Here is a 144,179-nt window from a genome sequence, read left to right on the forward strand (position 1 = left end):
CAGTTCCAGGTATACTGCTGTCCTTTGAATGTAAAGGCGAATTTGTACTGGTCCTCTCGCCGCAGCGGGATGGACCAGAACCCATTTGAGATGTCCAGCACCGTAAAGACAGCTGCGGACGCGGGGATGGCTGTGATTAGGTCGGCTACGGCTGCCACTATCGGTGCACAGGCAGGGATATTTTTATTGAGGACTCGGTAGTCCACCGTGGTTTTCTAAGCATTGTCCAGTTTTCTAATCGGTTAAAGTGGAGATTTCACATGTGTGGTTATTGGTCTCAACACTCCCTGTCTGATTAGAGATCCCAATGCGACCTCTAGGTCTGCCTCAGCCTCCCTGGGAAGATTATACTGCTTCTGGAGCTTAGACATGGGGTCCCCATCTACTCTGACCTCGACCCCATTTACCCATCCACAGTCGTGCTTATGCCTGGCAATGCTGCCAGGTTGGCCCGCACAAAAGCCTGATAGATCATCAGGGCGCCATCTACCAGAGCGCCGAGGTCATATCCCTCCTTCGGCTTTACAGTGCAGAGGGAACCCTTCCTCTGCTTCCCCTGGATGACTGCTGTACCTTCACCCTCCCTGGTGTCAGCTGTGCCCCACAGACAGTGGTTCCTCAGGTCGACCAGAATGTTCTGGCCGCTGAGGAAATCTGCTTCAAGGATGCCTTTATCCACTCCCTCCCATGGCAGAAGGACACACTTCCACATGGTGTGGTGGGTGCCGATGTGTACCTGCAGTGGTTTGGAGAAGAAGCCCTCGCATTCTTCTCCAGTGAAGCTGCTTAGGCAGTAGGGGATCCCACTGGATAGGGGTGAGGTGGTCGGGTCGTCTACATGAACCAGGGTGCACGAGGCCCCTGTGTCCAGCAGATACTCCCCCCGGACCCCCTCAAACCCCATCATGACACGTGGTCTGTTCCACGCATCATAGGTGACCGGGCAGAGGTACACGGGTTCCTCGGGGTCTAGTCATTGGGGGGTGTTGGATTGGGCCTGAGGGAATTCTCCCCCGTGCACGGCTGCGGCCTTCCCAGTCTGGGTAAGGAGTGCCTGCAGAGCCGCGAGGAAACCCTCGAGTGGGGCGGCAGGGCTGGGCACAGCTGGTTTGGGAGGGCTTGCGGCCGCGGGGACTGGGGCTGAGGTTGGGACCTGTGGACCTCTCTTTTCCTGCCTCGGATCCCGGCATTCCCTCCTCATGTGCCCTGTCTCCTCGCACCCGCAGCAAACCACCTCTCTGCCTGCCTGCCAATTCCCTTCTTGCCTCCACTCTCTCTTATCAGAGCCGGGGCTGATCTCACACACCTTCCCCTTGGTGGGTTTCTCCCTCCCGATTCTGCCATTGTGAAAAGAGAGGGTCAGCTGCCTCAGCACCATCGCCTCAGTGGCTTGGGGGTCTCTGAAATCGAACCACAGGTTGACCTGGGCATGCAACTCAGGTAGGCTGTTTGCCACCAGTGCACGCAGCCAGCGACCATGTTGATGTGCCTCCAGCTGTGTTCGGTCCAAATTCACCCCACTGGCTTCCTCATACACTGGCCACAGTCGATCAGCGAACGCCTGAGGGGTCTCCCCGGGTCTCTGGACAGTGGCCTGTACCCGGTCGAACGGACAGCCATCGTTTAACCCCATGGCCTCCAGGATATCCTCCTGGAGAGCGGCCACTGTTCGCTGACCCCTCTTACTCTCAGCAGAGAGAGCCTGACACAGGGCTGGGTCCAGTGAGAACAGCAGCAGTTTGCTCCATTCGGCCTCATCGCAGTCATTTATGTCTCTAACCTGCTCTACTTCCATAAAGTGGACAGAGAGGTCTCCTTTTCGGGTAAGTTTATTCACATGGGCCATCATCTGCCGCAGCTGGGTCGCACTGTGGGGAACCATGTAGGGACCCTCAGCCTGACCCACTGTGGGTAGTCCGAATCTACTCTGCCTGATGGGGCACATTGGGGCTGGTCCCAGAGGATTAGATCCCAGCATTTCACCCTGCCTCTCCTCCGGTATCCCCAGTAGAGCTGTGGGAGAGGGCCTGCAGGATTCCTCCTCCCTACAGCCTGTTTCACTATGCTCCCCCTTCCGTACCTCGGCTGGGCTGATAAGGCACACCACTCCTTTACTGGATGCCTGGCTTTCAGCCCAGCCAAGGGCTTTTGCCTCAGCTAAAAGCCAGAGGTTTGGTGTCGGGCCGGGTGGAGATTCGAATCTCGGGCACTTCCAGAGCTTTTGCTCCGGCTAGAACAAGGGCTGCTTTGGCTTCAGGCAGAGCCAGGGTGAACCGATCAATTTGTTCCTGAAAGGAACGATGATCCGCCTCTGCCCTGCTGTGGCACGCCTGAAGCGCAGCCTGTAGCTGGAGACCTTACCCTCCCCCAACCTTCCCTGGTTCTGAGCCTGGGCAAGTTCCTCCTGCAATCCCCTGATGTGACCTTTTCCCTCAGTTACCTGGAACTGAAGGTACTCCCTGTGGTTGCGATAGCTTTCTCTATCTCTCTCTCTTTCCTGCCTCTCCCACTTTAAATTCTGATCCAGCTTTTCCCTTTCTTTGCTGGTCTTCACTAGCTCCTCTCTCTGCTCAGCTAATTCTGTCTGCAAGCCGTCTACCTGCTTGTCCAAAACCTGTATTTGCTTCTGAAAGCAAGTCAGCCACACTGCCTTTTCCACTGATCTTTTATGATCTTTACTCTGGGTCCACCTGGCTGCTGTGTTCTCAGGCCGTTCAGCCTTCAGCAGCGTCGGCACCCACTTCCTTGAGCAGTTTATCCTTGCTGTTATATACCTAGCAATCCTACCCTCCATTTTATACTCCTCTTCACCAAAACTGACCGTCTCTTCACCCTCACTCAACGCACATCCCTTCTTCGTGGTTGCCATTCTGTAAGGGGAGCTTGGGGTGTGGGTTCGAATCCACATTCCCCTTGGGTTCTGTACGTGTGATTTATGAGGGTGGGTGAGTAATGAGGCACCAGACACAGTGGGTAAGAGTACAAAATGGCTAATGTTTATTTAGAACAGCAAACACAAAGATAGAAGGCATAGGAAGAGGTCATAAAATGGCAGTAATGGCAAAATCTCATTCAACAACCCGAAAAATCTCGCAACAGGGAAGGGGAAAACAAGAGGTTAAAACATCCCACTCACACACAGCCACACCCCCCACTCCCACCCTTCCGACCAATTCCTATCCTAAATTGAGTCTGTGAGGGGGTTTGGGCTCTACTCACAATCCTATCAACTCCGGGGTTCTGTAGCACTTAGTTCAGCTCAGGTCCCTCTGGGGTGGGTTTTATGTTCCTGTTCAGTTTTCCATTTCGATGATGCGTCGGTTTCTTCTATCTGTCTCTCGGTTATCGTCAGACTACAGCTGTGAATCCAGGTTATTGAACCAGGTGTCCAGGTCTGCACAGCTCTGCGTGCCCCAGCTTGATGTTTCGGCTATTCTCACCCTGTCCAGTGTGTTCAGGGCTAACAGCAGCACCTGCTGCCACTTACCAACCAGGAGGTTGGCTCGTGGGCTTTTAGTCTCCACCAAAATCAAAGTTTGCAAAACTCTCTCAGCTCCTTCCACCACCCCCCGCCCCAGCAGCCAGCAGCCAGCAGCCCTTTCAAGAACTGACCCCAAACTGTTTTTCTCCATAACTCCTGCAAGTCTTTTCCTCTCCGCACCTTTCCTCCCCTGTGAACTCTGCCCAGCTCCTTTTTGGTCCACAACTCCCTTTTTCCACAACTCCTTTTCTCCACAACTGTTTTCTCCACAACTGTTTTTCTGGTGGTTCTGTGTCCTATATTTGTATTCAATTCAGCTCTGGTCTTTTCGCGCTCAAACCCAGTGGGTGGTCCATTGTGTAAGTTTGGGCGGGGAGATAATTTTGAATATTTAATTAGAAGATGTCGCAGGTGCAAGCAGGTGTGAGGACCAGGGTATTTTTTCAGTGCACATAGGTGCCTGAAAGTCTGTGGGTCCTTTGTTATAGTCCTGGGAGTCAGTGGGCCATTCCTGCAGTGATTCATAGTTTTGATTCAGAGCTATTGTCCATATTAATTAGGTAGATAATGGCCCACATTCGTAGTTTGATTTGGAGGGGGAAATCATTTTCAAACTGGGCCGGGGAGTCCTTATTGGTTGAAGATTTCCCCACTTCAGGCCCGACTCGACCCCTGATTGGCCTGCCAGAATGCACTTTTCCCTCATTGGCCAGTGCCTCGGTTTCGCTTGTGAGCCAGACTTCACAATGTCTGTATCCACCCACACGTTTTCCCAGCCTGCTTTAACTTGGCCAAAAATGTTCATTTAGTGTATGGAACGAACCCATGTTAGTTTTCTTGTCCTCACGGTGTTTCAAATGCGGCCGTGGATTTTTGAACCTTACAGTACATTATCCCCCAATACCATGAGCTTTGATTTTGCACACACACTTATGTGGGATGTTGTCAAAGGCCTTTTCAAAGTCCAAATACACCACATCCACTGGTTCTCCCTTGTCCATGCTACTTGTTACATCCTCAAAAATTCCTGAAGGTTTGTCAAACATGATTTCCCCTTCATAAATCCATGCTGACTTGGACCGATCCTGTCACTGCTTTCCAAATGCGCTGCTATTTCATCCATAATAATTGATTCCAACATTTCCCCACTACTGATGTCAGGCTAACCGGTCTATAATTAGCCGTTTTCTCTCTCCCTCCTTTTTTAAAAAGTGGTGTTACATTAGTTACCCTCCAGTCCATAGGAACTGATCCCGAGTCGATAGACTGTTGGAAAATGATCACCAAAGCATCAACTATTTCTAGGGCCACTTCCTTAAGTACTCTGGGATGCAGACAATCAGGCCATGGGGATTTATCGGCCTTCAATGCCATCAATTTCCCCAACACAATTTCCCGCCTAATAAGGATATCCTTCAGTTCCTCCTTCTCTCTAGACTCTCGGTCCCCTAGTACATCTGGAAGGTTATTTGTGTCTTCCTTCGTGAAGACAGAACCAAAGTATTTGTTCAATTGGTTATGTTCAGGACCCTAGTTTCTGAATTCACTGTGTCACTCTCCATCTTAATAAAGAATTCTACCATATTATGGTCACTCTTCCCCAAGGGGCCTTGCACAACAAGATTGCTAATTAGTCCCTTCTCATTTACATCACCCAGTCTAGGATGGCCAGCTCTCCAGTTGGTTCCTCAACATATTGGTCAAGAAAACCATTCCTACTACACTCCAGGAATCCTCCTCCACCACATTCCTACCAGTTCGGTTCGTCCAATCTATATGTAAATTAAAGTCGCCCATGATATCTGTTGTACCTTTATTGCATACATCCCTTATTACTTGTTGGATGCTGTCCCCAACCTCACTACTACTGTTTGGTGGTCTGTACACAACTCCCACCAGCGTTTTCTGCCCTTTGGTATTCCATAGCTCCACCCATACCGATTCCACCTCATCCAAGCCAACGTCCTTCCTTACTATTGCATTACATAGAAACATAGAAAATAGGTGTTGGAGTAGGCCATTCGGCCCTTCGTGCCTGCACCGCCATTCAATGAGTTCATGGCTGAACATGCAACTTCAGTACCCCATTCCTGCTTTCTAGCCATACCCCTTGATCCCCTAAGTAGTATGGACTACATCTAACTCCTTTTTGAATATATTTAGTGAATTGGCCTCAACAACTTTCTGTGGTAGAGAATTCCACAGGTTCACCACTCTCTGGGTGAAGAAGTTTCTCCTCATCTCAGTCCTAAAAGGCTTATCCCTTACCCTTAGACTGTGACCCCTGGTTCTGGACTTCCCCAACATTGGGAACATTCTTCCTGCATCTAACCTGTCTAAACCCGTCAGAATTTTAAATGTTTCTATGAGATCCCCTCTCATTCTTCTGAACTCCAGTGAATACAAGCCCAGTTGATCCAGTCTTTCTTGATATGTCAGTCCCGCCATCCCGGGAATCAGTCTGGTGAACCTTCGCTGCACTCCCTCAATAGCAAGAATGTCCTTCCTCAAGTTAGGAGACCAAAACTGTACACAATACTCCTCTTTAACCAGTAATGCCACCCCGCCTCCTTTTCCTTTCTGTCTATCCTTCCTAAATGTTGAATACCCCTGGATGTTGAGTTCCCAGCCTTGGTTATCCTGGAGCCATGCCAATTACATCATATGCATTAACTGCTAACTGTGCAGTTAATTTGTCCACCTTTCCGAATACTCCTCGCATTGAGGCACAGAGCCTTCAGGCTTGTCTTTTTCACACACTTTTCCCCTTTAGAATTTTGCTGTAATGTGGCCCTGTTTATTTTTTGCCTTGGGTTTTTCTGCCCACCACTTTCAGTATTCTCCTTTCTATCTTTTGCCTCTGACTCCCTTTTATTTCCCTCTGCCTCCCTGCATAAGTTCCCACCCCTCTGCCATATTAGTTTAACTCCTCCCCAACAGCACTAGCAAACACTCCCCCTTGGACATTGGTTCCGGTCCTGCCCAGATGCAGATTTATACTGGTCCGGTTTATACTGGTCCCACCTACCCAAGAAGCGGTTCCAATGTCCCAGGAATTTGAATGCCTCCCTTCTGCACCACTCCTCAAGCCACGCATTGATCTGAGCTATCCTGCGATTCCGACTCTGACTAGCATGTGGCACTGGTAGCAATCCTGAGATTACTACTTTTGAGGTCCTACTTTTTAATTTGTCTCCAAGCTCCCTAAATTTTTCTCGTAGGACCCCATCCCGTTTTTACCTATAATGTTGATACCTATATGCACCACGACAACTGGCTGTTCACCCTCCCTTTTCAGAATGTCCTGCACCCGCTCCGAGACATCCTTGACCCTTGCACCAAGGAGGCAACATGCCATCCTGGAGTCTTGGTTGCGGCCGCAGATACGCCTATCTATTCCCCTTACAATTGAATCCCCTATCACTATTGCTCTCCCACTCTTTTTCCTGCCCTCCTGTGCAGCAGAGCCACCCATGGTGCCATGAACTTGGCCGCTGCTGTCTTCCCCTGAAGAATCATCCCCCCCAACAGTACCCAAAGCGGTGTATCTGTTTTGCAGGACGATGACCACAGGGGACCCCTGCATTACTTTCCTTGCACTGTTGTTCCTGTTGGTCACCCATTTACTGTCTGGCTGTGTACCATTTACCTGCGGTGAGACCAACTCGCTAAACGTGCTATTCACGTCATTCTCAGCATCGTGCATGCTCCAGAGTGAATCCACCCTCAGCTCCAGTGCCACAATGCGGTCCGTCAGGATCTGCAGGTGGATGCATTTCCCGCACACCTTGTCGTCAGGGACACCGGAAGCGTCCCCGAGTTCCCACACAGTAAAGGAGGAGCATAACATGTGTCCGAGCTCTCCTGCCATGACTTAGCCCTTGGATTAACTTAATTGGGCAACAACAATGTTAAAACGTTACTTACTGATAAAGAAAGAAATCGAAAAACTACTTACTAATCACCAGCCAATCACTTACCCCCTTGGCTGTGACGTCGCCTTTCAATTTCTTTCTACTTATTTTTTGCCTTCTGCCCCTGCTGCAGCTGCACAAACACGCCTCTCCGACTCACCAACTGCTGCTGCCACACTAACTGCCATTGGGCCTATTTATAGGCCTCCGCGCGCTGCCTCTCCGACTCACCAACTGCCGTTCATATGTTCATATGCAATTCGTTTACGGAGTACCTGGCTATCTGGTCCCATCGCGGAGACACATCCGCAGACGGGAGATCCCTGGCAATTAAGCCTTTAATGGAAAAGATCATGACAGCTGTGCGGGAGGAAGGGAAGGTTTATGTCCATAAAGTGAAGGCACATTCCACCATTGAACCCCGTAGTGAGTAAAACCAGCAGGCTGACATGTTGGCCAAGCAAGGTGACCGCATGTGCAAGCTCTGGGATCCGTACAACCCAGGCCCCATTGCAGCAGTCAAGTGCAGGATTGGGATGACAAGGAGGGCAGGGGTAGCATTGCTCCCGGACCTGAAAACGGTTCAGACCCAAGACCCCGTACTCAAAACTGTCCTGAACACGCTAGCTAAAGGGGAAAAGGTAGACGGCCCATACGGTACCGCAGCGATTGCCATTAAAGAAGGCATGCTGTTCAGCGGGAGCAATGGGTGGTACCGCAACAATACTGGAGAGAATTCCTCCAGCTGGTCCATGACGGTCCAGGAGTAGGACAACCCAGACCTGTAACCACTTGGCAATGGGTGCAACAGGCAGGGTGGTGGCCGGGACTCAGGGAAGACATCCGCGAGTTCTGCGCCAGCTGTCTGGTGTGCGCTGCCAACAACCCTGACCCCCAGAAAAGGATGGTGTCTATGGGACATATCAGGAAGGTAGAGGGACCCTGGCAGTTGATCCAAGTCGATTACATCGGGCCCGTTCCTGCTGCCCAGGGAGGCCACAAGTACTGACTAGTGTTGCTGGATGTATTCACCAAATGTGTGGAAGCCTTCCCATGTCAAACAGCCACTGCTCTGGGTACAACTAGGATCCTGGAAAGGGAGGGGTTCTCCCGATGGGGACTACCCCAGTACATGGAGTCTGACCAAGGGAGTCACTTCACCGTGCAGGTGATGCAGTAGACCCTTAAGGTGCTCGGCATCGAGGGGAAATGGCACATCGCCCACAACCCGCAGTCATCCGGGCACTATAAAGGAAAGGCTGTGCAAAGAGACAGGGGACTCACCCAAGAAGTGGGTAGAGGTCCAACCACTGATCCTCATGGGGATCAGGGCCAGCCAGTCAAAGAGCACAAGCTACTCCCCGTACGAGCTCATGACCGGCGGAGCCTTGCGAACCCCTACCCATGTATTAGCCCCGGTACTCATGGAAGGAAGCAGGCCGGGACAGCTTTTCAGGAACCTGTTTAAACACCTTAAACACGATGCGAAAACAGCATCGGAGCAATCAAGTGCTGCTAGAACCCTGCAATCAGCACAAATGGGAGCTAGGGGACCAGGTCATGGTGAGGAACTACGCTCGAGTAGGGGTTTTTGAGGCACTGCACATGGGGCCATACCACATTGTCGACAAGGCAAGCCCCATGGTCGATGCTGTAAAGTTGCCCCGCCTTACAAAGTGGTTCCACATAAACCAGTGCTAACTTTTCAATTCTGGGATAGTCGCTAAGCATAAGGGACAGCCAGAAAAAACAAACCGTACCAAAGGCACGGACCCTCAGCCAGCGGCCCCCGACTGTGGAGATCCCACAGGGGACATGGCAGACCCACAGACTGCACCTAGAGGAGCAGTGGACTGTTTTGCTGGAGGAGCTATTCCCCCAATCATTTGGGACTCGGAAGCACCCCTGGTAGTCAGAGTCTTGAGAAGGACTCGCCGCATGCCACAGCCTAAGACACAGTGGTCACCAGCGCCCCAATTTAAGTGGTTCAGCCCCGGGAGAGGGACCAGCCGCAAAGGGGTACCTAGGATCAGGGATCAGCTTGTGAGCAGGGACCCTCAGCCGGTAGCCTTGGGCGACGAGGGACCCCCAGAGATGATAGTGGTGGGCCAGCCACCAACTGGGAGTCCCGAGCTCGCAGCCCTCGACCAGGTAGAACTCTCAGGTGACAAAATGAACCATGCAGCCATCCCCAAAGGGGCAGTGTGCTGCAGCACTGGAGGGGACGTTCCCCCAGTAGTATGCGACTCAGACCCACCTCAGGTCAGGACACTCTGGGTCCTGCATTACAGGCCGACCTGCTACTGGCCCCGCTGGAATCGCAGAGTCCAGAGAAGAAAGGAGAAGAACAGAAGCTAACCTGGCCACCCAGAGACGGATGGCAGATGTACATAATTAGAATGATAAGAATCGAGCATAGCGTAAGATTATGTGTGGAAGGTTTTTTTTTCGGATCACCACGACCGAAAGTAAACCACGTGTATGGAAGTAGTGAAACGAGTAAAATAGGATAAAAGCATTTGTATAGATATGTAATGGAAGAGCTCTGGATGCCAGCCGGTGCCAAATTAGTAACATAGGCCTAGTAGTATTTGAAGGAATCACCGGTAATAGTTTCTTGGGGAAAGGAAAAGACCCCATTTGTAGGCAGTAAAAGAGGCACTACAAGAACGATAAGAGTAAGATGAGACAAAAGTTGATCACAGACATCAGTTCCTACAGGAACTGGATAAGACAGCCAGTTGATTAAAGACTTAATTGTGTTCTCCGAGAAGAAATGAGCCGAAATTGGAACTCGATCACCTTTTGTCAAACCAGAGAGCTTTTCTCAGGGCTGGACAATCTGTTTTATGTGCCCCTACAGGAAGGAGAACAACATGAGAAGGGTCCTGTTCCTGCTCGCCTTGATAAGGATGAGCAGCGGCGGCCGAGGAGACGTGGAAGAATCCCTCATTTATGGGTGCTCGGGAGAGAGAGTACCGATCGTGACTGCAATGGGTAGCACACCGGGTGTGGAAGTGCTCAATGTTAATGCCCACGAAGGGAAGTGGCCAAGGTGGCTGGTGTCTAATTCCACTCGCTACTCCAGCCAGCAAGGGTTTACCTATGGGGAGGCTTCCATTCCATGCCCCAGGATACGGGTCATTGCTGCGCGGGTCAGTGTTACGGAGAGAAAATGTGTGTGTTTGACTTGTAAAGGGCAGATTCCCCTGGGTAGATGGTGGTGGCTCAGGAAGTTTAGCAAGGATGTAGGGGGACCAGGAATCTGTCTGGGAAAGACTCGGTAATGACACGTACCGTACCACCACGGGGACACGGGGAGGAGTGAAGGTGTGTTGGAACAAGTGGGAGACTGAACAGGGAATTTACGTCTGCATGTGGGGGTCAGAGTAGATCTGTCCTGCAGGCATATCCAGCGTCTTCGCCAGGCAATGGCAAAATGACGAGGAAGGAATGGGGTGGGATTCCAGCCTACACGGGTGTGCGGTCCCACACTCCCCACTCCCAATTAACGCCACCGAACTTAGAGCCCACCAGTGCGAACAATAATGGAAAGGTGTCCTATCACACCAAGGGACCAGGGAACGGATTAGTATTGGTACTGACCGAAAAGTGTTATGCCAGGGGGTACACTATGCAGTAGCTTCAGTTATCTTAAACCTTACCGAGGTGCACTTATCTGCATGGTGCCCGAACAGCTATACGAGGCCCTACTCAGAGAAATGTTCAAGAAATGTTACGTGTTAGACTTTGGCAATATAGACAAAGCAGATCTATACACCCTATACGCGAGGGACACCATGGGTACGGGGAGACCTAGAAGGGGAACCTTGAACAACATTTTTACTGCATATAATATAGGATCCTCTGTGATACATAGCCTAGATGACATAGAACTGCAAACACAGATAAATGGTCCAAAGAACCAACTGAGAAAGATCCTAAAAGAGGAAAAAAAAGTAGTAGGCTCAGAGCTACATGAGGACCAGGCTATGATGATCCATTTAAAGGAGATTGTGGCTGAGCTGGAAAAACATGCACAGACAGTGAATGCACTCATACGGCAGGATAAGAATGCTTCAGACCAGGCTGCACAGAACGAGGTGTGCGTGCTGCATGGGGCATGGTTTTTGGGTGAGGGCCGCAACAACCTGGAAGATTTAAAATAAGGTTTAGTCACCTCCTGGATCAGTAACAAGCATCTCGCAGCTCTCCGCTCGTGCAGTAATTCACTAAGCCCACCTAGCTTCTGAAGCCTAGCCTGTCCCAGTAGATTGCGGGCGTTCTAATCACACCATCATGGGATAGTACAAAGGATGCCGGTCATGGGTGGGACAACCCGATCCGCACCTGTATACAGGGTGGAGAACATTGGAGTCATTGAAGGAGGTGCACACGTTCATTTCACAGCAGTCCCACCCTATGTCATAAAGTGGAAGCACGCTATGATGGGCACTGACCTCTCAGGGTGCCGGAGCCGGGGTGCACACATAATACTGTGTCCCCAGCACTTGAACGCCTATTTTAACCCAAAGTGCGGGTTTAAAGCTGCTGGCGCACAGCCTATATACTGTACCCATGGAGGTAATGGCACAAGACCATGTTCCTCCACAGGTAGCATACATAGAGGGTGGGACATATTGTGTCACCACCAGTGCGCCCCACTACCAGCATGGACACTTCTGGTGTCCGGTAAGTGACAGCAGTTTCTGCTTCAAACCCGAGGCATCAGTTCAAGTGGCCCAGGAACGGATTGCACCCCCCCCCACCCCGCCCCAGTGTTTGGACTCATCGGAAAAGAAATTTAATTTGGAACTATCAACCAGAAAGTTTGAGATCCTGAAGTGCACATGGAAGAAACTACGAGTTTTAATCGAATTTGGGATTTTACAAGGCAGATTGGGTCCATGTGGGAAGGGCTGAGAACTAAAGAACAACTATTCTTCAAAAGAAACCAGTTTTAAGTGATAAACTGTCTGGGGTATTGAAGCTAAACAAATTGTTCACCTTATTGCGGGAGAAAACATCATAAATCTGCAGTGTTATGTTGTACATTTTGGCTATGAAATTCCCCCTCTACCCGAACATCTTACCGCTCTGCTAGAAGCTATAGTAATCTGACAAAAACGATTCTATACTCTAGAACAGAAAACAATTGAGATAGTGAGAAAGATTCTCGAGATCACAATTCCACCTTGGTGGGACATTTTCAGGAATATAGAAGTTCCTGCCGGGATCAGAATAGCTTCCCACGTTTTGGTTGTCTGTCAACTCGCGATTATTCTTTACTTATGGTGTCTCACTTGTCGAGTGAAGCGCAGAGGCCGTCAGGTGCTGTACGCTCCCTGGCCAAACTTGGAGATCGCACAGGGAGGGGTAACACCATGTTACCACGTTTGGTTTGTTTTAATTTTCACCTGCTGTAAAAACACAGAGATCGAGTGTTGTAAGAATGTCACTGAAAAATGTGTTTGACTCTGTACCTTTATTTTCTGTAAAACGGGTAATGAAGAGGCGTCAGACCCCCTCTATGCTATAACAGGATTGGAATGATTGTATATGCCTGTAAACTGCATTGCATTTCAAAGGGGGATGCACATTTAAGTTTTAGTTAGGTAAATGCAGGGGAAGGTTGACTCTCGTGAGAACAGGAATTTTGCTCACCTAGCATGAGTTTCACAGGGGGAACTGTAAGGTTGCAAAATTAATGGGACCCCACCCCCCGCAGTTTTTGGACTCATTGGAAAGGAAATTTAATTTGGAACTATCAACCAGAAAGTTTGAGATCCTGAAGTGCACATGGAAGAAACTATGAGTTTTAATCGAATTTGGGATTTTACAAGGCAGATTGGGTCCATGTGGGAAGGGCTGAAAACTAAAGGATAACTATCCTTCAAAAGAAACCAGTATTAAGTGATAAACTGTCTGGGTTATTGAAGCTAAACAAATTGTCAGGGGCATTGTGTAAACTCGAAAACTCTACTCCCCAGGAGTCATTAACATAACAACAATCAACCCAGAGATAGCCAGCCATCACCCTGAGCAAGAAACCCATCCAGCAAATACATAATGACAATGGCACATCCAGCCCGCATGGAGAACCCAGGCCTAGGCAGATATTACAAATACCAAAGCTAATTTTTCCCCATCAAGAAACAAATTTAAAAGATCGACACATCCGAGACAGGTTAACATTAATGGGCCCGGCCAAATATAACAAAGAGATATCAAGCCCGCCAAAAATTAAACAAAGAATCAGGGCTGATTTGGCGCGAAGATTAGAACAGCTCCCAAGGTGTAACTGCGGGCCTGTTTTAATGAAGTTTAGGCAACGCATCAGAGGGGGAAAGGAGAGAGACCACCGCAGCAGTTTTAACAAGCCTCTCCAGCCTCGATGACACTGCGCTGCTATCGAAGAAGAAGGAAGATCATCACCACAGCAGAGAAAACAGCCCCAGTAACCCCGGACATCACCATCGCGGCAGCAACCGACCACAGCCAACATGGTACCATCGAAAACACCATGATCGACCAACTCCGAAACAAAACTCCTCAAAGAAGAAACCGAAGATTCGAAAGTTTCCACTCTACAATCTAGTCCTGACTACCAACAGGTGAAACATTTTCAAAGGTACTTTTGAAACCTATTGCTAACGAAAGAAAATGGGTACTTATCCCATAAGTCCAACATGTGCCCTACCGCATCAGCGGACACCACCCAACTGAAGACTATGCAATCAGAAGTCCTCTACAACATTCGGGGCATGGCAAGCAGAACCTACAGAGTCCAGCGAACCCCGAAATCGTGAACCACCGCCAACTGACAATAAAGGATTGGTGAGCATAGTCCCTGTTTGCCCTGGAGTTTAACCTAGTCAGAGTTAGGCATTGGGAGGTGGGAGGTGTATTATTTCTGTAACCCCTTTGAATGTGTGATACAGTGCTCTTTATTTGAATGATTACAAGTTTGACATTGTATTTTCTTGTCCTTAATAAAATTGAAGTTCTTTGCACCAAACCAGTTGTCTCTTCCACTTTGTCACATGCCACAAATAAATCCAAAGTCTAAAACCCAGGGAGTGGGAGTGATTCAAACCGCTCAGAAGGTCAGAGGTGAACCTGACTCCAAACACCACCCCCTACAGTATATGTCCCACCCATCTTTGCAGAAGAAACTGTCCCACAACAAAAGGGAAAGAACTCGAACAGGAGGAGGACCGCCAAATCTGCACCCACTGACACCCTTGGAAGTGAGGGTCACTGCTTTGATGGGTCTTGCCTGGAGAAAAACCATCAGTGCTGCACAAGCTGGGCCCACACGCAAGGGATTGGGTCAGTCACAAAAGTTCATCGTGACCCTTCAAATCAACCTGCTGCCTGCCTGCTTAGTGTGAGCCTACTCATGCCACCCATCCTGCCCCCTCCTCTGCTGCTGACCATTTGACTGTTCTGTTATATTTTGCAGAACGTGAGGACAATCCTGCTGATCCAAATCAAGCTTCAGACATGGATGAGCCTGAAGAGGAGATCAACCCTGCACACCAACATGGGCGTGAGGGGCAGTTTGAGTGGATGGGGGAGGAGTTCGATAATAGGAGTGTTCTACTTAATCTTGAGGAGGTCAACATATCTGACTTGCCAGGCCCTTCTGTGATTAATGGTTCGACATTCTATGGTTTCCCAGTGTCCGAGTGTGCGGGTTCCAGTGGTGGTGCTGTTGTGCCGCAGCATTGCACACCCATGGCCCCCACCATCCGAGGTTGCAGGTCCCAGTGGTGGTCGTGGTGTTGTGCAGCAGCATTGCACACCCGTGGCCCCACCGTCCGAGGTTGCAGGTTCCAGTGATGGTGGTGGCATTGTGCTGCAGCATTGCACAGCTGTGGCCCCACTGTCCGAGGTTGCAGGTCCCAATGGTGGTGGTGGAAATCAGCAGGGAACGCTCACGGTCCCAATTTCCCAGCCTGCGCCTCCCACTGGGAAGCCACAAGCCAGATCCAGGGGGAGAGGAAGGAGAAATCGACCATGCTCTCCTGAGATGCATAATGCGACAGGTGTGGTTCAGATCATGGCTTTGGGTGGGGAGAGCACTGACCTTACCAGATCACTCCGAGTGAGGAGGTAGCGGGACTGTCGGGAGAAGTAACAGTAATGGCACGGGAAATAGGAACCATGTCCGCTAGCATCAGTGAGGGAATAGTGTCCATCAGTGAGGGAATGATGGCCATGAGGAATGGAATGTCAGAGGTAGTGGAAAGGACGACAGTTGCAATGACTAAGGCCATGAGGGAGGGAATGTTTCAGACTGATGAGACACTGTCAGGGTGCATAATGGAGGGCATGTGTGAGTTAGCTGCTGCAATAAGGGAACATGGCCAGTCCCCGCACCCATTGACAGAATCAACTGCCACTTGCACTCCAATCCCCACACCAAGCTCTGAACAGCCCAAAGCCGTGCACTCCAACTTGCCGCCTGGGCCCTCCAACTTGCCACATGATACTGACGCCCCCCCCCACCCTCGAGAGTTGCCCAGTGGCTGAGATGTTAGAAAGAAGAATCTTGATGTGTACCCCAGAAACTGCGCCTGCGAGCAGGGGTGGTGGAGAGTCCAAGACCAAGCGCAGCGGGCAGCCTTAGACTAAGGGGGATGAGAGATGGGTGCAGCCTTTCTTTGGGAACATTCTTCCTGCATCTAAGTGATCTTAAAGTTTAAGTGATCTTAAAGAGTAAAGTTTGATACAAGAATAATATTTTACACTAAAGTTAAGTACATTGCAAAATTTTGAATAAAATATATTTTACATTAAAACTGAATCATGTTCCATTAACACAACACAAGATTAGGAACAGCTCCAAAAAATAAACATGACCATGCGGAATAGTTGTCGCTGAGCCCTCAGGCATCAGCAAAGCGTTCATGGATGAGCTGCTGGCGCAAGGCTCAAGCAATCGTTCAGGAGGCACGATGGCCTGCCCTCCTCCGACATCCTGCTTCGGCCTCAGGCACTTGCATGGTTTCCTCATCCTCGTCATCATCATCCTCATCATCATCCCCCTGCTCGCCACCTGCATCTTCCACATAACATCTTGAGCCACTCTCACCGCAGGTGCGTCTTCTTCCACCATGAGGTGCTGCTGTCTCATGATGGCTAAGTTATGCAGTATGCAGCACACAAGAGTGAACTGACCGACAAACTCAGAGGAGTATTGCAAGTAGCCTCCGGAATGGTCCAGGCATCGGAAATGATGTTTCAAGATGCCAATGATCCCCTCTATGATGCTGTGCATCACAATGTGTGACATGTTGTATTCACGGTCAGCTTTCGTTCGGGTTACGCGTAGCGGCGTCATGAGCCAGGTGGTGAGGCCGTACCCTTTGTCTCCCAGTAGCCAGTTCTTCCCTTCTGGCTGCTGCTCTAACATTTCAGATATAAAGCTGTCACGTAGGATGAAGGCATCATGGGTGCGACCAAGGTATCTTGCATCGACTGACATGATGCGATGCATGTCGTCACACACAAGCTGCACATTAATGGAGTGGAAGCCTTTTCTATTCCTGTACTTCTCAGCATCCTCCAAAGGTGCTCACAAGGCAATGTGGGTACAATCAATGCAACCCTGTATCTCTGGGAAGCCAGCAATCCTTGAGAACCCCACAGCCTGCTCATATATTGCTTCATCGGTCACTGGGGAACTTGATGAAGTCATTCCTCCATGCATACAGTGCAGCCATGACCTGGTGAATGGAGACATGTATTGCATGTTGAGAGATGGCACATGCATCTCCAGTTGAAGATTGAATCGATCGGAGGCATAGAAGGAAAATGCAGCTGTAACCTTCACTTCAACTGAAAAAGCAGTCCACCTGCTGCTTCTCGGCTGTAGGTCTGGTCTCAGCAAGTCATCAAAGTGTGACATCACAGTCAAGTGGGTAAGTGTATGGCTGGTGGATTGGTGAGTATTTAATCTTTTTATTTTTATTTCCTTATAAGTAGGTAACCTTTGACATTGTTGCCAAATTAAGTTAATTTAAGGGTTAAGTCATGGCAGGAGAGCCCAGGCCCATGTCATGCTCCTCCTGTGCTATGTCGGAACTCAGGGACGCTTCCAGTATTCCTGACTACAATGTATGCAGGAAGTGCATTCAGCTGCAGCTCCTGATAGACCGCATTGCGGCACTTGGGCTGCGCATGGATTCACTCTGGAGCATCCGTGATGCTGAGGATGTCATGAATAGCATGTTTAGTGAGTTGGCCACACCGCAGGTAAAGGTTACTCAGGCAGATAGGGAATGGGTGACCATCAGACAGAGCAGTGGAAGGAAGGTATTGCAGGAGTCCCCTGTGGTCATCCCCCTACAAAACAGATACACCACCTTGGGTGCTGTTGGGGGGGATGACTCATCAGGGGAGAGCAGCAGCAGCCAAGTTCATAGCACCATGGTTGGCTCCACTGCACAGGAGGTCAGGAAAAAGAGTGGGAAAGTTACAGTTGTAGGGGATTCTATTGTAAGGGGAATAGATAGATGTTTCTGCAGCCACAATCGAGACTCCAGGATGGTATGTTGCCTCCCTGGTGCAAGGGTCAAGAATGTCTCGGAGTGGCTGCAGGACATTTTGGAGGGGGGGGGCGGTGAATAGCCAGTTGTTGTGGTGCATTTAGGTATCAACGATATCGGTAAAAAATGGGATGAGATCCTACAAGCTGAATTTAGGGAGCTAGGAGTTAAATTAAAAAGCAGGACCTCAAAGATAGTAATCTCAGGGTTGCTACCAGTGCCACATGCTAGTCAGAGTAGGAATGGCAGGATAGCTAAGTTGAATATGTGCCTTGAGGAGTGTGCAGGAGAGAGGGATTCAAATTCCTGGGACATTGGAACCAGTTCTGGGGTAGGTGGGACCAGTACAAACCGAACGGTCTGCACCTGGGCAGGACCGGAACCAATGTCCCAGGGGGAGTGTTTGTTAGTGCTATTGGGAAGGGGTTAAACTAATATGGCAGGGGGATGGGAACAGATGCAGGGAGACAGAGGGAAGTAAAATGGGGGCAGAAGCAAAAGATAGAAAGAAGAAAAGTAAAAGTGGAGGGCAGAGAAACCCAAGGCAAAAATCAAAAAGGCCACATTTCTAAAGGGACAAAGTGTGTTAAAAAGACAAGCCTGAAGGCTCTGTGCCTCAATGCGCAGAGTATTCGTAATAAGGTGGACAAATTAACTGCACAGTCAGCTATTAACGAATATGATATAATTTGGATTACGGAGACATGGCTCCAGGGTGAACAAGGCTGGGAACTCAACATCCAGGGGTATTCAACATTCAGGAAGGAGAGACAGAAAGGAAAAGGACGTGGGGTAGCGTTACTGGTTAAAAAGGAAATTAATGTAATAGTAAGGAAGGACAGTAGCTTGGATGATGTGGAATCTGTATGGGATAAGCTGCGGAATACCATAGGGCAGAAATGCTAGTGGGAGTTGTGTACAGACCACCAAACAGTTGTAGTGAGGTTGGGGACAGCATCAAACAAAAAATTAGGGATGCGTGCAATAAAGGTACAGCAGTTATCATGAGTGACATTAATCTACATATAGATTGGGCTAACCAAGCTGGTATCAATACGGTGGAGGAGGATTTTCTGGAGTGTATTAGGGATGGTTTTCTAGACCAATATGTCGAGGAACCAACAAGAGGGCTGGCCATGCTAGACTGGGTGATGTGTAATGAGAAAGGACTAATTAGCAATCTTGTTGTGCGAGGCCCCTTGGGGAAGAGTGAGTGTAATATGGTAGAATTCTTTATTAAGATGGAGAATGACACAGTTAATTCAGATACTGGGTTCCTGAACTTAAGGAAAGGTAACATCGATGGTATGAAATGTGAATTGGCTAGAATAGACTAGCGAATGATACTTAAAGGGTTGACGGTGAAGAGGCAATGGCAAACATTTAAAGATCACATGGACGAACATCAACAATTGTACATCCCTGTCTGGAATAGAAATAAAACGGGGAAGGTGGCTCAACTGTGGCTAACAAGGGAAATTAGGGATAGTGCTAAATGCAAGGAAGAGGCATATAAATTTGCCAGAAAAAGCAGCAAACCTGAGGACTGGGAGAAATTTAGAACTCAGCAGAGGAGGACAATGGGTTTAATTCGGAGGTGGAATATAGAGTATGAGAGGAAGCTTGCTGGGAACTTAAAACCTGCCTGCAAAAGCTTCTATAGATATGTGAAGAGAAAAAGATTAGTGAAGTCAAATTAGGTCCATGCAGCCAGAATCAGGTGAATTTATAATGGGGAACAAAGAAATGGAAAACTAATTGAACAAATACTTTGGTTCTGTCTTCACGAAGGAAGACACAAATAACCTTCTGAATGTACTAGGGGACAGTGGGACTAGTGAGAAGGAGGAACTGAAGGATATCCTTATTAGTCAGGAAATTGTGTTAGGGAAATTGATGGGATTGAAAGCCGATAAATCCCCAGGTCCTGATAGTCTGCATCCGAGAGTACTTAAGGAAGTGGCCCTAGAAATAGTGGATGCATTGGTGATCATTTTCCAAAAGTCTATCAACTCTGGATCAGTTCCTATGGACTGGAGGGTAGCTAATGTAACACCACTTTTTAAAAAAGGAGGGAGAGAGAAAACCGGTTAGCCTGACATCAGTAGTGGGGAAAATGTTGGAATCAATTATTAAAGACGTAATAGCAGCGCATTTGGAAAGCAGTGACAGGATCGGTCCAAAGCAGCATGGATTTATGAAAGGGAATTTTTTGAAGATGTAACTAGTAGAGTGGACAAGGGAGAACCAGTGGATGTGGTGTATTTGGACTTTCAAAAGACTTTTGACAAGGTCCCACACAAGAGATTGGTGTGCAAAATTAAAGCACATGGTATTGGTTGTAATGTATTTACGGGGATAGAGAACTGGTTGGCAGACAGGAAGCAGAGAGTCGGGATAAACAGTTCCTTTTCAGAATAGCAGGCAATGACTAGTGGGGTGCTACAGGGCTCAGTGCTGGGACCCCAGCTATTTATAATATACATCAATGATTTAGATGAAGTAATTGAATGTTGTTAGATCTCTTAATTTCCAATGAAATATGAACTCCGATTGTAGTTTTAACGTAACTTTATTCTGGCAGCAGCAACAAGCTTCTGGCTTTAAGCCAGGCCTTTGTCTTTCTGAGACCACATGGCCAAAATGGATGTACTTATACCTGGTTCAATTTACAGAAAAGAACTCGCCTTCTTTGACCTTATTGGCACAATTGATAGTCTTTTCACCTTTAATTGGCTCGCTACCCAAGGTCCTAAAATGTCAAGTTGATTGATGACTTAATGCAATGTGGTCTGTGTTTTTTCAAAACTGCAGCCGGGCTGCAGAGCTTGAATTCTCTATCAATCCCCACTTTGATTCATTCACAAACTGAATCAGAAAACATCAGCTATCACTGGTTAAACAATCTACAAAATAATTTCATACATGTTAATAGAGTTTCCTTCCAAAATTTGTTGATGTGTTTCACCACATGTCCGGACTAGTAACTTCCACACAAATTTAAACCAACCCGAGTTCCATTGTGGCCACAATGGAAGTCTGGTTTTAGTAGGTTGATTAACCTTATTCCAATTTAATCCAAATCAATATCGTAATTCAACCAGTAAACAACCTTCCCTTAAGCATAACATACCCCTGTGCCATGTACAGATGGTCTGCTGGGACCTGCAAGGTGTCTCACATGTGGGACAGCAGCTACAGCCACTTGGTTGCAACAACATTTAATCAACATAAATAAACAATATAAAAGTAAAATAATTACAACGATTAGAATTAAACCTTCCACCAATGAAGTTCCTATTGAACCTAGCCATTCAGTGGCTCCACTCCACAAAGTGAATGATGGGGGTTGCTTAAGTTTTTCTACCTCCTTTTGGATATGCTCCGCTAAGTGGGTTATTTCTTCAGAGCTATCTGGGATATATGTGCAACACTCAGTTCCGAGTAGGGCGCAAGTACCTCCCTTTTCAGAATTCCGGGAGCAGTTACTATAATTCCCTTGCTACCCTACTATTTCACTTTGGTGCAGAGGGTCGGCTAGTAAGAAGTACGCCTCTGCCTAGAATACCTACAATCAATACTACAGTAAATTTATACATTTTGGCAAAAAGTAATTGTCCTTATTAGATTTCAGCTTCAGTTACGGGTGCTCGTTTAACGTGTGAAGCGTGGATCCAGGCTTTCTTTCCTTGGACTTTAACAGCTGCCTGGGTGGTCAATAACACTTGATAAGATCCCTCCCACTTGGCACCCAAAGGTTCTTTATGCAACTTTTTCACATACACCCAGGCTCCCGGGATGATGCCGTGTCCTCCTTCGGGTGGATAACCCCAAGCTGCCGATACCTGTCGGGAAACAGAACTAATAGCATTGGTTAGGTTCTGACAGTATGATAACAAAGTGTCACTCATTAAGTGAACATCAGCTTTCCTTAAATCGATCATTCCTGGCAGCGACATGGGTCTTCCTGTTATAATTTCAAATGGGCTTAGACCTGTAGTTCTGTTTTGGGTTGCCCTAATGCTACATAGCACTATTGGTAGTGCCTGGGGCCATGGTGCTCCTTCTTGGTGATATTTGGCAAGCTGTTGTTTCAGAGTTCCATTCATTCGCTCTACTTATCCTGATGATTGTGGAGGATAAGGACAGTGTAAATCCCGCATAATGTTCAGTAACCTACAGACTTCTTGGCAGACAGCACCTGTGAAGTGTGTTCCCTGATCTGAGTCAATGCTACTCAGGACTCCCCATCGGGGAATATAATCCTTACACAAGACCTTTGCAGTGTGATTGGCTGTGGCTCTTTTAGTTGGGACAGCTTCTACCCATTTAGAGAATCTGTCGACCATGACAAGAATGTTAGTGTATCCTTGGCATGAAGGAAGAGATATATAATCAACCTGCAGATGCTGGAATGGTCCGACAGGGGCAGGGGGCCTCAGTTGGGGCATTACCGTGATGGGTCCAGAATTATTTTTCTGGCAGACCACACAGCAGTCTGCTACCAGCTGGGCATGTTTTTTAAATCCCCAACCCCACCAGCTTTTCTGGAACCGTGCCATCATCTGTTGTGAGGCCAAGTGTCCCCACGAGTGGATCTGTTGGGCTAAAAAAGGCATAAGTGCTTGTGGCGCGACTGGCTTGTCGGTAACTCTTTGTCTCCAGACACCATCTTCGCATAGCTTAATTCCTGCCTCGATCCATGTCCATTTTTCCTCTCGGGAGCACTCGCCTTGCATTGTTTGAAGGTCTTGTGTCAGAGTCCTGAGTGCTTTCAATCTGCACATCTGTGTTGGTTCTTCTGGGGGAATGCCCTGTGAGGCAGCATCTTTAGCTGCCTGGTCGGCTAGGGCATTTCCCTGTGCTTCCGTGGTATTTTCCTTGGTATGGGCCTTACACTTCAGGATGGGCACTTCCTGAGGTAATTGTATGGCCTCTAGTAAGTCTAGGACTTATTTTCCATTTCGGATAGGTGTACCAGCAGCAGTGAGGAAGCCTCTTTTCCGCCATAACAGACCAAAGTCGTGAGCGACTCCAAAAGCATAACACGAATCTGTGTAGACATTAGCTGTCTGTCCTTCTGCTATTCGACATGCTTCTGACAGGGCCCGTAACTCGGCCTGTTGTGCTGACGTTCCTGAGGGTAAACATCCTTTTGCCACTACCTCATATAAGGTTGTAACTGCCCATCCTGCTTTTCTGGTACCATTGTCAACAAAGGAGGAACCAACTGTAAACAGGATGAGGTCTGGGTTGTGCAGAGGCTCCTCTGCTGCTAAGGCAGCTTCTTCTGTTTCTTTTAAAATCTCCACGCAGTCATGCTCTTCACATTCTCCCCCCTCTTGCTCCCTTGATTCTGACATCGGGAGCATAGTTGCGGGATTAACCGGGCTGGCCCGGACGATATGGAGATTAGGAGCTTCCAAAACTGCTGTCCAGCGGGTCCATCTAGCTGCCGTCACCCGAGACATTCTATTCATAGACAGCAAAGCGTATACGGTGTGGGGACACTTGACAATCAGCTTTTGGTCGAGGACTAGACCTGCAGTGATCATTACCGCTCGATATGTAGTTTCCATGGCCCTTAGGCAACTTCCCCATCCGAGGTCTACCGCATCCAGTTTTGCCGAATAATAGTCAATAGGTCTTTGCCATTCCCCATGTTCTTGTGTCAGTATAGCTGTCATATATCCTTCTTTCTCATGGATAAACATGGTAAATAGCTTACCACTATCGGGAATTCCCAGAGCCGGTGCCGAACACAAAGCCTTTTTCAAACTCAGGAAGGCCTCTTGCTGTTCTTTAGTGAGGGTGATGGCTTCTTTAGAGGCACGTTTCCCCTTTAAAATATCATTCAGTGGCTGAGCAAGCTGTGTGAAGGAGTCAATCCAATTTCTGTTAAAGTTACACAATCCCAAAAAAGACCTTAGTTCCTGAATAGTGGTGGGGTTTTTAGCAGCCCAAATGGCTGCAGTTCTATCCTGGGTAAGTTCTCTCTTTCCTTGTGAAATCTTTTATCCCAGGTATACAACCTCTTCTTGGGATATTTGTGTTTTGTCGATGCTGGCTTTATGTCCTTCCAGCCAAAGGTGGTCCAGCAAAGCTCGTAAATCTTGTTCATGCTGTTCTTCTGTGTTTGAAGCTAACAGGATATCGTCTACATATTGGATGACTGTGGATGACAGAGGAGGTAATTCTCGCAAATGGCTTTGTAAAGCCATGTGGAATACTGTAGGGCTGTTGTGGAAACCCTGCGGTAACCGGGTCCAAGTATATTGTTGTCCTTGGACCGTGAAAGCAAACCACTGTCGAACCTCCGGTGCCAGAGGCACCGACCAAAATCTGTTGGCCATATCGATAACCGAGAAATATTTATGTTCCGGTTTGAGGACTTTAAAAATGGTGGAGGGATCTGCGACCAAAGGAGCTTTTTGATCAATACACTGGTTAGCTTTCCTATAATCGACAGTCAAACGCCAAGTCTCATTAGATTTCTGTACCGGCCACACGGGGCTATTGGAGGAGCTATGCATTTTAATAAGCACCCCTTGTTTCTCCAATTGCTGAATAACCGGTAAGATTACCGCGATGGCAGTTGGACTGATGGGATACTGTTTAGTGCATGGAGGCTTGGTCCCGGTAAATGACGCAGGCTCCATCTGGAGTAGGCCACAATCGTTCTTATCTTTAGCCAATATCGGATGTTCCTTCAATTCTTCTTTCTTCAAAGTTCTAATTGACCATGTCACCCGACCATCCTTGAAATGCAACGATGAATCTACTTGGATTAGAACGTCCATTCCCAAAAGGGGTTGATCTACTGGGCCTATCCAGACCGGCGTGGTTAGTTCATGTGGACCCAGCCCTATAAGTACCAGTGTTGTCCTTTTAATTTCCATTTTATGGCCCCCAACTCCATAGGATGTACGTGCCCTACCATCCAACGGCAAAAAGTCTCCATATTGTAGGGGTAAGCATGTTAAGTCCGCCCCTGTGTCTAAAAGACAGTCCACATCCTTATCGCCCACCCTCACAGTTATATATATCCCATCTCCTCCATGTTGTATTAGTGCAAGGAGGGGGGCCAGGGTGGGCTCTAATCATTTTTTGCTATTCCAATGGCCCCCAACTCCTTCTGTTGTTCTATTGTCAGTCGCTTAAATGCTTCTATGAGATTGGTATCTTGTGACAAGCCTGGTTTGTTGGCTGAATTGTATCCCTGGCTGCGTCCTCTTCCCCAGCCGCGACCTTGCTGTTTTGCCCTGCACGTCTTAGCCCAGTGACCTTCTTTCCCACAATAATGACATTTTCCGGGTAATTTTCCAAATGACTGTTTATCGGAATCCTGGGATTTCCATCCTATAGCCTGTACAGCTCGGACTTTAGCTCCCATATCCTGATCTAATTGGTTACATCGATCCACCAATGTTACATTCCCAGTCCGGTAACACAACCTTAAGCATTTTGGACAGTTCTGGCTTTAGACCTGCCATGAAACCTGCTTTCAGGGGTCCAAACACTTGTTCGTCCATTTCCTCATCCGTATTATTCATACCCGAATGTTCTAGCCTCGTGCATCTAAACTGCTCGTCATACTCCAGGACCTCCTCTGTTCCTTTCTGTTGGCAGGCTGCAATTATTCCCCAGTCTGTCTTAGCTGGACTGAAGGCTTGCAGCCAGTGTTTAATCGCCTCCCACGCTGCGTCTAATTCTTGCTCATCCTGCCCCAAAGCTTCTTCTACCTTGTCATGCAATTTTCTTCCTTGTGTTTTTGGCACCATTATGGTCAAAATTTACACTCCGTCCCGGGGATGAAGTTGATATATATTTCTTAAGCAGTCCAATTGGTCCCACGTTTTCACTCCCCCTTTCTTTGGATTGGGCAATTCCTTGGACCATTTATCAATTTTCTCTGGGTCTGCCGGTTCATGAACGAAGTATTCTGCATACACGCTTTTTCTCGTTTTTTTGGTTCCGCCCTCAACCGCAGTCTCTTCTGATTTGAGGTACCCCACTAGTCACTGCCTGCCATTCTGAAAAGTCCCCATTTACTCCTACTCTTTGCTTCCCGTCTGCCAATAAGTTCTCAATCCACGTCAGCACACTACCCCCAATCCCATGTGCTTTAACGTTGCACATTAATCTCTTGTGTGGGACCTTGTCGAAAGCCTTCTGAAAGTCCAAATACACCACATCACCTGGTTCTCCCTTGTCCACTCCACTGGAAACATCTTCAAAAAATTCCAGAAGATTTGTCAAGCATGATTTCCCTTTCACAAATCCATGCTGACTTGGACTTATCATGTCACCTCTTTCCAAATGCGCTGCTATGACATCCTTAATAATTGATTCCATCATTTTACTCACTGCCGATGTCAGGCTTATAATAGCCTGTTTTCTCTCTCCCTCCTTTTTTAAAAAGTGGGGTTACATTGGCGACCCTCCACTCCATAGGTACTGATCCAGAGTCAATGGAATGTTGGAAAATGACTGTCAATGCATCCGCTATTTCCAAGGCCACCTCCTTAAGTACTCTGGGATGCAGTCCATCAGGCCCTGGGGATTTATCTGCCTTCAATCCCATCAATTTCCCCAACACAATTTCCCGACTAATAAGGATTTCCCTCAGTTCCTCCTTCTTACTAGATCTTCTGACCCCTTTTATATCCGGAAGGTTGTTTGCGTCCTACTTAGTGAATACCGAACCAAAGTACTTGTTCAATTGGTCTGCCATTTCTTTGTTCCCCGTTATGACTTCCCCTGATTCTGACTGCAGGGGACCTACGTTTGTCTTTACTAACATTTTTCTCTTTACATATCTATAGAAGCTTTTGCAGTCCGTCTTAATGTTCCCTGCAAGCTTCCTCTCGTACTCTGTTTTCCCTGTCCTAATCAAACCCTTTGTCCTCCTCTGCTGAATTCTAAATTTCTCCCAATCCCCGGGTTCGCTGCTATTTCTGGCCAATTTGTATGCCACTTCTTTGGCTTTAATACTATCCCTGATTTCCCTTGACAGCCACGGTTGAGCCACCTTCCCTTTTTTATTTTTATGCCAGACAGGGATGTCCAATTGTTGTAATTCATCCATGCGGTCTCTAAATGTCTGCCATTGCCCATCCACAGTCAACCCCTTAAGTATCATTCGCCAATCTATCCTAGCCAATTCACGCCTCATACCCTCAAAGTTATCCTTATTTAAGTTCTGGACCATGGTCTCAGAAGTAACTGTTTCATTTTCCATCCTAATGTAGAATTCCACCATATTATGATCACACTTCCCCAAGGGGCCTTGCACAATGAGATTGCTAATTAATCCTCTCTCATTACACAACACCCAGTCTAAGATGGCCTCCCCCCGAGTTGGTTCTTCGACATATTGGTCTAGAAAACCATCCCTTATGCACTCCAGGAAATCCTCCTCCACTGTATTGCTTCCAGTTTGGTTCGCCCAATCTATATGCATATTAAAGTCACCCATGATAACTGCTGTACCTTTTTTGCATGCACCCCTACTTTCCTATTTGATGCCCTCCCCAGCATCACTATTACTGTTTGAAGGCCTGTACACAACTTCCACTAACGTTTTGTGCCCTTTGGTGTTCTGCAGCTCTACCCATATAGATTCCACATCATCCAAGCTAATGTCCTTCCTAACTATTGCATCAATCCCCTCTTTAACCAGCAATGCTACCCCACCTCCTTTTCCTTGTATTCTATCCTTCCTGAATGTTGAATACCGCTGGATGTTGAGTTCCCAACCCTGATCGTCCTGGAGCCACGTCTCTGTAATCCCAATCACATCATATCTGTTAACATCTATTTGCACAGTTAATTCATCCACCTTATTACGGATACTCCTTGCATTAAGACACAAAGCCTTTAGGCTTGTTTTTTTAACACCCTTTTTCCTTTTAGAATTATGATGTAGTGTGGTCCTTTTTGTTTCTTGCCTTTGTTTACTCGGCCTTCCACTATTGCTTTTTACCTTTCTCCCATCTGTTTCTGACTCCATATTACTTCGTCCTGTCTCGCTGCATAGGTTCCCAGCCCCCTGCCATATTAGTTCAAATACTTCCGAACTGCATTAGCAAATGTTACCCCCAGGACATCAGTTCCAGTCCTGCCCAAGTGCAGACCATCACTTTTGTACCGGGTCCACTTCCCCCAGAACTGGTTGCAATGTCCCAGGAATTTGAATCCCTCCCTCTTGCACCACTGCTCAAGCCACGTATTTATTCTAACTATCCTGCTCCCTCTACTCTGATTAGCATGTGGCACTGGTAGCAATCCAGAGATTACTACCTTTGAGGTCCTACTTTTCAATTTAACTCCCAGCTCCCTAAATTTAGCTTGTTGGATCTCTTCCCACTTCTTACCTATATCATTGGTACCTACATGTACCACAACAACTGGCTGTTCACCCTCCCTCTCCAGAATGCTCTGCAGCCGCTCCGAGACATCCTTGAGCCTTGCACCAGGGAGGCAACATACCATACTAGAGTTTCGGTTGCGGCTGCAGAAACTCCTATCTAGTCCCCTTACAATAGAGTCCCCTATCACTATAGCTCTCCCACTCTTTTTCCCGCCCTTCTGTGCAGCAGAGCCACCCATGGTGCCATGAACCTGGCTGCTGGTGCCTTCCCCTGGTAAGTCATCTCCCCCAACAGTATTCAAAACGGTATATCTGTTTTGGAGGGAGATGACCACAGGGGACTCCTGCACTACCTTCGTGCTCTTGCCTTGTCTCTTGGTCACCCATTCACTATCTGTCCTAACCTTTACCTGCAGTGTGACCAACTCACTAACTGTGCTATCCACAACATTCTCAGCTTCGCGCATGCTCCAGAGTGAGTCCATCCGCAGCTCCAGTGCCATCATGCGGTCTGTCAGGAGCTGCAGCTGGACACACTTCCTGCACACATAGTGGTAGTGTCCCTGATTTCCCACATAGCATAGGAGGAGCATGACACGGGTCCCAGCTTTCCTGCCATGACTTAACCCTTAACTTAATTTACTTACTAAAATTTACTTAAACACCAAACAGCTACTTCGTAGTTCACTGCCAATTAAACCAATCTAAAAGTCAGTCTAAAAGAGATTTATACTTACCAGTCGAACAGCCAACCACTTACCAGCTTGGCTGTGACGCCACCTCTTGATTTTGCACCCCTCTATCTTTGTCTGCAGCTGGTTGGGCTGGTCTCTGGGCCTCCGTCTCCTACTCTCGCACTCCTTATCAGCTGCTCTAGTGTCAGCACTGGCAGGAAAAACAAGACAAAACCTCAGTACCCCTGCAGTACCCCTGCTCCTCCTCTTGTTGCCCCGACCTGCGGCTGGTGCATCACCAATACCCAGGTCGTTAATTGGAGTGTGGGCAGGATCACCGGCGGGGCCCAGGTACAGCAGAGGAGCGGGGAGGTTGGGGCGGAGGAACGGTGAGAGATCGTGGCGGAGAGATCGGGGCCCAGGAGCATCGTGATTGGGGCCTAGGAGAGGCGAGGGTTCAGGGCCCAGAAGAGACGAGGGCCCAGAAGCAGCATGGGCCAGACAACACTGCGATCTATGGACAGTAGGTGCACTAGATCTGTGCAGCAGAGCTTGGTCTCCAGTCATCTTGGTTAAGCCTTTCCACTGGGTCAAGACGTAGCTCCATCAAGCCCGTTTGGTGGCCACCCCACATTAAAATAATCCACGCACAGGCATCTTCCATTCGTCGATATGCAGTTCGGGACCTGCAATATCAGGTCCCTCATTGAATCATTGAATCATTCATCTTTGGTGTGGAAGCGGGTGATCCTCACTATGAGAGACTGCTGAATACTATACTATACTTGGCCTGACCGGAAGTCCCAATGTAGCGTTGCCATAGCATCATTGCAGCAATAACAGCCTTCTCTTAAAGCCAAGGCTGTCATTTCAGAAAGCAGTTCGGTCCCTTAAAGGGGAATTGCCTTCTGAAATGAAAAAAAATGAAAATCATGTAAAAATTGACCGTTTTTAGCCCTTACAGCTCAACTGCCTTTTTATAAAATATTAAAAAGCTCTTAAAGCTGAATTGCCTTCTGCACATAAAAAAATGCTGAAAGTGCTTCAGCACTATCACAAATGCAAGGGTCTCATACGCAGCACTCCAGCTTTGTGCAGTGGGTCCACAGGGGCCAGGAGGACCTCCAGAAACAACAATATGGGACCAGATCATCGAGGCTGTCACTGCGAGCAGTGTCACCCCCACAACCTGGCTCAGTGCCGAAAGAAGCTTCATGACATCAGACCAGTGGTCAAGGTTAGTGAACGCATCTTCAAAAGCCCTCTCCTACCAACTGCACCATTAGCCTCAAACACTTCTCAACCCTCACCTCTCCTCGGCCCCGATCATGACGCTCCTGGGTCCTGATCTCCATGCCATGATCTCTCACCCTAGTTTCACTTCATGCCCTTGGAGAAGACAGTGCCGGCCATTGTTGGCAGGGTCATGGCTGAACACTTGGCCAGCAGCGGGGCTGAAAATACACAAAAAGCTGGTATCCTCACACTTTATCCTCCTTCTTGCCTGCGATTCCACCCTTGTGCCTTCCTCAATTTGCACACCCAAGAAATGCAGCCTGTCCAGCCAGTGGGTGATGAAAAAGAGGGAGAGGGGAGTGAAGAAGAAGAAAATGAAGAAGAAACACCATCACTCGATTTCACACTCCCAGCCACCAGCCAAGGTCGACCAGCAAGGTCATTTGCAGTTTTCCCCACTGAAAGTCAGCAGCATTCCACCAGCCATGCAGAGCAGACTCAAGGGGGCGCATGGCCTGCTCCTGTTCCTAATTCTATGTTATGTTCTTATGCTGCAGCTACAGGGGTAGCGCTGAGTGACATCAGTAGGATACACAACTCAGTCACCGCGGCAATGTGTTATGAGTTGATTTCTTGATGTCATATTAAATGGATAGGTGTATAAAGTTGGAGTGGCAAGTTTACTTTGTGGTGGCTTTTATTTCAACATTGTGGCCAAGAGGACGCTGTGATGGTCAGTAACAGAGTGAAGGTAAGGTGTAAGACAAATGTTGAAAATGGAATTGGTGTTGGGGTCACTGGTATCGCAGTGGATCATTCCATCCCAGCTATCTCAGCCAGAAAGTAGCAGTCTAGATTGTGTGATGTATTTGCAGCCATGCATTGTACCATGTAATTATATGTAATAGCCAACAGATGGGAAAAGCCCGGGAGGGACACATTACTGCACCTCGTGCTGCTGCCCTATATAAAGCTGGCTCCCCCTGCAGGTTTCACTTTTGGAGTTCACAGTAAACGTAAAGATCACAAGGTGATCAGCTCCAGCAATGAGCCACATGTGATTTATTATAGTATAAGCATATAAGCATATAAGCATATAAGCATATGTATCAACTGGCGACGAAGATAGGTTACTATCACGCAGCTATGGCCACCGTTGACTACATCGAGCGATATTGCGTTGGGGAAGACTGGGATGACTTCATTGACTGACTGGATCAATGCCTTGTCGCGAAAGACTTAAAGGGAGAGGCAAATGCCAGCAAATGCAGGGCCATCCTCACGGTCTGTGGATCATGGACATACGCATTGATCAAGGACCTACTGGCCCCGACGAAACCGGCTGAGAAAAGTTACGAAGAACTGTGCGAGCTAGTTCGAAATCACCTAAAGCCAAAACGCAGTGCGCTCAGGCGAGGTACCATTTCTACACCCACCGGCGCAGGGTGGCAACGTTCATCGCTGAGCTAAGATGTCTTGCTGGGCCATGCAAATTCGGGACCGTTCTTGAAGAAATGTTAAGAGAATTCTTTGTTTTGGGAATCAGGCACGGAGGGATTTTCCGCAAATTGCTAGCGGATGAAGACTTGGACTTAGCCAAAGCCACCCTGATTGCTCAGGCATACATGACCAGAGAGGAGGAAACAAAGCTACTCTACTCACAACTTCGGAATTACCGGGGGCCAAACACCGTGAATAAGCTAAATTCATCGGCAGACACGAGAAGTGCCCCCAGCTGGGCTAATGCGACTTCTGCTGAACCTGAGATGACTCACTCACCACAACAATGGACTAATGCGAAGAGATCAGTACCTGTGAATGCAAGTCCATCAGCAAGCTATTGGCGCTGTGGAGGGGCTCATCGTGCAAACCAATGCAGGTTCAAACAATATGTCTGCAAGAGTTGCTCAATGATGGGGCACCTCCAATGAATGTGTAAACGTGCTACATCTCATTACATAATGGAGGATGGGAGATCAAGCATAGATCCTGAGGATCGCTCAGAGATGATCGAGGAGGAAGAGGTACATGGGGTGTACATGCATGAAGTGCACACCTTTACCAACAAGAGTCCCCCGATTAGGATGAGTGTTAAACTGAATGACATACCGGTACCGATAGAACTGGACGTGGGTGCGAGCCAATCGATCATAAGCCAGAAGGCCTTCGAGAAGTTATGGGCAAACAAGGCACACAGACCCAAGCTGAGCCCGATCGACGTGAAGCTGCGCACCTACACCAAAGAGATTATCACGGTCCTCGGAAGTGCAATGCTTCAGGTACTATATGATAGTTCTGTGTATAAATTGCCACTATGGATTGTTCCCGGTAACGGGCCCACGCTGCTTGGCAGAAACTGGCTACGGAATTTTAACTGGAAATGGGGCGATGTAAATGCATTATCGCCGGTGGAGAAAGCCACGTGTGCGCAAGTCTTAGACAAGTTTCCATCACTATTTCAGCCTGGCATTGGCAGCTTCACAGGGGCCAAGGTGACAATTCACCTCAGCCCAGACGCGAGACCCGTTCATCACAAGGCCAGAGTGGTCCCTTACATGATGCAGGAGAAAGTTGAAGTCGAGCTAGATCGACTTCAGTATGAAGGCATTATATCGCTAGTGGAATTTAATGACTAGGCCAGTACCATTGTCCCCATTCTTAAAAGTGATGGGACAATTAAAATCTGTGGGGATTATAAAGTAACCATAAACCGAGTATCATTACAGGACCAGTACCTGCTACCCAAGGTGGAGGATTTATTCATGACCCTGTTATGTGGAAAGTAGTTTTCAAAATTGGACCTCACCTCGGCGTACATGACCCAGGAGCTGGCGGAATCGTCCAAGAAGCTGACGTGCAAAAACTCACATAAGGGGCTGTTCGTATACAACCAGTGCTCCTTCGGGATCCGTTCAGCAGCTGCAATCTTTCAACGAAACATGGAGAGTCTGCTGAAATCTGTCCCGGGAACAATCGTCGTCCAAGAGGACATATTGATCTCTGGACACGACACCGATGAACACCTCCATAACCTGGAAGAGGTGCTACGCTGACTAAATCGAGTAGGTCTAAGATTGAAACAAACCAACTGCATCTTCTTGGCACCAGAAGTGGAATTCCTGGGAAGGAGAATCACAGCAGATGGCACCAGACCCTCAGACTCCAAGATGGAGGCGATCCAGAAGGCCCCGAGACCACGCAACACGACGGATATGCGCCTGTTCCTAGGACTACTGAACTACTTTGTTAAATTTCTGCCTGGGCTGAGCACTTTGCTTGAACCATTACATGTCCTGCTCCGAAAGGGTGATGACTGGGTCTGGGGTAAACATCAAGAAACTGCCTTCGAGAAGGCCAGAAACTTATTGTGTTCAAACAAACTACTGGCACTGTACGATCCCTGTAGGCATCTTGTTTTAGCATGCGATGCATCATCCTACGAATCGGGTGTGTGCTTCAGCAAGCGAATGTGTCGGGTAAGCTCCAACCTGTAGCGTATGCGTCCTGCAGCCTTTCCAAGGCTGAAAGAGGGTACAGCATGGTCGAAAAGGAGGTCCGAGCTTGTGTGCATGCGGTAAAAAAGATGCACCAGTACATATTTGGCCGGCGGTTCAAACTAGAAACCGACCACAAGCCGCTCATTTCATTATTCTCTGAGAGCAAAGGCATTAATACCAATGCCTCAGCTCGCATTCAGAGGTGGGCATTAACGTTCTGTCCGCTTACGACTACACGATCCGCCACAGACCAGGTACTGATAACTGCGCAGATGCGCTCAGCCGGCTCCCGCTCGCCACCACCGAGGGTGAAGCGGAGCAGCCCGCGAAACTGGTCATGGCCATGGAAGCCTTTGAGGGCGAAGGGTCACCTGTCACGGTGCGCCAGATAAGAATCTGGGCTAGCCAAGACCCTCTGCTGGCCCAGGTGAAAAACTGTCTATTAAGTGGAAACTGGGCAACCATGTATAGAAACATAGAAACATAGAAAATAGGTGCAGGAGTAGGCCATTCGGCCCTTCTAGCCTGCACCGCCATTCAATGAGTTCATGACTGAACATTCAACTTCAGTACCCCATTCCTGCTTTCTCGCCATACCCCTTGATCCCCCTAGTAGTAAGGACCTCATCTAACTCCTTTTTGAATATATTTAGTGAATTGGCCTCAACAACTTTCTGTGGTAGAGAATTCCACAGGTTCACCACTCTCTGGGTGAAGAAGTTCCTCCGCATCTCAGTCCTAAATGGCTTACCCCTTATCCTTAGACTGTGACCTCTGGTTCTGGACTTCCCCAACATTGGGAACATTCTTCCTGCATCTAACCTGTCTAACCCCGTCAGAATTTTAAACGTTTCTATGAGGTCCCCTCTCATTCTTCTGAACTCCAGTGAATACAAGCCCAGTTGATCCAGTCTTTCTTGATAGGTCAGTCCCGCTATCCCGGGAATCAGTCTGGTGAACCTTCGCTGCACTCCCTCAATAGCAAGAATGTCCTTCCTCAGATTAGGAGACCAAAACTGTACACAATACTCCAGGTGTGGCCTCACCAATGCCCTGTACAATTGTAGCAACACCTCCCTGCCCCTGTACTCAAATCCCCTTGCTATGAAGGCCAACATGCCATTTGCTTTCTTAACCGCCTGCTGCACCTGCATGCCAACCTTCAATGACTGATGTACCATGACACCCAGGTCTCTTTGCACCGCCCCTTTTCCTAATCTGTCACCATTCAGATAATAGTCTGTCTCTCTGTTTTTACCACCAAAGTGGATAACCTCACATTTATCCACATTATACTTCATCTGCCATGCATTTGCCCACTCACCTAACCTATCCAAGTCGCTCTGCAGCCTCACAGCATCCTCCTCGCAGCTCACACTGCCACCCAACTTAGTGTCATCCGCAAATTTGGAGATACTACATTTAATCCACTCGTCTAAATCATTAATGTACAATGTAAACAGCTGGGGCCCCAGCACAGAACCTTGCGGTACCCCACTAGTCACTGCCTGCCATTCTGAAAAGTACCCATTTACTCCTACTCTTTGCTTCCTGTCTGACAACCAGTTCTCAATCCATGTCAGTACACTACCCCCAATCCCATGTGCTCTAACTTTGCACATCAATCTCTTGTGTGGGACCTTGTCGAACGCCTTCTGAAAGTCCAAATATACCACATCAACTGGTTCTCCCTTATCCACTCTACTGGAAACATCCTCAAAAAATTCCAGAAGATTTGTCAAGCATGATTTCCCTTTCACAAATCCATGCTGACTTGGACCTATCATGTCACCTCTTTCCAAATGCACTGCTATGACATCCTTAATAATTGATTCCATCATTTTACCCACTACCGATGTCAGGCTGACCGGTCTATAATTCCCTGTTTTCTCTCTCCCTCCTTTTTTAAAAAGTGGGGTTACATTGGCTACCCTCCACTCCATAGGAACTGATCCAGAGTCAATGGAATGTTGGAAAATGACTGTCAACGCATCCACTATTTCCAAGGCCACCTCCTTAAGTACTCTGGGATGCAGTCTATCAGGCCCTGGGGATTTATCGGCCTTCAATCCCATCAATTTCCCCAACACAATTTCCCGGCTAATAAGGATTTCCCTCAGTTCCTCCTCCTTACTAGACCCCCCGACCCCTTTTATAACCGGAAGGTTGTTCGTGTCCTCCTTCGTGAATACCGAACCAAAGTACTTGTTCAATTGGTCCGCCATTTCTTTGTTCCCCGTTATGACTTCCCCTGATTCTGACTGCAGGGGACCTACGTTTGTCTTTACTAACCTTTTTCTCTTTACATATCTATAGAAACTTTTGCAATCCGTCTTAATGTATGGAGAGATACATGGTGATTTTAAACCATTTCACCGGTGCAAGGACGAGTTATCCGTCCAGGCCAACTGCCTTTTGTGGGGAAATCGCGTAGTCCTGCCCAAGTAGGGCAGAGATTTATTTGTCAAGGATCTCCATATCACACACCCCGGCATTGTAATGATGAAAGCCATTGCGAGATCGCATGTCTGGTGGCCTGGCATCGACGCAGACTTAGAGTCGTGCATCCGCCGGTGCAACACATGTGCGCAACTCAGCAATGCACCCAGGGAAGCCCTCCTGAGCCTGTGGTCCTGGCCCTCCAAATCCTGGTCCCGCATCCACGTAGACTACGCGTATTCCTTTATAGAAAAAATGTTTCTGGTGGTAATTGATGCTTATTCTAAATGGATCGAATGTGTTATTATGTTGTCCAGCACATCCACCGCCACAATAGAGAGCCTTCAGACAATGATCGCCACCGATGGCCTGCCTGATGTCCTTGTTAGTGACAATGGACCATGCTTTATGAGTTACGAATTTCGCGAATTTATGTGCTGTAACGGCATAAAGCCTGTCCAGTCGGCCCCGTTCAAACCCCAGCCTCCAATGGTCAAGCTGAACGGGCAGTACAGATCATAAAGCAGGGCGTGCAGCGAGTGACGGAAGGCCACTTGCAGACCCGTCTGTCTCGCGTGCTGCTTGCATATCGGGCGAGGCCCCACTCACTCACAGGGGTTCCGCCCGCTGAACTCCTCATGAAGAGGACTCTCAAAACAAGTTTGTCCCTCGTGCACCCGGTTTTAAGTGAGATTGTCGAAAACTGGCGTCTTAAGCAATGTACATATTATGAGCGCAACTCTGTAACGCGTTGTATCAACGTTGATGACCCTGTTTTCGTGCTGAACTTTGGTGCTGGTCCCAAGTGGCTCACAGGCACTGTTGTAGCTAAAGAGCGGAGTAGGGGATTCGTGGTAAAACTCATGAATGGCCAAACCTGCAGGAAGCACATCGATCAAACCAAATTGAGGTTCACCGATGATCCAGAACCGCTGGATGACTACAGTGACTATCAACTTCCAACCACAAGCAACAGAACCAATGGTTCACCAAGAGACAGAACCCGTCGCACCGGGCAGTCCGACCAGAGCTGCAACACCACAAGGCAGCGACACTCCGGTCAGGCCACCCACACCCAACGTCCAACTCAGACGCTTAACCAGAGAGCGCAGATCGCCTAGTCAGGCTCAACCTGTAAACCACATTTAAGCCTTGGGGGAACTGTTGTGAAGTATTTGCAGCTATGCTCTGTACCATGCATTGTACGATGCATTTACATGTAATAGCCAACAGATGGGGAAAGCCCGGGAGGCACACATTATTGCACCTCGTGCTGCAACCCTATATAAAGCAGGCTCCCCCTTCAGGTTTCACTTTTGGAGTTCACATTAAACCGAAAGGTCACAATGTGATCAGCTCCAGCAATGGGCCACATGTGATTTATTATAGTGATGAGCATATGTATCAGGTTGCATCCTTCCTTCTGTTCCCACAATCCCTTGGGAGCACCTGTACTTAAGGAGGCCTCACAGGCTGGAGAGGCACTCTGGAGACCTGCAATAAAAGACTAAGGTCACACTTTACTTTGAGCTCACAGTATCTGGTCAGACTCTTTATTCATACACTACAACTGATGACAAGATACAGATATCAAACCCCACCGCAACGATGCAGAGAACAGTGGGCATCCTGGAGAAATTTTCAGAGGGAGATGATTGGGGAACCTTCGTGGAGTGACTCAATCAATACCTCGTGACCAACGAGCTGGAAGGAGAAGGGAACGCTGCCAAACGAAGGGCGATCCTCCTCACCGTTTGCGGGGCATCAACTTATGGCCTCATGAAAAATCTGCTTGCTCCAGCGAAACCCACAGAGAAATTGTACGATGATTTGTGCACACTGATCCGGGAGCATCTTAACCTGAAGGAAAGTGTTCTGATGGCGAGGTACTGGTTCTACACGTGCAAGAGGTCTAAAGGCCAGGAAGTGATGAGCTATGTTGCCGAGCTAAGACGCCTTGCAGGACATTGCGAATTTGAAGGAAATTTGGAGCACATGCTCAGGGTCTTCTTTGTACTTGGCATTGGCCATGAAGTAATACTTTGCAAACTTTTGACTGTAGAGACCCCAACCTAGCGATAGCCCAGGTGTTTGTCGCCACCAGTGACAATACCAAGCAAATCTCTCAGCACACGAGTGCTGCTACAAGTACTGTGAACAAAGTAATGTTGTTTTCGAATCGCAACGGGTACAGGGCAGGCCTCACATGCCTGCAGCTGCACGTCCGCAGATGCCTCAGAGTCCACCATCAAGGGTAGTGAATACAAGGCCATTAACACCCTGTTGGCGCTGCGGGGGTGATCATCGTTTCCATTCATGCCGCTTCAAAGGATACGTTTGCAAGGGCTGTGGAACAATGGGACATCCCCAACGTATGTGCAGGCGAGTTGCAAACATTGCTAATCCTGCAAACCACCATGTTGCAGAGGAGGACAAATCTACGACAGATCATGACGAACCAGAGCTTCAGACCGAGGAGGCAGAGCTATATGGGGTGCACACATTTACCACAAAGTATCCCCCGATAATGCTGAAGGTTGAATTAAATGGACTCCCGGTGTCAATGGAGCTGGACACGGGCGCAAGCCAGTCCATGATGAGCAAAAAGACTTTCGATAAATTGTGGTGCAGCAAGGATCAAGGCCAGTCCTGACTCCCATTCACACTAAACTGAGAACTTACACAAAGGAACTGATTCCCGTAATCGGCAGTGCTACTGTAAAGGTCTCCTACGATGGAGCGGTGCACAAGTTACCACTCTGGGTGGTACCGGGCGATGGCCCTATGCTGCTTGGCAGGAGCTGGCTGGGGAAGATATGTTGGAACTGGGATGACGTCCGCGTGCTCTCATCCGTCGATAACACTTCGTGTGCCCAGGTCCTAAACAAGTTTCCCTCGCTGTTCGAACCAGGCATCGGGAAGTTCCAAGGAGCAAAAGTGCAAATCCACCTAATTCCGGGGATGCGACCCATCCACCACAAAGAGAGAGCAGTACCATACACGATGAGGGAGAGGGTGGAGATCGAGCTGGACCGGCTGCAACGAGAGAGCATCATTTCGCCAATCAAATTCAACGAGTGGGCCAGTCGATTGTTCCAGTCCTCAAGGGAGACGGCACCATCAGAATCTGTGCTGATTACAAGGTAACTATCAATCCTTTCTCCCTGCAGGATCAATGCCCTCTACCAAAGGCAGACGATATTTTTGCGACGCTGGCGGGAGGAAAGACATTCACGAAGCTGGATTTCACCTCCGCCTACATGACGCAGGAGCTGGAGGAATCATCGAAGGGCCTCACCTACATCAACACGCACAAAGGCCTCTTCATCTACAACAGATGCCCGTTTGAGATTCGATCAGCCACGGCGATGTTCCAGAGAAACATGGAAAACTTACTGAAGTCGGTCCCGTGCACCGTGGTCTTCCAGGACGACATCTTGGTTACAGGGGGTCGGGACATAGTCGAGCATTTGCAGAACCTGGAGGAGGTTCTTAGTCGGCTTAATCGTGTGGGGCTCAAGTTGAAACGCTCGAAGTGCGTTTTCCTGGCTGCTGAAGTGGAATTCCTGCGAAGAAGAATCGCGGCGGATGGCGTCAGGCCCACGGTTCAAAGACGGAGGCAATCGAGAATGCACTGAGGCCACAGAACGTGAGCTGCGGTCATTTCTCGGACTCCTGAACTACTTTGGTAACTTTTTATCGGGTCTCAGCACACTGTTAGAACCACTGTACGCCTTACTGCATAAAGGAGCTGAATGGGTATGGGGTAAAAGCCAAGAAAATGCCTCTGTAAAAGCTAGAAAACTGTTATGCTCAATCAAATTGCTTGTGTTGTATGTTCCATGTAAGCATTTGATACTAGCATGTGATGCATCGTCATACGGTGTCGGGTGTGTATTGCAACAAGCGAATGAATCTCGGAAATTGCAATCGATTGCTTATGCATCCAGAAGTCTGTCTAAGGCTGAGAGAACCGACAGCATGATTGAAAAGACACATTAGTGTGTGTTTATGGGGTAAAGAAAATGCAAAAAATATCTGTTTGGGCTCAAATTTGAATTGGAAACTGACCATAAACCACTGATATCCCTCTTTTCGGAAAGTAAGGGGATAAATACTAATGCTTCGGCCCGCATCCAGAGATGGGTGCTCACGTTGTCTGCATACAACTACGCCATCCGCCACAGGCCAGGCACAGAAAACTGTGCTGATGCTCTCAGTCGGCTGCCATTGCCCACCACGGGGGTGGAAATGGCACAGCCCGCAGATTTAGGCATGGTAATGGAAGCAATTGAGAGTGAGAAATCACCCGTTACCGCCCGACAGATTAGAACCTGGACGAGCCAGGACCCCTTACTGTCCTTAGTAAAAAACTGTGTGCTTCACGGGAGCTGGTGCAGTGTCCCATTAGACATGCAGGAAGAATTAAAGCCGTACCAGCAGTGCAAAGATGAACTGTCTATACAGGCAGACTGCCTTCTATGGGGCAATCGGGCAGTGGTACCAAAAAAAGGGCAGGGACACTTTCCTTAGTGATCTCCACAGTACTCACCCAGGCATTGTAATGATAAAAGTGATAGCCAGATCCCACGTGTGGTGGCCCGGTATCAATGCGGACTTAGAGTCCTGAGTGCATAAATGTAACACATGTTCACAGTTAAGCAATGTACCCAGGGAGGCGCCACTAAGTTTATGGTCTTGGCCCTCCAAACCGTGGTCTAGGATCCATGTCGACTATGCAGGCCCGTTCTTGGGTAAAATGTTCCTAGTGGTTGTCGATGCATACTCCAAATGGAGTGAATGAGATATAATGTTGGCAAGCACATCCGCTGCCACCACTTAAAGCCTGCTGGCCATGTTTGCCAAGCATGGCCTGCCTGACTTTCTTGTGAGTGACAACGGGCCGTGTTTAACCAGTGCCGAGTTCAAAGAGTGCATGACCCACAATGGGATCAAACATGTTACATCTGCCCCGTTCAAACCAGCATCCAATGGTCAGGCAGAGAGAGCAGTGCAAACAGTCAAACAGAGCTTGAAGAGGGTAACTGAAGGCTCACTGCAGACTTGCCTATCCTGAGTCCTGCTTAGTGACTGCACGAGACCTCACTCGCTCACTGGGATTCCACCCGCTGAACTGCTCTAGAAAAGGGCACTTAAGTCAAGGCTCTCGTAAGTCCACCCTGATCGACATGAACAGGTAGAGAGCAGATGGCTTCAACAAAGTACATATCATGATAGCGCAAATGTGTCACGCAAAATTGAGATTAATGATCCTATATTTGTGTTGAACTATGGCCAAGGTCCCAAGAGGCTTCCCGGCACTGTCATGGCCAAAGAGGGGAGTAGGGTATTTCGGGTCAAACTTTCAAATGAATTCATCTACAGGAAACACTTGGACCAAACCAAACTCAGATTCACGGACTAGCCAGAGCAACTCACATTCGACCCTACCTTTTTTGACCCCCAACACACACACCAGTGGCAACCAACATAGCGGTTGAAGACAAAGCAGAACCCATCACCCGCAGCAGCCCAGCAGGGTTCACCACACCAAGCAGCCCAGCAAGGCCAGCTGCACAGCAGCCCAGCAAAGGCTCAACAAACAACTCACGAAAACCAGCATTTGCGCCGAAACGATCAACCAGGGAAAGAAAGGCCCCAGATCGACTCATCTTGTAAATAGTTACACCATTAACTTTGGAGGTGGGGGGAGTGTTGTTATATTTATAAACCTGTAAGTACCTTGTTTAACCACCAGAGGGCTCATCCCCTAGAGTCCCAAGGGATCCCACAATCCCTTGGGAGCACCTGTACTTAAGGAGGTCTCACAGGCTGGAAAGGCACTCTGGAGACTTTCAATAAAAGACTAAGGTCACACTTTACTTTGAGCTCACAGTATCTGGTCAGACTCTTTATTCATAACTACACTGACGATACAAAGTTAGCTGTGAGGAGGACACAAGGAGGCTTCAAAAGGATTTAGAAACATAGAAATCTCATCATCCTCATAGCAGTCCATCGGAATCGTGGAATATTTGGTTCCACTCTAAAAATAAGTCCTTAGGTGGCTGAACATTCTACTACGAGAACCACAGTCCCTGTCACTGGTTGGACAGATAGTCATTGAGGGAAAGGGTGAGTGGGACTGGTTTGCCGCACACTCTTTCTGTTGTCTGTGCTTGATTTCTGCATGCTCTCGGCGATAAGACTTGAGGTGCTCAGCGCCCTCCCGGTTGCACTTCCTCCACTTAGGGCGGACTTAGGTCAGGGACTCCAAGGTCAGTGGGAATGTTGCACTTTATCAGGGAGGCTTTGAGGGCGTCCTTGTAAAATTTCCTCTGCCCAAGTTTGGCTCGTTTGCCGTAAAGGAGTTCTGGCATGCGAACAATGTGGCCTGACCAGTGGAGCTGATCAAGTGTGATCAGTATTTCAATGTTAGGGATGTTGGCCTGGTCTAGAATGCTAACATTGGTGCGTCTGTCCTCCCAGGGGATTTGCAGGATCTTGCGGAGACATCATTGGTGGTATTTCTCCAGTGACTTGAGGGGTCTACTCTACATGGTCCCTGTCTCCGAGCGTGGGTATTACTATAGCCTTGTAGACAATGATCTTGGTGGCAGATTTGAGGGCCTGGTCTTCAACCACTCTTTTCCTCAGGTGGCCGAAGGCTGCACTGGCACACTGGAGGCGGTGTTGAATCTCGTCACCAATGTCTGCTCTTGTTGATAAGAGGCTCCCGAGGTATGGGAAATGGTCCACGTTGTCCAGGGCCGTACCGTGGATCTTGATGACTGGGGTCAGTGCTGTGCGGCGGGGACAGGTTGGTGGAGGATCTTTGTCTTACGGATGTTTAGCGTAAGGCCCATGCTTTCGTACGCCTCAGTAAATACGTTGACTATGATTTGGAGTTCGGCCTCTGTATGTGCGCAGATGCAGGTGTCGTCCACGTACTATCACTCGACAACAGAGGTTGGGGTAGTCTTGGACCTGGCCTGGAGACAACGAAGGTTGAACAGATTCCCACTGGCTCTGTAGTTTAGTTCCAGTTCAGCAGGGAGCTTGTTGACTGTGAGGTGGAGCATGGCAGCAAGGAAGATTGAGAAGAGGGTTGAGGCGATGACGCAGCCCTATTTGACCCTGGTCTGGACGTGGATTGGGTCTGTAATGGATCCGTTGGTAAGGATGATGGCCTGTATGCTATCATGGAGCAGGTGGAGGATGGTAGCAAAGTTTTGGGGGCATCCGAAATGAAGGAGGACGCTCCATAGACCCTCGTGGTTGACCTCGCTTGTAATGTATCCAAGTTTACTGACGATACAAAGTTAGCTGTGAAGAGGACACAAGGAGGCTGCAAAAGGATTTGGAAACATAGAAATGTACAGTGCAGAAGGAGGCCATTTCGGCCCATTATATCCCTCCGGCCGACAAAGAGCCACACAGCCCTTGGTCAGAAGCCCTGAAGGTTACATAAAAACCTTTGAATAATGAACAATGGCAGACAGGAAAAGATCACCAGCCCTACCAATACGCCCCACACAACTGCGACACCGCTTGCACTGAAACATTCTACACTCCACCCCAACTGGAGAGAAAAGCCTCTCCCAGGAGATTAAAAAACCTAGGCCAATTGGGGAATTAAAAAAATCTGGGAAAATTCCTCTCCGACCCATCCACGCTAATGTGGCAAATGGAATATAATGTGGAGAAGTGTGAATTAATCCGCTTTGGTTCAATAGAAAAGCAGAACATTTTATAAATGGTGAGAGACAGGAAATTGTTACTTTTCAGAGGAACTTGGATGTCCTTGTACATGAATCACAGAAAGTTAACATGCAAGCAATTCAGAAAGCAAATATTATGTTAACCTTCATTACAAAGAGATTAGAGTACAAGTGTAAAGGGGGGAAAATTCAAGTCGCTTGTGCGTCCCGTTAGCGCCTAATGACTTTTGCTCAGGTGCGGCGCTGCTACCGACTCCCACAAAATTTTGCCAGAGTTTGGTAGCAGGGCTAACCGGAAGCATCCCGCACCTACTGATACTGCCCCGGGCCGCTGCCCCGGCGATAATGACATAATCGCCATGCGCAGTCACCCGTTTTCACCCGGAGTGAAAATTTGGTCGCACTTAGGTGATTTTAGGCCACTGCAGGGCGAAAATTAAAGCGGAGGTACAGCGCTGAAGATGTTTAAAATGGCCGATTTACCAGTCGTGGCCTTCTTCAGTGCAAATCGCGTGGTCCATGCTGTAATCCTGCAGCCAGGCACTCCGTTTGTGTGCTGGGCTGCTGCCACGGCGCCTGACTCCCTGGTACTCTAGTAGGCAGAGTAGGCAGCTTTGCCCTCTCTTTTAATGGAAGGAAATGGTCATGTCTTCCCGCCAGCACTACGCGCCCCTCTGTGTAGCACTGGAAAATTTGCATTGGTTAGCGCCCCGGTCCCGCCCCGGGAGGAAGTGGAACATGAGAGTTTGTGCTCCACTTCCTCTCAGAGGCAGTCAGCCCAATGTAGGTCTTCTGCGCCTAGTGCAGGAAGTCCCGCCACTCGGGTGTTAAAGCCCACAACTGGGGTGGTACGCAATTTCACCCGAAAGAGGTCTTACTGTAATTTTATAGGGGCGTGGTGAGATCATACCTGTACTACTGTGTGCAGTTTTATTCTCCTTGCCCAAGGAAGGATATACTTGCCTGAGAGGGAGTGCTATGTAGGTTTACTAGACTGATTCCTGAGATGAGGGGATTTTATTTTTACTCGTTCCAGGATGTGGACATCACTGGCAAGGCCAGCATTTATTGCCCATCTCTAATTGCCCTTGAGAAGATGAGCCACCTTCTTGAACTGCTGCAGTCCATGTGGTAAAGGTACTCCCAAAGTGCTGTTAGGGATGTAGTGCCAGGATTTTGACATAGCGATGATGAAGGAACGGCAATATATTTCCAAGTCAGGATGGTGCGAAAGTTGATGGGGAACTTGTAGGTGATGGTGTCCCCGTGCACCTGCTGCCATTGTCCTAGGTGGTAGAGCTCGCGGGTTTGGGAGGTATTGCCGAAGAAGCCGTGATGAGTTGCTGCAGTGCATTATTATCCATCATAGGCAATCCCTCAAAATCAAGGAAGACTTGCTTTCACTCTAATAGTGAGTTCTCAGGTGACTGAACAGTCAAATATGGACATTACAGTTTCTGTCGCAGGTGGGACAGTCATTGAAGCAAAAGGTGGGTGGGGAGTCTGGTTTGCCGCACGCTCCCTTTGCTGCCTGTTCTTGTTTTCTGCATGCTCTTGGTGCCGAGACTCGAGGTGCTCAGCGCCCTCCCTCCACTTAGAGCAGTCTTTGGCCAGGGACTCCCAGGTGTTGGTAGGGATGTTGCACTTTATCAGGGAGGCTTTGAGGGTGTCCTTGAAATGTTTCCTCTACCCACCCGGGGCTCGCTTGCCATGTAGGAGTTCCGAGTAGAGCGCTTGCTTTGGGAGTCTTGTTGGGCATGCGAACAATGTGGCCCGCTCAATGGAACTGGTTGAGTGTGGTCAGTGCTTCAATGCTGGGGATGTTGACCTGATCGAGAACACTGACGTTGGTGCGTCTGTCCTCCCATGATCTTGCGGAGACATCGCTGGTGGTATTTCTCCAGCAATTTGAGGTATCTACTGTATATGGTCCATGTCCATGAGCCATTCAGGAGGGTGGGTGGCACAACAGCCATGTAGATCATAAGCTTGGTGCCAGATTTGAGGGCCTGATCTTCGAACGCTGTCTGCCTCAGGTGGCTAATGGCTGCGCTGGCGCACTGGAGGCGGTTTTGAACCTTGTCGTCGATGTCTGCCCTTGCTGATAATAGACTCCCAAAGTATGGAAAGTGATCCACGTTGTCCAGGGCCGCTCCGTGGATCTTGATGACTGAGGGGACAGTGATGTGTGGTGGGGTCAGGTTGGTGGAGGATCTTTGTTTTACGGATGTTTCGTGTAAGGCCCATGCATTCGTACGCTTCGGTGAAGATGTTGACAATGACTTGGAGTGCAGCCTCTGAATGTGCGCAGACGCAAGCATCGTCCGCGTACTGTGGTTGGATGACAGAGGATGGGACAGTATTGGATCTGGCCTGGAGGCGTTGAAGCTTGAACAGGTTCCCACTGGTTCTATAGTTTAGTTCCACTCCAGCGGGGAGCTTGTTGAGTTTGAGGAGGAGCATTGCAGCGAGGAAGGTCGAGAAGAGGGTTGGTGCGATGACACAGCCCTGCTTGATCCCGGTCCGGACGTGGATTGGGTCTATGGTGGATCGATGACATGCAAGTGCATCTTGTAGATGGTACACATTGCAGCCACGGTGCGCCGGATGTGAAGGTTGAAGGTGGTAGATAGGGTGCCAGTCAAGCGGACTGCTTTGTGCTGGATGGTGTCGAGCTTCTTGCGTGTTGTTGGAGCTGCTCCTGACTTGTGTTTTATTATTGGTGAATAGTTTTTGAGAGTCAGGAGGTGAGACACTCACCGCAGAATACCCAGCCGTTGACCTATGGTTACAGCCACAGTATTCATGTGGCTGGTCCAGTTAAGGTTCTGGTCAATGGTGAACCCCAGGATGTTGATTGTGGGGGATTCGGTGATGGTAATGCTGTTGAATATCAAGGAGTGGTGGTTAGACTCTCGTTTGTTGGAGATAGTCATTGCCTGACATTGTGTTACGAATGTTATTTGCCAATTATCAGCACAAGCCTGAATGTTGTCCAGGTCTTGCTGCATTCGGGCATAGAAACATAGAAAATAGGTGCAGGAGTAGGCCATTTGAACCTTTGAGCCTGCACCACCATTCAATAAGATCATGGCTAATCATTCACCTCAGTACTTTTCTGCTTTCTCTCCATACCCCTAGATCCCTTTAGCCGTAAGGGCCATATCTAACTCCCTCTTGAATATATCCAATGAACTGGCATCAACAACTCTCTGCTGCAGGGAATTCAACAGGTTAACAACTCTCTGAGTGAAGAAGTTTCTCCTCATCTCAGTCCTAAATGGCCTACCCCTTATCCTAAGATTGTGTCCCCTGGTTCTGGACTTTCCCAACATCGGGAACATTCTTCCCGCATCTAACCTGTCCCGTCCTGTCAGAATTTTATATGTTTCTATGAGATCCCCTCTCATCCTTCTAAACTCCAGTGTATAAAGGCCCAGTTGATCCAGTCTCTGCTCATACATCGGTCCAGCCATCCCTGGAATCAGTTTGGTGAACTTCGCTGCACTCCTTCAATAGCAAGCATGTCATTCCTCAGATTAGGAGACCAAAACGGAACACAATATTCCAGGTGAGGCCTCACCAAGGCCCTGTACAATTGCAGTAAGACCTCCCTGCTCCAATACTCAAATCCCCTAGCTATGAAGGCAAACATGTAATTTGCCTTCTTCACCGCCTGCTGTACCTGCATGTCAACTTTCAATGACTGATGAACCATGACACCCAGGTCTCATTGCACCTCCCCTTTTCCTAATCTGCCGCCATTCAGATAATATTCTGCCATTGTGTTATTGCCTTCAAAGTGGATAACCTCACATTGTTCCACATTATACGGCATCTGCCATGCATTTACCCATTCATCCAACCTGTCCAAATCACCCTGCAGTCTCTTAGCATCCTCCTCACAGCTCACACCGCCACCCAGTTTAGTGTCATCTGCAAACTTGGAGATGTTACATTCAAATCCTTCATCCAAATCATTAATGTATATTGTAAAGAGCTGGGGTCCCAGCACTGAACACTGCAACACTCCACTAGTCACTGCCTCCCATTCCGATAAGGACCCGTTTATCCCGACTCTCTAGTTCCTGTCTGCCAACCAATTCCCTATCCACGCGAGTACCTTACCCCCAATACAATGTGCTTTGATTTTGCATACCAATCTCTTTTGTGGGACCTTGTCAAAGGCCTTTTGAAAGTCCAAATACACCACATCCACTGGTTCTCCCTTGTCCACTCTGCTAGTTACATCCTCAAAAAATTCCAGAAGATTTGTCAAGCATGATTTCCCCTTCATAAATCCATGCTAACTTGGACCGATCCTGTCACTGCTTTCCAAATGCGTTGCTATTTCATCATTATTAATTGATTCCAACATTTTCCCCACTACTGATGTCAGGCTAACCGGTCTATAATTACCTGTTTTCACTCTCCCTCCTTTTTTAAAAAGTGGTGTTGCATTAGCTACCCTCCAGTTCATAGGAACTGATCCCGAATTGATGCACTGTTGGAAAATGATCACCAATGCTTCCACTATTTCTCGGGCCAATTCCTTAATTACTCTGGGATGCAGACAATCAGGCACCGGGGATTTATCGGCCTTCAATCCCATCAATTTCCCTAACACAATTTCCTGCCTAATAAGGATATCCTTCAGTTCCTCCTTCTCTCTAGACCCTCAGTCCCTGAGTACATCCGGAAGGTTATTTGTGTCTTCCTTCGTGAAGACAGAACCAAAGAATTTGTTCAATTGGTCTGCCATTTCTTTGTTCCCCATTATAAATTCACCTGATTCTGACTGCAAGGGACCTACATTTGTCTTCACTAATCTTTTTCTCTTCACATATCTATAGAAGCTTTTGCAGTCAGTTTTTACGTTCCCGGCAAGCTTCCTCTTGTACACTTTTCCCCTCCTAATCAACCCCCTTGTCCTCCTCTGCTGAATTCTAAATTTCTCCCAGTCCTCAGGTTTGCTGCTTTTTTTGGCCAATTTATATGCCTCTTCCTTGGATCTAACACTATCCTCTATTTCCCTTGTTAGCCACGGTTGAGCCACCTTCCCTGTTTTATTTTTACTCCAGACAGGGATGTACAATTATTGAAGATCATCCATGTGATCTATAAATGTTTGCCATTTCCTATCCACCATCAACCCTTTAAGAATCATTTGCCAGTCTATTCTAGCCAATTCACACCTCATGCCGTCGAAGTTAGCTTTCCTTAAGTTCAGGACCCTAGTTTCTGAATTAACTGTGTCACTCTCCATCTTAATAAAGAATTCTACCATATTATGGTCACTCTTCTCCAAGGGGCCTCGCACAACAAGATTGCTAATTAGTCTCTTCTCATTACACATCACCCAGTCTAGGATGGCCAGCTCTCTAGTTGGTTCCTCGACATATTGGTCGAGAAAACCATCCCTAATACACTCCAGGAAATCCTCCTCCACCGCATTGGTACCAGTTTGGTTAGCCCAATCTATAAGCAAATTAAAGTCACCCATGATAACTGCTGTACCTTTATTGCACACATCCTTTATTTCTTGTTTGATGCTGTCCCCAACCTCACTACTACTGTTTGGTGATCTGTACACAATTCCCACCAGCGTTTTCTGCCCTTTGGTATTCCGTAGCATCACCTATACCGATTCCACATCATCCAAGCCAATGTCCTTCCTTACTATTGCATTAAGTTCCTCTTTAACCAGTAACGCCACTCCGCCTCCTTTTCCTTTCTGTCTCTCCTTCCTAAATGTTGAATACCCCTGGATGTTGAGTTCCCAGCCTTGGTCACCCTGGAGCATGTATCTGTGATGCCAATTATATCATATCCATTAACTGCTATCTGTCCACCTTATTCCGAATATTCCTCGCATTGAGGCACAGAGCCTTCAGGCTTGTCTTTTTAACACACTTTGCCCCTTTAGAATTTTGCTGTAATGTGGCCCTTTTTATTTTTTGCCTTGGGTTTCTCTGCCCTCCACTTTTACTATTCTCCTTTCTATCTTTTGCCTCTATCTCCCTTTTATTTCCCTCTGCCTCCCTGCATAGGTTCCCATCCCCCTGCCATATTAGTTTAACTCCTCCCCAATAGCACTAGCAAACTCTCCCCCAAGGACATTGGTTTCGGTCCTGCCCAGGTGCAGACTATCTGGTTTGTACTGGTCCCACCTACCCCAGAACCGGTTCCAATGTCCCAGGAATTTGAATCCCTCCTTTCTGCACCACTCCTCAAGCCACGTATTCATCTGAGCTATCCTGCGATTCCTACTCTGACTTGCATGTGGCACTGGTAGCAATCCTGAGATTACTACTTTTGAGGTCCTACTTTTTAATTTGGCTCCAAGCTCCCTAAATTCTACTTGTAGGACCTCATCCCATTTTTTACCTATATCGTTGGTACCTATATGCACCATGACAGCTGGCTGTTCACCCTCACTTTTCAGAATGTCCTGCACCCGCTCCGAGACATCCTTGACCCTTGCACCAGGGAGGCAACATACCATCCTGGAGTCTCGGTTGCGGCCGCAGAAAGGCCTATCTACTCCCCTTACAATTGAATCCCCTATCACTATAGCTCTCCCACTCTTTTTCCTGCCCTACTGTGCAGCAGAGCCACCCACGGTGCCATGACCTTGGCCGCTGCTGTCTTCACCTGAAGAGTCATCTCCCCCAACAGTACCCAAAGCAGTGTATCTGTTTTGCAGGGTGATGACCACAGGGGACCCCTACACTACTTTCCTTGCACTGCTCTTCCTGTTGGTCACCCATTTACTATCTGGCTGAGTACCCTTTACCTGCGGTGAGACCAACTCGCTAAACGTGCTATTCACGTCATTCTCAGCATCGTGCATGCTCCAGAGTGAATCCACCCTCAGCTCCAGTGCCACAATGCAGTCCGTCAAGATCTGCAGGTGGATGCACTTCCCGCACCGGAAGCGTCCCTGAGTTCCCACATAGTACAGGAGGAGCATAACACGTGTCCGAGCTCTCCTGCCATGACTTAACCCTTGGATTAGCTTAATTGGGAACAACAATGTTAAAAGGTTACTTACTGATAAAGAAAGAAATCGAAAACTACTTACCAATCACCAGCAAATCACTTACCCCCTTGGCTGTGACGTCACCTTTCAATTTCTTTCTACTTCTTTTTTGCCTTCTGCCCCTGCTGCAGCTGCACAAGCCCCGCCTCTCCGACTCACCGACTGCTACTGGGCCTATTTATAGGCCTCCCCACACTGCCTCTCCGACTCACCAACTGCCGCTGGGCCTATTTATAGGCCTCCCCACACTGCCTCTCTGACTCACCAACTGTCGCTGGGCCTATTTATAGGCCTCCCCACACTGCCTCTCTGACTCACCAACTGCTGCTGGGCCTATTTATAGGCCTCCCCACGCTGTCTCTCCAACTCACCAACTGCTGCATAAACTGCTTCATTATCTGAAGACTTGCGAATGGAACTGAACACTGTGCTATCATCAACGAACATCCTCACTTCTGACCTAATGATGGAGGCAAGATCTTTGATGAAGTAGCTGAAGATGGTTTGGCCCAACACTACCCTGAGAAACTCCTGCAGTGATGTCCTGGGGCTGAGATGATTGACCTCCAATATTCACAACTATCTTCCTTTGTGCTAGGTACGACTCCAGCCAGTGGAGATTTTCCCCTGATTTCTATTGTGGTCTGCATGGATTGGACTTAAATAGAGTGGTTTATTTTGGAGTTTGGAAAGTGTGGCAATTTCTGGTAAGTATTGGGTAAGTAAATGCTGTAAAAAGTGAAATTTAGTTTAACATTTTGACTTAAACCTCTGAGAGTAGAAATTCCTCCTCATCTCAGTTTTAAATGGACGGCCCCTTATTCTGAGACTATGTATAATACAAAATATTGAGGGGCCTGGATATAGTGGATAGTAATGGCCGATTTCCATTGATGGATAGATCTATTATGAGGGGGCATAGTTTTAAGGTGGTTGGTGGAAGGTTTAGAGGGGATTTAAGGGGGGGGCTGCTTTGTGCAGAGGGTTGTGGGGATCTGGAACTCACTGTCTGGAAGAGTGGTGGATGCAGGAAGTGTTATGTTCAGAATAACTCCATAGACTGTGAGCTCAAACTGTTGTGGCCTTGGTCTCTTTAACGTAACTCCAGAGTGAGGAAGCAGCATGAGGACCCATCGCTGCATGTGAGCTGGCGCGTTAGCGTTGACAGCCTTGCTGTCGGACAACAGGGATGTTAACAGCTTGTGGTCCGTCTCTAGCTCGAACTGTCTACCAAAAAGCTACTGGTGCAACTTTTTCACATCGTACACACACGCGAGTGCCTCCGTCTCGACCATGCCGTATCCACGCTCTGCCTGGGAGAGTGACCTGGAAGCGTAAGCCACCGGTTGGAGTCGGCCGTCATCGTTACCCTGCTGCAACACACACCCCCAACCCCGTAGGATGACGCATCGCATGTTAAAACCAGTTTTTTACAGGGGTCATACAAAGTCAACAGTTTGTTGGAACACAGCAGGTTCCTCGCCTTATTGAAAGCCCGTTCTTGACAATCCCCCCAAAACCATTCACAACCTTTACGGAGGAGCGTGTGTAACGGCTCCAACAATGTGCTTAAATTCGGCAGAAAATTCCCAAAATAGTTCAAAAGTCCCAGGAATGATCGCAACTCCGACGTGTTGCCGGGCCTGGGCACCCGGCGAATCGCCTCAGATTTTGATTCAGTGGGCCGGATCCCGTCTGCAGCAACCCTCCTGCCGAGGAACTCGACCTCTGGGGCCAAAAACACACACTTGGCCTTTTTCAGCCGCAAGCCTACCCGATCCAATCGGCGTAGCACCTCCTCCAGATTGCGGAGATGTTCCTCGGTGTCTCGACCCGTTATAAGGATGTCGTCTTGGAATACGACTGTTCTAGGGATGGACTTGAGCAAACTTTCCATGTTTCACTGAAAGATAGCCGCTGCCGAACGAATGCCAAACGGGCACATGTTGTAGACAAATAATCCTTTGTTCGTCGTGATGGTGGTCAGAAGCTTGGAATCTTCCGCCAGCTCCTGAGTCATGTAGGCCGAAGTGAGGCCCAGCTTCGTGAACAGCTTTCCACCTGCCAGCGTGGCAAAGAGGTCCTCCGCTCTCGGAAGCGGGTATTGGTCCTGCAGCGACACTCAGTTGATGGTGGCTTTGTAGTCGCCACAAATCCTGACCGAGCCATCTGCTTTGAGAACAGGAACGATGGAACTTACCCAGTCGTTGAATTCAACGGGCGAAATTATGCCCGCTCTGAGCAGCCTGTGCAGTTCACTTTCAATTTTCTCACGTATCACATACAGCACCGCTCTGGTTTTGTGGTGCACAGTCTGCCGTCCGGAGTGATGTGTATCATTACTTTAGTGCCCTTGAATGTTCCGACACCGGGTTGAAAGAGTGACTCGAATTTTTGCAATACCTGCGAGCATAAACTTCGCTCCACGGATGAAATGGCGTGCACATCCCCCCCATTTCCAATTCATCTCAGCTAGCCAACTCCTCCCCAAAAGCGCGGGGCCATTTCCCGGAACAATCCAGAGTGGCAGCCGGTTCTGTAATCCATTATGCGTTATCACCAAGTTTGCACTGCTCAGCACTGGGATGATCTCTTTGGTGTATGTACATAGCTGCATCTCAATGCATTCCAGTTTGGGCCTGCTAGCTCTGTGTGACCATAGTCTCTGAAATTGTTGGGCGCTCATGGGTGACTGGCTAGCTCCCGTATCCAGCTCCATGTGCATCAGGTTGCCATTCAGACTTTCATCATCATGGGTGGCGTTTTAGTGTATGAGCTGTGGACGTCAGCCACGTGAATTCTCTGAACATCAGCATCCATGGTTGTTCCCCAGGCCTCATCCTGCATTGCAGACCCCTCGTCTGGTTCCTCTCTCTCTCAGACTAGCCTCGCTACTGCTGGCTTGAGATGCTCACTGATCAGCTGGCTGAGCTCTTCGAAGGACTTGTCTGCTGGCTTTTGGGGTGCGAGCAGGTCTTTCATCAGCGCATAGGTCTGTAGACCACAGCTGGTCAGTAGATGTGCCCTCTGCTTGTCAGTCACTGTCTCTTCCAGCCAGTCCTTTGTGACAAAGCTCTGCTGGTGTCTTTCCACAAAGTCTTCCTAGCCCTCACCCACACAGTAGTGTTCCTCTATGCCACCGGTGGCCATCCTCGTGGTTCGGTGATTCCCGTTTCTCGTCGCCAAATGTAGTGTCTCTGCACCTTGTTACAAACTCAGACGAGGCATTTATATATCAGAAACGTTCACTCTGTGATCTTCACTTTAAGCTCAGGGTATGCATTTCAAGGGTACAGGTACAGTGTGTATGAGTTACAGTTACATAACTATTGTCATTGCAAGATGGTGAAATACATGACAAAGTGGAGGATCCAGTGGTCGTGGTCCACGTAGAAACCAACGACATAGGTAGAACTAGGAAAGAGGTTATGTGAAAGAGTTTGAGGAGTTGGGGTCCAAATTGAAGAATAAAACCTCAAAGATAATAATCTCTGGATTATTACATGAGCCATGCACCAAATGGTATAGGGATAAGCAGATTAGAATGTTAATTCCGTGGCTCAAAGAGTGGTGTGGGAGACAAAGGTTTTGCTTCATGGGGCACTGGCGCCAATACTGGGGAAAGAGAGAGCTGTTCCATTGGGCTGACACCACTTAAACCGGGCTGAAACCAGTGTCCTGGCGAATCAAATAATTAGGGTAGTAGACAGTGCTTTAAGCTAATGAAGGGGTTGTGGGAGGATTCGGGAAAGAATAAATTTAAAAGCAGCAAAAAAAATGTCAAGGATTGAGAGCAGAGCAGAGTTTTGGGTACCAATAAGCAGAATGGTTCAGGAAGGGACAGAGAGAGTAACAAAGGTAATAGGGCATCACCGATTAAGGTGACATAAGGGAAAAATAGAAAAAATTCAAAGCTAACGGCACTCTATCTGAATGCGCGAAGCATTCGCAACAAAATAAATGAATTAATGGCTCAGATAGAAATGAATAGGTTTGATCTAATAGCCATTACGGAGAAGTAGTTTCAAAGTGACCAAGGTTTGGAACTAAATATTCCAGGATACTTAACTTTAAGAAGAGATAGGCAAAATGGAAAAGGAGGAGGGGAGCTAAGGGACAGCAAAGGACAGAAAGCATTGGTGCAAGTGGTTTAAAGGCCCCTAAACAATAGTGGAGCCTATAGGGCTCCTATAGGGCACAGTATAAATCTAGAAGTTAGAGGTGCATGTAATAAGGGTAATACGGTAATCATAGGGGACTTTAATCTATGTATAGACTGGGCAAACCAAGTTTGCATAATAGTGTGGAGAACAAATTCATGGAATGGTTTTCGAGATCAGTATGCTGAGGAACCAGCTAGGGAACAGGCTATTTTTGATCTAGTATTGTGCAATGAGAAAGGTTTAATTAATAACCTTGAGGTAAAGGGGCCTTTAGGGAAGAGTGACCATAATATTGTAGAATTTTATATTGAGATTGAAAATGATTTATTTAATTCGAAACTAGGGTTTTAAATTTAAACAAAGCAAACTATGTAGGAATGAGGGCAAGTTGGCTAAAATAGATTGGCAAATTACACTGAAAGGTGTGATGGTAGACAATAATTAAACAATTAATACATAATTTACAACAAACATACATTACTTCAAGGCACAAAAACCCCACAGGAAAAGTGGTTCAAACGAAGCTAACAAGAGATGTTAAATATAATATTAGATGAAAGGAAGAGGCTTGTAATGTTGCCAAAAAGAGCAGTAATCTGAGGATTGAAAGGATTTTAGAATTCAGCAAAAGAGGACCAAGAAATTGATGATGAAAGGGAAAATAGAATATGAGAGTAAATGAGCGAGAGACATAAAAACAGACAGAAAAAGCTTCTAGAGGTATCATAGAATCATAGAAATTTACAGCACGGAAGGAGGCCATTTCGGCCCATAAGGTCTGCACTGGCTGAGCAAGAGCTATCCAGCCTAATCCCAATTTCCAGCTCCTGGTCTGTAGCCCTGTATGTTAAGTGCACATCCAACTATCTTTTAAATGTGGTGAGGGTCCTGCCTCCACCATCCTTTCAGGCAGTGTGTTTCAGACCCCCAACACCTTCACCCACTAGGTGAAGAATTTCCTCCTCATATCACCTCTAAACCTCCTCTCAATTACTTTAAATCTATGCCCCCTGGTTGTTGATCCCTCTGCCAATGGAAACAGATCCTCCCTATTCACTCTATCCGGGTCCCTTATAATTTGATATACCTCAATCAGGTCTCCCCTTAGCTTCCTCTGCTCCAATCTATCCTCAAAACCAAAATTCTCCAGTGCAGGCAGCATTGTTGTAAATCTCCTCTGCACCTTTTCCTGTGCAATCACATATTAATAATTTGGATGAGGGAATTGAGCGTAATATCTCCAAATTTGTCGATGACACTAAGCTGGGAGGCGGTGTGAGCTGTGAGGAGGACGCTAAAAGGCTGTAGTGTTACGTGGACAGGTTAGGTGAGTGGGAAATGTGTGGCAGATGCAGTATAATGTGGATAAATGTGAGGTTATCCACTTTGGTGGAAAAACACGAAGGCAGAATATTATCTGAATGGCGGCAGATTAGGAAAAGAAGAGGTGCAACGAGACCTGGGTGTCATGCTACATCAGTCATTGAAAGTTGGCATGCAGGTACAGCAGATGGTGAAGAAGGCAAATGGTATGTTGCCCTTCATAGCTAGGGCTTTTGAGTATAGGAGCAGGGAGGTCTTACTGCGGTTGTACAGAGCCTTGGTGAGGCCTCACCTGGAATATTGTGTTCAGTTTTGATCTCCTAATCTGAGGAAAGACGTTCTTGGTATTGAGGGAATGCAGCGAAGGTTCACCAGACTGATTCCTGGGATGGCAGGACTGACATATGAGGAGAGACTGGATCGACTGGGCCTGTATTCACTGGAGTTTAGAAGGATGAAAGGGAATGTCCTATTTCAGAGAGTTGTTGATGCCAGTTCATTGGATATATTCAAGAGAAAGTTAGATATGGCTCTTATGGCTAAAGGGATCAAGGGGTATGGAGAGAAAGCAGGAAAGGGGTACTGAGGTGAATGATCAGCCATGATCTTATTGAATGGTGGTGCAGTCTCGAAGGGCCGAATGGTCTACTCCTGCATCTATTTTCTATGTTTCTATGTTTTTTAATGTGGTGACCAGAATTGCACACAGTCATCCAGCTGCGGCCTAACCAGTGTTTTATACAGTTCAAGCATAACCTCCTTGCTCTTGTATTCCATGCCTTCTGAACCACCTTATCTACCTGGCCTGTTACCTTCAGGGATCTGTGGAAGATGTAAAAAGGAAAAGATTAGCGAAATTAAATATGGGTACCCTCCAGGCTGAGACAGGAGAAATTATTTTTGGGGAATGGCATGGAAGAAGACACAAAAAACCTCCTAGAAAAATTGGAGAACCAAGGGTCTAGATTGAATGAGGAACTGAAAGAAATTAGTATTCGTAAAAAAATAGTACTGAAGAAATTAATGGAACGGAAAGCCGATAAATCCCCTGGCCTACATCCTAGGGTTTTGAAAGAGGTTGCTATAGAGATAGTGGATGTATTGGTTGTCATCTTCTAAAATTATTATGTCCCCAAGTTTCCACACGTGGCGAAAAAGGCGCACCTCAGAGCTGGGCGCCTGTTTTTCACGCCGAAAACGGCGCCGGAAAATAACTGCGGTATTCTAGAGCTCCTTGGAGCTCGATTTCTGCTTTGTGCGGTGCACAGGGGGCGGAGTCTACCACTCGCACTGATTTTGTAAGTAGGAGGGGGCGGGTACATTTGAAATGAGGCTTCTTGGTGCCGCCAACCCTGCGCGTGTGCATTGGAGCGTTCGCGCACGCGCAGTCTGAAGTAAACATTGGCACTCGGCCATTTTTAAAAGTGCTGCAGAAAAAGTGAAGATTTGTTTCTTGGACCCCTGCAAAGGCTTGTATTTTAATTTTCTTGATATTCCTGTGTTTGAGGGAGTGCTTTAAGCAGCACTGCTGAATAAATCACCTGCTGAAATCAGTGAGTTCAGCTTTTCACTGCTAAACTTGCAGAACCGGTGCCTGCAAATTAAGGACTGTGTGTTTGGAGAAATAAAAGTGCCAATTCAACTTTGCAATGGATCAACTTCCACCAAGAACAAAGAATTTCTTGCATGAGGAAGCAAACCATTGCATAATATGTGGTGCACCCATTCTGCAAATTTAAATATAAAGATGTCGATGTGGCTGCCTCTCCCTGTCCAAATGGCCTCAGTCAGTCCCCCTCACAGCTCGAAGGCTGCTGCTGTTCTTTCTTCGGCTCCCGGCCAGCCACTGACGCCGCTGCAATCCCATGGCCGAATGGCCTCACGTCCGCTCCTGATTCTTCGGCTGCCTTCGAGCCACTGACGCCGCCCCATAAGCGTTTTAAATGGCCTAAAGAATTTTAAATCTGCAGCTGCGTGTGACCTGTGTTCATTCTTTGGCTCCCGGCCAGCCACTGACGCTGCTGCAATCCCATGGCCGAATGGCCTCAAGTCCGTCTGAGTGCTGCATCTTCGCGGGGAATGAAGGCCTGCCTCAAGCACCGCAGCTCAGCTCGAAGGCTGCTTGCTGCCTGCCGTGCCGTCGAGACGAGACACTGACGCCACACCCCTGCCTCAAGCACTGCAGCTCAGCTCGAAGGCTGCTTGCTGCCTGCCTGCCGTCGAGACACTGACGCCACACCGCTGCCTGAAAGGCCTGCCTGAAGCACTTTCACACAGGTAGGAACATGGTTTATTTAATCTTTTCTTTGCTTATAAATTTTTATTCAGGTTGGATTTATTTGTATAATATTTGTATAAGTATAACTAAGGATTGATTGTAGAATTTAATGACTTCCCTTCCCCCCCTCGCCCCCCCACCTCGTTCCCTACGCCTAATTTGTAACCTGCGCCTGATTTTTTAAAGTGTAGACAAGGTTTCTTCAAGCGTACAAAATCTTCACTTACTCCATTCTCAGTTAGTTTGGAGTACATTTTCACTGTGGAAACTTTCAAATCAGGCGTCAGTGGCCGGACAACACCCCTTTTGAAAAAAAAATTCTGTTCCAAAGTGAAACTGTTCTACCTGACTAGAACTGCAGAAAACTAAATGTGGAGAATTCCGATTTCTAAGATACTCCATTCTACACCAGTTGCTCCTAAAAATCAGGAGCAAATCATGTGGAAACTTGGGGCCATAGATTCTAGAATGGTTCCTGCATATTGCAAGGTAGCAAATGTAACCCCACTATTTAAGAAAGGAGGGGGAGAGAACACAGAGAACTACAGACCAGTTAGTCTGACATCCGTAGAAGGAAAAATAGAAGAATCTATTATTAAGGACGTGGTAACAGGACACTTAGAAAATAATAATAGGATTGGGCAGAGTCAACACGGATTTATGAAACAGAAGTCATGTTTGAGAAATCTGTTAGAGCTTTTTGAAGTTGTAACTAGTAGAAAAGGGGGAACCAGTGGATATGGTGTATTTGGATTTTCAGAAGACATTCGATAAGGTGCCACAAAGACGTTATTAACAACAACAACAACTTGTATTTATATCGCGCCTTTAACATAGTGAAACATCCCAAGTATTATGAGATAAAAAAATTTGACACCAAGCCGCATAATTAGAAATTAGCATTGGTGCTTGGTCAAAGAGGTATGTTATAAGGAACGTCTTGAAGGAGGAAAGAGAGGTAGAGAAGTGGAACGGTTTAGCCAGGGAGTTCCAGGGCTTGGGTCTAGGCAACAGAAGACATGGCCACCAATGGTTGAGCGATTCTAAGCAGGGATGCTCAAAAGGGCAGAATTAGAGGAATGCAGACATCGTGGGGCATTGTGGGCCTGGAGGAGATTACAGAGATAGGGAGGGGCAAGGCCATGGACGGATTTGACAATAAGGACGAGAATTTTGAAATCGAGGCATTGTTTAACCGGTAGCCAATGTAGGTCAGCGAGCACAAGGGTGATGGGTGGGCAGGGCTGATACAAGATTAATTTTAAACAAAATTAGGGCTCATGGGATTGGGGATAATATGGATTGAGGATTAGTTAACAAACAGAAAACACAAAGTAGGAATTAACAGGTAATTTTTGTGTTGGCAGGATGTACCTAGTGAAGTGTCGTAAGGATCGGTGTTTGGGCCCCAGCTATTCACAATCCATATGGATGAGGGGACCAAATGTAATATATCCAAGCTTGCTGATGATACAAAGCTATGTGTATCGGTAAGTTGTGAGGAGGATGCAAAGAAGCTTCAAGGGGATATAGACAGGCTAAGTGAGTGGGCAAGAACATGGCAAATAGAATATAATGTGGAGAAATGTGAAGTTATCCACTTTGTTAGGAATAATAGACAAGCAGAGTATTATTTAAATGGTGAGAGATTAGGAAATGTTGGTGTTCAGAGGGACCTGAGTGTCCTTATACATGAATCATTGAAAGTTAACATAGAGGCACAGCAAACATTTAAAAAAGCAAATGTTATGTTGACCTTTATTACAAGAGGATTTGAGTATAAAAATAAAGACGTCTTACTGTAATTGTATAGGGCCCGGGTGAGACTGCACCTGGAGTATTGTGTAAATTTTTGGTCTCCTTACCTAAGGAAGGATATACTTGCCACAGAGGAAATGCAACACAATTTCACCAGACTGATTCCTGGGATGGGGAAATTGTCCGATGAGGAGAGGTTGAGTAGACTAAGCCTATATTATCTGGAGTTTAGAAGAAGGAGAGGTGATCTCATTGGAACATATAGCATTCTTACAAGGCTTAGTAATATGTAGTTCGACCTAGTGGACTACTGCTCCACCTAATGGACTACTGTAGTAATGCAGCCATTGCTGTTTCCAATAATAAAGCATCAGGTGACAAGTCACCTGACAAGTTCCTGTGTTAAGAGCCATCTTGGAGTCTGTGTGTGTTGTGAGGTGGTAAGGAAGATACCACATTGGCAACGTAGGATCAAATTTCTGGATACCCTCGCTGAAACTTTTGTTGATGAATGATTCAGCCAAACGATAGAGCAATTTTGAGAGCTTCTTTGTTTGCAGAACAGCTAAAAATCCAAGGTAAATTACAAGCACACTTGGCTGAACTGCCAGAGTCGAGATGGCTGCGCCTATGGGAATAATAGCATGCTTGGGTGTATTTAAAAGTGACCAAGAGACTTTTGGAGCATATGTGGAGCGGCTAGAAATGTTTTGCACTACAAATTGTATCATAGAAGTCCCCAATGATGAAAAACATAACCGGTGGTGTTGGAAAGAAAATGGGCTATTTTACTGACTGAAGCAGGTCCCAAGGTGTATGAAACCCTGAAAAATGTGCGTGTTCCCGTCAAGCCAAAGGGCACATCACTTACAGAGGTTCTAAGTTAGAACAGTACTACGGTACTGAGCCCCTGGAAATTGCTGAAAGTTATCATTTTGGAATACAAAATCTATTACCTGACAAGAGTATCAATGAGTACATTATAGCATTAAAAAAGCTATCCATTTACTGTCATTTCGGAAACTTTTAGGACCGAGCATTGCATGACCGCTTAATTTGTGGACTGAAAAATAAAGTGATCAGAAGAAAGTTGTTGACAACTCCAAACTTGACATTTTATTTAGCTTGTCAGACAGCTATGTCAATGGATATGGCCGACCAATATTCCCGAGAATTTCGTACCATTTCCAATCGTCAGATAACTAAGGTGAAATAGGTTAAAATAAAATGGCAGTTGGGCCCCAAGGCTTCAGCAACTGGACAAGGTAACAGAGCATTGAAGTCATGCTATCAGTGCCTGGGACAACACATTGCGCAAAGTTCTCCTTATGTGAAGGCAGAGTGTTTCTTCTGCAGGAAAACTGGGCATCTTGCGAAGGTATGTCCAATGAAGAGTAAACCAACTTTCAAGGCTATAAATAGAAAGCCCGAAAGACAACATAGCATGAAAGAAAAGCAACAGGACGAAGAGATACACATCATCAGGAGCACAAAGGTATCTCACAGCGATTCAAAAAGTATCATCATGCCAGTAGATATTGCAGGAACCAGGATACCCAAGCAAATCGACACTGGCGCATCCGTGAGCGTAGTACCAGAATCACTATATTCTGACAAATTGCATGATTTTCCATTGGAGAAATCCAAGGGAGAGCTGCGAGGCTACACAGGAGAGAACATTCCTGTGGTAGGTCACATCACCGTACTGGTGAAATACAAGCATCAATTTAAGAGCTTACCTCTCTGAGTAGTGGCAGGAGACAAGCCTGCCTTACTAGGTAGAAATTGATTGGGATCACTGAAGCTCGATTGGAATGAGTTTTTCGTGTTGAAACAAGATTTGCATCGAAGGATGATGTCATCAAGAAGTATCCGAAGGTGTGCTGTGAAACAGGTCCAAGGCTTCAAGAAGGGAAAAAGGGATAGGCCGAGTAATTACAGGACTGCCAGCCTAACCTCAGTGGTGGGAAGATTATTGAAAAAAATCCTGAAAGACAGGATAAATCTGCATTTGGAAAGGCAGGGATTAATTAGGGACAGTCAGCATAGATTTGTTAAGGGAAAAAGATCGTGTTTGACGAACCTGATTGAATTTTTTGAGGAGGTAACTAAGAGGGTCAATGAGGGTAGTGCGTACGATGTAGTATATATGGACTTTAGCAAGGCTTTTGATAAGATCCCACATGGTAGACTGGTCATGAAGGTTAAAGCCCATGTGATACAGGGTAAAGTGGCACATTAGATCCAAAATTGGCTTGGAGGTAGGAAGCAAAAGGTAACGATTGATGAATGTTTCTGTGATTGAAGGATGTTTCCAGTGGAGTTCTGCAGGGCTCAGTAATGGTTCCCTTGCTTTTTGTGGTATATTTCAATGATTTAGATTTGAATAAATGGAGAATGATTAAGAAGTTTGCAGACGACACTAAAATTGGTTGTGTGGTTGATAATGAAGAGGAAAGTCATGGGCTACAAGAGGATATCAATCTACTGGTCAGTTGGGCAGAGCAGTGGCAAATGGAATTTAATTCAGTGAAGTGTGAGGTGATGCACTTTGGGAGGGTGAATAAGGAAAGGGTTTTCACACTAAGCGGTAGGCCACTTAGGCCAGTGTAGATGAACAAAGGGACCTTGGAGTGCTTGTCCACAGAACTCTTTTTGGGAGGAAACTAAAATATTAAATTGTGTCCTCCCCGATCTGGGGGACGCACCAAACATTTACAAGGCCGGTTTTTTTTGGTTTTTTTGGGGGGGTTTTGTGTTATTGTTTGTTTTTTAGGTATTTTTTTGGGCACTAAAATCATATTTTTTTTTTCTCTCCAAGTGCCCCCTATAAAAGGGCAGGGGGACACTAAAAACACCGGCAATTAAAACAAATTAAACTTTAAAACATAAAATCAAATTAAAATTTGGTTGCCGGGCGTGATGATGCACTCCAGTCCCTCCGGTGCCCACCTCTCGCGGAAGGCCGCGAGCGTACCGGTGGACACCGCGTGCTCCATCTCCAAGGACACCCTGGCGTGGATGTACACACGGAAGAGAGGCAGGCAGTCAGGTTGAACGACCCCCTCGACTGCCCGCTGCCTGGACCGGCTGATGGCACCCTTGGCCGTGCCCAGGAGCAGTCCTACGAGGAGGTCCTCGGACCTACCCGCTCACCTCCGCACAGGGTGCCCAAAGATCAGGAGTGTGGGACTGAAGTGCAGCCAGAATTTCAGGAGCAGCCCCTTTAAATAATAAAACAGGGGCTGCAACCTTCTGCATTCGATAAAAACATGGAAAACGGACTCTTCCAGACCACAGAAATTGCAGGCGGCCTGGGAGTCCGTGAACCGGCTTAAAAATTTATTGCACGGCACTGATCCGTGCACCACCCTCCAGGCCAAGTCCCCGATAAATACTGGGAGGACTCCCGCGTAGAGTGCTCTCCATCGGGGACCCCCGCCTCCTCTGGACGGCAAGATGGTACGCCATGGCATGTCCGGACGGCAGGCGAGGATGGCAAAATTGAGGGTGTGCAGGAGCAGCCCGTACAGGAAACGCCTCCGCGCGGAACCGAGGCGGCTCAAGTTGCGAGGCGCCGGCTCCCGAGGGAGGTTTCGTGGTTTGGCGCCGATGAGGAATTCCTTCCGGACGGGGGTCAGTTCGGACGGGATCTCCCCACGTGGTTGAGCCTCCTCGATGCACCTAACGGAGTCAGGGCCCAGAGCTGTTTTTAGCGACTCGATGGCATCGGCCGCACGGCGGACGTCGGCCGTATTTAGGCGCCGCGCCAGCGTGTCTGGCGCCATCCAGCCCGCTCCTCCGCCATCGAGCAGGTCCCTGACCCTAGTCACCTCATCAGCCACAGCCCTCTCGTCCGAACGCCACCTAAAACCTCGGTCGTGGAGGTACAGATTCCCGAGCAGCGGCTCCTGCAGGACAGCCGCCACTCCAGCCGGTGGAGAGCTGCGCTTGGTGGAGACTTTGTTCCAGACCCTGATGAGTTCCCTGTAAAAGACAGGCAGCTCCTGGAAGGCGGTCCTAATGCCCCCCGACGCTCACAAACAGGAGCTGCGTGTCGTAGTTGAGGCCGTGCTGCTGGCGGAAGAAATACGTCGCCAGAGCACGCCACCTAGGAGGGGGCTCGAAGTAAAGGTATCACTGCAGGGTCTGAAGACGGAAAGTCGCGAGCTGGGTGCTGACGCACACCAACGACTGACCGCCCTCCCCAAGCGGGAGCCTCAAGACCGCGGCAGAGACCCAGTGCTTCCTGTTGTTCCAGAAGAAGTCCACCAGCTTCTTCTGTATCTTGGTGACAAACGCAGGGGGAGGGGTCAAAGTGACCAGCCGGTACCACAGCATGGCGGCCACCAGCTGGTTTATTACTAGCGCTCGACCCCTGTAGGACAGCACTCGGAGCAGTCCTGTCCAGCGCCCGAGGCGAGCGGCGAACTTGGTCTCCAGCTCTTGCCAGTTCGCCGGCTAGGCTTCCTCGTCGGGGCTAAGGTACACTGCCAGATATAGGAGATGGGTCGTGCTCCAGGCAAAAGGCCTGAGCTCCTCCGGCAGGGAGTCCACCCGCCACTGACCCACCAGGAGTCTGGAACGTTTCTCCCAGTTGATCCTGGCGGAGGATGCAGCTGAGTAAATCACCTGGCACTCACGCATCCTCCGCAGGTCAGCGGGATCCTCTACCGCGAGGAGCACGTCATCGGCGTAAGCCGAGAGGACGACCTCCACGCCCGGCCCTTGCAGAGCCAGTCCCGTCAACCTCGTCTGCAGGAGGCACAGGAAAGGCTACACGCAGATGGCATGTAACTGGCCGGACATGGGGCATCCCTGGCGCACCCCTCTCCCAAAGCGAAGGGACGCCGTCAAGGACCCGTTAACCTTAATCAGACACTCCGCGGCGGCGTACAAAAGTCGGATCCGGGCAACGAAATGCGTCCCGAACCCAAAAGCACGCAGAGTCCCGAACAGGTAGTCGTGATCCATCCTGTCGAACGCCTTCTCTTGGTCGAGAGATAGGAAGGCGACCGACAGACCAGCCTCCTGGGAATAATGGATGAGGTCCCGGACCAGATAGATGTTATCGTGGATTGTCCGGCCCGGGACCATGCAGGACTGGTCGGGGTGGATCATGTGGTCCAGCACGGTGCCAAGGCGAGCAGACATCGCGCTGGCGAAGATTTTGTAGTCCGTGCTGAGGAGAGAGACCGGGCGCCAGTTCTTAAGGAGGCGGAGATCGCCCTTCTTAGGCAGCAGGACGATGACTGCCCTGCGCCAAGAGAGGGGCATCTCCCCGGTCGCCAGACTTTCCCCCAGGACCCGCGTATAGTCGCCCCCCAGGACGTCCTAGAACGGCCTGTGGAACTCCACGGTCAGCCCGTCCAGCCCCGGGGCTTTTCCCCTCGAGAGCCGGTCGAGGGCACCGGTCAGCTCCGCCAGGCTTAGCGGAGCTTCCAGATTTTCGGCGCCCTCCGGACTGACCTTCAGCAGGTCCTCCCACAAAACTCTACGCGCTTCCTCGCTGGACGGATCCGGAGAGAACAGAGCCCCGTAATATTCACGGGCCCTGTTGTTGACGCCCTCCGAATCCGAGACGAGAGAGCCGTCGTCGGCCAGCAGCGTCAAGAGCTGCTTACGGACACTCTGTCTTTTTTCCAGCGAGTAGAAGAAGGGGGAGCCGCGGTCCAGATCCCGCAGGAACCGGATCCGTGACCTCACGAACGCGCCTCGGGACCCGACGAGCTGTAGGTCCTTCAGCTCGGCCTTCTTCGCTTCGTACACCATCCGCAGGGCCGGGTCCTCGACGACTTGACCGAGACGGGCCTCCAGGTCGAGCACCTCTTTTTCTAGGCGCCCGACTCTGGCCGCCCGCCTCTTGGTCGACCCCCTCGCGTACTCTTGACAGAAGACGCGGACGTGAGCCTTGCCCACGTCCCACCATAGCCTCAAGGAGTCATTTGTTGACCTCCATTCCTTCAGCAGCCCAGCGAGGAACCTTTTGAGCCGACGCAGCTCAAGGCCTTGCGCCTTTGATAAGGGCCCGCCCGCGGCCATGGTTTTAGCGGTGGCGCGGACGGACGCGACGAGCAGCCCCGGCTCGGACCATTTTTCCCGGGCCAGATGGGCTCGGTTGCGGCGACCCTGTCTCTGGGCCAAAAAGTCCAGGAGTTCCTTTGCAGGAATGAGGGGGGACTCAGCGGCGGACACGAGGAGATCCACCGCCTCACTGGCGATGGACTCGAGATCTTCTCCCTCGTCCCCCACCGAGTCCCCATCCCCCTCCGGGAGGTCGCCTCCAGCAGCCGGCCCGGCGACCGCACGAGGTACGACAAATGGCCCGGCCGCTCCATCCGGCCCTGGCTCTGCCCCGATCCCACCCCCAGGATCGTCGGCAGAGGATTCCCCACTGGGCTCTTTTAAAAACGGTGCTGGGTCAGGAAGCGACAGCGGAAGGGGTTCCTCCTCCGCCCCAGGAACCGGGGAACACGGAGAGACCTGGCCAAAGTAATTCTCCAGGTCCTCCAAGTACCTCAGCTCCAAAGTAGGGGGTCTTCCCCCTCCCCGCCGCCACCCCCCAGCCCAGCGTATACAGAATCGGTAAAATTGTTCACATTTTCTGTTTCTTCCGGGCCGAGCGACTCCCGGGGGAAGTTGGTTAACAGTTGGGTGGGCTCAGGTTCGGCCTTTTCGGCCCCGCCCGCCTCAGTCCCCGGGACGCTCGACCCGGCGGCTACGCATTCCTCCGCTGGCCCTGCGCCCCCCACAACAGGCAGATCTTCCACGCCATCCCCGGGAGGCAGCGGCTGGGCAGCCTCGACTGCCTCACCCTCCCCGGGGACCGATTCCTCCTGCCTACGGCGCAGTTCGGGGGCGCTGGTGGGGGACGCGGGACACGCGGCGGGCACCGACTCCTCCGTGGAGGGATGTTGTTCCCCCTCCGCCTCATAGGAGCGGCGCCTCCTTTTGTTCCTGGGGGGGCGCGGAGGCAGGGAGACCTCCATGTCTGCCGAGGCCTCCCGCTCCACTCCCCCCTTTTTATTATCTTGCCCGCGCCCGAGCCCCTCTGTGATATTGGTCAAGGGCTCGGGCACGGGCTCAGGGCACCCCGCGCTCGCTGGTGACGGGGTTGGACTGAGCGCGGTAAACAAATTGTCTGGCGCACTGAGGGGACCTGTCTCGAGATGTTTCGCCTTCTACCGCGCCTTCCTTCCGATCGGACGCTCTCCCTCCCCCCCGCCGGAGGCCGTGAAAACAAAGGCCCCCGACGATGCCCGCGCACCCACAGCTCCCGGCACGCGGACGCTACTAGGGGGAGGGGTGGCGGCAGCGCCAGCCTTGGCCGCCTTCGGTGGTTTGGCGGCCTTGGAGGCGGGGCAGTTTTTCCGAACATGCCCCACCTCCCTACAGGCATGGCACCGCACGCCGTCTGATGTCCAGAAGAGGCGTTAGGCAGTCCCCTCGTGCACCACATTAAATGATCCCTCCGTCGTCTCCTCCCGCGCCAGCCGGACAAAGAGCTGGCGGCGGAAGGAGAACACGTGGCGCAGGCTGTTCTCCCTGAGGCCGAGCGGTATGGGGTTAATTACCGACCTTACCTCCCCCAGTTGGTGCAGGTGAGGGAGGAGGAGCTCAGCGGTAACAAAGGGCGGGACGTTAGAAAGGATGACCCTCTGCGCGGTGGCCTCGAGAGGGTCCACCGGCAGGAACGTCCCACCCACCGTGAGCCCCTTTTCAAGGACCAGGGACACCACCCGCTCCGACCCCAGGAAAAATACAGCCTTCCCAGACATCTTGGAGGCTGCGACAATGGCCGAGGGGCCGACTACCCCAGCCATCGCCCGCACGCACTCCTCGATGCTCATTGTGGGGTGAGTGTAGCTCTTGACCCCGTGTTTTTTTGTTATTAGTCTGAATGGTGGCAGGGCAGCAGGAGGCGCAGGACGTGCCGTGGATATGGACGCCGCCTGCGCATATGTCTTTGCTGGCCCTGCCACCGGCGTGGATGGGGTCGCCATCACGGGGTCCCTTTAAGGGCCACACCCACCCCAAAGTCACAGGCCTTAATGTTCTTAATTGGCCTCATTTAAGTGTCTGAGCAGAGGAGCTCTCAATGAGGCACACCTCTCCCCTAGTTGACAATTGGGGAGGGGCCTTGCTCCCTCTGCTCAGTTGTCTTAATTGTTTTTTTTCCAAATTAGGAGGAAAGGGCTCTCAGAGAGAGAGGGGAGAGACAGAGAGAGAGAGAAAGAGATTTGAGGGTGGGAAAGAGGAAAGCTGCAAGGGCAGGTCTCCCCTCACAGCGATGGGTGGGTGTTTCTTGGGGTGCACTCCCCAGATGGCAAAAAACACAGTCTTTGTAGATGGTCTTCGGGTGGGGGGAGAAGATGTCTTCACCTGGGGTAGCTGGAGCCACCCAGGCACACACTCCCAACGATGTTAAATAGGGTAATTAATGATTCTTCAGCCAGGTAGCTCCAGCTATCCCAGGCTAGGGTAATGGGGGAGGGGTGCTTCAGTGGTGTGTGGGGCCCAGCTGTAAGCACTTCCACACACACACACCCCCCACGATGTTCCGGCCCTCGAGTTATCTTCTTTCCTCCCCCCACCAATACAACAAAGTCTTTCGGGGAATGCACCAAAACACACCCACCTGTCAAAGATTGTAGAAATGGCTCTCCCTCCTTCCACACTGGATGGTGTTTTCTCAGGTTGTTGTTCTTTTCCCCCTCTCTCCAACTCTCTGTAGTAGTAATAAGTTGATAAATTTTCTGCTCTCCTCCTCTCCCTCTGGACGTTGAATTGTAGTCAGCCAGCCACCCCCTCCTCCTCTTCCTGGGCTGTTTCACAGGGCTCACTCAAGGCCACCCAGACAGGAGCAACAGCAGGGAGTTCCTTCTCTCACAGCAACAGAGCTCCAACTTTATAGGCCACGCCTCCAAAGCTCCACCATTGGTCCACAGAACACTTTTTGGGAGAAAATTAAAACATTAAATCATTAAATCATTAAATCGTGTCCCCCCGATCTGGGGGGCACACCAAACATTTCCAAGGCCCTTTTTTTTGTGTTTTTTTTGGGGAGTTTTTTTTAAAGTTTTTTTTTGGGCACTAAAATCATTTTTTTTTCCTCCAAGTGCCCCCTATAAAAGGGGAGGGGGACACTAAAAACACCGGCAATTAAAACAAATTAAACTTTAAAACATAAAATCAAATTAAAATGTGGTTGCCGGGCGTGACGATGCACTCCAGTCCCTCCGGCGCCCACCTCTCGCGGAAGGCCACGAGCGTACCGGTGGACACCGCGTGTTCCATCTTCAAGGACACCCTGGACCGGATGTAAGAGCGGAAGAGAGGCAGGCAGTCAGGTTGAACGACCCCCTCGACCGCCCGCTGCCTGGACCGGCTGATGGCCCCCTTGGCCGTGCCCAGGAGCAGTCCTACGAGGAGGCCCTCGGACCTACCCGCTCCCCTCCGCACAGGGTGCCCAAAGATCAGGAGTGTGGGACTGAAGTGCAGCCAGAATTTCAGGAGCAGCAACTTTAAATAATAAAACAGGGGCTGCAACCTCGTGCATTCGGTAAAAACATGGAACACGGACTCTTCCAGACCGCAGAAGTTGCAGGCAGCCTGGGAGGCCGTGAACCGGCTTAAAAATTTATTGCACGGGACTGCTCCGTGCACCACCCTCCAGGCCAAGTCCCCGATAAATACTGGGAGGACTCCCGCGTAGAGTGCCCTCCATTGGGGACCCCCGCCTCCTCCGGACGGCAAGATGGTACGCCATGGCGTGTCCGGATGGCAGGCGAGGATGGCAAAGTTGAGAGTGTGCAGGAGCAGCCTGTACAGGAAACCCCTCCGCGCGGAACTGAACGGCACGGAGGGGATTTCCCCGAGGCGGCTCAAGTTGTGAGGCGTCGACCCCCGAGGGAGGTTCCGGGGTTTGGCGCCGATGAGGAATTCCATCAGTTCGGACGGGATCTCCCCACGTGCTTGAGCCTCCTCGATGCACCTAACGGAGTCAGGGCCCAAAGCTGTTTTTAGCGACTCGATGGCATCGGCCGCGCGGTGGACGTTGGCGGTATTTAGGCGCCGCGCCAGCGTGTCTGGCGCCATCCAGCCCGCTCCTCCGCAATCGAGCAGGTCCCTGACCCTGGTCACCTCACCAGCCACAACCCTCTCGTCCGACCGCCACCTAAAACCTCGGCCGTGGAGGTACGGATTCCCGAGCAGCGGCTCCTGCAGGACAGACGCCACTCCAGCCGGTGGAGAGCTGCGCTTGGTGGAGACTTTGTTCCAGACCCTGGTGAGTTCCTTGTAAAAGACAGGCAGCTCCTGGAAGGCGGTCCTGACGCCCCCCACACTCACAAACAGGAGCTGCGTGTCGTAGTTGAGGCCGTGCTGCTGGCGGAAGAAATACATCGCCAGAGCACGCCACCTAGGAGGGGGCTCGACGTAAAGGTATCTCTGCAGGGTCTGAAGGCAGAAAGTCACGAGCTGGGTGCTGATGCACACCAACGACTGACCACCTTCCCCAAGAGGGAGACTCAAGACCGCGGCAGAGACCCAGTGCTTACTGTTGTTCCAGAAGAAGTCCACCAGCTTCTTCTGTATCTTGGTGACAAACGCAGGGGGAGGGGTCAAAGTGGCCAGCCGGTACCACAACATGGTGGCCACCAGCTGGATTATGACTAGCGCTCGACCCCTGTAGGACAACACTTGGAGCAGTCCTGTCCAGCGCCCTAGGCGAGCGGCGACCTTGGCCTCCAGCTCTTGCCAGTTCGCCGGCCAGGCTTCCTCGTCAGGGCTAAGGTAGACTCCCAGATAGAGGAGATGGGTCGTGCTCCAAGCAAAAGGCCTGAGCTCCTCCGGCAGGGAGTCCACCCGCCACTGACCCACCAGGAGTCCGGAACATTTCTCCCAGTTGATCCTGGCAGAGGATGCGGCCGAGTAAATCACCTGGCACTCACGCATCCTCCACAGGTCAGCGAGATCCTCTACCGCGAGGAGCACGTCATCGCGTAAGCCGAGAGGACGACCTCCACACCCGGCCCTTGCAGAGCCAGTCCCATCAACCTCGTCCGCAGGAGGCACAGGAAAGTCTCCACGCAGATGGCATATAACTGGCCGGACATGGGGCATCCCTGGCGCACCCCTCTCCCAAAGCGAAGGGGCGCCGTCAAGCACCCGTTAACCTTTATCAGACACTCAGCGGCGGCATACAAAAGTCGGATCCGGGCGACGAAATGCGTCCCGAACCTGAAAGCGCGCAGAGTTCTGAACAGATAGTCGTGATCCACCTTGTCGAACGCCTTCTCTTGGTCGAGAGATAGGAAGGCGACCGACAGACCAGCCTCCTGGGAACAATGGATGAGGTCCCGGACCAGATGGATGTTATCGTGGATTGTCCGGCCCGGGACCGTGTAGGACTGGTCGGGGTGGATCATGTGGTCCAGCACGGCGCCAAGGTGAACAGACATCGCCCTGGCGAAGATTTTGTAGTCCGTGCTGAGGAGGGAGACTGGGCGCCAGTTCTTAAGGAGGCGGCGATCGCCCTTCTTAGGCAGCAGGACGATGACTGCCCTGCACCAAGAGAGGGGCATCTCCCCGGTCGCCAGACTTTCCCCCAGGACCCGCGCGTAGTCGCCCCCCCAGGAAGTCCAGAACGCCCTGTGGAACTCCACGGTCAGCCCGTCCAGCCCCGGGGCTTTTCCCCTTGAGAGCCGGTCGAGGGCACCGGTCAGCTCCGCCAGGCTTAGCGGAGCTTCTAGATTTTCGGCGCCCTCCGGGCTGACCTTCGGCAGGTCCTCCCACAAAACTCTACCCGCTTCCTCGCTGGATGGCTCCGGAGAGAACAGAGCCCCGTAATATTCACGGGCCCTGTTGTTGACGCCCTCCGGATCCAAGACGAGAGTGCCGTCGTCGGCCAGCAGCGTCAAGAGCTGCTTACGGACACTCTGTCTTTTTTCCAGCGAGTAGAAGAAGGGGGCGCCGCGGTCCAGATCCCGCAGGAACCGGATCCGGGACCTCACGAACGCGCCTCGGGATCCGACGAGCTGCAGGTCCTTCAGCGCGGCCTTCTTCGCTTCATACACCATCCGCAGAGCCGGGTCCTCGACGACTTGACCGAGACGGGCCTCCAGGTCGAGCACCTCTTTTTCTAGGCGCCCGACCCTGGCCACCCGCCTCTTGGTCGACCCCCTCGCGTACTCTTGACAGAAGACGCGGACGTGAGCCTTGCCCACGTCCCACCATAGCCTCAAGAAGGGGAAGCCCCCCAGCTTCCTTCTCCAGTCGTCCCAGAAACGACGGAACGAGTCCTGGAACCGCACGTCCTCCAGCAGCCGGTTGTTAAAATGCCAGTACGCGGACCCCGTCCCCGCGCGGAGCGAAGCGAGCTCCACCCACACCAGGTGGTGGTCCAAACACGGCACCGGCCGCATGGAGGCCGCCGGGACACAGGAAACGTACGCCCGAGACACGTAAAGGCGGTCGACTCTGGACCATCCTACTCCAGGCCTCACCCAAGTAAAGGCGCTGGAGTCGGGATGGAGATTTCGCCAGACGTCCACCAAGTCGAAGGACCCGACCAGGTCCCTCAACTTCTCCATCGCCGTCATGCACTGCGGGGCACTGGAGCGGTCCCTCGCCTCGAAGGTGCAGTTAAAATCCCCCTCGAGGACAATGCAGTCGCCGACGTCGACGGAGCCAAGAAGAACGGACAGTCCTTCGAAGAAGCGCGTCTGCTGCGGGCCGGGCTGAGGGGCGTACACGTTCACGAGATGGAGCGGCACGTCCCCCAGGCGAACCGTGACGTGCAGCAAGCGGCCTGGCACAGGCTCCTCGACCCCCAAGATCTCCGGCTGAAAATGCGGGGCCAACAAGATGGCCACCCCACTAGAAGTGGCGGTGAGGTGGCTCATGCGGACCTCTCCTTGCCATTCCAGGAGCCACGTGGCTTCGTCTCCCGGAACGGTGTGGGTTTCTTGCAGGAAGCACACCGCATATTTCCCCTCCCGCAGGAGCGAAAAATTGTTAAATCTACGGTGTGCCTCTCTGCTGCCGTTGATGTTGAGGCTGGCTATGGTTATCTTCATGACAAAAACATAGTGCAACCTCTACCTTAACCTATTGTGGGGGGGGGAGCGGAGTCGTTTGTTGACCTCCACTCCATCAGCAGCCCAGCGAGGAACCTTTTGAGCCGGCGCAGCTCAAGGCCTTGCGCCTTTGATAAGGGCCCGCCCGCGGCCATGGTTTTAGCGGCGGCGCGGACGGACGCGACGAGCAGCCCCGGCTCGGACCATCTTTCCAGGGCCAGATGGGCTCGGTTGCGGGGACCCTGGCTCTGGACCAAAAAGTCCCAGAGTTCCTTTGCAGGAATGAGAGGGTACTCAGTGGCGCGCACGAGGAGATCCACCGCCTCACTGGCGATGGACTCGAGATCTTCTCCCTCGTTCCCCACCGAGTCCCCGTCCCTCTCCGGGAGGTCGCCGCCAGCAGCCGGCCCGTCGACCGCACGAGGTACGGCAAACAGCCCGGCCGCTCCATCCGACCCTGGCTCTGCCCCGATCCCACCCCCAGGATCGTCGGCAGAGGAGTACCCACTGGGCTCTTTTAAAAGTGGTGCTGGGTCAGGAAGCGACAGCGGAAGGGGTTCCTCCTCCGCCCCAGGAGCCGGGGAACGCGGAGAGACCTGGTCAAAGTAATTCTCCAGGTCCTCCAAGTACCCCAGCTCCAAAGTAGGGGGCGAGGGTTGTTGTTCTTCCCCCTCTCCGCCACCACCCCCTAGCCCAGCGTGTACAGAATCGTTAAAATTGTTAAAATTTTCCGTTTCTTCTGCGCCAAGCGACTCCCGGGGGAAGTTGGATAAAGGCTGGGCGGGCTCAGGTTCGGCCTTTTCGGCCCCGCCGGCCTCAGTCCCTGGGCAGCTCGACCCGGCGGCTACGCATTCCTCCGCTGGCCCCACGCCCCCCACGACAGGCAGATCTTCCACGCCATCCCCGGGAGGCAGAGGCTGGGCAGCCTCGACTGTCTCACCCTCCCCGGGGACAGATTCCTCCTGCCTATGGCGCAGTTTAGGGGCGCTGGTGGGGGGCGCGGGACACGCGGCGGGCACTGACTCCTCCGCGGAGGGATGTTGTTCCCCCTCCGCCTCATTGAAGCGGCGCCTCCTTTTGTTCCTGGGGGGGCGCAGAGGCAGGGAGACCTCCATGTCTGCCGAGGCCTCCCGCTCCACTCCCCCCTTTTTCTTATCTTGCCCGCGCCCGAGCCCCTTTGTGATATTGGTCAAGGGTTCGGGCACGGGCTCAGGGCACCCCGCGCTCGCCGGTGACGGGGTTAGGCTGAGCGCGGTAAACAAATTGTCTGCCGCACTGAGGGGACCCGCCTCGAGATGTTTCGCCTTCTTCCGCGCCTTCCTTCCGATCGGACGCTCTCCCTCCCCCCCGCCGGAGGCCATGAAAACAAAGGCCCCCGACGATGCCCGCGCACCTACGGCTCCCGGCACGCGGACGCAAATAGGGGAGGGGTGGCGGCGGCGCCAGCCTTGGCCGCCTTCGGTGGTTTGGCGGCCTTGGAGGTGGGGCAGTTCTTGCGAACGTGCCCCACCTCCCTGCAGGCATGGCACCGCACACTGTCCGATGTCCAAAAGACGTGGTAGGCAGTCCCCTCGTGCACCACATTAAAACTTCCCTCCGTCGTCTCCTCCCTTGCCAGCCGGACAAAGAGCTGGCGGCGGAAGGAGAACACGTGGCGCAGGCTGCTCTCCCTGAGGCCGAGCGGTATGGGGTTGATCCCCGACCTTACCTCCCCCAGTTGGTGTAGGTGAGGGAGGAGGAGCCCAGCGGGAACAAAGGGCGGGACGTTAGAAATGATGACCCTCTGCGCGGTGGCCTCGAGAGGGTCCACCGGCAGGAACGTCCCGCCCACCGTGAGCCCCTTTTCGAGGGCCAGGGACACCGCCCGCTCCTACCCCAGGAAGAATACAGCCTTCTCAGACATCTTGGAGGCTGCAACAATGGCCGAGGGGCCGACTACCCCAGCCATCGCCCGCACGCACTCCTCAATGCTCATTGTGGGGTGAGTGTAGCTCTTGACCCCGTGTTTCTTTGTTATTAGTCTGAAAGGTGGCAGGGCAGCAGGAGGTGCAGGAGGCGCCGTGGATGTGGACGCCGCCTGCGCATATGTCTTTGCTGACCCCGCCACCGGCGTGGATGGGGTCGCCATCACGGGGTCCCTTTAAGGGCCACACCCACCCCAAAGTCACAGGCCTTAATGGTCTTAAATGGCCTCGTTGGTGTTTGAACAGAGGGAGCTCTCAATGAGGCACACCTCTCCCCTAGTTAACAATTGGGGAGGGGCCTTGCTCCCTCTGCTCAGTTGTCTTAATTGTCTTATTTCCAAATTAGGAGGAAAGGGCTCTCAGAGAGTGAGGGGAGAGACAGGGAGAGAGAGAAAGAGAGCGGGGGGTGAGAAAAAGGGAAGCTGCGAGGGCAGATCTCCCCTCACAGCGATGGGTGGGTGTTTCTTGGGGTGCACTCCCCAGATGGCAAAAAACACAGTCTTTGTAGATGGTCTTCGGGTGGGGGGAGAAGATGTCTTCACCTGGGGTAGCTGGAGCCACCCAGGCACACACTCCCGACGATGTTAATTAGGGTGATTAGTGATATTTCAGCCAGGTAGCTCCAGCTATCCCAGGCTAGGCATGTTACAGCAAAGTTCTAAAGGGACAAAGTGTGTTAAAAAGACAAGCCTGAAGGCTCTGTGCCTCAATGCGAGGAGCATTCCAATAAGGTGGACAGATTAACTGCGCAGGCAGCTATTAACGAATATGATATAATTGGAATGACGGAGACATGGTTCCAGGGTGACCAAGGCTGGGAACTCAACATCCAGGGGTATTCAACATTGAAGAAGGATAGACAGAAAGGAAAAGGAGGTGGGGTAGCGTTGCTGGTTAAAGAGGAAATTAACGCAATAATAAGGAAGGTCATTAGCTTGGATGATGTGGAACCTTAATGGGTAGAGCTGCTGAATACCAAAGGGCAGAAAACACGAGTGGGAGTTGTGTACAGACCACCAAACAGTAGTAGTGAGGTTGGGGACAGCATCAAACAAGAAATTAGGGATGTGTGCAATCAAGGTACAGCACTTATCATGGGCGACTTTAATCTGCAAACTGGTAGCAATACGGTGGAAGAGGATTTCCTGGAGTGTATTAGGGATGGGTTTCTCGACCAATATGTCGAGGAGTCAACTAGTGGGCTGGCCATCCTAGACTGGGTGATGTGTAATGAGAAAGGACTAATTAGCAATCTTGTGCGAGGCCCCTTGAGAAAAAATGACCGTAATATGGTAAAATTCTTTATTAAGATGGAGAGTGACACAGTTAATTCAAAGACGAGGTTCCTGAACTTAAGGAAAGGTATGAGACATGAATTGGCTAGAATAGACTGGCAAATGATACTTAAAGGGTTGACGGTGGATAAGCAATGGCAAACATTTAAAGATCACATGGATGAACTTCAGCAATGGTCCATACCTGTCTGGAGTAAAAATAAAACGGGGAAGGTGGCTCAACCATGGCCAACAAGGCAAATTAGGGATAGTGTTAAATGCAAGGAAGAGGCATATAAATTGACCATAAAAAGCATCAAACCTGAGGACTGGGAGAAATTTAGAACTCAGCAGAGGAGGACAAAGGTTTTAATTAGGAGGTGGAATATAGAGTATGAGAGGAATCTTGCTGAGAACATGAAAACTGACTGCAAAAGCTTCTATAGATAAGTGAAGAGAAAAAGATTGGTCAAGACAAACGTAGGTCCCTTGCAGTCAGAATCAGGTGAATTTATAATGGGAAGCAAAGAAATGGCAGACCAATTGAACAAATGCTTTGGTTCTGTCTTCACGAAGGAAGACATAATTAACCTTCCGGAAATACTAGGGGACCGAGGGTCTCGCGAGAAGGAGGAACTGAAGGAAATCCTTATTAGCCAGGAAATTTTGTTAGGGAAATTGATGGGATTGAAGTCCGATAAATCCCTGGTGCCTGATAGTCTGCATCCCAGAGTACTTAAGGAAATGGCCCTAGAAATAGTGGATGCACTGGTGATCATTTTCCAACAGTCTATCGACTCTGGATCAGTTCCTATGGACTGGAGGGTAACTAATGTAACACCACTTTTTAAAAAGCGAGGGAGAGAGAAAACGGGTAATTATAGACTGGTTAGCCTGACATCAGTAGTGGGGAAAATGTTGGAATCAATTATTAAAGATGAAATAGCAGCACATTTAGAAAGCAGTGACAGGATCGGTCCAAGTCAGCATGGATTTATGAATGGGAAATCATGCTTGACAAATCTAGAATTTTTTTTTGAGGATGTAACTAGTAGAGTGGCAAAGGGAGAATCAGTGGATGTGGTGTATTTGGACTTTCAAAAGACTTTTAACAATTTCCCACACAAGAGATCGGTGTGCAAGATTAAAGCACATTGTATTGGTGGTAATGTATAGATGTGGATCGAGAACTGGTTGGCAGACAGGAGAGTAGGGATAAATGGGCCCTTCTCAGAATGGCAGTCAGTGAAGTGGGGTGTCACAGGGCTCAGTGCTGGGACCCCAGCTATTTACAATATACATCAATGATTTTGATGAAGGAATTGAGTGTAATATCTCCAAGTTTGCAGATGACACTAAGCTGGGAGGGGGTGTGAGCTGTGAGGAGGATGCTTAGAGGTTGCAGAGTGACTTGGACAGGTTAGATGAATGGGCAAAAGCATGCAGATGCAGTATAATGTGGATAAATGTGAGGTTATCCACTTTGGTGGCAAAAACATGAAGGCAGAATATTATCTGATTGGTGGCAGATTAGGAAAAGGGGAGGTGAAACGAGACCTGGGTGTCATGCTACATCAGTCATTGTCATGCGGGTATAGCAGGCGGTGAAGCAGGCCAATGGCATGTTGGCCTTCATAGCTCGGGGATTTGAGTATAGGAGCAGGGAGGTCTTAATGCAGTTGTACAGGGCCTTGGTGAGGCCACACCTAGAATATTGTGTTCAGTTTTGGTCTCCTAATCTGAGGAAGGATGTTCTTGCTCTTGAGGGAGTGCAGCGAAGGTTCACCAGACTGATTCCTGGGATGGCAGGACTGACATATGAGGAGAGACTGGATCGACTGGGCCTGTATTCACTGGAGTTTAAAAGGATGAGAGGGGATCTCATAGAAACATATATAATTCTGACGGGACTGGATAGGTTAGATGCAGGAAGAAGGTTCCCGATGTTGGGGAAGATCAGACCAGGGGACATAGTCTAAGGATAAGGGGTAAGCCATTTAGGACCGAGATGAGCAGAAACTTCTTCACTCAGAGAGTTGTTAACCTGTGGAATTCTCTACCGCAGAGAGTTGTTGATGCCAGTTCATTGGATATATTCAAGAGGGAGTTAGATATGGCGCTGACAGCTAACAGGATCAAGGGGTATGGAGAGAAAGCAGGAAAGGGGTACTGAGGTAAATGATCAGCCATGATCTTATTGAATGGTGGTGCAGGCTCTAAGGGCCGAATAGCCTACCTATTTTCTATGTTTCTATGTTTCTCTCCCTCAAGGCGGTCTACCTGATACAGGGAATCGACACCTCATCCTTCGCCCTCTGTATAACGACCACGGAATCAAACAAACAAAACCTTAAGTTCAACCGGCTTTCTTTCGAGCAAATGCAAGGGAGGTTTCAATCGTGGAACCTTCAATATACAAGAGGTTTTGAGTATAATTTGTACAGGTTTTGGAGAGGAGCTACGCTTCTACAAATTCATCGATAGGTCTATTGCTATCAGCGGAGTTGATACTGGCTCTGAGTGGTACATGCAATTGTCCATCTCCCATCATATGTTGATTGTGTTGTTCCATGATTTGCACTTTGCCATAGTCTATATGGCGCCTGAAGTAACTGTTCCAAAATACTGGCTTTCTTATCTCTTCCTCAGAAAATTCCAATCAAAATTGTAACTGCTGACTTCGGCTGTTTTTTTAAGTGTTTTAAGGTTAACCATACAGTTTTAATGCATTATAAGTGTGCTATACCTACATAAGCAAGTATTGCAGACATAGGCAATTATTCCTCAGACCCTCCTTGTACTGATTTGTTCACTACCTTCAGCATTGTGTTATGACCACCTATCTGGCTGCTGTTTGCCTGCTACAATTCTATATCACTTACAATTCCTCCCTCATAGCCCTTGGCCATATGCCCAAGATAGGCCATTTCCCAATTAATTCCTCATGGGTGAGCTTCCAGGGTTGTCCTTTGTCTTGAGTAGCGCTACTTCCCGAGCTGCAGGACCTGCCTGTTGGCTTTCTCATCAAGGTTATACAAAATAAATCCTTTCTGCCGGACTGTCTAATTTCCCTTTATTCAATGTTTTAATTAAAGTACAGGCTAGGGCCTGCCTCTTACGTCGATTACACCTTTTTACAGGATAATACTAGCAAGTTGATTTCCCTTGACTACAACCAGTACATTGAGTCCAGCATAGTTCATGTATAAATCCTTTCCAGCCAACATTTTCTCGATGTTCGAATTATACCCCACCTGGGGTATCCTCTGTTTCTTCCATCTTTCCTCCATTTTGGTTTTCTCTATTCTGTTGAATTCTGCTCCGCCTGGTGTACCCTCTAATTCTTCTATTATGCCCCACCTGGGGTATCCTCTATGTTGTCGAATGGTGTCCAATTCAGTTGAGTTTGTTACTCTTTCAGTTTGAGTATCGGTTTTCCTTGCGGCCCGATGGTCTTCGCATAACCTCCTCGGGTAATGTCCATCATCGATGGTTTCCTCCTTTAGTTCAGGGGTTATAATTAATCCATTTATATCTGTCTCATCAAGCTGAATAAAGCAGAAGTCAGTATCCATATTGGTGCATGAGGTGTTCCTTTCTTCATTTCAGTTGCCGTGGTGCTCACACATCAATCTCCATTTCCTCATGGAACAGCAATAATTTCGTAGTCCTTTGTGAGAGGGGTGATACTTAAGGCGCACCCGTCCACTTGGTCATATCCACAGTCATCTTTGATCATTCGTAGTGGATCTCGACATAAAGCAGCTTGGCTATTTTTATTACAATCATCTATGCTGAGACTCTTAGTACTGTTGTTCTCTTCAGTTACATTTCTGGATTGTCATGGTACTGCACGTGAGTTTCTCCGACATTTCTCTCCAACAAGGTTAGTGTTAGGGCGTCAACTCGATCATCTGTAGTGTTTACCGTCACAACTCCCGCCGCGTATTCCGTGCCTTCCATTTCTAGTATCTCTCTTTTTCCCTGGTCCCATCTTTTTACCTGACCCTCTTTCCACATTAAACTTCATGGTTTTTGATTCAGGGCCTTTAAGTGCTCGCAGCGTCAGGTTTTTCTACAGGCTTATGGAGTTGAATCCGCAGAAGTTGGGGATGCTTAAATCTGCTAAATTTAGGAATACTGTAATTATTCGCTGACATATCCTGAGGTGTATCTTATCCTTGGTTTGCCTTATCAATCCCCCTTTTACCCCAGCGTTCATAGTTGGACATATTTGTGGCGCTGGGGGTGTGGTGGTCGGGGCCCTGGCAGTGCTCACTGTTGCTAAAGTAGTGGGTGGGCCTAGTTGGTGGGTCTACCTCAGGAGATATCCCTCCACCACCATTCACAGATGTTGAGTGAAATCTGCACCCCCTTCCGCTGGGTGCCGTATCTTTGTCCCTCCTGATTATAAAACACACCGTGGTCTTATTTCCACTAATTATTGATCCCGTCTTACTGGCCCATCCCCAATGTTGTTTCATTTCCTTGTTACCTTGTTTTATTTAAGTTTACTGTTGCTCCGTCCATCACCATAGTGTTTTAGATTCTTTATTAAACTAATGTTGCCGAGTAATACAGGCCTTGCCATCCCTCAGCCTGTTGTCCATGATATGAGGCTGCGTTACCCCACGTTGTTTCAACAAGCACTAGATTCCTGCAAAAAAAACAATACTTCCCGGTCGTCACCGGTTAGTTAGCGACCATGCTTTTTTCACTGGTTCCAGTGTTTCCACTTACCGATACCCCTTATAACTACGCAGGCGCACATGTCCCTTACCATCCTCACCATCGTCTGATTGGTCCCTTTGGGGTATTTGGATCTTCTATTCCTTAGTGTCGCTTTCGAAGTCCTAGATTACTTGCTGATCTCTAGCCTGTGCCTTTAACTCATGCAACTGCTTACAGAGTCCCATCACAAATTTCCGTATTCTGTTTTTATATGGTCCTACATCCTCGCTTCCTGAAACCTAGACTTCTGGCAGTCTCATTGCCCTTCCAGTCATTAGCCCAAAAGGTGCCAGTCCTGTCATCCGAATAGGGTTGCCCTGAGCTTCATCAGTACTCGAGTTAACATCTCGACACACCCTTTCCCAGTTTCCTTGATTGTTTACCGAGGGCTGCTTTTAAGGTCCTATTCATTCGTTCCACTAATCCGAAGGATTCCGGATGGTATGGGATATGGAACCTTTACCTAATCCATAGTAAAGCGCAGGCCTGTTTCATCACCTTCTCTTTGAAGTGGGTATCTTGATCTGAGTCGAGCTGCAGTGGCATTTCTTCTGCTAGGATCCTGGCCATGGTTTCTGCTGAACAATTTCTAGTGGCGAAAACTTCTCCCCACTTCGCAAACTGGTCTGTTATAACTAGGCAGTATTTCTTCCCCTTGTTGCTGGGTAACGGTCCAGTAAAATCTATCTGGAAGTTTTCCCAGGGTCCTTTCAGTCAGGGCTGATGTCCCATTCTGACCTTTACTTTCCTTCCTGAATTGTATTTTGCACATGTCACGCACCTTCTACAGTGGTCCTCCATATCTCTACCCATTCCCTTCCACCACCAGCACCTGGACATCGAGCTTATCATGTTGGTTCTACCTGTATGGACATACCCGTGGTATAAATTTAATAGGCTCCCCCGGATGCATTCTGGGGCCACCACATTCCCATCTTTCCTCCATATCCCGTCGGTCCCTTGTTGGGCCCCTCTCTGCTTCCACCCCTCCTTTTCCTGTGGAGTGGCTTCTCCCTGTACCTTAAGCATGTTTACTTCCTCAGGCCTGATTGTACATGCTCCGATCTGGGTCTCCCCTGTCAGTGTACCTGTCTCCGCCACCCACTTGGCTGCCTCGTCTGCCCATGCATTTCCCTGTTGATGTTGATCAGTAATGTTTATGTGTGTTTTGATCTTTATTATTGCAAACTCTTGGAGTAGGAGGGAGGCTTCCACTAATTTGTCAACAATATCCTTGTGTTTTATTGTCCCTCCTTTTGAAGTCATGTATCCCCGTCTACTCCAGGCTATCATATAATCATGCACCACTCCAAAAGCATACCGACGGTATAGATGTTTACTCTTTTTCCCTTAGCCAGCCTCAGAGCCTAGGTGAGAGCCACCAATTCAGCCACTTGAGTTTAAATGCCCCCTTCTAGCCATTCTTCCCTTCTAACCTGTCTGCTAATATCTACCACTGCCCATCCTGTCCATGGTGTCCTGTTGAAATAGTGCCGAGACCCATCTACATATAGATCCATGTCTGCCTCCTCAAGCCTGACTACTTCCCTCATCTTTTCCTGTCAAGCTACACTGATGCTCGTCTCCCTGCGTAATGATCCATCCTGCAGGGTTGTTATGTTGTCTTTTATTGTTACCGTCCCGTTAGGGGGTATGAGCATCGCTTCCCACCTAGCCCTTTGTGTGTTGGATACCAGTTTTAGCCTTCCTGTGTTAAGCAATTCTACTAAGGTATGCTGGTTACGTGTCCTGACATTACTGTGCCACTGGCCTATGCCTCTTCCACATGTAATGATATTTACTCTGGTGCGTATAGATATGAAAGGGCCTACTCTGGTCAGATAATCCCAGGGCTGGAGCAACTGTGGGAACTTGTTTTAACTGCACAAATGCAGTTTCCTGATCTGGGCCCTAGTTTACTGGCTGTTGCGAGGGCTTCCTCCCTTTGACCAGGTCCTGTATAGGTTGGGCCATCTTGGCATATTTGGGAATAAATTTCTGCAGTCGTTGAATAGCCCTAGTACCTGCCTGACTCCTTTCACGGTTCCTGGCCTGGGCATTGATCGAATTGCTTCTTTTCTGTCCTCAGGCATCTGTATCTTCCCTTGTGATATTATATATCCTAGCTATGTTACTTCATTCCTTCCCACCTACACATTGCTAGGATTTATTTTTAATCCTGCACTCTGTAGAGCTCCTCGCATTGTAGTTAAAGCTAGTACGTGTTGTTGTTCTGTACTGGAGGCAATAAGGATATCATCCACATACTGCAAAAGGGTGCTCCCTTCTTTGCTTGTTGGGGGCCTCGCCTTCCTGCGCCTCCTCCCTTATTGCAGCTAAAACATATCAGCTGCGCAGGGGTATGCCTCCTCCCCCTTCATCTTTGCTGTTATTTTTGCTATCTTCTCCCTTTGTTCTGACTCCTCTACGTGTTCTGCCCACTCCAAAGTTTCATCCCGCACTCTAAATTCCAATTTAATTATCTTTTGATGGGCTTTTTCTAGCCCGTCTTTAAATATCCCGTGCTTGAGGAATTCCAATTTTTGCTACGGCTGTGCACTGCACTATCCATCCGGTCCCGTCTTTTATCTCTTCCAGCTTATTTATCTTAGTTTCTAACTCTTGAATTTGTTTTGTTTGAGTATCTATTCTTATTCTGACTATCCCATCATTTCCTATGTCTGTCAGGTGAGTTTTCTGGCTGTCATTGTTGCTTTTTCATTTTTTTTATTAAGAAACCCAAATTAATAATGTCCAGTATAAAACAGCTGTCGATGGAAAGGGTTAACTCCTTTGTAGGTTTGTAAGAAGGCCTGATTTAATTACGTGATCTCGCGTAATTTTATCCCAAGTCTTTGTGCCTTCAAAACCTGCTTAGAAATTAGAATACCGTTAAAACAGCAGAAATCATTAATAAAGCTGTCATTAGCTTTAAACAAAACATTCTCATTGGGAAAGACAGCATTTTAGATTAAACTCCAATTGTTTCTAAACTTCTAATTCAAATACTTGCCAAAGATTTGTTTTACTTGATTTAAAATGAGACCACACATTTTTAATAGCTATTTTGTTTCCTGAAATCCAATTTAAAATAAAGTACTGGCAATTGTGACTTCAAGGCCAGAGCTTATTTTCCTTAACTCTGTTAATCAGCGGCAGTTGGCGAGAGGTGGGAGCAGCTTCGGAGCGGCCTATAAAGGCGTACTTGTGCAGCTACAGCGGGGAGAGAAGGCAAAAAAGAAGTAGAAAAGAATCAAAAGGTGACATCACAGCCAAGGGGGTAAGTGATTGGCTGGTGATTGGTGAGTAGCTTTTCTTTTTCTTTTTTATATCAGTAAGTAAACTGTAACATTGTTGTTACCAATTTAAGGGTATCTAAGGGTTAAGGCATGGCAGGAGAGCTCGGTCACGTGATATGCACCTCCTGTACCATGTGGGAACTCGGGGACACTTCCAGTGTCCCTGACGACTCCGTGTGTGAGAAGTGTATCCGCCTCCATCTCCTGACAGACCGCGTTGTGGAATTGGAGCTGAGGGTGGATTCACTCTGGAGCATCCACGATGCTGAGAATGACATAAGTGGCACGTGTAGTGAGTTGGTCTTACCGCATGAGAAGGATCCACAGCCAGCTAGGGAATGGAAGACCAACAGGAAGAGTAGTACAAAGAAGGTAGTGCAGGAGTCCCATCTGGTCATCCCCCTGCAAAACAGATACACTGCTTTGAGTGCTGTTGAGGGAGATGACTCATCAGGGGAGAGCAGCAGCAGCCAAGATCATGGCACTGTGGCTGGCTCTGTTGTACAGGAGGGCATGAAAAAGAGTGGGAGAGCGATAGTGATAGGGGATTCAATCATAAGGGGAATAGATAGGCGTTTCTGCGGCCGCAATCGAGACTCCAGGATGGTATGTTGCCTCCCTGGTGCAAGGGTCAAGGATGTCTCCGAGCGAGTGCAGGACATTCTAAAAAGGGAGGGAGAACAGCCAGTTGTCGTGGTGCACATTGGTACCAACGACATAGGTAAAAAAAGGGAAGAGGTTCTACGAGACGAATTTAAGGAGCTAGGAGCTGAATTAAAAAGTAGGACCTCAAAAGTAATAATCTCGGGATTGCTACCAGTGCCACGTGCTAGTCAGAGTAGGAATCGCAGGATAGCACAGATGAATACGTGGCTTGAGCAGTGGTGCAGCAGGGAGGGATTCAAATTCGTGGGGCATTGGAACAGGTTCTGGGGGAGGTGGGACCAGTACAAACTGGACGGTCTGCACTTGGGCAGGACCGGAACCAATGTCCTAGGGGGAGTGTTTGCTAGTGCTGTTGGTGAGGAGTTAAACTAATATGGCAGGGGGATGGGAACCAATACAGGGAGACAGAGGGAAACAAAAAGGAGACAAAAACAAAAGACAGAAAAGAGATGAGTAAAAGTGGAGGGCAGAGAAACAAAAGGCAAGAAACAAAAAGGGCCACTGAATATAAAAGGGCTGCAGGAAGGGTCAAAACTAAAAATCATGGTTTAAAAACTAGGATGAAAACACTCTACCTAAATGCACGCAGCATTCGAAAAAAAGTAAATGAGTTGACGGCACAAATCATTACAAATGGGTATGATTTGGTGGCCATTACAGAAACATGGTTGCAAGGTGGCCAAGACTGGGAATTAAACATACAGGGGTATCTGACGATTCAGAAAGATAGGCAAGAAGGGAAAGGAGGTGGGGTAGCTCTGTTAATAAAAGATGATATCAGTGCAGTTGTGAGGGATGATATTGGCTTCAATGAACAAAATGTTGAATCATAATGGGTGGAGATTAGAGATAGTAAGGGGAAAAAGTCACTGGTTGGTGTAGTTTATAGACCCCAAAATAATAACTTCACAGTGGGGCGCGCAATAATAATCAAGGGAATAATGGAGGCATGTGAAAAAGGAACGGCAGTAGTCATGGGGGATTTTAACCTACATATCAATTGGTCAAATCAAATCGCACGGGGTAGCCTGGAGAAGGAATTTATAGAATGCATACGGGATTGTTTCTTAGAACAGTATGTAACAGAACCTACAAGGGAGCAAGCCATCTGAGATCTGGTCCTGTGTAATGAGACAGGAAAAATAAATGATCTCCTCGTAAAAGATCCTCTCAGAATGAGTGATCACAATATGGTTGAATTTGTAATACAGATTGAGGATGAGGAAGTTGTGTCAGAAACGAGCGTACTATGCTTAAACAAAGGGGACTACAGTGGGATGAGGGCAGAGTTGGCTAAAGTAGACTGGAAACAAGGACTAAACGGTGGCACAATTGAGGAACAGTGGAAGACTTTTAAGGAGCTTTCATAGTGCGCAACAAAAATATATTCCAGTGAAAAAGAAGGGCGGCAAGAGAAGGGATAACCAGCCGTGGATAACCAAGAAAATAAAGGAAAGTATCAAATCAAAGACCAATGCGTATAAGGTGGCTAAGATTAGTGGGAAACTAGAGGATTGGGAAAATTTTAAGCAACAGCAAAGAATGACTAAAAAAGCAATAAAGAAAGGGAAGATAGATTACGAAGGTAAACTTGCGCAAAACATAAAAACAGATAGTAAAAGCTTTTACAGATATATAAAACGGAAAAGAGTGACTAAAGTAAATGTTGGTCCCTCAGAAGATGAAAAGGGGGATTTAATAATGGGAAATGTGGAAATGGCTGAGACCTTAAACAATTATTTTGCTTCCGTCTTCACAGTGGAAGACACAAAAACCATGCCAAAATTGCAGGCCACAGGAATGTGAGAAGGGAGGACCTTGAGACAATTACTATCACTAGTGGGGTAGTGCTGGACAGGCTAATGGGACTGAAGGTAGACAAGTCCCCTGGTCCTGATGAAATGCATCCCAGGGTATTAAAAGAGATGGCGGAAGTTATAGCAGATTCATTCATTATAATCTACCAAAATTCTCTGGACTCTGTGGGGAGGTACCAGCGGATTGGAAAGCAGCTAATGTAATGCCTCTGTTTAAAAAAGGGGGCAGGCAAAAGGCAGGTAACTATAGGCCGGTTAGTTTAACATCTGTAGTGGGGAAAATGCTTGAAACTATCATTAAGGAAGCAATAGCGGGACATCTAGATAGGAATAGTGCAATCAAGCAGACGCAGCATGGATTCATGAAAGGGAAATCATGTTTAACTAACTTACTGGAATTCTTTGAGGATATAACGAGCATGGTGGATAGAGGTGTACCGATGGATGTGGTGTATTTAGATTTCTAAAAGGCATTCAATAAGGTGCCACACAAAAGGTTACTGCAGAAGATAAAGGTACGCGGAGTCAGAGGAAATGTATTAGCATGGATAGAGAATTGGCTGGTGAACAGAAAGCAGAGAGTCGGGATAAATGGGTCCTTTTCCGGTTGGAAATCAGTGGTTAGTGGTGTGCCACAGGGATCAGTGCTGGGACCACAACTGTTTACAATATACATAGATGACCTAGAAGAGGGGACAGAGTGTAGTGCAACAAAATTTGCAGATGACTCTAAGATTAGTGGGAAAGCGGGTTGTGTAGAGGACTCAGAGAGGCTGCAAGGAGATTTGGATAGGTTAAGCAAATGGGCTAAGGTTTGGCAGATGGAATACAATGTCGGAAAGTGTGAGGTCATCCACCTTGGGAAAAAAAACAGTAAAAGGGAATATTATTTGAATGGGGAGAAATTACAACATGCTGTAGTGCAGAGGGACCTGGGGGTCCTTGTGCATGAATCCCAAAAGTTTAGTTTGTAGGTGCAGCAGGTAATCAGGAAGGCGAATGGAATGTTGGCCTTCATTGCGAGAGGGATGGAGTACAAAAGCAGGGAGGTCTTGCTGCAACTGTATAAGGTATTGGTAAGGCCGCACCTGGAGTACTGCGTGCAGTTTTGGTCACCTTACTTAAGGAAGGATATACTAGCTTTGGAAGGGGTACAGAGACGATTTACAAGGCTGATTCCAGAAATGAGGGGATTATCTTCTGATGATAGATTGAGTAGACTGGGTCTTTACTCCTTGGAGTTCAGAAGGATGAGGGGTGATTTTATAGAAACATTGAAAATAATGAAAGAGATAGACAAGATAGAGGCAGAGAGGTTGTTTCCACTGGTAGGGGAGACTAGAACTAGGGGGCACAGCCTCAAAATACGGAGGAGCCAATTTAAAACCGAGTTGAGAAATAATTTCTTCTCCCAGAGGGTTGTGAATCTGTGGAATTCTCTGCCCAAGGAAGCAGTTGAGGCTGGCTCATTGAATGTTTTCAAGTCAAAGATAGATAGATTTTTAACCAATAAGGGAATTAAGGGTTACGGGGAGTGGGCGGGTAAGTGGAGCTGAGTCCACGGCCAGATCAGCCATGATCTTATTGAATAGCGGAGTAGGCTCGAGGGGCTAGATGGCCTACTCCTGTTCCTAATTCTTATGTTCTTATGTTCTTATGTTCTAATCATAGTCAAAACAATCAGTGAAACTGCCACAGTTTTACATTTTCACACAAGCTATATATATTCCAGCGTTTAATTTTTTAAGGTCCCGTTCACTGAGTAAATCTTATGTTTTATTTCTCTCGGCATGAAAGCTAAAACTTCCATGCTGGTTCCATCTTTTTTTTAAATTGTCCTCTCAGCAACATTTTCTAATTCACAGGTTTTTTTCTTCCTTTGCTGAGTTCGCATAGCTTAGATCTTTTCCCTTCGTTATTTTCAAAACACTCCTGCTTGTTTACACTGTTTGGGACTTTTCCTCGATAAGCACCATCCATTTTGAAAAGGTTTTCAAACCCGAAATTTAAATCTCCTTTACTGCAGTGACACTTTTTCATATTTTAAAATCATTATCAACATGGAGTGTCTTTTATCTCTTTTCCAATATTCACACTTTGAAACAAAGCCCAAATTTCAAGGTGGCCATTATATTAATTACCCTCCAATTAAACCAATTATCAACATAGAGTGTCTTTTTTCATTTAAATCTCCTTTCTTCAAATTCGTTTTTGTATCTAACCAACATTTTACACAGAGAGCTTGTGTCTCCATGAATTTGTTAATTTAAACTACATAAGGCAATCGCAAGCACTTTTTTTCCAATTATAGACATTGAATTTGTTTTGTTTTTAGCAGTCTAGCTTCAAGGTTGCGTCTTTATCTTTTGATAAAAACAAGCTGTCCTTTGTGAATTTAATGTTTTTTCCAGCACTTATTCAACAGTCAAGAAACTTCCACACGAACACTTTCACTTAAAGACAGACATTCACGCCAAATTTTCAGTCAATACGGCTTATCCTCTGTTTTTTTCAGCAACTTAATGCATACCATTTTATTTTAATCTTTCCTGCTAGCATTTATACCCGGGACCCTTTTGGTCCATTTCTCAGAGAGCCGCCTTGGTCTTCATTTTATCCACTGGCCAGTTTTCCTAAACATTCTGGGGTTCCACCCCCCTTTTTATGTTGAATTCCTTCTTTTTCAGGCAATACACCTATCCCCAACCTTGGTTTTCATCCTCCCGTGGTTCGCTATAACTTTGTTCTACAGATTAACCCCTTCTAGTTCTTTATACAGATTACATCCTTCCCCATCAATGCTACCGCTGCAGGTGGTACAAAAAACATACTCACTGCCATTGCTAGCTGTCACATCATCCAGGTTGGAGGGTCTGCACCCTGCACGTAGCACCATTTGTTGGGGTAAATGGAAGACTTCTCTCCCTCGGGTGGACTACCTGATATAGGTAATCAACACCTCGCCCTTCGCCCTCCGTATAACGACCATGGAATCAAATAAATGAAACCTACCGTTCAACTGGCTTTATTTCGAGCAAATGCAAGGGAGGGTTCAATTGTGGAACCTTCGAAATACAAGAGGTTTCGAGTATAATTTATACTGGTTTTGGAGAGGAGCTACCCTCCTACAAAATCATCGATAGGTCTATTGCTATCAGCAGAGTTACATTGATTTGTCGACTCTTATCATACTGGCTCTGAGTGGTACATGCAATTGTCCATCTCACATCATATGTTAATTGTGTTGTTCCATGATTTGCACTTTGCCATAGTCTATATGTCGCCTGAAGTAACTTCCAAAATACTGGCTTTCTTATCTCTTCCTCAGAGACTTTTAATCAAAATTGTAACTGCTGACTTTGGTTGTTTTGTTAAGTGTTACTCAGGTTAATCATACAGTTTTAATGCATGTGCTATACCTACATAAGCAAGTGTTACATACATAGGCAATTATTTCTCAGACCCTTCTTATACTGATTAGTTCACTACCTTCAGCATTGTGTTATGACCACCTATCTGTCTGCTCTTTGCCTGCTACAATTCTATATCCCTTACATCATGCTTGACTATAAATACTCATCTAGGCCTAGATCAATTTAATAGGCTACCATTTGGACTGTCTTCCACCCCCGCCATATTCCAAAGGGTGATGAACAGATTTTTCAAGGCATTGAAGGGGTAGTATGTTATCTAGATGACAAAGTAATTTCAGCACCAAACAGGCAAATCCATAATAACGTTTTGAATGAAGTGCTCAAACGGCTAGAGAAGAACAGTGTATGAGTGACTGCTCACAAGTGTGAGTTAATTCACAACTCAGGGGCACAGAGTAGACAAAGATGGTTTACATCCAACCAAGGGAAAGCTGAATGCAATTAGAAATGCACCCACTCCCAAGAATGTCACTGAACTTCGATCACTTTTGGGTTTTTTGAACTATTATGGGAAGTTCCTACCAAATTTGGTTACAGTGTTACATCCACTGAATGATCCAGTGGAAGTGGTCAGAAGAATGCGATGCAGCATTCAAGGAGTGTAAAATCCAGTTGGTAGAGAGCACCATGTTAGTTCACTATGACATATCTAAGGAGATCAAGCTAACATGTGACGCCTCTCCATATGGAATTGGGACAGTGATCTCTCATATACTAAAGTGGTGTGAATGAAAGGAGAGACCAATTGCTTTTGCTTCATACAGTCTCAGTACCAGTGAGCGTAATTATGCGCAAATCGAAAGGAAAGCTTTGGCATGAACTTTTGGGGTCAAGAAGTTTAACAAATACATGTATGGTCATAGGTTTACCATTGATACAGACCATAAGCCCCTGACAGCAATCCTCCATCCAAAGTCCCAAGTTCCAACTTTAACTGCACCACGAATGCAGAGATAAGCTTTGATTTTGTCAGCATATTCATATGACATTGAGTACAGATGATCAGCAGATCACAGTAATGCTGATGGTATGTCTAGATTACCATCCCCATCACAATTTACACCCAATAGGACAGAAGTGCTCTATTTTTCATACATTGATGAACTGCCAGTCATAGCTGAAGAGATTGGTAGCGCAACAAAACATGACCCAGTTATGTCAAAGGTGTATGATTACATTGCAAATGGCTGTTCAAACCAGGTATCAGAGGAAGATTCTAGTAATGAATTATCAGTGGATAAAGATTGTACCATGTGGGGTGCAAGAGTGGTCATCCTTAATAAATTCAGGTCCAAATTATTATGAGACCTTCATGACCAGCACCTGGGAATGTGCTTGACCAAGAGTTTTGCACGCAGTTACTTATGGTGGCCAGATCTAGATCATTAGTCAGTGTGTAACATGTTAATCGGTAAGCAAGGAACCACCATCTCCCAGGGTGTGGCAGAGGTTACATATCTATTTTGCTGAGCTAGAAGGACAGAAATTGTTTATTGTGATTGATAGCCATTCAAAGTGGGTAGAGGTGTTTCTGATGTGGAGAATAATAAGTAAAACACTAGACAATTTGCGAAGATTATTTTCTTCATATGGCCTCCCAGAAGAAATTTTGTCTGATAATGGACCACAATTTGGTTGAGAAGAATTTGAACTATTCATGAGCAAAAATGGTGTAAAATATACCAAAGTTCTACTGTACCACTCTGCTTCAAATGATGCAGCAGAGGGCACAGTACAAATTGTAAAATGTGCCCTCATCAAGCAAATGTTGGATCCAAATCCAAAAAAATGGCAGTTGGCATAAGACCACAAATTGGCTAATTTTCTAATTATATATCGTAATACTCCTCATACAGCTACTGGTAGAACACCAGAAGAGTTGTTTCTCATATGACAGCCACAAACTAGGTTCTTGTTGTTAAAACCAAACTCGGCAGTCAATAGAAGAGACACAATTAATACAGAACTAGAATCATGTGTAAGAGAAGGGCAAAATTCATGGGAACCGCCCCCCCCCCACCACAGTGTTTGAACTCATTGGAAAGGAAATTTAATTTGGAACTATCTACCAGAAAGTTTGAAGTCCTAAAATGCTCATGGAAGAAACTGTGGACTAAACTTTCCACTTGGTGGCTAAGGCTGAAAAAAATGGGCCTTGTTCCAGCGATGCAGGACGTATCGCCCCTGCTGATTGCCGGCTGAAGGCCCATTTTTTTTTTTTGCGATTTTCCACTCGGCCTTAGCCCAGCGATGTCAAATAGGCGATGTGATTTCTCAGCGATCTCATGATCGCCCAAAGAAAACAGAAGTGAAGGAAAAAAAAAGCTTCCCTAGTAACGCATTACTGCGCATGTGCAAGTTAATTTTTATTTCAGGTTGATGCTCGTTCCCGCGTTTTGAGAGGTCAAGGGTCTTCACACATGCTCAGAAGCTCTGTGTGGGTCTGGGAGAGAGAGAGAAAGAGAGAGAGGAGAAAGGAAGTAGGTTATCTTGAGCTACTGAAAAAACAGATAAATTTAAAGAATGGAGGGAGCTGCAGGAAAGAGAAGGGCCAAACCCTTCAGCGAGGAGGCAAATGAGGCCCTAGTGAATAGTGCAAGCACGAGGTGGGAGGATTTGATGCGGGGTGGGCATGGGAAACCTCCACCCCGTGCATATCGGAGGATTTGGGCAGAGATTGCCGACATGGTCACGTCGGCATCTAATGAAGCCCAGACACCGGACCAGTGCCGGAAAAGATGGAACAGTCCACTGGCGGCTGCAAGAGTAAGTTGAAATTTAAATTTGAAATCATCCATATTTATTATTTAATGTTGTATGGAAAATCTAATTAGAATCTGCAATGTTATATCGTAATCTTTAAGCATGACTAAGTAACTAAATTAGGATTAAATTTTGATTACATTTATGCACCGCAACATAAATTTGAATGTTACAGTATGAAATATCTTCATATGCAATGTATTGCAAACTTGAAATTGAACTTATAAATCTGTCAGTCCTAAATGTTTATTGCCAAATCCATCTGCTTATGCCGTGCAATGTTACCTTATCTATTACAGAAGAAGATTTCCATCAACCAGCGAGAGCAACGCAGGACGGGCGGGGGCTGTGCCATGCTGCAGTTGCTCAACATCTATGAGGAGCTTCCAGTGGCCTTGGTGGGGCCAGAAAGCCGTTCGGTCACAACCCGTGGTGTGGCCGAACCCACCCTAGAGTCACGTGAGTAATGAGAACTGTGCATTATGCAATGTGTGAATCAATAGTAAATATTTGTTACGCGGGTAATCCTATGCAATGATACTTTAATTTGATATATAATTGAGTTATACTATTGAGATGTACTATTGATCTTCAAATGAGGTCATATTAGGCCTGGTGACCGCTTGTGCATATGGGCTAATTCTAATGTTTTGAGTTCTTAATTGAGATGAATTGATTTGCATTGTTAATCATTGTTTATAACTTCCATTTGTCTTTCAAAGGTCAACAAGTACTGATGGAGTAACGGACACGTCCACTGACCAATCAGGACACTCCCAGGAGGAAGAGCTAGAGGAGGAGCCAGTGCAGACTCCTGCTGCGGCTGTGCAAGAGCAGGAGGAGGAGGAGGAGGAGGAGGAGGAGGAAGAACAGGAGATTTATTTTGTGGTGGGGGGTAACAACCTGCGGCCATCTCTTTTGAGACAGATATGCACTCGGCTGGCACGGAGGACCAGACGGAGAGCTTACTTTCCCTGTGTAGGGAGACGGTCGTGATCGGTCGCGACCTTATCCAGGAGTTCGTGGGTTTCTCAATCAATTGGAGCCAGTTCTGCTCGCGCTTCTCCAGCTGGTCTTCTGAGCAGTCACAGACTGCTCGGGAGACGTTGGAGGTGATCAGGGAGCAGACAGCTGCAACAAATGCCCTACAGCACGCGTTGCTGGCTGGACACGGTGCTGCATCCCAAGGTGTCATGTCCGCTCGCAGCGAGACCCCAAGCACACAAGCGAGTACAGAGGACACAGTTCCTCCTGACTCAGAAGTAGAGCCTGAGGCTTCTGCTTCCGCTCCGTTACGTTTACCACGGCAGGAAGTCTTGCCATCCCACTCTGCACGACATCTTGGTGTCAGTCTGCAGAGACTAAAACGGGCGGGTGAGGTGCGAACACGGGGTGGGACAGGATCTGGAGGGAAACGTGGCCGCAGGTAGGGAGGGGGGAGTGCTTCTCAATAGTTCACTAGTTTTAAAATGTTCACTTGTTATTATCACTTTATTATTCTCTTGTTATTGTTACTAAATTGGCCGCTTGTATTCAATAGTTAAATGTTCACTTGTTATCCTTACTTAACTGTTCACTTTCCATTCTTTCTGGAATGGGCACTTGTTATCGTTACTGAAATGGTCACTTGTTGTCATCACTGAAATGGTCACTTGTTATCAAGACTGAGATGATCATTTGTTATCATGACTAAAATGGTCACGTGTTATCATCACTGAAATGGTCACTTGTTAGCATGACTCAAATAGTCACTTGTTACCATGACTGAGATGGTCACTTGTTGTCATGACTGAAATGGTCACTTGTTATCATTACTTAAATGGCCACGTTCTTTAAAATGTTAAATTTCTTCTTCTTCTAAGGTTTTGGGGATTTTGCAGGAAGGGTGGGTTGGTGCGGGGGTGGGGTGTTGGAGGGAGGGTGTTGTTCATTAGTTCTTAAAAAAAATGTTGTTTCTTAATGAAACATTTTTTTCGACAACTTTTGTAGCTCCTCTCTTACTTACATAAGTTTTACAACGTACATTTTTTCATGCTTATTTGTTTGTTTATTCTGTTTCCCCACGGAAATGAAACTTTTGTTTAAACGTAACTGTAATTGAATGTTTGAATATCAACAATAATAGTTCATGCGAAGCGTTCATTAAATAGCTGCTGACGCAAAAGCTTAGCGGCCGTGTAACTGCCACTGGCTACTGGTCTTCGGGAAGGGTGTGGTGGTACCGGTGCTAGATCGCCAGGCTGATTAAGCTCCCCTATGTCCTTGGCCACGTCCTCTCCCGCCTGTTCTTCCTCTTCATCTTCGCTGGCTGCCTCTTCTGTCTCATCTCCTTCTGGAGGTGGACCTACAGCATGATATAGCATTATTTGTCCTCTCTTTATAGCTAGGTTATGCAGCATGCAACACACCACATCTCGGTCTGTGCCTCCCTGGTCATTGGGAAGCTTTCCATCCTGCGAGAGTAAAGGGCTTCAGTCACCTGTCGAATGCAGCAGTGTGTAGCGTGCTGAGAGATATGGCAGGTGTCACCAGCTGAAGCCTGAAAAGATCTCGATGCGTAAAAGACGAGGGCAGCAGTAACCTTCACCTCAATGGACAGTGCAGTTCTGATGGTGCTGGAAGGCTGCAGATCATCCTTGACGAGTTGACATATCTCATCGATGACCTCCTTCCGGAATCGCAGCCTCCTAAGACAAGCATTTTCAGACAAGTTCAGGTAGGATTGCTTCTCCAAGTACCTTCGTTGGCTATATGGTATCTCCTTTCGTCTCCATCTACGCATTACTGTGCCACCTCTTCGATTGATCCTTTCAGTAACCAGTGTGTGAGCAGTTACAATTAAAGGCAGGGAAAGCATGGGCCCCATAATCACTATCAATAATTACTTTCACTGATTTCAATAATCTCTGCACTCTATAATCTCTAATCACTGTAGTTGGCCCTCTCTGTACTCTCTAAGCTGTATACCAGTCAGTTTGATAGGCACCAACAATACCATTAAATAACTTTCCTATGTAAAAGCTATTTACTAAATAATTCCAATATATGAGATCCATTTAGCATAAATAAGTTGATAATACCTATTTATATTCCCTGTCCCAAATTTCTGAGTACAATTTGCTTCAATTTTACTCTCTAAATAACTCAGAACTAATTCTCCACCCTTCCTCAGAACCTAAAAATGGTGTCCGCAGCGCCCATTTCCCTTTCTAAGACCCTGAAAAAGCAACTATTTTTGAGCACTCTTTTGGGCCTTGCATCGTCCCAGCGGAGTGCATGCTAGGTGCCGAAACTTGGGATGGGCCTTGTGTGGGTGATCATTTGGGCGATCATCTCAGTAATCAAAGTGGAAACTTGGGGGCCTATTTTTCCTGCGCTGTTTTGGGCCTAGTTTCCACTTTTTACTCAAAATGGGTGATAGAGGTCAGTTTTGGGTGCTAGATGGGCCTTAGATGGGCGATGTGAAGTCGAAAGTCTAGCCCTGTGAACTTTAATCGAATTTGGGATATTACAAAGCAGATTGAACTTGTGTGGGCAGGGCTAAGGAACTATCACTCAAAGAAACCAGTTTGATTATTGAAACTGCCTGGGACATTGAGACTAGAGTAAGTTGTCTGGAAAATGGATACTCGAAAACCCTTCTCCACAAGAGACATTAACATTGCAACAATTAACTCAGAGATGGCCAGCCATCAACCTGAACCTGGAAAGCCATTCTCAGCCTATGCATAAAAGCAAAAGGGCCACTCCAGCCTGCATGCAAAAACCAAGCACAAAGAACATTGCGATTACCAAGCTAAATATTTCCATCAAGAAACAGATTTAGAAGATCAGCCCACCCAAGACATATAAACTTTTAATAAACCTGCCAAAATATGACAAAGAATTCTCTGGCTCACCAAAATTCTGGACTGATTTGGCGCGAAGATTAGAACAGTTCAAACAGTATAACTGAGCCCCTGTTTTAACAAAGGGTTTGCTTTTGCTGCTGCTTATGCTACTGCCTCAAGAGACACTGCTTGTGCTAGTGCTAGTGCCATACTACGCCTATGCCATCAAGAAGGGAGATAAACCAACGCAACAGTTGTAAACTAACTTCTCCGGCCTCAACGTCCTGAAATCGAAAAGGAAGGAAGAACTTCACCATCATGGCAGCAACTGACCACAGCAAACATGGTATCACTAAAACCACCGCGATCGACCAACCTCGAAACAAAACTTCACAAGGAAGAAACCGAAGAATCCAAAGTTTCCACTCTACAATCTAGGCCTGAGTACCAACAGGTGAAAACGTTACCTAAAAGGACTTTAAAACCTATTTCTAATGAAAGAAAACGGGTACTTACCCCACAAATCCAAAACGCGCCCTACCACATCAGCGGACTCAACCCAACTGAAGATTGTGCTGTAAGAAGTCCTCTCCAATGTTCGGGGTACAGCAAGCAGAACCTACAGAATCCAACGAACCCCGAAACCGTGAACTACCGCTAACTGACCAGAAAGGATTGATAAGCATAGTCCCTGTCTGCCCTGGAGTCTAACCTAGCCAGTATTAGGTATTTGGAAGGTGGGAGGTGTAATTTTCACTGCAACCCCTTTGAATGTGTGATATACTGTTCTTTATTAGTGTAATTATAAGTGTGACATTGTATTTTCTTATCCTTAATAAAATCAAAGTTCTTTTGCACCAAACCAGTTGTCCTTTGCACTTTGTCACATCCCCCAAATAAATCCAGAATCTGGAACCCAAGGGAGTGAGAGCGATTCGAACTGCTCAAGTAGGTCAGAGGTGAACCTGACCCCCCGGGACTATCCCTTGCACATGATAGGGGAACAGTAAAAGAGAAAAGTGTGAAATTAAATCAGAAAGTGAGAGTGAAGGACCATCACCATAAATGGTTAAAGTGGTTACCAGGAAGTGTGATGAAGATATGTGGACCTTGCACATATTTGGTCACGATGTTTGATCAGGGACAGGTTAGATTTGTTCACATTGATCATATTTTACCTATAGATGTGGAAGGAGTTGAAAGTTGGAATGATTTGATTATTTCTGACTCATCAGATAGTCTTATTACAAGTACAGTACTGGTAGCATATCTGACATCAAATGTACTAGAAACAAGTCCAAAACAAAGTCAAAATTTAAGTCTAAGTTGGAGTCAGGCAGACAAACAGTCTGAAGTTGAAGAGAGTTCAAACGCAGATTAAGGGTATCCGTCGGAGGAAAACTTTCCTCAGGATCAGCCTAAAAGGATTTTAAGTTCGACATCATGTTTGGAAGGTTCTGTTCGAGAGTAAAGGTATCTTCTGTATGGAGTTCCTCTGGACCCAGGAAGGCATCGGAAAAGCATGCACTGGAAACCGGTATTTCCGATCTGTTAAGTTTCTGATTGACAGATCATAGCCAGATCAGAAGCAAGGACACTTGTAAGTGGAAATTTCTGATATTTATGCCTACAAACGTCCTCAAAAATCTTGCGCCTGAAAAAGCAGGTCCACAGCCTACTTTTACAGGGGCAAGTGTTTTAAAAAACACAAAAGCATATAAAAATAAAATTATTAAAACATATATTATCATTAAAAATCCTCCCCACAATGGTAAGTTCATTTTTTTAAAATAGGGAAATGATTTTTTTTAAAGACATTAATAATTTTAATTTAAATGAATGTGGTGTAATTATCTTCTATTTTGTATTAGTGTTTTGGGTGTTTGGGGCTCTATCACAATCATAGTAATAGGAGTTTAGGACCCTGCGGAACTCCTATTATGATGATACCTTACCTGATTGGCTGCACAGAGCCTTGTGAGTCCAGCTCGAGGCCTGCGCATGCGTCGACATGCACGCGCTGCGACTGGCAGTCGAAGGAGGCCACAGCGCCGGAAGGTCCAACGTGGGCACCAGTTTAAGGTAGGTACGTATTTTTTCTCTAAAATGCCCACGGGAAGGCCAAACCGTAATTTCAGGGCTATTATCTTTTATTATGTATAACCATGCGAGCTAAGTATGATAATTGTTTGTTCATTACTTCTTGATTAAGGAGGGAGAAGTGTAATCTATCGTTCCATCTAGTGGACTACTGCTCTACCTAGTGGACAACTGTGGTAATGTAGCCATTGCTGTTTACAATAATAAAGCATCAGGTGACAGGTCACCTGACAAGTTACATAAGAACATAAGAACATAAGAAATAGGAGCAAAAGTAGACCATACGGCCCCTTGAGCCTGCTCCGCCATTCAATAAGATCATGGCTGATCTGATCATGGACTCAGCTCCACTTCCCTGCCCGCTCCCCATAACCCCTTATCCCCTTATCGTTTAAGAAACTGTCTATTTCTGTCTTAAATTTATTCAATGTCCCAGCTTCCACAGCTCTCTGAGGCAGCGAATTCCACAGATTTACAACCCTCTGAAAGAAGAAATTTCTCTTCATTTCAGTTTTAAATGGGCGGCTCCTTATTCTAAGATCATGCCCTCTAGTTCTCATCTCCCCCATCAGTGGAAACATCCTCTCTGCATCCACCTTGTCAAGACCTCTCATAATCTTATACGTTTCGATAAGATCACCTCTCATTTTTCTGAATTCCAATGAGTAAAGGTCTAACCTACTCAACCTTTCCTCATAAGTCAACCCCCTCATCTCCGGAATCAACCTAATGAACCTTCTCTGAACTGCCTCCAAAGCAAGTATATCCTTTTGTAAATATAGAAACCAAAACTGCACGCAGTATTCCAGGTGTGGCCTCACCAATACCTTGTATAGCTGTAGCAAGACTTCCCTGCTTTTATACTCCATCCCCTTTACAATAAAGGCCAAGATTCCATTGGCCTTCCTGATCACTTGCTGTACCTGCATACTAACCTTTTGAGTTTCATTCACAAGTACCCGCTGTACTGCAGCCCTTTGCAATCTTTCTCCATTTAAATAATAACTTGCTCTTTGATTTTTTTCTGCCCAAGTGCATGACCTCACACTTTCCAACATTATATTTCATCTGACAAATTTTTGCCCACTCACTTAGCCTGTCTATGTCCTTTTGCAGATTTTTGTGTCCTCCTCACACATTGCTTTGTTTTATCAGAAAACTTGACTATGTTACACTCAGTCCCTTCTTCCAAGTCGTTAATATAGATTATAAATAGTTGGGGTCCCAGCACTGATCCTTGCGGCACCCCACTAGTTACTGGTTGCCAACCAGAGAATGAACCATTTATCCTGACTCTTTGTTTTCTGGTGAACTTTTATCTTGTGCAGTAACCTTTTATGTGGCACCTTGTCAAATGCCTTCTGGAAGTTCAAATACACCACATCCACTGGTTCCCCTTTATCCACCCTGTTCGTTACATCCTCAAAGAATGCCAGCAAATTTATCAAACATGACTTCCCCTTCATAAATCCATGCTGACTCTGCCTGTCCGAATTTTGCTTTTCCAAATGTCCTGCTACTGCCTCTTTAATAATGGACTTCAACAGTTTCCCAACCACAGATGTTAGGCTAACTGGTCTATAGTTTTCTGCTTTTTGTCTGCCTCCTTTTTTAAATAGGGATGTTACATTTCCAGTTTTCCAATCTGCTGGGACCTCCCCAGATTCCAGGGAATTTTGGTAAATTACAACCAATGCATCTACAATCCCTGCCGCTACTTCTCTTAAGACCCTAGGATGCAAGCCATCAGGTCCAGGGGATTTATCTGCCTTTAGTCCCATTATCTTACTGAGTACCACCTTCTCAGTGATTGTGATTGTGTTAAATTCCTCCCCCCCATAACCCCTTGACTATCCACTGTTGGAATATTGTTAGTGTCCTTTACCGTAACAACACCGTAAAGTACCTGTGTTATGAGCCATCTTGGAGTCTGCATGTGCTGTGAGGTCGTAAGGAATTTACCACAGCCTTGACAGGGTTGACGCAGGGAGGATGTTTCCTCTGTCTGGGGAACCAGGGGTCACAGTCTCAGAATAAGGGGTTGGCCATTTAGGACTGAGATGAGGAGAAACTTTTTTGCTTAGAGGTTTGGTGAATCTTTGGAATTTTCTACCGCAGAGGGCTGTGGAAGCTCAGTCTTTGAGTATATTGAAGACAGGTCGGTGATAAAAGGAGGAGCCAGCCCCAGACACAATGCGGCACCGCCCGACCTGTGAGGGAACACCATCACGGCAGGTTGTGGATCAAAGGAGGAGTCAGCTCTAAACGGCGCCTCCCGACCTGCGAGGGAACACCATCGCAGCAAGGTCGTGGCTCAGGAGCGGCGGTGTCAGAGTTGAATAGCAATGGGGTCATAGTACAGTCGTGGTGGTGTCGGAGTCAAGCAGCGGCGTCATGGCTGAGGAGCAGTGGTGTTGGAGGCGAGGAGCAGCGGGGTCGTGGTGCAGGAGCGCTGGTGTCGGAGTCGAGGAGCGGTGGGGTCGTGGTCCAGGAGCAGCGGTGTCAGAGTCGAGGAGCGGTGGGGTCGTGACCCAGGAGTGGCGGTGTCGGAGTCGAGGAGCGGTGGGGTCGTGACCCAGGAGTGGCGGTGTCGGAGTCGAGGAGCGGTGGGGTCGTGACCCAGGAGTGGCGGTGCTGGAGTCGAGGAGCGGTGGGGTCGTGACCCAGGAGTGGCGGTGCTGGAGTCGAGGAGCGGTGGGGTCGTGACCCAGGAGCGGCGGTGTCGGAGTCGAGGAGCGGTGGGGTCGTGACCCAGGAGTGGCGGTGTCGGAGTCGAGGAGCGGTGGGGTCGTGACCCAGGAGTGGCGGTGTCGGAGTCGAGGAGCGGTGGGGTCGTGACCCAGGAGCGGCGGTGCTGGAGTCGATGAGCGGTGGGGTCATGACCCAGGAGTGGCGGTGTCGGAGTCGAGGAGCGGTGGGGTCGTGACCCAGGAGTGGCGGTGTCGGAGTCGAGGAGTGGTGAGGTCGTGGTCCAGGAGCGGCGCTGTCAGAGTTGAGTAGCAATGGGGTCCTAGTACAGTCGTGGTGGTGTCGGAGTCAAGCAGCGGCGTCATGGCCCAGGAGCAGCGGTGTTGGAGTCGAGGAGCGGTGGGGTCGTGACCCAGGAGTGGCAGTGCTGGAGTCGAGGAGCGGCGGGGTCGTGACCCAGGAGTGGCGGTGCTGGAGTCGATGAGCGGTGGGGTCATGGCCCAGGAGTGGCGGTGCTGGAGTCGATGAGCGGTGGGGTCATGGCCCAGGAGCAGCGGTTTCGGAGGCAATGAGCGGTGGGGTCGTGGCCCAGGAGTGGCGGTGTCGGAGTCGAGGAGCGGTGGGGTCGTGGTCCAGGAGTGGTGGTGCTGGAGTCGAGGAGCGGTGGGGTCGTGGTCCAGGAGTGGCGGTGTCGGAGTCGAGGAGCGGTGGGGTCGTGACCCAGGAGCGGCGGTGTCGGAGTCGAGGAGCGGTGGGGTCGTGACCCAGGAGTGGCGGTGCTGGAGACGAGGAGTGGCGGGGTCGTGACCCAGGAGTGGCGGTGTCGGAGTCGAGGAGCGGTGGGGTCGTGACCCAGGAGTGGCGGTGCTGGAGTCGAGGAGCGGTGGGGTCGTGACCCAGGAGTGGCGGTGTCGGAGTCGAGGAGCGGTGGGGTCGTGACCCAGGAGTGGCGGTGTCGGAGTCGAGGAGCGGTGGGGTCGTGACCCAGGAGTGGCGGTGCTGGAGTCAAGGAGCGGTGGGGTCGTGACCCAGGAGTGGCGGTGTCGGAGCCGAGGAGCGGTGGGGCCGTGGTCCAGGAGTGGTGGTGCTGGAGTCGAGGAGCGGTGGGGTCGTGACCCAGGAGTGGCGGTGCTGGAGTCGAGGAGCGGTGGGGTCGTGACCCAGGAGTGGCGGTGTCGGAGTCGAGGAGCGGTGGGGTCGTGACCCAGGAGTGGCGGTGCTGGAGTCGAGGAGCGGTGGGGTCGTGACCCAGGAGTGGCGGTGTCGGAGTCGAGGAGCGGTGGGGTCGTGACCCAGGAGTGGCGGTGCTGGAGTCGAGGAGCGGTGGGGTCGTGACCCAGGAGTGGCGGTGTCGGAGTCGAGGAGCGGCGGGGTCGTGGTCCAGGAGTGGTGGTGTCGGAGTCGAGGAACGGCGGGGTCGTGACCCAGGAGTGGCGGTGCTGGAGTCGAGGAACGGCGGGGTCGTGACCCAGGAGTGGCGGTGTCGGAGTCGAGGAGCGGTGGTGTCGTGACCCAGGAGCGGCAGTTTCGGAGGCAATGAGCGGTGGGATCGTGACCCAGGAGTGGCGGTGCTGGAGTCGAGGAGCGGTGGGGTCGTGGTCCAGGAGTGGCGGTGTCGGAGTCGAGGAGCGGTGGGGTCGTGGTCCAGGAGTGGCGGTGCTGGAGTCGAGGAGCGGTGGGGTCGTGGTCCAGGAGTGGCGGTGTCGGAGTCGAGGAGCGGTGGGGTCGTGACCCAGGAGCGGCGGTGTCGGAGTCGAGGAGCGGTGGGGTCGTGACCCAGGAGTGGCGGTGCTGGAGACGAGGAGTGGCGGGGTCGTGACCCAGGAGTGGCGGTGTCGGAGTCGAGGAGCGGTGGGGTCGTGGTCCAGGAGCGGCGGTATCGGAGTCGAGGAGCGGTGGGGTCGTGACCCAGGAGTGGCGGTGCTGGAGACGAGGAGTGGCGGGGTCGTGACCCAGGAGTGGCGGTGTCGGAGTCGAGGAGCGGCGGGGTCGTGGTCCAGGAGTGGCGGTGCTGGAGTCGAGGAGTGGCGGGGTCGTGACCCAGGAGTGGCGGTGCTGGAGTCGAGGAGCAATGGGGTCGTGACCCAGGAGTGGCGGTGTCAGAGTCGAGGGGCGACGGGGTCGTGGTCCAGGAGTGGCGGTGCTGGAGTCGAGGAGCGATGGGGTCGTGACCCAGGAGTGGCGGTGCTGGAGTCGAGGAGCGGTGGGGTCGTGACCCAGGAGTGGCGGTGCTGGAGTCAAGGACTGGTGGGGTCGTGGCCCAGGAGTGGCGGTGCTGGAGTCGAGGAGCGATGGGGTCGTGACCCAGGAGTGGCGGTGCTGGAGTCGAGGAGCGGTGGGGTCGTGACCCAGGAGTGGCGGTGCTGGAGTCGAGGAGCAATGGGGTCGTGACCCAGGAGTGGCGGTGCTGGAGTCGATGAGCGGTGGGGTCGTGACCCAGGAGTGGCGGTGCTGGAGTCGATGAGCGGTGGGGTCATGGCCCAGGAGTGGCGGTGCTGGAGTCGAGGAGCGGTGGGGTCATGACCCAGGAGTGGTGGTGCTGGAGTCGAGGAGCGACGGGGTTGTGACCCAGGAGAAGCGTTATCAGAGGCGAGAGCGGCGGCGTAGGAAGCGAGGAGCAGCGGGGTCGTAGTTCAGGTGCGGCGCAGCATATAACAGCAACGGGACGGGCCCAGGGAAGGCACAGCAGAGCTTGGTCTCCAGTCGTCTTGGTTAACCCTTGCCACTGGACCAAGGCCTTGCTCTGTCAAGCCCGTGTAGTGGCTGGTGTGCAATGGCCACTCCACGTTAAAAGAATTCACACACAGACATCTTCCACCCTTCAAGATGTCGCTTGGGAACTGGAATGTCAGGTCCCTCTTTGAAACACCTGTGAACTCATCTTATTTTCGATGTGGTAGCAGGTCATCCTCGACACAGGGGACTGCCTAATACTAATACTGTACTATATTTAAGACAGAGATCGATAGATTTGTGAATATTAAAGGAATCAAGGGATATGTGGACAGTGCAGGAAAGCGGAGTTGAGGTAGAAGATCAGCCATGATCTTATTGAATGGCGCAGCAGACAAAAGGGGCCGAATGGCCTACTCCTGCTCCTATTCGTCATGTTCTTATGTTCTTACTGACTTAAATTTTACTAGAGCTCCTTGATGCCACACTCGGGCAAATGCTGCCTTGATGTCAAGCGCAGTCACTTTCACCTCATCTCTGGAATTCAGATTTTTGTCCATGTTTGGACCACGGCTGTAATAAGGTCTGGAGCTGAGTGGTTCTGGTGGAACCCAAACTGAGCATCAGTGAGCAGGTTATTGGTGCGTAAATGCCACTTGATAGCATTGTCCACAACACCTTCTATCATTTTGTTGATGATTAAGAGTAGACTGATGGGGTGGTAATTGGTCGGATTGAATTGTCTTGCTTTTTGTGGACAGGCTTACCTGGGCAGTTTTCCACATTGTCGGTAGATGCCAGTGTTGTAGCTGTACTGGAACAGCTTGGCTGGAGGCACGGCTAGTTCTCGAGCACAAGTCTTCAGCACGAGAGCCAGAATGTTGTCAGGGCCCATAGCGTTTGCAGTATTCAGTGCGCTCAACCATTACTTGATATCATGTGGAGTGAATGAAATTAGCTTGAGACACACTCGGTCAATGGTGGGGACTTTCGAAGGAGGCCGATATGGATCATCCACTCGATACTTCTGGCTGAAGATGGTCACAACCGCTTATCTTTTGCACTCACGTGCTGCGCTCCGCCATCATTAAGGATGACGATATTCATGGAGCTTCCTCCTCCCGTTTGTGCACAAATAAACAACGATCATTCACGACTGGATGTGGCAGGATGTGGCAGAATGCAAAAGTTTGATCTGATCCATTGATTGTGGGATCGCTTCGCTCTGGTTGTAGCATGCTGCTTGTGTTGTTTAGCATACATGTAGTCCTGTGTTGCTGCTTCGCCAGGGTGGTACCTAAATTTTAGGTATGCCTGGTGCTGTTCCTGGAATGCATTCTTCATTGAACCAGGGTTGGTCCCCTGGGTTGATGGTGAAGGATTCCAAAATTCGTGGGAGAACCCCTCCAGTGTTTGGTCACATTGAAAAGGAAATTTAATTTGGAACTATCTGTCAGAAAGTTTGGGATCCTAAAGTGCACATGGAAGAAACTACGAACTTTAATCAAATTAGGGATTTTACAAAGCAGACTGAATCTGTGTGGGCAGAGCTAAGAGCTAAAGAACTATCCTTCAAAAGAAGCCAGTTTGAGTATTGAAGCTGTCTGGGGTATTGAAACTAAAGCAAATTGTCTGGAGAATTGTGGATACTCGAAAACCCTTCTCCCCAGGAGACATTAACACAGCAACAATTGACCCAGAGTTAGCTAACAATCATCCCAATCTGGAAAACCATTCTAGCCCATACACAATAACAATGGCACATCCAGCCTGCATGAAAACCTCAAGCTCAGACAGACACTGCAAATACCAAAGCTAATATTTCCATCAAGAAACAGATTTAGAAGATCGACACATCCGAGACAGGTTAACATTTAATGAGCCCGCCAAAATATGACAAAGAAATATCAAGCCCGCCAAAATTAAACAAAGAATCAGGGGTGATTTGGCGCGAAGATTAGAACAGCTCCAAGGGTATAACTGGGTCCCGCTTTAACAAAGGACATGCTTGCTATGCATCAGATCAAGAAGGGAGAGAGACCAGCGCAGCAGTTTTAACTAGCTTCTCCAGCTTCGACATCTTGAAATCGGAAAATGAAGGAAGAACATCACCATTGCGGCAGCAACTGACCACAGCCAACGTGGTACCATCAAAAACACTGCGATCGACCAACTTCGAAGCAAAACTCCGCAAGGAAGAAACCGAATAATTGAAAATTTCCACTCTACAACTTAGGCCTACCAACAGGTGAAAACATTAACTAAAGAGACTTTGAACCTACTTCTAACGAAGGAAAGTGGGTACTTACCCCATAAATCCAAAACGCACCCTACCGCATCAGCAGACACCACCCAACTGAAGATTGCGCAGTAAGAAGTCTTCTACAATGTTCGGGGTACGGCAAGCAGAAACTACAGAATCCAGCGAACCCCAAAATCGCGAACCACCGCCAATTACCAGTAAAGGATCCTGTTTGCCCAGGAGTTTAACCTCGTCAGTGTTAGGCATTGGGAGGTGGGAGGTGTATTATTCACTGTAACCCCTTTGAATGTGTGATGGACTGTTCTTTATTTGAGTGATTATAAGTTTGACATTGTATTTTCTTACATGTAATAAAATCAAAGTTCTTTTGTACCAAACTAGTTGTCTCTTGCACTTGATCACATCCCCCAAATAAATCCAGAGCCTAGAACCCAGGGAGTGGGAGAGATTCGAACCGCTCAGAAGGTCAGAGGTGAACCTGACCCCACACACCACCCCCGACAGAAATGGCGACTGCGGCAGGACTCTAGTATAAGGGATGTGATGCAGAGGGTGCTGTTTTGGATGAAAGAACTAAGATGGAAGAGAGGATTTCCTCCTTTGTGTACAAGAAAGTGAATGTCACGAAAGAATGGGTGCTTGGACTATTGCGCACTGAACGTCCGGGAGACGCTGCAGCCCAGTAGATAGCAAGCAAGGATCATAAGGAATCAGTAGAAAAGGCAATTTGGTTGTTCTGTCTACACCGACAGGTCCAACTCCTAGACAAAACCATCGAGTCACTACAGGGAGAACCATGGGAATATGCAGAGACTTCACATGAAAGGGCTATGGCAGGAGAAAGGTTATGGGGAGAACTCCGCAGCTAAAACATGGAAAGGTGCAGCTAATGGAAAGGTTTAGGAACAGTCAGGATTATTTTCAGTATCAGGTTACCGAGGTTAGGCTTAATGAAAAGTTACTGCGGGAGGAAAACACTCACCTCACCCTTCAAGTAAAAGAGCTGGAGGAGAAGTTAAGAGACGTACAGGCAGCTTATAAAGTAGCTAGCACTAATGGGTTTGAGTCAGGAGACCACGGTCCCTGCCAGCAACAAATCAAGAGTTTAACCCTTGCTCTGTCCAAGAAAAAAGGCATGGTATGCCTAATAAACCCGGGTACGGCCCAGGTAAACCTGGATGAGAAGGAGGAAACTGTTCAACCACCACCTGTGGCACCGGTGACTACACCAGTTCGGCAGCAGGAGGGGTGAACGAGTTGCGGGGCAGACAGGGATAATGAACCACCACCTGTGGTGCCGAGGTTCAGCTCAGTTTGGCAGCAGGGAGGTGTGCACGAGCCAGAGCAGGAAGAACCAGAGCCGGGGCCGATGTGCCCAGTCCGGCAGCAGAAGTTTGACCCGCCCACTGGTGCTGGGGGTCAGGGGCCCCTGGAAAGTCAATTTGTGGTTCCCCACACTACCCAACAGCTTAGGACTATGATAAGTCACCTGGGAAAGCTCACTCCAAAGGGAACCCCCTCGGTTCACTTGATGGAAGTAGAACAGGCAGGGGATATTAATGGTGTGATGATGCCGAGATAGCAAAAAATGCTCCTCCTCTCACTGGACGGCAAGCTGTACCAGTCCCTCTCTGCCGAGAGCAAAAGGGGGCAGAGGACATGTGTCGCCGTCCAGGAAGGCTTTCGAGAAGCCATGGGATGTAATGACGGGAGTCCCTTCGCCAGAGTAGAGAAAACAGTGCAGCTCACAGGGGAGACCCCACAGGCTTTCGCAAACAGCCTGTGGCCTGTGTACTAGAGCGCCTCTGGAGGGGACCTCAACCGGAATCGCCCATTGGCTCTGAAGCCTGGTGGCAAACAGTTTGCCACAAATTAGAAGAAAGGCTGAGGGCTGGTTTGACCCAAGAGATCCCCAGGGAGTGGTCAGGCAACTGACCCTAGCCTACCGGAACGGCAGGGGGACGGAAGACCACCCACCCAAGGGAAGGGTCCATGAAATCAGACCCAGTCAGGATAAGAGGGAATGGTGCCAGGAGGGGGGCCAAACCTACCTGTTTCAGGTGCGGAAAGAGTGGGCACTGGAGAAAGGATTGTAGGAATCCAAGGAAGAGTAGCGCAGGGAAAAATTCCCCAACACCTGGCCAAACCACCGAGACTGAGAAGCCAGTCCCTCCCCACACGTTTGATACATTCATGACTGCGTTCTGAGCAATGCTCGATGGCCCTGGGACGGCAGCCACCACCACCGGTACCGAAATTGAATCAGCCCATCCCATCCAAAACAGTGACTAGGACAGGCACAGCCTGTTCACCTGTGTTCCCTCGAGTACGATGCGAGGGGGAGACTGACCGTTCAGATGGAAATGGAAAATGTAAAGAGGACTTGTCTGCTGGATACCGGTGCACCCTTGTCTATGCAGCTAACCCCGCCGCCTCACCTCTGTCTAGCGGGGTCCTACAGATCGGTGGGTTTCACAAGCACCGAGCAGGCTGGCTCATTCTCCGTTCCGCTCTCTATTCATTTGGGAACACTCCACACCAAGTGGACTTGTGTCCTAATGAATTAGGAACAGAAAAGGAGGGGGATCCTGGGGGCTGACTTCATTCTAGGCCATGGGATCCTAATGGATTTAAGAATCCACTGTCTATGGGGGGCAGTATGTACGGGACAGGAGAGTGAGGTGATGGTTATCCCAGAAAAACGGGGAAAAGGGGCAGTGTGCACCATGAAGCCAAAGGAGGGTTACTGTCATGTATCTCACACTACTGTATATAACTGTATCTTACCAGGCTATACATGGCTGTAACTAGATATGACCTGTAACTACAAGTATACTTTACCACCAGGGGTGCACTTGCAGGAGACACTGCATACCTGTTCCACACAGATATATAAAGGCAAGTCTCAGGCAAGTGTGGGGACTTGAGAGCTGTGAAATAAAGGTGCAGGTCCAGAGTGATCTTGACTTCAGCATGTGACTCGATAAGTCTACTGCAGGGTCAGGACTTTACAGTGGTGACGGGTTACGGATCACAGAATCCACAGAATGGCTACCAACGGCTCAGATGAGAAATACAATGCTGGAGACAATTGGGAGGTCTTTATAGAAAGGCTCCAGCAAAGCTTTGTAACCAAAGACTGGTTGGGCGACAATAAGGCAGACAAGAGAAAAGCCCATCTCTTGACCAGCTGTGGCTCGAAAACATATGCCTTAATGAAGGATCTGCTGGCACCTGAGAAACCAGCAAGCAAGTCATTTGAGAAGTTGAGCACACTGGCGAGAGACCACCTGAAGCCAGCGAGCGGCCTACACATGGCCAGACACAGGTTCTACAACTACAGACTCTGTGTGGGCCAGAGCATACCAGACTTTGTGGCGGAACTTCGGAGGCTGGCTAGTTTATGTGAGTTCTCCGAGGAACTAAGGAGAGAAGTACTCAGAGACTTTTTTATTGAAGGAATAGGCCACGCAGGCATATTCTGAAAGCTTATAGAGACCAAGAACTTGACCCTAGAGGCAGCAGCACTGGTCGCACAGACATTCTTGGCAGGAGAAGAAGAACCGAGGTTAATCTTACTGCGGGTGTGACAACTAACGAAACATTGGAATAAGGGGTTCACAGCGCGAAAGAAGCCGCTACCCCCACACACAGACAAAGACAGGAGAGCAGGCCTTCAGCAGCAGGCAGTGGCGCCAGAAGCCATCAAGGGCCACATGAACGGCCGTTCACACCTCATCAACCCACAATGCGAGCAATCAACTACAGACTGAGAGAAGCTCAAGAGAGATCAGCCAGACGCAGCTCATCCTTCGGAAACAATGGAAGCGGTCTGTGCTGGAGATGTGGGGGAAGGCACTCAACAAGGGGGTGTCGATTTCAGCATGCTGTTTGCAGAAACTGCAACTATACAGGGCATCTGGCTCGCATGTGCAGAAAAACAGCAGCTCGGCTGGTATACGAATCGGAAGGGTCGGAAAGCGGACCAGAAGATGGTGGGGACAGTGCCCGGGACGCCGGGCTACAGCGGGTCAACATGATCAATGTCCACTGTTATTACAACAAGATGCCTCCAATAATGATGAGGGTCCTACTCAACGGGATACCCATCAACATGGAACTGGACACGAGAGCTAGTCAATCTCTCATGAGCGTCCAACAATTTGAAAAGCAACAGACCAAAACTCACAAGGATCGACACCAAACTAAGGACCTATACCAAAGAAATCGTCTCAGTCCTTGGCAGCGCCATGCTCTCAGTCACACATAAAGGGACGGTGAACCGACTTCCCCTGTGGATTTTCCTCGGAGATCTCCCAGCACTGTTGGGGAGAAGCTGGCTGGCAAAAGTAAATTGGAAATGGGATGATGTTCACACCATGTCATCAGAGGAACGGACCTCCTGCTCAACAGTTCTAAGTCGTTTTGAACATCTCTTTCAGCAAGGTGTGGGCACCTTCAAAGGGGCTAAAGTTAAAATCTACATCACACAAGATGCCAGACCAGTCCATCACAAGGCTAGAGCTGTGCCTTATGCGATGAGGGAAAAGATTGAACACGAACTGGACAGGCTTCTGCGGGAAGGCATTATCTCACACGTGGAATTTTGCGACTGGGCAAGTCCCATCGTCCCCGTCATGAAGCCTGATGGATCCGTACGAATCTGTGGGGATTACAAGTCTACCTTAAACAGAGTCTCCCTACAGGACCAATACCCGCTGCCCAGAGCGGAGGACCTATTTGCCACATTGGCTGGAGGAAAACTTTTCTCGAAACTAGATCTCACATCTGCATATATGACATCTGCAAGAACTGACCAAAGAGTCTAAGCTACTCACCACCATAAACACACATCGAGGCCTTTTTATGTACAATTGATGCCCATTCGGCATCAGGTCGGCAGCTGCTATATTCCAGCGCAACATGGAGAGTCTGCTCAAGTCCATCCCGGGGACGGTTGTGTTTCAAGGTGACATACTCATCACGGGCAGGGACACCGACTCCCATCTCGGCAATTTGGACGAAGTACTAAGTTGATTGGATCAGGTAGGCCTAAGAGTTAAGAAATCCAAGTGTCTGTTTCTCACGCCCGAGGTTGAATTTTTGGGCAGAAGGCTTGCCGCTGATGGAATCCGCCCAACAGAATCCAAAACCGTCTGGCACCCAGGCCCCGGAATGTCTTGGAACTGTACGTATTTCTCAGGCTACTCAATTACTTTGGGAACTTTATGCAGAACTTGAGCATGCTGCTGGAGCCTCTCCACATGCTGCTCAGAAAGTGGTGCGATTGATTTTGGGGGGACGCCCAAGAACATGTCTTCAATAAGGCACGCAACCTTCAATGTTCCAACAGTGTTGTAGCCTTTTTTGACCCAGGTAAAAAGCTAGTACTTACATGTGATGCATCAGCATACGGGGTCCGGTGCGTTTTACAGCATGTCAATGATGTGGGTAAATTACAACCCATTGCTTATGCCTCCAGGTCACTTTCGCGGGCGGAGCGCGGGTACGGTATGGTTGAGAAGGAGGCGCTCGCGTGCGTGTACGGTGTCAAAAAGATGCACCAATACCTTTTAGGGGCCAAGTTCGTGTTAGAAACCGACCACAAACCCCTGACGTCCCTGCTATCTGGGTGCAAGGCAATAAACGCCAACGCCTCGGCACGCATTCAGCGGTGGGCACTCATGCTGGCATCTTACAACTGCACAATAAGGCACAGACCAGGCACAGACAACTGTGCCGATGCTCTTAGCATTCTACCCCTGGTGACTACGGAAGGGTCCGACGAACAGGGCTGTGAGATGGTCATGGCAATCAATGCCTTTGAATCCACAGGTTTGCCCATGACGGCTCACCAAATCAGAGCCTGGATGACCAGCGATCCCATGTTATCCTTAGTCAAAAGATGTGTTTTAACTGGTGACTGGGCAGAGGCTCACGATGCCTGCCCCGAGGGGATCAAACTTTTCCATAGGCGCAAGCATGAACTATCACTACAGGCAGACTGCCTGATGTGGGGCAGCCGAGTAGTTATGCCCTTGCGAGGCAGAGAGGCGTTTGTCCGGAATCTCCACCGCGAGCACCCGGGGATCGTCCTTATGAAGGCCATAGCCAGATCCCACGTCTGGTGGCCTGGTATTGACGCGGACTTGGAGCTCTGCGTCCGGCGGTGCACCATTTGTGCCCAACTTAGTAATGCCCCCAGGGAGGCCCCCCTAAGCCCCTGGCCCTGGCCCACCAAACCATGGTCGTGGGTGCATGTAGACTATGCGGGCCCATTCATGGGCAAAATGTTCCTCGTGGTCGTCGATGCATTTTCAAAGCGGATCGAGTGCACCATTTTAAACTCGAGCACCACCTCCACCACTGTGGAGAGCCTTAGAATCATGTTTGCAACGCACGGAATTCCTGACATATTGGTCAGTGATAATGGTCCGTGCTTCACCAGCAAGTATTTCAAGATTTTATAGTTGACTACGGTATAAATCACAAATCACGTTAAGACGGCACCGTTCAAGCCGGTCTCCAATGGCCAGGCGGAGCGAGCAGTGCAAATCGTTAAACAAGGCATGCTAAAAGTCCAAGGTCCCGCGCTGCAGAGCCCCCTGTCGCGACTGCTGCTGGCATACAGATCTCGTCCGCATTCGTTGACTGGGGTTCCCCCCACGCAACTATTGATGAAACGGCCCTGAAAGACTAGGCTCTCGTTAATCCTCCCAGACATGCATGAAATTGTTGAGGCAAAGCACCGGAAGCTAACTGAGTACCATGACCGAAATTTGAGGGGGAGATGGAATGAGATAGGGGACAAAGTGTTTGTGCTAAACTATGGCAGAGGTCCCAAATGGCTTGCAGGGACAGTAACATGCAAGGAAGGAAACAGGCTACTGGTTGTACAAATGGACAATGGCCAAACCTGCCGGAGGCATGCAGACCAAGTAAAAAGTAGATTCACCAACAACACTGCAGAAACAGAGGCAGACTACAATGTGGAACTCACACCACACCCAGTGGACAGACAGAGGGAACAACCTGAGGAAAGGGCAGTCCCAACAGACAGCCCAGGTGAGATACCAGCAATCACACTGAACGAAACACAGGCACCAAGGCAAACAACTGAACCACAACTAAGACGCTCCACGCGAGAGCATAGACCACCTGAGAGACTGAATCTATAAGGACAATAAGACCTTGGGGGAGGGTGATGTCATGTATCTCACACTACTGTATATAACTGTATCTTACCATGCTATACATGACTGTAACCATATAGGACCTGTAACCACCAGCATACTTTACCACCAGGGGTGCACTTGCAGGAGACACTGCATACCTGTTCCACACAGATATATAAAGGCAGGTCTCAGGCAAGTGTGGGGACTTGAGAGCTGTGAAATAAAGGTGCAGTTCCAGAGTGACCTTGACTTCAGCATGTGCCTCGTGTAAGTCTGTACTGCAGTTACAACCTTGAATCACTGGTCAGTAACACTCCGATGGAGTACCAAGAGTATGTGAGAGCAAACCTTGCTGCTTTTGCCACTCACAAACATGACTGTGAAAGAATAAACGGAGTCGAAGTTAGCATAGATGGGGATTCTACGATCCGACCGCAGAAAAAGTATAACTTCGCCAGGGAGGCGGAGGCAGACATGGAAACAGCCTTAGGTTCTTTGGGTAAATAGGGGGTATTGAGACCAATAGCTACCCATGTGAACTCTCCATTGTGGCCGGATAAGAAACCGGACAACTCCTGGAGGGCCACGGTGGTTTATCGAGTACTCAACCGTAACATCCCCGCCTGTGCACCTACAGTTGCTGCTGTCGCCGACCTCATTGGAAGTATCCCAGCCTCCGCGACAACCTTCACGGTGCTGGATATTACCAACGGGTTTTGGTCCATAAGTTTAAGAAGAGAAGACCAGTACAAGTTTGCTTTTACCTTTAAAGGACAGCAATACACTTGGAACTGTCTCCCTCAGGGCTTCCACAACAGCCCCAGTATTTTCCATCAGTGTATGGCCAACTGTTTAAAGAGCTTCAGCAGACCCCAGCAGCTCGTACAGTATGTGGACGACCTGCTCCTATTCACCGACGATGGAGGAGCATGGCCCACTGCTGGCTGAACTGCTGGAGCTGCTGAAAGAAGAAGGGTTTAAAGTGAATCCCAAGAAAGCACAGATCAGCCTGAAGGAAGTAAAATTCCTGGGAATGGCTGTGCGGGTTGGGAAAAGGGCCATTGACAAAACTAGATGGGAAGCAGTGCAGAAGTTACCCGCCCCCAACACAGTAACAGGATTAAGATCTTTTCGAGGGCTAACCAGGTACTGCAGAGATTTCATTGAGGATTATGCAGCCACAGTAGCCCCTCTGCTCCGACTCCTACACAAGGGAGTGGAGTGGGATTGGGACGAAGGTTGCGAGGCAGCATTTATCCAACTCAAAAAGACCTGCAGACTGCACCAGCCCTAGGGGCTATTGATGGGGGTAAAGAGTTCTTCCAGCAGCCAGTGGGGACAGCCTGAGCACAGTACTGCTCCAAGAGCGGCACGGCTGGCTGAGACCAGTGGTCTACTCCTTCAGGATACTCAGGGACATGGAGAAGGGATAGTCCAACTGTGAGCGGCACATCCTAGCCACTCACTGGGCTGTGAAAAGATCACTGATCTTCATAGGGGGGTCCCCTATCACACTCCTGACCCACCATACGCCCACCCAAATGCTCCTGGACGGGAGAATTAAGGACGGAACGGTGAGCAGTGCCCGCATTGCTCACTAGACCCTACTCCTCTCTCAGATGGACCTAAGGGTAAAGGGTCTCTGCGAGCCAAGGCTCGCAGCCAACATGATCTATCTAGAGACAGCCCACCGGTGTTCGGTACAAGGGGTATGGGAAATTAACATAGGCTTTCGGGCCGGGTTACACCCTACAGTCCGAGAGATCTATGTGGATGGTTCAAGCACAGTATCTGCGGACAAATAACTCACAGGCTGTGGAGTTTATGACCCAGAGGCAGGCATTGCCCTAGTGATTAAACTCCCCAGTAGTATTAGCGCCCAGCATGCTGAACTGTCAGCCGTGGTGTACATAGTCACAAACCCCGAAGAATTCCCTATCCCATACACGATTTGCACGGACAGTATGTTCACATGCAATTTGTGTACGGAAACCTGGCTATCTGGTCCCACCGCGGATACACCTCCACAGATGGGAGACCGCTCGCAATTAAGACTTTACTGGAAAAGATCATGACAGCCATGGGGGAGGAAAGGAAGATCTATATACATAAAGTGAAGGCACATTCCACCACTGAACCCCGTAGTGAGGGAAACCAGCAGGCTGATATGTTGGCCAAGCAGGGTGCCTGCATGGGCAAGCTCTGGGATCCGTACAACCCAGGCCCCATCGCAGCAGTCAGGGGCAGGATTGTGACAACAGGGAAGGGAGGGGTAGCATTGCCTCCAGACCTAAAAATGGTTCAGACCCAAGACCCAGTCCTCAAGATTGTCCTGAACATGCTAGCTAAAGGGGAAAAGGTAGACGGCCCGTATGACACCGCAGCTATTGCCATTAAAGAAGGCATACTGTTCAGGGGGAAGCAATGGGTAGTACTGCAACAACACTGGAGAGAATTCCTCCAACTGGCCCACGAGAGTCCAGGAGCAGGACACCCCGGACCTGAGACTACCTGGTAACAAGTGGAACAGGCAGGGTGGTGGCCAGGACTCAGGGAAGACATCCGCGAGTTCTGCATCGGTTGTCTGGTGTGCGTTGCCAACAACCCTGACCCCCAGAAAAGGAAGGTGTCTGTGAGACATATCAGGAGGGTGGAGGGACCCTGGCAGTTGATCCAGATTGACTACATCGGGCCCTTACCCACTGCCCAGCGAGGCTACAAGTACTGCCTAGTATTAGTGGATGTATTCACCAAATGGGTGGAAGCCTTCCCATACCGAACAGCCACTGCACTGGGAACAGCTAGGATCCTGGTCAGGGAAGTGGTCTCCCGATGGGGACTACCCCAGTACATGGAGTCCGACCAGAGGATTCACTTCATCGGCAGGTGATGCAGGAGAACCTTAAGGTACTCAGCTTCAAAGGAAAATGGCATGTCGCCCACAACCCGCAGTCATCCGGGCCTGTGGAGCGTTTAAACCGCACTATCAAAGAAAGGTTACATAAAGAGACAGGGGACTCACCCAAGGTGGGTAGAGGTCCTACCACTGGTCCTCATGGAGATCTGGGCCAGCCAATCAAAGAGCACGGGGTACTCCCCATACAAGCTCATGACCGGCAGAGCCATGTGAACTCCCACTAGTATTAGCCTACTAGTCACAGAAGGTCTGCTTAAGGAAGCGAACTGGGACAGCTTTGTCAGGAATCTGTTTGAACAACTTACACAGATCCACTGGCAGGCTGCTAACAACATGAGAAAACGGCATCGGAGCAACCAAATGCTGCTCGAACCCCGCAAACACCACGAATGGGAGGTAGGGAACCAGGTCATGGTTAGGAACTACGCTCGAGTAGGTGTTTTTAAGGCACCGTACATGGGACCGTACCACATTGTCGACAAGGCAAGCCCCATGGTCTATGCCGTGAAAATGCCCTGCCATACAAAGTGGTTCCACATAAACCAGTGCAAACTTTTCAACCCCGGGATTGCAGCTAAGCGTAAAGGACAGCCAGAAACAGGGAACCGTGCTAAAGGCAGGGATCCTCAGCCAGCAGCCCCCGACTGTGGAAATCCCACAGGGGACGTGGTGGACCCACAGACTGCACCTAGAGGGGCAGTAGATTGTGTTACTGGAGGAGCTATCCCCCAATCAGTTGGGACTCGGATGCACGCCCAGTAGTCAGAGCCTTGAGAAGGACTCTCCGCACGCCACGGCCCAAGACACCGTGTTCACCAGCGTCCCAATTTAAGTGGTTAAGCACCACGAGAGGGACCAGCTGCAAAGGGGTATCTAAGATCAGGGACCAGCCTGCAAGCAGGGACCCACAGCAGGTAGTCTTGGGCGATGAGGGACCCCTGGAAGATATAGTGGTGGACCAGCCACCAATTGGGAGTCCCCAGCCCGCAGCCCTCGACCAGGCAGAACCGCCAGGGAATGAAATTAACCGGGCAGCCACCCCCAAAGGAGCGGTGTGCTGTAGCACTGGAGAGGACGTTCCCCCAATAGTGTGGGACTCAGATCCATCTCCAGTCAGGACACTCCGTGTCCTGCGGTACAGGCCGACACACTACCGGCCCCACTGGAAACCCAGAGGCCAGAGAAAAAAGGATAAGAACAGGAATTAACCTGGCCACCCAGAGACGGGTGGCAGATGTACAGAAATAGCACGATATTTGTTAAAATATGTTTAGTAAGGATTTAACATAGTGTAGGATTATCTGTGTAATGATAGTGACATATTGATCATTATTGGGGAAAGGAAAAGACCCCACCTTATAGGCAGTAAAAGAAGCACTGCAAGAATGATAAGAGTAAAATGGCTATGGGATTAAAGTTAAAAACAGAAATCCATTCCCACGGGAACTGGATAAGACAGCCAGTCGATTAAAGACTTAATTGTGTTCGCCGAGAAGAAATGAGCCCAAATTGGAACTCGATCACCTTTTGTCAAGCCAGAGAGCTTTTCTCAGGGCTGGACAATCTGTTTTATGTGCCCCTACAGGAAGGAGAACAACATGAGAAGGGTCCTGTTCCTGTTCGCCTTGATAAGGATGAGCAGCGGCAGCCGAGGAGACGTGGAAGAATCCCTCATTTATGGGTGCTCGGGAGAGAGAGCACCGATTGTAATCGCCGGGGAGCGGTGGCACACCGGGCATGGAAGAGCTCGCCGCTAATGCCCACGAAGGGAGGTGGCCTGGGTGGCTGGGGTCTAATTCCACCCACTACTCCAGCCAGGAAGGGTTTACCTATGGGGAAGCTTCCGTTCCATGCCCCAGGATACGGGTCGTTGCTGCGCAGGTCAATGTTACGGGGGGAAAACGTGTGAGTTTGACTTCGAAAGGACAGATTCCCCTGGGTAGATGGTGGTGGTTCAGGAAGCTGAGCAAGGACGCGTGGGACCAGGAATATGACTGGGAAAGACTCGGTAATGACATGTACCGTACCATTATGTGGATACGGGGAGGGGTGAAAGTGTGTTGGAACAAGTAGTGGGAGTCTAAACAGGGAATTTATGTTTGTATGTGGGGGTCAGAGTTGATCTGTCCCGCAGGCATATCAATCGCCTTCGCCAGGCAATGGCAAGATGATGGTGAAGGGATGGGGTGGGATTCCAGCCTACACGGGTGTGCGGTCCCACACCCCCCACTCCCATTTAACGCCACCGAACTTATAGCACGCATTAAGAAACCCTTGCCCATGATCCCGCCAGTGCGAACAATAATAGAAAGGTATCCTACCACCATCAAGGGACCAGGGAACGGATCAGTATTGGTACCGACCAAAAAGGTGTTATACCAGGGGGTAGACTATGCAGTTATTTTAATTACCCAAGGTACACTTACCTGCGTGGTGCCTGAAGGAAACAGAGCTGCTATACCGGGCCCTACTCAGACATATGTTCAAAAAATTTTACGAGTTAGACTTTGGGAATGTAGACAAAGTAGATTTATACACCCTACACGCTACGGACACCATGAGCATGGGGAGATCTAGAAGGGGAACCTTGAACGACATTTTTACTGCATATAATACAGGGTCCTCTGTATTAAATAGCCTGGATGATATAGAACTGCAAACACAGATAAATGTCGAAAGAACCAACTGAGAAAGATCCTGAAACAGGAAAACAACGTAGTAGGCTGAGAGCTACACAAGGACCAGGCTATGATGGTCCATTGAAAAGAAATTGTGGCTGAGCTGGAAAAACATTCACAGACAGTGAATGCACTCCTCATACGGGAGGACAGAAATGCTTCGGACCAGGCTGCACAGAATGAGGTGTGCGTGCTGCATGGGGCATGGTTGTTGGGTGAGGGCCGCAACAACCTGGAAGATTTAAAACAAGGTTTAGTCCCCTCCTGGATCAGTAACAAGCACCTTGCAGCCCTCCACCCATACAGTAATTCACTAAGCCCGTGCCAGCTCTGCCTAGCTTCTGAAGCCTACCCTGTCCCAGTAGATTGTGGGAGATCTAACCACACTATCATGGGGATAGTACTAAGAATGCTGGTCATGGGTGGGACAGCACGACCTGCACCGGTATACATGGTGGAGAACATTGGGGTCATTCAAGGGAGTGCACACGATCGTTTCACAGTGGTCCTATCCAATATCATAAAGTGGGAGCACGCTATGATGGGTACTGACCTCTCCGGGTGCCGGAGCCGGGGTGCACACATAATACTGTGTCCCGAGCCCTTGAATGCCTATTCTAAACCACAGTGCGGGTTTAAAGTTGCTGGCGCACAGCCTATCAACTGCACCATGGAGGTAATGGCACAAGACCACGTCCCTCCACATAGAGGGTGGGACATATTGTGTCACCACCAGTACGCTTCACTACCAGCATGGACACTTCTGGTGTCCGGTGAGTGACAGCAGTTTTTGTTTTAAACCTGAGGCATCTGTTCAAGTGGCCCAGGAACGGATTGTCCCCATCCCTGAATCCTCCACTGTTCACCTCACTGTGAGAGAAAACATTACAAACCTGCAGGATTATGTCGTACATTTTGGCTATGAAATTCCCCCTCTCCCTGAACATCTTACCACTCTGCTAGCAGCTGTATTAATCTCACAAATACATTTCTATACTCTAGAACAGAAAACAATTGAGATAGGGAGAAAGATTCTAGAGATCTCAATTCCGCCTTGGTGGGACATTTTCAGAAATATAGAAGTTCCAGACGGGGTCAGAATGGTTTCCCACATTTTGGTTGTCTGTCAACTCACGATTATTCTTTACTTATGGTGTCTCACTTGCCGAGCGAAATGCAGAGGCCATCAGGTCAGGCACCAAAGGGTGCTGTACACTCCCTGGCCAAACTTGGGAATTGTGCAGGGAGGGGTAGCAAACCATACTACCATGTTTGATTTGTTTTACCTTTACCTGCTGTAAAAACGCAGAAATCGAGATTTGTAAGAATGTTACTTAAAAATGTGTTTGACTATGTACCTTTATCTTCACTGTAAAAATGGAGTGATGGAGGGCTGTCGGACCCCCTCTATGCTATAACAGAATTGGAGTGATTGTATTTGCCTGTAAACTGCATCGCATTTCAAAGGGGGATGCACGTTAAAGTTTTAGATAGGTAAATACAGGGAAGATTGACTCTCGGGAGATCAGGAATTTTGCTCACCTAGCATGACACTCAAGTGTGTAGAGTGTCACAGGTGGGACTGAACAGTTGCAAAATTCATGGGAGAACCCCCCCCCGCCCCCCCAGTGTTTGGTCTCATTGGAAAGGAAATTTAATTTGGAATTATCTATCAGAAAGTTTGAGATCCTAAAGTGCACATGGAAGAAACTACGAACATTAAATCAAATTAGGGATTTTACAAAGCAGACTGAATCTGTGTGGGCAGGGCTAAGAGCTAAAGAACTATCCTTCAAAAGAAGCCAGTTTGAGTATTGAAGCTGTCTGGGTATTGAAACTGAAGCAAATTTTCTGGAGAATTGTGGATACTCGAAAACCCTTCTCCCCAGGAGACATTAACACAGCAACAATTGACCCAGAGTTAGCTAACAATCATCCCAATCTGGAAAACCATTCCAGCCCATACATAATAACAATGGCACATCCAGCCTGCATGAAAACCCCAAGCACAGGCAGACACTGCAAATACCAAAGCTAATATTTCCATCAAGAAACAGATTTAGAAGATCGACACATCCGAGACAGGTTAACATTTAATGAGCCCGCCAAAATATGACAAAGAAATATCAAGCCCGCCAAAATTAAACAAAGAATCAGGGGCTGATTTGGCGTGAAGATTAGAACAGCTCCAAGGGTATAACTGTGTCCTGCTTTAACAAAGGGCATGCTTGCTATGCATCAGACAAAGAAGGGAGAGAGACCAGCGCAGCAGTTTTAACTAGCTTCTCCAGCTTCGACATCTTGAAATCGGAAAAGGAAGGAAGAACATCACCATTGCGGCAGCAACTGACCACAGCCAACGTGGTACCATCAAAAACACCACGATCAACAAACTTCGAATCAAAACTCCGCAAGGAAGAAACCAAATAATTGAAAGTTTCCACTCTACAACCTAAGCCTACCAACAGGTGAAAACACCATTACCTAGATACCTTTGAACCTATTTCTAATAAAGGAAAGTGGGTACTTACCGCATAAATCCAAAACACGCCCTACCACATCAGCGGACACCAACCAACTGAAGATTGCGCAGTAAGAAGTCATCTACGACGTTTAGGGTATGGCAAGCAGAATCTACAGAATCCAGTAAAACCTGAAATCACGAACCACTGCCATCTACCAGTAAAGGATCGGTGAGCATAGTTCCTGTTTGCCCAGGAGTTTAACCTAGCCAGTGTTAGGCATTGGGAGGTGGGAGGTTTATTATTCACTGTAACCCCTTTGAATGTGTGATGGACTGTTTTTTAGTTGAGTGACATTGTATTTTCTTGCCTGTAATAAAATCGAAGTTCTTTTGCATCGAACTGGTTGTCTCTTGCACATTATCATATCCCCCAAATAAATGCAGAGTCTAGAATCCAGGGAGCGGGAGCGATTCGAACCGCTCAGAAGGTCAGAGGTGAACCTGACCCCACACACCACCCCCTACAATGGTTATGGTCGAGAGAGGGATATGTCAGGCCATGAGATAACAATTGTGATGAAATACAATTCTGCTGCTGCTGATGTCCCATAGCGCTTCACGGATGCTGCTAGATCTGTTCTGAATTTATCCCATTTAGCATCCTGGTAGTGCCACACAACATGATAAGTGTCTTCAGGTTGCAGACGAGACTTAGTCTTCACAAGGACAGTGCAATGATCACTGCTACCAATGCCTTCAGGTAGATTGGTGAGGATGAGGTCAAGTAGGTTTTTGCCTTGCATTGGTTCTCTCACCACCAGCTGCAGGCCCGGTCTGGCAGCTATGTCCTTCTGGACTCAGCCAGCTCAGTCAGTAGTGATGCTATCGAGCCTCTCAAGGGTTGATGCAGGGAGGATGTTTCCTTTGGCTGGGAAGGCTAGAATCAGGGGTCACAGCCTCAGAATAAGGTGTCGGACATTTAGGACTGAAATGAGGAAAAACTTCTTTGCTCAGACAGTGGTGAATCTTTGGAATTCTCTACCCGTGAGGGCTGTGGAGTATCAGTCTTTGAGTATATTGAAGACAGATCGGGGATAAAAGGAGGAGCCAGCCCCAGCCCAATGTGGTACCCCTGACCTGCGAAGGAACATCATTGTGGCAGGTCATGGATAAAAGGAGGAGTCAGCCCCAGATCTTGTGCAGCGCACCCCGGCCTGCGAGGGAACACCATTGCGGCAGGGTCGTGGCCCAGGAATAGCAGTGTCGGAGGCGAGGAGCGGCGGTGTCAGAGGCGAGGAGCGGCGGGGTCATGGCCCAGGAATAGCGGTGTCAGAGGCGAGGAGCGGCGGTGTCAGAGGCGAGGAGCAGCGGGGTCGGAGGCGAGGAGCGGCGGGGTCGGAGTCAAGGAGAGGCAGGGTCGGAGTCGAGGAGCGGCGGTGTCGGAGGCGAGGAGCGGCGGTGTCGGAGGCGAGGAGCGGCGGTATCATGGCCAAGGAGTGGCGGTGTCATGGCTCAGGAGTGGTGTTGTCGGAGGCGAGGAACGGCGGTGTCATGGCTCAGGAGCGGCAGGGTCGGAGGCGAGGAGCGGCGGTGTCGGAGGCGAGGAACGGCGGTGTCATGGCTCAGGAGCGGCAGGGTCGGATCGGAGGAGCGGCAGTGTCGGAGCGGAGGAGCGGCAGTGTCATGGCTCAGGAGCGGCAGGGTCAGAGGCGAGGAGCGGCGGTGTCGGAGCGGAGGAGCAGCGTTGTCGGAGGCGAGGAGCGGCGGTATCATGGCCAAGGAGTGGCGGTGTCATGGTTCAGGAGTGGTGTTGTCAGAGGCGAGGAACGGCGGTGTCGGAGGCGAGGAACGGCGGTGTCGGAGGCGAGGAACGGCGGTGTCATGGCTCAGGAGCGGCAGGGTCGGAGCGGAGGAGCGGCAGTGTCGGAGCGGAGGAGCGGCAGTGTCATGGCTCAGGAGCGGCAGGGTCAGAGGCGAGGAACGGCGGTGTCGGAGGCGAGGAGCGGCGGTGTCGGAGGCGAGGAGCGGCGGTGTCGGAGGCGAGGAGCGGCGGTGTCATGGCCCAGGAGCGGCAGGGTCGGAGCGGAGGAGCGGCAGTGTCATGGCTCAGGAGTGGCAGGGTCGGAGCGGAGGAGCGGCGATGTCGGAGCGGAGGAGCGGCGGTGTTGGAGGCGAGGAGCGGCGGTGTCATGGCTCAGGAGTGGCAGGGTCGGAGCGGAGGAGCGGCGATGTCGGAGCGGAGGAGCGGCGGTGTTGGAGGCGAGGAGCGGCGGTGTCATGGCCCAGGAGCAACAGGGTCGGAGCGGAGGAGCGGCAGGGTCGGAGCGGAGGAGCGGCGGTGTCATGGCCCAGGAGCAACAGGGTTGGAGCGGAGGAGAGGCGGTGTCAGAGGCGAGGAGCGGCGGTGTCATGGCTCAGGAGTGGCAGTGTCGGAGGCGAGGAGCGGCAGTGTGATGGCTCAGGAGCGGCAGGGTCGGAGCGGAGGAGAGGCGGTGTCAGAGGCGAGGAGCGGCGGTGTCATGGCCCAGGAGCGGCAGGGTCGGAGTCGAGGAACGGCGGTGTCGGAGGCGAGGAGCGGCGGTGTCATGGCTCAGGAGTGGCAGTGTCGGAGGCGAGGAGCGGCGGTGTCATGGCCCAGGAGCGACAGGGTCGGAGTTGATGAGCGGCGGTGTCATGGCTCAGGAGTGGCAGTGTCGGAGGCGAGGAGCGGCAGTGTGATGGCTCAGGAGCGGCAGGGTCGGAGCGGAGGAGAGGCGGTGTCAGAGGCGAGGAGCGGCGGTGTCATGGCCCAGGAGCGGCAGGGTCGGAGTCGATGAGCGGCGGGGCCGGAGGCGAGGAGCGCCGATGTCGGAGTCGAGGAGCAGCGGGGTCATGGCCTAGGAGAAGTGATGTCGGAGTTGAAGAGTGGCGATGTCGGAGTTGAGGAACGGCGGTATCGGAGGCGAGAAGCGACAGGGTCGTGACCCAGGAGAAGAGTTATTGGAGTTGAGGAACGGCGATGTTGGAGTCGAGGAGTGGCGGAGTCATGCCTCAGGAGAAGCGATATCAAAGTTGAAGAGCAGCGATGTCTTAGGCGAGGAGCAGCGGTGTTGGAGCAGAGGAGCGGCGGTGTCGTGGCCCAGGAGTGGCAGTGTCGGAGCGGAGGAGCGGCGGTGTCGTGGCCCAGGAGCAGCGATGTCAGAGTTGCAGAGCGGCGGTGTCATGGCCCAGGAGTGGCAGTGTCGGAGCGGAGGAGCGGCGGTGTCGTGGCCCAGGAGCAGCGATGTCAGAGTTGCAGAGCGGCAGGGTCATGGCCCAGGTGCGGCGCAGCGTATAACAATAGCGGGGTCGGGGCCAGGGAAGGCACAGTAGAGCTTGGTCTCCACTCGTCTTGGTTAACCCTTGACACTGGACCAAGGCTTGCTCTGTCAAGCCTGTGTGGTGGCTGGTGTGCAACGGCCCTTCCATATTAAAGGAATTCACACACAGGCATCTTCCACCCTTTAAGATGTAGCTCGGGAACTGGAATGTCAGGTCCCTCATTGAAAGACCTGTGAACTCATCTTTTTTTAGTGTGGAAGCAGGTCATCCTTGACACGAGGGACTGCCTAATACTAATACTATACTATATTCAAGACAGAGATCGATAGATTTTGGAATACTAAAGAAATCAAGGGATATGGGGATAGTACGGGAAAGCGGAATTGAGGTAGAAGATCAGCCATGATCTTATTGAATCGCGGAGCAGGCTCGAGGGGCCGAATGGCCTCCTCTTGCACCTATTTCTCATGTTCTTATGTTCTTATTGACTTCAATTTTACTAGAACTTCATGCCACACTCAGTCAAATGCTGCCTTGATGTCAAGGGCAATCACTTTACCTCATCTCTGGAATTCAGCTTTTTTGTCCATGTTTGGACCACGGCTGTAATAAGGTCTGGAGCAGAGTGGTCCTGGTGGAGCCCAAACTGAGCATCAGTGAGCAAGTTATTAGTGAGTAAGTGCCACTTGATAGCACTTTCCACAACACCTTCTATTACATTGCTGATGATTGAGAGTAGACTGATGGGGTGGTAATTGGCCGGATTGGAATTGTCCTGCTTTTTGTGGACAGGGCTTACCTGGGCAGTTTTCCACGTTGTCAGTAGATGCCAGTGCTGTAGCTGTACTGGAACAGCTTGGCTGGAGGCACGGCTAGTTCTGGAGCACAAGTCTTCAGCACGGGAGCCAGGAAGTTATCAGGGCCCATAGCCTTTGCTGTATCCAGTGAGCTCAGCCATTTCTTGATATCACGTGGAGTGAATAAAATTAGCTGAAGACTGGCTTCTGTGATGGTGGGGACCTTAGGAGGAGGACGATATTGATCATCCACCTGGCACGTCTGGCTGAAGATGGTTGCAATCACTTATCTTTTGCACTCACGTGCTGGGCTCTGCCATCATTGAGGATTGGTATATTCATGGAGCCTCCTCCTTCCATTAGTTGTTTAATTGCGCTCGAGGAACGGCGATGTCAGAGTCGAGGAGCGGAGGTGTCGGAGTTGAGGAGCGACGGTGTCATGACCCAGGAGAAGCGATATCGGAGTCGAGGAGCGGCGGGATCATGGCCCAGGAGAAAAGATATCAGAGTCGAGGCGCGGTGATGTCGGAGTCGAGGAGCGGCTGTGTCAGAGTCGAGGAGAGGCGGTGACGGAGGCAAGGAGCGGCGGTGTCGGAGTTGGGGACCGGTGGGGTCATGGACCAGGAGCGGTGATGTTGGAGTCGAGGAGCGGCGGTGTCGCAGGCAAGGAGCGGCTGTGTCAGAGTCGAGGAGAGGCGGTGACGGAAGCAAGGAGCGGCAGTGTCGGAGTTGGGGACCGGTGGGGTCATGGACCAGGAGCGGTGATGTTGGAGTCGAGGAGCGGCGGAGTCTGAGGCGAGGAGCGGCGATGTCAGAGTCGAGGAGCGGCGGTGACGGAGGCAAGGAGCGGCGGTGTCGGAGTTGGGGAGCAGCGGAGTCATGGCCCAGGAGCGGCGGTGGCGGAGTCGAGGAGCAGCGGAGTCATGGCCCAGGTGCGGCGCTGCATATAACAATAGCGGGGTCGGGGCCCAGGGATGGCACAGCAGAGCTTGATCTTCAGGCGTCTTGGTTAACCCTTGCCACTGGACCAAGGCTTTGCTCTGTCAAGCCTGTGTGATGGCTGGTGTGCAACGGCCCCTCCACATTAAAAGAATACACACACAGACATCTTCCACCCTTTAAGATGTAGCTCGGGAACTGGAATGTCAGGTCCCTCATTGAAACACCGTGAACTCATTTTTTTTTAGTGTGGAAGCGGGTCATCCTCGACACGAGGGACTGCCTAATACTAATACTGTACTATATTCAAGGCAGAGATCGATAGATTTTTGAATATTAAAGGAATAAAAGGGATATGGGGATAGTGCAGGAACGCAGAGTTGAGGTAGAAGATCAGCCATGATCTTATTGAATCGTGGGGCAGGCTAAGGGGCCGAATGGCCTCCTCTTGCTCCTATTTCTCATGTTCTTATGTTCTTATTAACTTCAATTTTACGAGAGCTCCTTGATGCCACACTCGGTCAAATGCTGCCTTGATGTCAAGGGCAGTCACTTTCACCTTATTCCTGGAATTCAGCTATTTTGTCCATGTTTGGACCATGGCTGTAATAAGGTCTGGAGCAGAGTGATCCTGGTGGAACCCAAATTGAGCATCAGTGAGCAAGTTATTAGTGAGTAAGTGCCACTTGATCGCACTGTCCACAACACCTTCTATTACATTGCTGATGATTGAGAGTAGACTGATGGGCTGGTAATTGGCTGGATTGGAATTGTCTTGCTTTTTGTGGACAGGGCTTACCTGGGCAATTTTCCACATTGTCGGTAGATGCCAGTGCTGTAGCTGTACTGGAACAGCTTGGCTGGAGGCACGGCTAGTTCTGGAGCACACGTCTTCAGCACGAGAGCCAGGATGTTGTCAGGGCCCATAGCCTTTGCTGTATCCAGTGAGCTCAGCCATTCCTTGATATCATGTGGAGTGAATAAAATTGGCTGTAAACTGGCTTCTGTGATGGTGGGGACCTTAGGAGGAGGCCAATATGGATCATCCACCTGGCACTTCTGGCTGAAGATGGTTGCAACCACTTATCTTTTGCACTTTCGTGGTGCGCTCCTCATCATTGAGGATGGCTATAGTCATGGAGCCTCCTCCTCCCGTTAGTTGTTTAATTGTGCATCACCATTCATGACTGGATGTGGCAGGATGTGGCAGGACTGCAGAACTTTGATCTGATCCGTTGATCGTGGGATCGCTTCGATCTGTTTATAGCATGCTGCTTCTGTTGTTTAGCATACACGTAGTCCTGTGTTGCATCTTCCCCAGGTTGGTACCTAATTTTTAGGTATGCCTGGTGCTGCTCTGAGCATGCACTCTTCATTGAGCCAGGGTTGGTCCCCTGGCTTGATGGTTATGGTAGAGTGAGGGTTATGTCGGGCCATGAGATAAAAATTGTGGTGAAATACAATTCTGCTGCTGCTGATGGCCCATAGCGTCTCATGGATGTCTAGTTTTGTGCTACTAGACCTGTTCTGAATTCATCCCATGTAGCACGGTGGTAGTTCCACACAACATGATGAGCGTCTTCAGGTTGCAGACGAGACTTCGTCTTCACAAGGACTGTGCAGTGATGCTGTCATGGACAGATGTATTTGCGACAGGTAGATTGGTGAGCACGAGGTCACGTAGGTTTTTCCCTTGTATTGGTTCTCTCACCACTCGCTGCAGTCCCAGTCTGGCAGCCACGTCCTTCAGGACTCAGCCAGCTCAGTCAGTTGTGGTGCTACTGAGACACTCATGGTTTCATGCAGGGAGGATGTTTCCTCTGGCTGTGGAGTCTAGAACCAAGGTTCACAGTCTCGGAATAAGGGGTCGGCCATTTAGGACTGAGATGAGGAGAAACTTCTTTGCTCAGACGGTGCTGAATCTTTAGAAGAGGGCTGTGGAGTCTCAGTCTTTGAGTGTATTGAAGACAGGTCAGGGATAAAAAGAGGAGCCAGTCCCAGACCCAATGTGGTACCCCCCGATCTGCGAGTGAACACCACCGCGGCAGGTTGTGGATAAAAGGAGGAGTCATCCCCAGATCCAGCGCGGCGCCCCCCCTCGACCTGCGAGGGAACGCCATCGCGGCAAGGTCGTGGGCCAGGAGCAGCGGTGTCGGTGTCGAGGAGTGGCAGGGTCGTGGCCCAGGAGCAGCGGTGTCAGTGTCGAGGAGAGGCAGGGTCGTGGGCCAGGAGCAGCGGTGTCAGTGTCGAGGAGTGGCAGGGTCGTGGCCCAGGAGCGGCGGTGTTGGAGTCGAGGAGCGGCAGGTTCATGGCCCAGGAGCGGCGGTGTAGGAGTCGAGGAGCAGCGGGGTCATGGCGCAGGAGTGGCGGTGTCAGTGTCGAGGAGTGTTGGGGTCGTGGCCCAGGAGTGGCGGTGTCAATGTCGAGGAGCAGCGGGGTCATGGCCCAGGAGCGGCGGTGTCAGTGTCGAGGAATGTTGGGGTCGTGGCCCAGGAGCAGCGGTGTCAGTGTCGAGGAGCAGCGGGGTCATGGCGCAGGAGCAGCGGTGTCAGTGTCGAGGAATGTTGGGGTCGTGGCCCAGGAGCGGCGGTGTAGGAGTCGAGGAGCAGCGGGGTCATGGCCCAGGAGCAGTGGTGTCAGTGTCGAGGAGCAGCGGGGTCATGGCGCAGGAGCAGCGGTGTCAGTGTCGAGGAGCAGCGGGGTCATGGCGCAGGAGCAGCGGTGTCAGTGTCGAGGAGCAGCGGGGTCATGGCCCAGGAGCAGCGGTGTCAGAGTCGAGGAGTGGCAGGTTCGTGGCCCAGGAGCGGCGGTGTTGGAGTCGAGGAGCGGCGGGATTGTGGCCCAAGAGCAGCAGTGTCGGTGTCGAGGAGTGTTGGGGTCGTGGCCCAGGAGCAGCGGTGTCGGTGTCAAGGAGTGGCGGGGTCATGGCGCAGGAGCGGCGGTGTAGGAGTTGAGGAGTGGCGGGGTCATGGCCCAGGAGCAGCGGTGTCAGAGTCGAGGAGCGGTGATGTCGGGGTCGAGGAGCGGTGATGTCGGGGTCGAGGAGCGGTGGGGTAATGGCCCAGGAGAAGCGATGTCGGAGTCGAGGAGCGGTGATGTCGGAGTCGAGGAGCGGTGATGTCGGGGTCGAGGAGCGGCAGTGTAGGAGTCGAGGAGTGGCGGTGTTGGAGACGAGGCGTGGTGGGGTCGGAATCATGGAGCGGCGGGTTTGTGACCCAGGAAAAGCGATATCGGAGCCAAGGAGCGGCGATGTCAGAGTCGAGGAGCGGCGGAGTCATGGCTCAGGATCGGCACAGCATATAACAATAGCGGGTTCGTGTCCAGCGATGGCACAGTAGAGCTTTGTCTCCAGGCGTCTTGGTTAACCCTTGCCACTGGACCAAGGCCTTGCTCTGGCAAGCCTGTGTGGTGGCTGGTGTGCAATGGCCACTCCACATTAAAAGAATTCACATCTTCCACCCTTCAAGATGTAACTCGGGAACTGGAATGTCAGGTCCCACATTGAAAGACCTGTGAACTCATCTTTTTTTAGTGTGGCAACGGGTCATCCTCAACATGAGGGACTGCCTAATATTAATACTGTACTAAATTCAAGACAGTGATCGCTAGATTTTTGAATACTAAAGAAATCAAGCGATATGGGGATAGTGCAGGAAAGCGGAGTTGAGGTAGAAGATCAGCCATGATCTTATTGAATCGTGGGACAAGCTGGAGGGGCCAAATGGCCTCCTCTTGCTCCTATTTCTCATGTTCTTATGTTCTTATTGACTTCAATTTTACGAGAGCTCCTTGATGCCACACTCGGTCAAATGCTGCCTTGATGTCAAGGGCAGTCACTTTCACCTCATTTCTGGAATTCAGCTCTTTTGTCCATGTTTGGACCATGGCTGTAATGAGGTCTGGAGCAGAGTGGTCCTGGTGGAGCCCAAACTGAACAGTGAACAAATTATTAGTGAGTAAGTGCCACTTGATCGCACTGTCCACAACACCTTCTATCACATTGCTGATGATTGAGAGTAGACTGATGGGGTGATAATTGGCCGGATTGGAATTGTCTTGCTTTTTGTGGACAGGGCTTACCTGGGCAGTTTTCTACATTGTCGGTAGATGCCAGTGCTGTAGCTGTACTGGAACAGCTTGGCTGGAGGCACGGCTAGTTCTGGAGCACAAGTCTTCAGCACGAGAGCCAGGATGTTGTCAGGGCCCATAGCCTTTGCTGTATCCAGTGAGCTCAGCCATTCCTTGATATCATGTGGAGTGAATAAAATTGGCTGTAAACTGGCTTCTGTGATAGTGGGGACCTTAGGAGGAGGCCAATATGGATCATCCACCCGGCAGTTCTGGCTGAAGATGGTTGCAACCACTTATCTTTTGCATTCACGTGGTGCGCTCCTCATCATTGAGGATGGCTATAGTCATGGAGCCTCCTCCTCCTGTTAGTTGTTTAATTGTGCATCACCATTCACGACTGGATGTGGCAAGATGTGGCAGGACTGCAGAACTTTGATCTGATCCGTTGATCGTGGGATCGCTTCGCTCTGTTTATAGCATGCTGCTTCTGTTGTTTAGCATACATGTAGTCCTGTGTTGCAGCTTCCCCAGGTTGGTACCTAATTTTTAGGTATGCCTGTGCTGCTACTGGCATGCACTCTTCATTGAACCAGGGTTGGTCCCCTGGCTTGATGGTTATGGTAGCGTGAGTGTTATGTCGGACCATGAGATAAAAATTGTGGTGGAATACAAATCTGTCACTGCTGATGGCCCATAGCATCTCACAGATGTCTAGTTAAGTGCCTCTTGAACTGTTCTGAATTTATCCCATTTAGCACGGTGGTAGAGCCACACAACATGATGAGCGTCTTCAGGTTGCAGACAAGACTTCGTCTTCACAAGGACAGTGTGGTGATCATTGCTACCAATTCTGTCATGGACAGATGTATCTGCGACAGGTCGATTGGTGAGGACGAGGTCAAGTAGCTTTTTCCCTTGTATTGGTTCTCTCACCACCAGCTGCAGTCCCAGTCTGGCAGCTATGTCCTTCAGGACTCAGCCAGCAGTGGTGCTACTGAGCCACTCATGGTAATGGACGTTGAAGTACCCCACCAAGAATACATTCTGTGCCCTTACTACCCTCAGTGATGTTCAACATGGAGCAGTACTGATTCATCAGCTGAGGGAGCACAGTAGATGTTAATCAGCAGGAGGTTACCTTGCCCATGCTTGACACATCCATGGGAACAGAGTTAATGTTCAGGACTACTCCCTCCCGACTCTATACCACTCTGCCACCACCTTGGGTCAGTCTGTCCTACTGATAGAGGTATCTGGGATAACACCAGAAACAATTGATTCTGTGAGTATGATTAAATCAGGCTGTTGCTTGACTCGTCGGTGGGATAGCTCTCCCCAATTTTGGCACAAGTACCCCGACGTTAGTGAGGAGAACATTGCAGGGTTGACTGACGAGTGCCAGGATCCAAGACCAGGTGGTCTGTCTAATTTTATTCTCATTATTGTTTCTTGCAACTGAGTGGCTTGCGAGGCCATTTCAGTTAAGAATCAACCACCTTGCTGTGGGTCTGGAGTCTGGAGTTCACGTATAGGCTGAAAAACTCCGCAAATTTTCTTCCCTAATGGGCATTAGTGAACCAGATGGGTTTTTGCAACAATGCAGTAGTTTTATGGTCACCATTATTGACACTTGCTTTTTAATTCCAGATTTATTTAACTGACTGGTTATAACTTCCCCCGCTGCCATGGTGGGATTTGAACTCACACCTCAGGCTTATTAGTCCAGGCTTCGGGATTATTAGTCCCATAACTTAACCACTATGCTACTGTTCCCTGCAAGGAAGGATTGAGGAGACTGAGCCTATATTCTCTAGAGTTTAGAAGAATGAAAGGTGATCTCATTGAAAGATATAAAATTCTTAAGGGACTTGACAGGGTAGATGCTGGGAGGTTGTTTCCCCTGGCTGGTGATTCTAGAACAGTGTCATTGTCTCAAAATAAGGGGTCAGTCATTTAGGACTGCGATGAGTAGAAATTTCTTCACTCAAAGGGTTATGAATCTTTGCAATAGGCAGAGGTCGACTGGTTTTTGTATTCCAAGATAGTCAAGGGATATGGGGCTAGTGTGGGAAGGTGGAGTTGCTTTAGCAGCTCAGTCATGATCATATTGAATGGTGGAGGATGCTCAAAGGGCCATATAGCCTACTCCTGCTCCAATTTCTTATGTTCTTATTGCACTCTGCAAGCCCGTTTGCACATTGTAATCCACAGCCATGATGGCAGAGACTGAGCTTGCATGCCAGCAAGCTGACCTTGCATGACAGCATTCTGAGCTTCCACTGCAGCACTTAGACATTGGGTGGCTGCTGCTTGTGCAGCAATGGAAGCTGTGACATCGGCCATCAGTCGCTGCATCACGGTTGGGCCCACAAGTGTAATAACAGAGTTAGCCACCACTTACATGCTGGAAAGAATGGGCTCCAAGCTCTGTGAAAAACCCTGTGCCAAGTTGGCGTTGGACTCCTTCGTGCTCCTTGACATTGAATGCAGGCTTCCTGGCAGGCTTCCTAATGAACCAGGAATGTTGTTGTTCTTCTGAGGGCTGCCCCAATGAAGTCCTCATCTGAGTCCTCTACGGCGGAGCCTGTCTTCCACCTCGTCCTCCGGCAAGCTGGCACATGTGCTATCCTTGCCCCCTGCCATGGCTGCAGCCCACAAGTGTCTGGTGGCTCACCACATGCAGATGCCATCTCAAATCTATCCTCTTAAGATACGGGCAGTGTCAGGTTGGTAGCAGCGAGTGTGAAATCAAGTGAAATCAAGAAAGGAAACGAATCTCTTCTTGCTGTTTCTCCACTGCCTGGCTAGGTTGAACCGCTTGCATATCTGAAAGGAAATAGGCAGAAGGGTAATGTTATGACGCGATGTCAGGTGAAGGAAGAGGTTCATGCTTACACCATCTGCAACTTGCAAATCAGAAGAGCATGTAAGATGAGGGGGAAGTGGGATTTGAGAAGGATGGTTTCAGCCCTGCCGCTGGCCACGGCCTCAGCAATGGCCATCCCAATAATGATCATCACTGTCTCCTCCATGAGTGTTATAACATGTAGGCATACCTGACTGTCATGTATTTAAACATCTTGCAATGACATAGTCATGTAACTGTTACTCATGTACACTGTACCTGTACCCTAGAAATGCACACCCTGACCACAGGGGGTGAATTTGCGGGAGACACTCCTCACCTGGGTTTCCAGGTATAAAACGGGAGGTCTCACCCAGAGTCAGCACTCCTTGGTCCTGGCCATAAAGGTGAAGGTCACGGAGTGACCGTGTCTGATATATCTATGCCTCGTGTGAGTTTGTAGCAAGGTGCAGGGAGACCACATTTGGAGTCGAAAAACGGGAATCACCGAACCAAGAGGATGGCCACCGGTGGCACAGGGGAACATTACTGTGTGGGTGAGGACTGAGACAACTTCGTGGAAAGACTCCAGCAGAGCTTTGTCACAAAGGACTGGCTGGAAGAGACAGCGGCTGACAAGCGGAGGGCGCATCTACTGACCAGCTGCGGACCACAGATGTATGCGCTAATGAAAGACCTGCTCGCACCCCAAAAGCTGGCGGACAAGTCTTTTGAAGAGCTCAGCCAGCTGATCAGTGAGCATCTCAAGCCGGCGAGTAGTGTACACATGGCCCGGCACCGGGGTTGGAAGGGACAAAACATCTCGGACTTCGTGGCGGAACTGCGGCACTTGGCCAGTCTCTGTAAGTTCTCCGGGGGGGGAGATGATAAGGGGGGTGATGATAAGGGACATTTTCATCGAGGGCATTAATCATGCCGGCATTTTCAGGAAGCTCATAAAGACGAAGGACTTGACTTTAGAAGGGGTGGCATTGATAGCTCAGATCTTTATGGCAGGGGAAGAGGAGACCAAGCTAATTTACGCGCGCAGCCCTGGTCCAAACATGGTGATGGATCAGGGAGTTAACATGGTGAACGCGGCTCGGGACCCCGCAGGCAGGCAAGGGCATTTTGAAACCGCCCAGGCAGCAATAGGTTCTAGGGTGGGCCTGCAACAAGGACAATGGAAAGGGGATCGGCAATTCACGCCATCTCGAGGAACAATGCGTCCCGCGATGGGACCATTAAAACCCACCATCAGAGTGCTTAGAAACAGCCAAATGGGCAATCAGAGAGAAATGCCTGGTAATAGTCCTTTTGTTAACAGCTATCTCAATCTCAGCTCATGCTGGAGGTGCGGGGGTAGACACACTGCGGAAAGCTGCAGGTTCCAGCAATATACGTGCAGGATTTGTAGATTTTATACTTTTGTGCGGATCGCCCAAAAACGGGCATTATTTCTGGTGTGGGCACTAAAAATGGGTTTTCAGATCGCCTGCTTGTCGTCCATTTTCGACGACCCTAGTCTATATTTTAAAAATTCAGCATTACCGTGAGTGATCTGAAATGGACGTTAATGTTAAATCTCTTTGCCCTTCTGCAATAAAGTGTCGCTTTCCTTAGCAACAGCATGGCAACGCTCATTTCCCGCAATTCTGCAGGTCAGGGGTCATCATTACATGCACAGAAGAGGAGACAGTGAGAGAGGGAGCACAGAGGGACTGAAAGCATGCGTGGGTGTGGTATGTGCTTGTTTGGCTGTGAAAGGTCAAAATTCACTGGAAGCACCCCCCCTCCCCCCCGCCCAGTGTTTGGGCTCATTGGAAAGGAAATTTAATTTGGGACTATCTACCGGAAAGTTTGAAATCCTAAAGTGCTCATGGAAGAAACTAAGAACTTTAATCAAATTTTGGACTTTTACAAGACAAATTCAAGTCTGTGGGCGGGCCTAAGGAACTAAAGGAGCCAACTTGATTATTGGAACTGTCTGGGTGTTAGGACTAAAGTAAATTGTCAGGAGAAATGGATATTCGAAAAACCTTCTCCACAAAAGACATGAACATTGCAACAATAATTCAGAGATGGCCAGCCATCAAACTGAACTGAGAAAAGCCATCTTCAGCATGAATAAGAACAAAGGGCCCAATACAGCCTGTATGCGAAAACCAAGCACAAAAGCACATTGCAATTACCAAGCCAATATTTCCATCAGGAAACAGATTTAGAAGAGCAACCCACCCATGACATATTAACTTTTAACGAGCCCGCCAAAATATTACAAAGAAATGTCAAGCCCACCAAATTTAAATAAAGAAATCTGGACTGATTTGGCGTGAAGATTAGGACAACTCAAACCGTATAACTGGCCACCTGTTTTAACAAAGGGTGTGCCATACTGCGACTATGCCATCAAGAAGGGAGAGAAACCAACGCGACAGTTTGAAACCAACTTCTCCAGCCTCGAAGTCCTGAAGTCCAAAAGGAAGGAAGAACATCGCCATCACGGCAGCAACCGACCACAGCCAACGTGGTACCACCAAAACCACCGTGATCGACCAAACTCTAAACAAAACTCCAACATAAAGAAACCGAAGAATCGAATGTTTCCACTCTACAAGCTGTTCCTGTGCTACCAATAGGTAAAACATTACCTAAAGAACTGTAAAAACGTACTTCTAACAAAAGAAAATGGGTACTTACCCCACAAATCTAAAACGCACCTTATTGTATCAGCGGACTCAACCCAACTGAAGATTGTGCAGTAAGAAGTCTCCTCCGATGTTTGGGGTACGGCAAGCAGAACCTACAGAATTCAACGAACCCCAAAGTCACAAACTACCACTAACTGACCAGAAAGGATTGGTAAGCATAGTCCCTGCATGCCCTGTAGTCTAACCTAGCTAAGGTTAGGTATTGGGAGGTGGGAGGTGTAATTTTCACTGTAACCCCCTTTGAATGTGTAAAGTATTGTTCTTTATTCGAGTGATTATAAGTTTGACATTGTACTTTCTTGTCTGTAATAAAATCAAAGTTCTTTTGCATCAAACCAGTTGTCCTTTGCACTTTATCAGACCCCGCTGCCCCCGCAAATAAATCTAGAGTCTAGAAACCAAGGGAGTAGGAGCGATTCGAACCGCTCAAGTAGGTCAGAGGTGAACCTGACGCCCTGGGCCACCCATTACAAAATGGCGACTGCGGCAGGACTGTGGTATAAGGGGTGTGATGCGGAGAGTGCTGGTTTGGGGGAAAGAACCAAGATGGAAGAGAGGATTTCCTCCAATGTGGATAAGAAGGTCAATGTCATTAAAGAGTGGGTGTTTGGTCTATTGCGCGTTGAGCATCCAGCGGACGCTGCAGCCCAGTGGACAGCAAGTAAGGATCACAAAGAAGCAGTAGAGAAGGCGACAGGTCCAACTCCTCGACAAAACCACTGAGTCACTACAGGCAGAACTATGGGAATGCGCAGAGGCACACCAAGAAAAGGCGATAACAGAAGAGAGGTTATGGGGAGAACTCCGTAAGCTAAAACAGGAAAAGACCCAGCTAATGGAAAAGTTTAAAAACAGTCAGGACTATTTTCAATGTCAGGTTCCCGAGGCCAAAAATAATGAAAAGTTACTGCGGGAGGAAAGCACTCGCCTCACCCTACACGTAAAAGAGCTCCAGGAAAGATTAAAAGATGTACAGGCAGCGTATAAAGTAGCTGGCACTAATGGGTTTGAATGGGAGACCACGGTCCCTGCCAGTAACAAATTAAAAGTTTAAACCTTGCTCTGTCGAAGGCAAAAGGTATGTATGCCTAATAAGCCCGGGTATGCCCCAGGTAAACCTGGAAGAGAAGGAAGAAACTGTTTGACCACCAACTGTGGCACTGGTTACTACACTGGTGCAGCAGCAGGAGGGGCAAACCAGTTGCGAGGCAGACAGGGATAGCGAACCACCACCCCTTGTGGCGCCGAGTTTCAGCTCAGTCTGGCAGCAGGGAAGGGGGATAGGTGAGCCAGAACAATAAGAGCCAGAGCCAGGGCCAATCTGCCCAGTCCAGCAACAGAAGTTTGGCACGCCCACCAGTGGCGGGGGTCAAGTGCCCCTGGAAAGCCAGTTTGTGGTTCCCCACACTCCCCAACAGCTTTGGGCGATGATAAGCCACCTGGGAAAGCTAACTCCAAAGGGAGACCCCTCGGTCCACTTTATGGAGATGGAACAGGCAGGGGATATTAATTGGTGCGATGGTGTAGAAATGGCAAAGATGCTCCTCCTCTCCCTGGACAGCAAGCTGTATCAGTCCCTCTCTACTGAGAGCAAAAGGTACGGAGAACATTTGCCGCTGTCCAGGAAGACATTTTAGAAGCCATGGGCTGTAATGACGGGAGTCCCTTCTCCAGAGTAGAGAAAACGGTGCAGCTCACAGGGGAAACCCCACAGGTTTTCGCAGACCGACTGTGGCCCGTGTACCAGAGCGCCTATGCAGGGGACCTCGACCGAAATCACTGAAGCCCGGACGAGTTAGCCCACTGGCTCCGAAGACTATTAGCTAAAGTTTACTCTGAATAAGAGCCAAGGCTGAGGTCTGGTTACACCCAAGAGATCTCCAAGCCACCAAACAGGAAGTGGTCAGGCAACTGACCCTAGCTTACCGGAACGGCAGAGGGACAGAAGAGCACCCACAAAAGGGAAGGGTCCACGAAATCCGACCTAGCCAGGATAAGAGCGAATGGTGCCACGAGGGAGGCAACCCCTCCGATACAAAACGTACCTGCTTCGGGTGCGGAAAAAGTGGGCACTGGAGAAAGGATTGTAGAAATCCTTGGAAGAGTAGCTCAGGAAAGAATTCGCCAGCCCCGGCCAAAAGGGCCGAGACCGATAAGCCAGTCCCTCCCCACTCGTTCGATACCTTCCTAACCACGCTCTGAACCGTGTTAGATGGCCCTGGGAGGGTAGCCACCGCCATCGGTACCGAAATCCAATCTGCCCAATCCCAACCAAAACCGTGACTTGGACAGGTGCAGCCTGTCCACCTGTTTTTCCTCGAATATGATGCGTGGGGGAGACTGACCTTTCAGATGGAAGTGGAAAAGGTGAAAGGAACTTACCTGCTGGACACCGGTGCCTCAAGCACCCTCGTCTAAGTAGCTAACCCCGCCGCCTCACCTCTGTCTACCGGGGTCCCCTACAGCTTGGTGGGTTTCTCAGGCACTGAACAGACTGGCTCATTCTCCGTTCCGCTCTCCATTCATTTAGGTACACTCCACACTAAGTGGACTTGTGTCCTGATGAAGTGGGAACAGGAAGGGAGAGGGATCCTGGGGGCTGACTTCATCCTAGGCCACGGGATCCGAGCGGATTTAAGAAACCACTGTCTTTGTGGGTCAGTCTGTAAGAGACAGGAGAGAGAGGTGATGGTTATCTCAGGAAAACGGGGAAAAGGGACGGTGTGCACCATGAAACCAAAGGAGGGTTACGACCTTGAATCATTGGTCGGTAACACTCCGATAGAATACCAAGAATATGTGAGGAAAGACCTTGCAGCTTTTACCACTTACAAACACGACTGTGGGAGAATAAACGGGGTCGAGGTTAGCATAGATGGGGACCCCATGACCCGACTACAGAAACAGTACAACTTCCCCAGGGAGGCAGAGGCAGACATGGAAACAGCCTTGGGTTCTCTGGTTAAACAGGGGGTATTGAGACCAATAGCAACCCTTGTGAACTCTCCATTGTGGCCGGTTAAGAAACCGGACAACTCCTGGAGAGCCACGGTGGTTTATCGAGTACTCAACCGTAACATCCCCGCCTGTGCACCCAACGTTGCTGCTGTCGCCGACCTCATTGGAAGTATCCCAGCCTCCGCGACCACCTTCACGGTGCTGGATATTTCCAACGGGTTCTGGTCCATACTTTTAAGAAGAGAAGATCAGTACAAGTTTGATTTTATCTTTAAAGGTCAGCAATACACTTGGAACTGTCTCCCTCAGGGCTTCCACAACAGCCCCAGTATTTTCCATCAGTGTATGTCCGACTGTTTAAAGAACTTCAGCAGACCCCAGCAGCTGGTACAGTATGTGGACGACCTGCTCCTGTTCACCAATGAGGGGGAGGAGCATGGTCCACTGCTGGCTGAACTGCTGGAGCTGCTGAAAGAAGAAGGGTTTAAAGTAAACCCCAAGAAGGCACAGATCGACCTGAAGGAAGTAACATTTCTGGGACTGGCTGTGCGCACTGGGGAAAGGGCCATTGACAAAGCTAGAAGGGAAGCAGTGCAGAAGTTACCAGCCCCCAACAGATTAACAGGAATAAGATCTTTTCTCGGGCTAACTGGGTACTGCAGAGATTTCATTGAGGATTATGCAGCCACTGCAGCCCCTCTGCTCCAACTCCTACAAAAGGGAGTGCAGTGGGAATGGGACAAAGGTTGCGAGGCAGCAGTTATCCAACTGAAGAAAGACCGACAGACCGCGCCAGCTCTAGAGGCCATCGATGGGGGTAAAGAGTTTTTCCTGGAGGTAGCAGCCAATGGGGACAGCCTGAGCGCAGTACTGCTCCAAGAGCGGCACGGCCGGCTGAGACCAGTGGTCTACTCCTCCAGGATACTCACGGAAGTGGAGAAGGGATAATCCAACTGTGAGCGGCACCTCCTAGCCACTCACTGGGCTGTGAAAATATCACTGATCTTCACAGGGGGGTCCCCTATCACACTCTTTACCCACCATACGCCCACCCAAATGCTCCTGGACGGGAGAATCAAGGACAGGACAGTGAGCAGTGCCCGCATTGCTCTCTGGACCCTGCTCCTCTCGCAAATGGACATAACGGTATAGGGTCTCTGCGAGCCAAGACTCGCAGGCATAATGATTTATCCAGGGTCAGCCCACCGGTGTTCCGTAGAAGGGGTATTGGAAATTACCATAGGCTTTTGGGCTGGGTTACACCCCACAGGCTGAGAGATCTATGTGGATGTTTCAAGCACAGTATCTGCAGGTGAACGACTCACAGGCTGTGGAGTTTATGACGCCGAGCCAGGCATTGCCCTGGCGATTAAACTCCCCAGTACTATGAGCGTCCAGCAAGCTGAAATGTCTGCGGTGGTGTATGTAGTCACACATGCCGAAGAATTCCCTACCCCATACACGATTTGCTCGGACAGTATGTTCACATGCAATTCGTGTACGGAGTACCTGGCTATCTGGTCCCATCATGGATACACATCCACAGACGGGAGACCCCTGACAATTAAACCCCTACTGGAAAAGATCATGAAAGCCTTAAGGGAGGAAGGGAATATCTATATACATAAGGTGAAGGCACATTCCACCACTGAACCCCGTAGTGAGGGAAACCAGCAGGCTGACGTGTTGGACAAGCAAGGTGCCCGCACGGGCAAGCTCTGGGATCAGTACAACCCAGGACCTATCGCAGCAGTCAGGGGCAGGATGGGGACAGCAGGGAAGGCAGGGATAGTTTTGCCCCAGACCTAAAAATGGTTGAGACCCAAGAACCCGTCCTGAAAACTATCCTGCCCGCACTAGAAAAAGGGGAAAGGGTAGACGACCCGTACGGCACCGCAGCAATTGCCATTAAAGAAGGCATGCTGTTCAGTGGGGAGCAATAGGTAGTACCGCAACAACACCGGAGAGAATTCCTCCAGCTGGTCCACGAGGGTTCAGAAGCAGGACACCCCATAACTGAGGCCACTTGGCAACGAGTGGAACAGGCAGGGTGGTGGCCAGGACTCAGGGAAGACGCTGGGAGTTGTGTGCTAGCTGTCTGGTGTGCGCGGTCAACAACCCCGACCCCCAGAAAAGAAAGTTGTTGATGGCACATATCAGGAGGGTAGAGGGACCCTGGCAATTGATCCAAATCGATTACATCGGGCCCCTACTTACTGCCCTAATCTGAGGAAGGATGTTCTTGCTGTTGAGGGAGTGCAGCGAAGGTTCACCAGACTGATTCCCGGGATGGCAGGACTGACATATGAGGAGAGACTGGATCAACTGGGCCTTTATACATTGGAGTTTAGAAGAATGAGAGGGGATCTCATAGAAACATATAAGATTCTGATGGGACGAGACAGGTTAAATGCGGGTAGAATGTTCCCGATGTTGGGGAAGTCCAGAACCAAGGGACACAGCCTTAGGATAAGGGGTAGGCCATTTAGGACTGCGATGAGGAGAAACTTCTTCACTCAGAGAGTTGTTAACCTGTGGAATTCCCTGCCGCAGAGAGTTGTTGATGCCAGTTCATTGGATATATTCAAGAGGGAGTTAGATATGGCCCTTACGGCTAAGGGGATCAAGGGGTATGGAGAGAAAGCAGGAAATGGGATACTGAGGGAATGATCAGCCATGATCTTATAGAATGGTCGTGCAGGCTCGAAGGGCCGAATGGCCTACTCCTGCACCTATTTTCTATGTTTCTATGTTTCTATGCCCAGGGAGATGACAATACTGCCCAGTATTGGTGGATCTATTCACCAAATGGGTGGAAGCCTTCCCATGCCGAACAGCCACTGCCCTGGGAACAGCCAGGATCCTGGTCAGAGAAGTGTTTGCCCCATGGGGACCACCACAATACATGAAGTCCGACCAAGGGTGTCACTTCATCGGGCAGGTGATGCAGGAGAACCTTAAGGTGCACGGCATCAAAGAAAAATGGCATGTCGCCCACAACCCGCAGTCATCCGGGCCTGTGGAGCGTTTAAACCGCACCATCAAAGAAAGGCTGCACAAAGAGAAAGGGGAGTCACCCAAGGGATGGATGGAGGTCCTACCACTGGTCCTCATGGGGATCCGTGTCAGCCAGTCAAAGAGCACGGGGTACTCCCCGTACGAGCTCATGACCGGCAGAGCCATGCGATCCCCCACCCATGTGTTAGCCCCGGTACTCACAGAAGGTCAGCTTAGGAAAGCGAATCAGGTCAGCTTTGTCAGGAACCTGTTTGAACACCTGAAACAGATTCACTGGCAGGCTACTAACAACATGGGAAAACAGCATCGGAGCATCCGAATGCTGTTAGAATCCCGCATCATGAATGGGAGATAGGGGACCAGGTCATAGTGAGGAACTACGCTAGAATAGGGGTCTTTGAGGCACTGTACATGGGACCGTATCACATTGTCAACAAGGCAAGCCCCATGGTCTATGCCATAAAATTGTCCCGCCGTACAAAGTGGTTCCACATAAATCAGTGCAAACTTTTCAACTCAGGGGCAGCAGCTAAATGTCAGGGACAGCCAAAAACGGTGAACCGTACTAAAGACAAGGACCCCCAGCCAGCAGTCCCCGACTGTGGAATTCCCATCGGGGACATGGCACCTAGAGGGGTGGTGAACTGTTTTACTGGAGGAGCTATCCCACCAATCATTTGGAACTCGGATGCACCTCCAGTAGCCAGAGCCTTAATCCCCGCACACCACGGTCAAAGCCACCGTGGTCACAAATGCCCCAATTTAAATGGTTCTGCCGCAGGAAAAGGACCAGCTGTGAAAGGGTACCTAAGGTCAGTAACCTCGGACAACGAGGAATCCCCAGAAGAGATAGCGATGGACCAGCCACCAAGGGTGAGTCTCCAGCCCGCAGCCCTGGACCAGGCAGAATCCCCAGGGGATGAAACGAACCGGGCAGCCACCCGCAAAGGAGCGGTGCACTGCAGCACCGGAGGGGTTGTTCTCCCAATAATGTGGGACGCAAACCCATCTCCGGTCAGGACACTCCAGGTCCTGCGGCACAGGCCGATCTACTATCGGTCCCGCTGGACACCCAGAGGCCAGAGAAGAAAGGAGAAAGGCAGGAATTAATCTGGCCACCCAGAGACAGGTGGCAGATGTACATATATAGTACTATATGAATTTAAGAATGTCTGGTGAGTAATTTAGATTAGTGTGAGATTTATCTATGTAATGATAGTGATATATATGTTAGTTACTGGGGTAAGGAAAATAATCTACCTGTGCAGCTA

This window comes from Pristiophorus japonicus, chromosome 5, assembly GCF_044704955.1.
Source record: "Pristiophorus japonicus isolate sPriJap1 chromosome 5, sPriJap1.hap1, whole genome shotgun sequence".
NCBI lineage: Eukaryota > Metazoa > Chordata > Chondrichthyes > Pristiophoridae > Pristiophorus > Pristiophorus japonicus.